The sequence below is a fragment of the Schistocerca nitens genome, chromosome 6 (assembly GCF_023898315.1).
Source record: "Schistocerca nitens isolate TAMUIC-IGC-003100 chromosome 6, iqSchNite1.1, whole genome shotgun sequence".
NCBI lineage: Eukaryota > Metazoa > Arthropoda > Insecta > Orthoptera > Acrididae > Schistocerca > Schistocerca nitens.
The window spans coordinates 18136979-18281157 of NC_064619.1; the positions used below are offsets into that span (position 1 = coordinate 18136979).

At 43.2% G+C, this 144179-nt stretch overlaps 1 protein-coding gene across 1 annotated transcript; it reads right to left on the minus strand.

Moving 5' to 3' along the window:
• Positions 1-14385: 14385 nt before the first annotated feature.
• On the minus strand, positions 14386-82407 carry LOC126262704 (protein prickle-like). Its single transcript, XM_049959483.1, has 6 exons — positions 82111-82407; positions 62262-62465; positions 52599-52797; positions 41546-41921; positions 32564-32919; positions 14386-16293 (listed from the first exon to the last, which is right to left on the minus strand). The coding sequence occupies exons 1-6, from the start codon at positions 82405-82407 to the stop codon at positions 15287-15289; spliced, it is 2439 nt and encodes an 812-aa protein (XP_049815440.1). The 3' UTR covers positions 14386-15286.
• Between the last annotated feature and the right edge of the window lie 61772 nt (positions 82408-144179).

A 144179-nucleotide genomic window follows, 5' to 3' on the forward strand; every position in this document is an offset into this window, starting at 1 on the left:
AGCAGGATGATATTTTTTCCAGGAAATAGATTGAGGATTTGTTGTATGAAGAAGATCACATGGTAAGTAAAAAGGAAGTGTATCAACCTGTAATAGCACCAAGTGTACAAGGTGTATGTGTTAAGTGTTTTCTGGACAGTGGTAGTGATTCGAATGGCATTTCACAGGCATTTTTTGAGTCTATTAAGAACACAGAGGGTGTAGTAATGATGCATGTTTCTGGAATAAAATTATTGGAATTACAATTAAATCAGTACCATTAGCTGCTGATGTGTGTTGATATACATCAATGGAGACAGTTGAAAATGTGTGCCTCGACCGGGACTCGAACCCAGGGTCTCCTGCTTACATGGCAGACGCTCTATCCATCTGAGCCACCGAGGGCCACTTTCGGACATGTCCGAAAGAACAGATGCCATCTTCATATCGTTTAAGGCTAACCAGCTGATGACTTCCTTCAGTGGGGATGCACATGATTTGCCTGAACTCTTACGGGACTCGGTGGATTGTCTGCCGCGAGTAATGGGTATAATGGCAGAGGCACTACGAATGTAGTGCGTGGACTATAAGTTGAGAATGTGGGTCTCGTGGGGAGCGTGCTGGCGATAAATCCCTGCAGTCGCGCACTATCCTCTGTACCCTCGGTGGCTCAGATGGATGTAAGCAGGAGATCCTGGGTTCGAGTCCCGGTCAGGGCACACATTTCCAACTGTCCCCATTGATGTACAGGGTGCATCAAAAGAATGTAACACACTTTGAAGTGTCATAGAAAATTTATTTCCAGTTCTACAATGTTAAATTTCTGGAAATGGAAAGCTTAAAGTCCAATTGGAAAAATAAATGTACTTTGCAAATGTGACTAATGTTCAAATTGGTGGCCTTCAGCATCAATACATTTCTGAGTACAAATCACCACTGATTCCGTACACATTACCAAAGTGTGCAATGAGATTTCTGCGCACACCGCCTGAATCTCATTCCAAAGTGTGCCCAGGTTTCGTGGTTTACGTATGTACACCTCATCTTTTACTGTGCCCCATAAGAAGAAATCCAGCGGCGTGAGGTCTGGAGAGTGTGCAGGAAACTCGATTGGTCCCCTGCGTCCTATCCACTGGCCTGGCACATTGTTGTATCCTCGTACGTCCCTATGATAGTGCGGCGGGGCGCCATATTGTTGGAAATAAAACTCATCATTACCGTATAATGCACGAATGGCAGGGAATATGGAGTCAGCAAGCATTGTTAGGTACGTTTCTCCAGTAACAGTACCTTCAAAGCCGGCCGAAGTGGCCGTGTGGTTAAAGGCGCTGCAGTCTGGAACCGCAAGACCGCTACGGTCGCAGGTTCGAATCCTGCCTCACGCATGGATGTTTGTGATGTCCTTAGGTTAGTTAGGTTTAACTAGTTCTAAGTTCTAGGGGACTAATGACCTCAGCAGTTGAGTCCCATAGTGCTCAGAGCCATTTGAACCATAGTACCTTCAAAGGGGAAAGGCCCAATGAGTCCCCTTGCAGACAAACCACACCACACATTTACACCAGGCAAATTGACAGCCTTTTCAACTGTAATGTGAGGATTATCTTCAGCCCAGTACACACAATTGTGCCTATTGACAGTTCCATTGAGTTTGAATTGGGCTTCATCCGACCAAATTATGCTACCATTAATCCCGATTCACGTCTCACTATCTCCTGAACCCATTCACAAAATTCTAACCTTCGATCTGGATCGTCGTCACATAGCTGTTGCACCAGCCTTGGAATGTACACACGAAAGTTGCCTTTCTTTAGAATGCGTAGCACACTACGAGCACTTACATTACTCTCACGTGCTGCTTGCCTTGAAGATTTTTGAAGCGAACGCTGAAACAGTTCCAAGACCGCGGTTGTGGAATCATCACTTGTAGCTGTACGAGGTCGCCCTTATCGACCTTTATGCACATCACACACTTTTCCACGAATTTCGAATTTGTCTCGTAGACGGGTAATTGTTAACCTTGAAGGTGGTTCTGTACCATATTCACTTCTCCACTGTCTTTGAACCGCAGCTACATTCTCAAACTTCCAGTACCTCTTAATTGTCTGCTTCCGCGCTTCAAAGCTCAAACGCACGTCCGCCATGTTGCAGTTTATTTATTTATTTTTATTTATTTATTTATTTATTTGATTAGCCATCCGTAGACATTTTGCAATGTATGGATGTTGTCAGTTTGGATACAGTGATTTTTGCAGATACATTGACACTTTTATATGCATTTACAGAGTATACGAATACAATGACATTTATCACTTAAATTACATTCAAACAATTAAATATTCACTTATTGTTTAGAAACAGTGTTCCTGAAAATATAGTTTAAGGGTTTTCTGTAACAGTACATGTTGTTAATTTCTTTGATGTCCTGTGCAGCTTGTTATACATTTACAGTATATACAATACAATGTCATTATGTCACTTAAATTACATTCAAACATTTAGATATTCACTTACTGTGTAAAAACAGTGTTCCTGAAAATACAGTTTAAGAGTTTTTCTGAAACAGTACATGCTGTTAATTTCTTTGATTTCCTGTGGCAGCTTGTTATACAATTTTACACCCTGATACAAGAAACTTTTTTGGGTCTTATGCTTGTTTCTCCTATCTAGATGAAGGCAGTGGCTTGTTCTTGTGCTATAGCTGTGTAAAATGCTGTTTGTACTATAATTCACTATATTTTTCTTTATATATACTATAGTGTGGAACATAAATAAACAGGGAACAGTTAGAATACTAAGTATTTTGAATAGTTCTCTGCAGTGAGCCCACTTACTGCTTTTAGTTATAATTCTCACTGCTCTCTTCTGCACTTTAAAAACTGTTTGTAAGTTGAGTACATTATTTCTCCAGAAAATTATCCCATAGCTTATGACTGAATGTACATAGCTAAAATATACAGTTCTTAGACATTCATCGCTGCATACTGAGGAGAGAAATCTAAGTGCGTAACACGTTGTAGATATCTTTTTTGTGAGTTTTTTGACATGTTCACTCCACCTAAGCTGGCTGTCAATATGCAACCCTAGGAATTTTGTGGTGGGCACTTCGTCTACAGAGGTGTTATGTAGCTTTAACTTTAGGGGACTGTTTTTTCTGTTTATTCTAAAGCGTATGCTATTTGTTTTCTTAATATTTAAGGTCACTTTATTCTCTGTAGACCATTTGTGGACATCTTTCAGTGATTCATTACAATTTTCCAACATTTTTGCTGATGTCTCACTGGTGATTATAATATTGCTGTCATCGGCAAACAATATCTTCTCTCCATGTCGGATATATTGTGGAAAGTCATTTATATAAATCAAGAACAACACCTGACCCAGCACACTTCCCTGAGGGACTTCCTTTCCACTGCTGCCACCTGTTGAAGAAACATAACATTACTTTCTCACGGATATTTAACCTTATATAACTGGAAATTAATTGTCTATGACAGTTCAAAGTGTGATAGATTTTTTTTTGACGCACCCTGTATATCAACGCCCGTCAGCAGCTAATGGTATTGATTTAATTGTAATTCTTGAGAGCTGCACGGTCACCAATGGCATCTGTTCTTTCGGACATGTCCAAAAGAACAGATGCCATCTTCTTAAAATTATTGGTGCTACTGGTAAGCTATTGTGAGGTAACGGGCGAGTTGTGGGGGCCTGAACATATTCTGAGATCGGAGTTGGCGTAGCCAGGATGGGGCCTCTCCGCGGGCCGGGCGTGGCTCGTCAGCGGTTAAAGTTTAGTATCTGGCAATAAATTATACAAGTAACACCCAGCAACGAATTTACAAAATCTAAACGGTTCATCTGATTTTGTCGATCGATGTGTCTTCAGAAAGCTATTAGTGTAAACCTGGTATACATTACAGGCATGTAACTTGAATAGTACATGAGTTATTGGAGGTCAAAGTGGCCGATTACTATCAATCGCGTCAGGCCATAAGTACTCCACAGTTACACGAAAAAAAGGTAGTAGCATGCTTATAAATATATTTATTCATCTATGTATTTGTTTATATCCGATATATCCTATTCATGAAAAAATTGCTCATTTATTTACTGTGTTTCAGAAAGCACAGAGACATTAGGCTACTGACATACTTCTGCTCTATTCTTTTCATATATATTTATTTAATCTGTTTATGTATTTGATAATGTGTGTTAGAGCGTGTTTATGGGCCAGCCGTATTTATTTAATTTCAAGTTATTTATTTGTAAATCCATTATTTCGAATCTGGTTCAAAATGTTTGTGAGTGTGCGTTGGCTTGGAGACATGACGGAAGCGCTATCGCCAGTCACAGCGCTCGTTACTAAGGGAGGCGACTACCAAAGTGAATGGAGGGGGAGGTCGGGACAGCGCGGCGCAAGGGACAGTCACACAGGACGGCGCGACGGACGCGGCAGAGACTTGGAGAGTGTGAAGTGGTTTGCGCGTGGTCGCGGCAGATAGAAATACTTTGGAGTGCCGACTTGTGCACTTGTGAGATTTCCATGGTCTCTACAGTGAAGACGTAGTGTGCGTTTGGAAGTGAATATCCCGCGAGCTGTGTTGTTGTTCATAACTAATTACGTGCAGTAGGAATCTATTGTTTCCCTGTTATTCAACTTATATTTTATTTAATTGCTGGCCAATCGATATTGATAAGTGTTTTTCAGTAATAAACGGCATTCTAAAAGGTACTTGTGCCATGGTACTCATCATTTAAAGTCGTTAAGATAGTACATGCAGATTTTATTTAATTGCAATCTTTCATTTATAAATTTCTACGTTACATTCACAATTGCCGAGTGATAGTAACCTTCGACCATCCGATTCATGTGTATATTCATATTGTATACTGTAGACTTAGCAGTATTTGGTTTGTAATGTGACAGCTACATATCCCAGCCTCCAGACAACAAAACCAGCCAAAACTTTTAATATTTCAACTCTGCGTCTGTCGGTACGTAGTTGAAGGCCACAACACCTCATTTATTAATTGAAAGCACGCACAATTAGTGTGAAACAAGAGGTACTATTAACTGTGGAATTGGCAGGACATCTGATGGTGTGCAGTTGGTGATCCAAAATCTCAGCATTGATGTAATATTTGGGACTAATTCCTTGTGCAATTAGCAAATAGGGGGTTCAACATTCTGTGTGGATTCATTATGTGGCGATAATGGTTACCCCAGCTGTCTTTCTCATTTTTCGTATTTCCCGAGGCAGTCAAACTCTTCTCCTATCCTATCTGTAGTTTATAAGTGAATTGGAACCATTCTATCTGCGACTTTCATGTAATTTTGTGCAGTAGGATACTTCAGTAGAAGAATATTTTAGAAAAGGTTTCTCCAATATTATTTATATATTTTATGTTATGTTAGTGATAAGTAAGGGAGAAAGAGGATGGAAGAAAGTAAATTGATACCATGATTAAAGAATTTTTGTCAACCAAAGAGGTAAGGTAAACTGAAAATGAAAGGTGTCAGCATGTATAGAGGAAAATTAACATCTGAAGTAATCAGCTCATTGGTGCAGCAGCAGAGGCAATATGGAGCAAAAAAAAAAAAAACTTAATATTAATTGTGGTATAATAGAAGGGTTTGTGTTCAGTGCAATCAGTATATGTGAGATAACTGTCTGTGTCATGATACAGTATTTTCTAACATTAAGGAATTACAACTTTTTAACATAGTTGCCTGGAGTAACGTGTGTGGAATGTACAAGCAAGATTTGTATGTATATTGCCCTTCAGGCTACAATACAGTGAAATAAGTGATGATTTTTGTCTGATCAGAAATGAGAGCTATGTTTGCCTTAGCACAAGGGTCTGTTACTGTGGAGTGTTTTTCAGTAGAGCCAATTTTGTATTAGGTAAGCAGAGCAGGTGTTTATTTATTAGATATTGAAGCAATAATGAAATAAGAAAATAATGTTAGGATCTTAATGGTTAGGGAGCCTGTCCCTGCAGTAGGGACATTTTTTGAGAATGCACTCCACTAGCTAACAAAGTAAGAGATGTAAATAAAATAATGGAGCTGACAGCCAAGATTGAGCAATGCAGAAGGTGACTGTATGCAAACAAATGTGGTGTAACTGTAATGATGACCTAATTGTGAACTAGGCAACATAAGGGTACTGGTTATATTGTGCAATTCATGACACTGCAGCTGTGAATAAGAACTTAACAGAAGCAACAATATTTGAGTGAGGCACAAGTAATATAATGCTGCATCATTGGATCTATATGTTATCTGAAAACTTCTATTTGTGTTATGAGGAATTATGAGCTTAAAGTGGCAATACTGGAATGAAGAACAATATGTTTGCTGATTAACTGATAACTGTGGTGCTAGACTGATGTGGATATTCGTGACAGGTCAACTGTTTGGTAAGATTTTGTGAGGATTTAATTTCCTGTTTCAATTAGAGTAGTACTCAAAGTGGAGAAATAGGGCAATGATTTGGTACAGTTTCCATCCCCTCAATCTTGATCTGAATAGTAATTAAGTTATGTGATGGTGACTCTATTCTTTTTTCATAATGTAATGATTAGCAAATCTGTGCTACTGCTCATCTTGAGTTTTTACTGGCGGTAATGCACATCTTGAGTTTTTGCTATTTTGCAAATGGAAAAGAAACCAAAATCTTTCAGGTTTAACCACTTTCAGACAGTTATGACTTAGAGTAATGTTTTGTAGTGTAATGTACATTTGATTTTAAAAATTTTTCTAGTCCACACCTTTTGTAGTATAGTCAAATTTAATGCTAGTTATTGTAATTTTATGAAAACTATGTCTTTATTTATGATGTAATTTTCCATTAGTGTTAAACTTATCTTTTCTTAGTTAGAAGTAAAAGTAAGTGTACTAAAGTAGGGTATTTTGTCTCTCTCTTTTTTTTTTTCTTCCATGTACTGTGGCAGAGGAGAACCATCTCCAAGGAAGCAGATAGCAGTGCATTTCCTTATTAACTGCCACTTGGATCTGTTGAAGGCGGGGACAACTTGGTGATAAAATGTGTAAAAGCTCATTGAGAAAGTGAAAGTGCTTGTGAAAATTACTAAACATTGAGCAAGTAAAATTTTTTGTCCAAACCTGAACTGCAATGTACAGTTTGCTACTTATGAGGATTAATTTTTGTTAAGCAAGACAGGACTTGTCTAAAATTATATGTATCTTTAAAGTAATCTTCACTTAACCAAAAAATGACATCACTACTTATGATCAATGCATGATGATGATGCATAATTAAATGTATAAATTATGTACTTTTGTGCAAATGTACAATATGCTGTTTGTAAATATTCTGTATGGAGATTTTTGTATGGTCAGTTCATGTAAGTATAGATGTGAAAAGTATATGTACTATGCTTTCTGATAGGATTTCTTATGTAATATTTTTTGTGTAGATTTTAAACCCAATTTCTGGTGTCACTTTTGGTCATTGAATTGCCCAGTTAGCCATTTGCATTATCTATCTGGTCAATCCAATGAGGGGAGGATGTGACGATGCAAGCTGGGATATTTTTACTTCCTCTCTTGTTTTGCCATCTGCTTCCTTGAAATTCATTTTTTCTCTTTTAAGATCCATGTGTATAATCTGCATTTCCATAAAAGAGAAAGGTTGGCCCTCAGTTTTAAAGAATATAACAGCAGATCTGATTTTGTGCTTAGTTTTATGTATGTAATTGATTTTATAATTTATTTTGACTTTACTTGTTAATTACTGATTTCACCCTATAATGAAAGATACTGTTTCATAACTTAATTCTATTGTTGATGTATAAACAAATATAAATTCTATACTAATTATAAACATTTGGAACACGAAATAATAGTAATCTTAAAGTATCTATTTAGCTCTATTCGAAAACATGTTAGCAAGTTCTTTTCAGTTTTGTCAAAAGTATTATTTGTATAACTATATTTGTTTATTTCATGATTTAAACAAATAATTCGGCTTAACCCTTGCAGTAGAAGAAACTGTTAAAAAGATGGAATTGTTCGATGTATTCAGTTAATTTTATGAGTTAAGTTTTAATTGTAACTTCTGTAAATTTAACTTCAAACAGTGTGTAGTTTAGGCCCCTATTATTTTGAGGATATATAAGGGCCCAATTTTTGGCCATGAGACAGTCATTCCACGGCCAAGTTTCAGACGAGAAACCTATGTTGTTTAGAAAGATGACAATGCATCAACTTAACAGTGAAATAAGTGTTACTCCAATAGGCCGTGTATTAAAGCAATGACAGTGTCTGTTCCATAAGTTCCTGATTATTCCGAAAGAACTGTGAATCATGTGGTATGTTTTTACTGCTTGCAGATGTTCAACAGTAAACTATTGAAGCAGTATGTGTCTGTTTGCCTGGAGACTATTGATGAGGCCTATGGAAAGTTAAACAATAGTATGTTGGCCATATTAACTGTGTATTTGGGGGGGGGGGGGTTGTGAAAAGTGAAAGTAAACACCTGTGAAACGCAACTGTGCAAGTGTAGGCTTCACTATTTACCATAGTCAGTGCACAAATTACTAACCCCATTTTTCAGCCACGGTAGCAATGCAGTACGTCAATACTGAGGACAATAAATGAAGAAAATAAAGCAGGCGAACCGCTACACACTCCACATGTGATTGAAGTGGGAGAAATACCACTTGCCATGTGTATCACAGCTGTTTGTAGTGTCCGTCAATGTCAATTTAGATCAGATTGTGCTTCAGAGAAATTTACTAGCATGCAAGACAGTCTTTGAAGGTAGGCCAAAGAAAGGCACATCCACATTTTTAATATCTGTAAATTTAGCAAAAGCTCTCGACTATGTAGGATGGGATACTCAGGAAGTAGAAGGGATAAAAGTAGGAAATGAAAGCTTATCCACAACTTCTGCAGAAACCATACTGCAACCATAGGAATTGAGGGAGATGTGAAAGGGACCGTAATAGTATTGTAGTCGATCCCCCATGTTATTCAATCTGTACTCTGAGCAAGCAGTGAATGAATCCATAAAAAATTCAGTATGGAAATTATAGAGAAGAAATAAACACTTCAACTATTGCCAATGACATTATCTATTTGGGCTACAAAACTGAGATATTAAATTAAGTCTTACAGCAGCAGCAAAAAAAAAAAAAAAAAAAAAAAAAAAAAAAACTCCTTCTGAAAAAGAAAATATTTGGAGTATAATTTTAAATGTTAGGAAGTCCTTTCTGGAAGTATTTATCTGGGGCATATATTTCGAAATTACTTGATGCGAAGAATGGACCATTTGGTGTAGCAAGAAAGAGATATGTACCAGTCAGATTAACTTGAAGAGCAGCATCAAACCATTCTTCAGCCATAAATTATCATAAGGAAATTAGCAGAAAACACTACTTTGAAATAAGCAGCTGCTCAATCAAATTATACTAAGTAGTTGCTTAGTCTTCAATTATTTGATGAAATTGATAATTGACAGAGAATAATAGTTACTTGCATGCTGTAAAAACAGAGGCCTCATATTGGTCACAGTAATCTGTAGTCTTTAATGTAGATAATCAGATAATTTGTAGGTGGTGTAGATTTTCTGTCGAATTTGCATCATTCTCAATGTCTTATTTTGTCCACTTGTTGTTTAAACAGAACACCCACTCAGATCTCCAGACTGAGAGTCAAATGTTTAATATTACAATATTTTTGTTGTTATTTTCTCTCTATATTTCTCAGAAATGTGCAGCAGTCCTTAACTCTGAAATCTGGTTTGAGCCTAGACCTTCCATTAAAAGTGTTGTATATAACAGTGATGATTCTCCTATGAACAAATTACTAATAGTAATGTGGTGAGTTTATAAGCAGATCTTTTATAGTGTTGTAGCTACATGTTTACTTTGTATACCACTGTAAATAAATTCTCAGCATAGGTGGAGCAGTGTGCTTTAATTAAATTGCTCTACTTATTACAGTTTCCAAGTACAGAAATCCATGTTGTTCCTGCAGGTTCTCTAATGCTACCTATATTTCTTTCATTACCTCATCCTCTTAATCTTTTCTAACCTTTGGCAATCTGATTCACATTTATAGCACAAAGAGAGAGGACAAAAAGTAAATCTGTTAAAATAGTATTTGCTGTAGTTTCAAATGCAAAATGAGGTGTTATGCCAAAAATAAATAAAATATACTCATACTTTACAACTTTATTTTGATTACAAATCCCAAATCCAAATTATGGTTACTATACAGATTGTACACAAGCATCAACGAAGCTAGTAAATAACTATATTATAAAATGGTTCTTATTCAAGAAAAAAATACTTAAAAAAATATCTTTGGGACAGAACACTTTCCTGGGCTAAAATCTGAAAAATAAAGTGATATATTATTCTATTTTGTATTGCTCCTCTTCTTGTACTGGATTTGTCGAAGCACTACAAATGGAATTGTGTAATATATTAAAATATATTCCAAACATGCATAACACATTTGTTGCATTTTAACTTTGGCAGCTACACCAATAAGGTACAGAGGAGATCTTCTCACAACTAATTTCTTAAGCACCTCTTATAGTATTATGCCTATTAAAATTCTTCATATATGTATATATACTTTTTCAGGAGACTAATCTAATATGTTGAGTCAACATACAAAGACTGGATTGTAATGAAAATTCAACAGATATTTATCAGAGCATAAAAAATAATTCTGTTAATACTTGACAGGAAGAACAGCAACTTTATAAGAATGCCCATACTTTACAATCTAGGATGAAATTTACGAATTAGTTAACATTTAGGAAATTTCTGGTAGCCAGATGGTCTAAGTAAACAATATTAATCAAATGCATATAGGCCTACTTTTCAATAACTTACATGCATAATGACTGTAGTGCCAGAAGTTTTTCATGTACAGTTTTATAGCCTACCTCGAGAAGAGAGTCGTGTAACTGGATGTCACTTTTTAGTACTGTGTGTTGTATATATGTGAACTGGGAACAATGATAGTGTTACAATAAAAGGTTATTGTCAGTTTCCTGATAGATCAGTAGTACCAGTAATGGAAGACAGCCTATCTTTTGTTACTGTATTATGCTATTAACAGCAAGAATTTATTGTATGCGAGGTGATGAGCAGAGTTGATAGAAAGGAAATTTAATAACACAAGACTAGCAGGATGTAATACTAATCATAAAGGTTTGAGTATTACACATAATTTGCCAGTTCATATATGTACACTGGGTACTGTAGAAGAATTCTAAACTTCAAACACTTATTATATCTCCTGTTGTGGGATGTTTTGCGACTTTCACATTTTAAAGTGTAGGTATGCTACAGATTTCCAGGAACTATCAATTGACCAAAAGTAAATTCACAAAAATCAGAAGAAGCTGTTTCTTTTCTTTGTTCAGTCTCTTTTTTGCATACAAAAAAGTACATCACATAAAAATAGCTATATGACATTCAAGTAAACTGCAATGTTTGCTGGACACCTATAAATTGCATAAAGTATTGTCTGAAAGCCACCACTTTTATTCATAGTCGCTTCAGACACAAAGAACAGGTATAGTTTGTAAAAGAGGGACATATCTCACTCTTAATTTAAGCTGTTAATGGTAAATTTCTATACAATTGCAGTCAGATGATATTAAAATATGAAGCACTATTATAATAGTCTTGTCTTTCACACAACCAAAATGAAGTTAAAAATTTAAACTGATGACACATGTGTAGCTTATTTTCAGTCACAGAAGAATTAAATTTTTGAAAGTTTACATAGGTAGCACATATTTTCATTGCCAAAATTTGTTTAAGCACAGTGAAATGGTAAGTAAAGACTTTCTGCTCACTTGCAAGCATGAAGGTAGTACTCTGTTTCTGTCTTGTATTATCCTAGAGGACCTCCTCACTATGAATCAATTGGAATGAAAGTAAATCTAATCTAATCTAAACAGTTTACTAAGTTAGAAGCCTCCATCCTCTGGCATCTTTTTGAGGTGTGGGAGAGGATGTGGGTATTAAAATGAATAACAAAAAACAACTTATTACATTCTTCAACAGAAATAATCTGTCATAGCTTTTCAGTGTTTACATATAAAGAATGTATTTCAGTGGTTGACGATAGAATATTAAACATATCATTATAAAAAGCAGCACCTTGTGACAACTGAAATTTGCATTGAGTGAAGAACAGAAGAACATGGGCATTCTAATATGTACTTCCAAAGGCACCTGCACAGATGGAGTCTTTCATGTCATGCTGCCACTACTGAGTGTCTATTAAAAATAATTATGCTTAAATAGCTAAATCATGTATAATATCATTACTGTATTGTTGAACATTCTGATAGTTTGTTGGGAGTAGATTAATACTTATCACGTCACATTCAGGTGCATCTAAGGAAATATGAAGAGAGAAACAGCAAGAGCAATAACATCGTAATGAAATGTCCTACTGTCTTTGTCAGACACCTTTGGTGAGGTTATTATAGTTTTGTGGGCCTTACTTCATAATAATAAAAATAATAATAAGAGACAATACCAACAGCTGTTCAATTTATTTCATGTTTCAGTCTTAGTTGGAGACAATCTGAAAACTTTTTATAAAAAATTGAGTATGGACTTTGTCTGAAACAGAGATTTTCTTTCCTCATTTTCACATTCAAAAGCAGATCTGTCACTGGCATAGATAAATAGAATTTATACCTACAGAAGTGTGTTTTACCGCTTGATAATTTTATTAACATTTCAGACAGTATTGTTCATTGCTTGCTGTGTGTATTGGGACCCATGGCCACTTTGTGACACAATTGTCTGCTTCTAAAATCTGAAAAAAGTGCGACAAAGTGCTTTGATCATTTTTGCAACATTAACGTTCATGATTTTTACGTGCTGAATAATGACAATTCTGAGGCGTGATAAATTATTTACAAGTTAGTAACATATTTATATCATAGCTCTTAATTGTGAAATGTTCATCTGTCTTGTTGCTATACATTTTATTAACCACAGAATTCAGAATACAAAATGACCTGGAAGCATACACTCACAAATGAGCTATACCAAAGGGGGTGGGGGGGGGGGAGGTGGAGGAGGAGGGTGAAGTGCCAACCCAATAAAATCTTGTACTTTCAGAGTTTTCTAATTAACATCAAACAGCCAATCATTGCTATTAATTTATTGCAGCTGAGATTTGTTAGAGTGGCTATTTTCTGCCCACTATAAAACATTTGTTCGTCCCTAGTAAGCAAAAAAACCTTTCATGCTGCAGTGTGTAGAAACCTTATTGACAAGAGGCATTTCTGAGAGCAGATTGATAGTTTAAATGTTTTTCCAAAGCAAGGTCCCAAAAATTATAATGTTGCAGCAGAAACTAACAAAAATTGAGGGCTATATTATTAATAAAAATGTTATTTGATACAGTGTACAGAAAATAATATCTAGTGAGCCAGAAAACTTGCACATGCAGTATGAATGTTGGCAAAATGTTCAAAAACTGCAGTGCAACTGTAATTTTTTAATCAATGCAAAAAACAGTGACAGGAATGGAAAATGAAAATTTATATAGAAACCAAGAGATACACAAATAATGATCCATAAATAAAAGTTTCTCTAATAATTTATAATTGCCTTAACACTGATTGCCATAAGGTCTCGGATGGTGCAGCAGAACTGCCTGCTGTGGCCACTGGCAGCCACACGTCTGTTATGATGCATTTTAAATTAAAGCAAAATGTATCTGGGTTAACAAATATCTACAACATTCCAATCCTAAAACAGCTGTTTGTTGCCTATAAAGGAAGATACGAGATAACAGCCATAGCTTAAAGAAAATTGTAATGTCTTTGAGTTGAGTTGCATGAAAAAGAAACAGAGGACATAAGGACAAGCCCTCTCTAACGTAAAATTACCAACATAAAATCTTGTATATTAACATACATGTAGAAGCAACGAACATGTCCTCAGCAAGCAGAAGTGTGATAAGAATATCAGGAAAAATAACCAATGGGAAAAATGTAATTTGAATAGATTATGTTGTCAACTGCAAATAGTGCACTGTGGTTATTTTCTGGAGAAAATCTGTGGGTATCTTATGTGAAAAGACAGATTGTGGATAAACACCTGAACATTTTTTGGGGTACTACCTGTAGATGGTGCTGATCGACCTCACGTAGATTTCTAATCGAGACTAAATCTTTCATTGTGCTTCAGTGTATAAGTGGTATTGAAATGTTCTGAACTATTAAAAGGTATAATAGACTAGAACTTGAATCTGGACTTATACCTTTCACAAATAATATTCTTATAGACTTTACTGCCACAAAAACCTCATTGTTCAGTCAAAGATTCAAACAACAAAAGAGGCCTGGAAACACCCCCCACCCCACCCCCAACCCATCTGCTCTTTTGTTTCACAAAGAGTCCAATCTAGTCTGGTATGCATTTTTAAACTGTCAGAAAGCTTCATCTCTACCAATTTTTTGTCACTGTATTTTTATTTAAATGTGGTGCTCTTAACTATCACTCCAGCTCCTTCTACAGTATGGATGACAGCCAGGTCACTATGACATAATGAGACAGGGGAGTCACAGGAAGAATATTTTATTTGCCATACAAAACTAGATGGCTGAAGCTTATGAAAATGTACTGTAATCTCAAACCTTTATGACAATAAAACTGCATATTTCATCAAGTGTTGACATCAACTTTGCCACAATTAATTCCAGTCTCAGTTAAAACTTTGCAGTAAGTAATGGCTTCTGAGTGTACATTTTAGCTTGTTTATTGTGACTATTTTTTCCTTCTACTTTTTTTTATCATCTGAATGTCATGTCTCATGGATCACATCACAGCCTATTTTTTTTCGAGGCTCAATTAGCAGTGTGACACAAATTTTTTTCTCATTAAGCTTCACTTCAGTGGTTCACCCAAAGCCAAGTGAGAGGTTCATTCTAGGAAAATTAGATTTATAGTAAATATCAGCATCACAAATCATATTTCTAGCTGTCTTATCACTGAATTTGAATTACTTCCTTGCTTGGAGATCATGTGGGTGAGAGTAAAACAATGAGGGCAAACTGTAGAATTATTGGACCATAAGAAAGAGGAGCTATTATAGTTTGCATAGTTCTTATTCTGTCTGCGAGTACATGTCACACTTCAAAACATTTCACGCAGTCTTCACAGTTCTCTAATAGAAGAGCCACCATCCGTACAGTGTCAGAGGAGCAGCCACAGAACCAGGAACTGTACTCGCTGCCAGGTACGATCAGCGCCGCTGGGATTCCACAGGCGGTGGAGGACACCGGGATCAGGAGATGGTGCAGTTCTTGTCCTTGTCATCAGCGGCACCACTCTTCTTTGTAGGTGACTTGGGGGCTGCAGACGCAGCTTGCTGCTGACGGCGGGCGCACGCCAGTGCATCGTTGGGCACGTACGAGATACGGACTCCACCGTAGGCGCGCCTCGGCGGCAGCTCGTAGGCGTATTCGTCACTGCTGGAGCTGGAGGAGCAGGTGGAGCAGTAACTGTCTGCATCGTCACGGTCTGCTGACGACGACGGCGGAAGTGGGAAGCGCGCAGCGCTGCCACTGGGCACGTGGCTCTCAGAGTTAGTCTTACGCGGCCCGCGCGCCCTCCGCGAGTCTTCGTAGCCGTAGCTGTAGTCGCGGTCCCGGTCACGGTAGCGCGACCTGCCCGAGTAGCTCCTGCTGCGTGGGAACGTCGTCCGGTGCCGGCTCGGGGACGACGACAGCGTTGCCGACGCCGACACGCCGGAAACTGCAGCAGCGCCCTCTTCTGCATCGTCAATGTCGCGATCGATATCGTCGTGCCTGTCACCCTGGAAGCGCACGCTCAGCTGACCCTTGCTTGCCTTGCCCTGCCGCCGTGAGGGTGAAGCCGGTTGCTGTGGCAGTGGTGATTGCTGCTGCTGCTGCTGGGGTAATGGGAAGTGGTGATGGTGAGGCGGGGGTGGTGTGGGCCTACGTGGCAGAATGTCAGGCGTAGCCTCGGGGAGTGGGGTGGTCGGCACGGGTGAGCTCTGCTGCGGTGCAGGTGTGGGCAGGGGTGGAGGAGGCGGTGCTGGGGGCGGTGGTGGCTTCCACGCGTCCAGGCTGAGGCTGAGTTCGGCCAAGTGCAGTGGCTCGCGGCTACGGTCGCGCGCGTGCAGCAGCCTCTCCAGATCGGGGTTGCAGCCAGCGGGCTGTGCATCCATTGGACCCGCTGTCATGCTGCCAGGCCCCGAGGATCCGCCACCGTGCTCCGAAAGCAGCCGCTCGAGGTTACGCTCCAGTAACACGCGGTCCAGCCCCTTCCCTGCACAAAAGGCAAGGTGCTTTCAATGTGGAACAGAGGCAGCACAGTTAAACATTATGTTTGTCACACGCTGGGCCCTTTGAAGCATTGTATACGGTTGAATTCGTGGACTCATCGAAACAATTCATGTGAAAAACTGCTTGCTTTATTCGTTTGTGACATCTTCGAAACAATATATGTGCGTGAACAGGTAAATTCTGCCAGCCAGGATTTACAAAATACATTTAAAGCTGCACTGCATCATCAATTGCTAATCAAAACATGATTATACAGAGTAGCTTTATAATTCATGACTGACTGTGGACTGTTTGACTAATAGAACCCAATATGTGATACCAGGCAATGAATGTCCCACAGAAATGAAAATAACTTGTGGTGCTCCAAAATCGTGTAATAGGACATCTAGTGTTTTCAGAGTATGAAAACAATTTATCAGACAGGATCAGCAGCACCGTGAGATTATTCGCTGACGCTGCTGCTATCTACAAGCAAATACGAGGGTAATGCCAAAAGAAAAGTCTCCTATTTTTTTATAAGTACATAGACATGTTTATTTCTACAATGGTTTACATCAGTTTACAGCTTGAACATTTAGCTATTTTTCAACACAACTGCCATTTCAGTCGATGCATTTTTGTAAACGCTGTGGCAGATTTTGTATGCCCATGTCATACCAGCTCGCTGCCATGCTGTTCACCTTGTCGTCAGAGCTGAATTGCTTTCCCGCCAAACGTTCTTTTAACTTATGGAACAGGTGATAGTCACTGGCCGCCAAGTCATGACTATAGGGTGGCTGGGTGATTATGTTCCACTGAAACTGTTCCAGGAGAGCAACGGAGTGCCGAGCAATGTGTGGGCGAGCGTTGTCATGGAAATGTGTACACCCTTGCTCAACATTCCTCTTGTCCAGTTCTTAATTGCCCGTTTGAGTGTTTTCAGAGTCTCACAGTACCTGTCAGCGTTAATTTTGGTCCCAGTGGGCATAAAGTCGACCAACAATACCCCTTTCTGATCGCAAGAAACAGTTGCCATGACTTTACCAGCAGACTGCGTTTGTCTGAATTTCCATGGATTTGGCGAAGAAGGATGCCACCACTGCTGTGACTGTTGCTTGGTCTCAGGTGTAAAGTGGTATGCCCAGGTTTTGTCACCTGTGACAACTGAGTCCAGAAAGTTGTCCTGTTCGGCTGCAAGGCGGTGAAGAAATGCGCGAGAAGCATCAACTTATTGCCGCATGTGGTCCTCAGTCAGCATGTGTGGCACCCATCTTGCACACACCTTCTGATACTTCAATGTTTCCGTTAAAATTCTGTGAGCGGTGCTTTGGGAAACCTCAGGAACCAACATGCAGAGATCATCCAGGGTGATCCTCCGATCTTCACGCATGCTTTGCTCAACCTTCGACACTATCTCCTCAGAAATTGACGGTATCCCGCTCCTACCACCTGCAAACTCTCTACACCACTTAGGAATGTTTTTGACATCCGTGCATGACTCACCATACGCTTCTCTCAATTGCTGATGGATTTCAATTGGCACAGTGCCTTTTGCGTTCAAAAACGGAATAACTGCACACAATCGCACTTGGCGGTAACATCCAACATTCTCAACGGCTGCCAAGCCAAGACTGAGCGAGTCAGCTAGGCGTGTACATGTTTACACGTAGCGTGTGAAGCACTCTTCATAACAGTGTGACCAACTGCAACACAAACAGAGCTGGCAGCTGTGGCTGAACGGTTCTAGGCACTTCAGTCTGGTACCGCGCGACCGCTGGTTCAAATCCTGCCTCGGGCATGGATGTGTGTGATGTCCTTAGGTTAGTTAGGTTTAAGTAGTTCTAAGTTCTAGGGGACTGATGACCTCAGATGTTAAGTCCCATAGTGCTCAGAGCCATTTGAACCATTTTTGAGCCACACAAACAGAGTTCTGTACGTATAAAAAAAATAGGAGACCTTACTTTTGGGATTACCCTCATATAATCATTGGACGATCAGAAAAAAACTATAGTAAGACTGGGACAAAATTTCTGTTTGGTGTAATGAATGGTAGTGGATTTAAATGTGGATAAATGTAAGATAATACCTTTAAAAAGAGAAAAACCCTTATAGTATATGTTTACAAGATTAATGTGAACATCTTGAGCATGAAGAATTGCATAGATATAAAGGGGTAATACTAAGAAGCAATATGAAGTTGCATGTGTAGAATCGTGCATAATCGGTAAATGGAAGATTTAGATTTGTTGGAAAGATTCTGGAAAAACATAGTGAACCCATAAAGGAAGTCACATACAAGATGCCCGTGTGATCAGTTTTGGGGTATTATTCAATGATTGAAGTCCTTGTCAAATAGGCAAACGAATTCAGAGACATGTTGCTTGTATGGTAATAGATCAATATAGACCATATCAAGGTGTAATGAAAAATGCTCATGGATTTTACACAGGAATCCATTCTAAGAATGATGACATAATTCTCACAAATCCCTGAATTCTCACAAATCCCTGTTGTGTAAATTTAGAGAGACTGTATTTGAAGAAGACTGTGTGACTATTATGTTGTCACCATCGTAGAGATAATGAGAATAATACAGTAGAGATTAGGGCATGCACAGTGGCAAACAGTCATTTTTCACTTGTTCAGTACATGAAAGGAACAGGAAATAATGGTATACCATCCATTTTACAGTGGCTTGCAGAATATTCATGTATATGTGTATGCAGCTGACCAGTCTGATGACCTCAGATGTTAAGTCCCATAGTGCTCAGAGCCATTTGAACCATTTTTGAGCCACACAAACAGAGTTCTGTACGTATAAAAAAAATAGGAGACCTTACTTTTGGGATTACCCTCATATAATCATTGGACGATCAGAAAAAAACTATAGTAAGACTGGGACAAAATTTCTGTTTGGTGTAATGAATGGTAGTGGATTTAAATGTGGATAAATGTAAGATAATACCTTTAAAAAGAGAAAAACCCTTATAGTATATGTTTACAAGATTAATGTGAACATCTTGAGCATGAAGAATTGCATAGATATAAAGGGGTAATACTAAGAAGCAATATGAAGTTGCATGTGTAGAATCGTGCATAATCGGTAAATGGAAGATTTAGATTTGTTGGAAAGATTCTGGAAAAACATAGTGAACCCATAAAGGAAGTCACATACAAGATGCCCGTGTGATCAGTTTTGGGGTATTATTCAATGATTGAAGTCCTTGTCAAATAGGCAAACGAATTCAGAGACATGTTGCTTGTATGGTAATAGATCAATATAGACCATATCAAGGTGTAATGAAAAATGCTCATGGATTTTACACAGGAATCCATTCTAAGAATGATGACATAATTCTCACAAATCCCTGAATTCTCACAAATCCCTGTTGTGTAAATTTAGAGAGACTGTATTTGAAGAAGACTGTGTGACTATTATGTTGTCACCATCGTAGAGATAATGAGAATAATACAGTAGAGATTAGGGCATGCACAGTGGCAAACAGTCATTTTTCACTTGTTCAGTACATGAAAGGAACAGGAAATAATGGTATACCATCCATTTTACAGTGGCTTGCAGAATATTCATGTATATGTGTATGCAGCTGACCAGTCTGATGACCTCAGATGTTAAGTCCCATAGTGCTCAGAGCCATTTGAACCATTTTTGAGCCACACAAACAGAGTTCTGTACGTATAAAAAAAATAGGAGACCTTACTTTTGGGATTACCCTCATATAATCATTGGACGATCAGAAAAAAACTATAGTAAGACTGGGACAAAATTTCTGTTTGGTGTAATGAATGGTAGTGGATTTAAATGTGGATAAATGTAAGATAATACCTTTAAAAAGAGAAAAACCCTTATAGTATATGTTTACAAGATTAATGTGAACATCTTGAGCATGAAGAATTGCATAGATATAAAGGGGTAATACTAAGAAGCAATATGAAGTTGCATGTGTAGAATCGTGCATAATCGGTAAATGGAAGATTTAGATTTGTTGGAAAGATTCTGGAAAAACATAGTGAACCCATAAAGGAAGTCACATACAAGATGCCCGTGTGATCAGTTTTGGGGTATTATTCAATGATTGAAGTCCTTGTCAAATAGGCAAACGAATTCAGAGACATGTTGCTTGTATGGTAATAGATCAATATAGACCATATCAAGGTGTAATGAAAAATGCTCATGGATTTTACACAGGAATCCATTCTAAGAATGATGACATAATTCTCACAAATCCCTGAATTCTCACAAATCCCTGTTGTGTAAATTTAGAGAGACTGTATTTGAAGAAGACTGTGTGACTATTATGTTGTCACCATCGTAGAGATAATGAGAATAATACAGTAGAGATTAGGGCATGCACAGTGGCAAACAGTCATTTTTCACTTGTTCAGTACATGAAAGGAACAGGAAATAATGGTATACCATCCATTTTACAGTGGCTTGCAGAATATTCATGTATATGTGTATGCAGCTGACCAGTCTGATGACCTCAGATGTTAAGTCCCATAGTGCTCAGAGCCATTTGAACCATTTTTGAGCCACACAAACAGAGTTCTGTACGTATAAAAAAAATAGGAGACCTTACTTTTGGGATTACCCTCATATAATCATTGGACGATCAGAAAAAAACTATAGTAAGACTGGGACAAAATTTCTGTTTGGTGTAATGAATGGTAGTGGATTTAAATGTGGATAAATGTAAGATAATACCTTTAAAAAGAGAAAAACCCTTATAGTATATGTTTACAAGATTAATGTGAACATCTTGAGCATGAAGAATTGCATAGATATAAAGGGGTAATACTAAGAAGCAATATGAAGTTGCATGTGTAGAATCGTGCATAATCGGTAAATGGAAGATTTAGATTTGTTGGAAAGATTCTGGAAAAACATAGTGAACCCATAAAGGAAGTCACATACAAGATGCCCGTGTGATCAGTTTTGGGGTATTATTCAATGATTGAAGTCCTTGTCAAATAGGCAAACGAATTCAGAGACATGTTGCTTGTATGGTAATAGATCAATATAGACCATATCAAGGTGTAATGAAAAATGCTCATGGATTTTACACAGGAATCCATTCTAAGAATGATGACATAATTCTCACAAATCCCTGAATTCTCACAAATCCCTGTTGTGTAAATTTAGAGAGACTGTATTTGAAGAAGACTGTGTGACTATTATGTTGTCACCATCGTAGAGATAATGAGAATAATACAGTAGAGATTAGGGCATGCACAGTGGCAAACAGTCATTTTTCACTTGTTCAGTACATGAAAGGAACAGGAAATAATGGTATACCATCCATTTTACAGTGGCTTGCAGAATATTCATGTATATGTGTATGCAGCTGACCAGTCTGATGACCTCAGATGTTAAGTCCCATAGTGCTCAGAGCCATTTGAACCATTTTTGAGCCACACAAACAGAGTTCTGTACGTATAAAAAAAATAGGAGACCTTACTTTTGGGATTACCCTCATATAATCATTGGACGATCAGAAAAAAACTATAGTAAGACTGGGACAAAATTTCTGTTTGGTGTAATGAATGGTAGTGGATTTAAATGTGGATAAATGTAAGATAATACCTTTAAAAAGAGAAAAACCCTTATAGTATATGTTTACAAGATTAATGTGAACATCTTGAGCATGAAGAATTGCATAGATATAAAGGGGTAATACTAAGAAGCAATATGAAGTTGCATGTGTAGAATCGTGCATAATCGGTAAATGGAAGATTTAGATTTGTTGGAAAGATTCTGGAAAAACATAGTGAACCCATAAAGGAAGTCACATACAAGATGCCCGTGTGATCAGTTTTGGGGTATTATTCAATGATTGAAGTCCTTGTCAAATAGGCAAACGAATTCAGAGACATGTTGCTTGTATGGTAATAGATCAATATAGACCATATCAAGGTGTAATGAAAAATGCTCATGGATTTTACACAGGAATCCATTCTAAGAATGATGACATAATTCTCACAAATCCCTGAATTCTCACAAATCCCTGTTGTGTAAATTTAGAGAGACTGTATTTGAAGAAGACTGTGTGACTATTATGTTGTCACCATCGTAGAGATAATGAGAATAATACAGTAGAGATTAGGGCATGCACAGTGGCAAACAGTCATTTTTCACTTGTTCAGTACATGAAAGGAACAGGAAATAATGGTATACCATCCATTTTACAGTGGCTTGCAGAATATTCATGTATATGTGTATGCAGCTGACCAGTCTGATGACCTCAGATGTTAAGTCCCATAGTGCTCAGAGCCATTTGAACCATTTTTGAGCCACACAAACAGAGTTCTGTACGTATAAAAAAAATAGGAGACCTTACTTTTGGGATTACCCTCATATAATCATTGGACGATCAGAAAAAAACTATAGTAAGACTGGGACAAAATTTCTGTTTGGTGTAATGAATGGTAGTGGATTTAAATGTGGATAAATGTAAGATAATACCTTTAAAAAGAGAAAAACCCTTATAGTATATGTTTACAAGATTAATGTGAACATCTTGAGCATGAAGAATTGCATAGATATAAAGGGGTAATACTAAGAAGCAATATGAAGTTGCATGTGTAGAATCGTGCATAATCGGTAAATGGAAGATTTAGATTTGTTGGAAAGATTCTGGAAAAACATAGTGAACCCATAAAGGAAGTCACATACAAGATGCCCGTGTGATCAGTTTTGGGGTATTATTCAATGATTGAAGTCCTTGTCAAATAGGCAAACGAATTCAGAGACATGTTGCTTGTATGGTAATAGATCAATATAGACCATATCAAGGTGTAATGAAAAATGCTCATGGATTTTACACAGGAATCCATTCTAAGAATGATGACATAATTCTCACAAATCCCTGAATTCTCACAAATCCCTGTTGTGTAAATTTAGAGAGACTGTATTTGAAGAAGACTGTGTGACTATTATGTTGTCACCATCGTAGAGATAATGAGAATAATACAGTAGAGATTAGGGCATGCACAGTGGCAAACAGTCATTTTTCACTTGTTCAGTACATGAAAGGAACAGGAAATAATGGTATACCATCCATTTTACAGTGGCTTGCAGAATATTCATGTATATGTGTATGCAGCTGACCAGTCATGTGGCCTTCCACCACTGACTAAATCATGGTATTGAAGTAGTGTGTATGCACAAGTTGGCTGTAGGGAACTGCTGCAGTAAGCTGGATTGACGTGGACACATAACAGAATGGCAGATACGAGCTGTCATGTTTGGAAGTGCCCGTGACCACACGGTGAATGTAGTTGTCCTATTTACTTATGTATCAGTGCAGATGGTGCATAGCATCTACAAGGAATAGTGTCACTTGCGGCCATGTAACTCAGTGTTAGAGCAGCGACTGTAAAAAGATCCTATCCGACAGGGGGCGGAGACAAATGTCACACCACATCGATGACAGTCAGTTTCAAATCAAACAAGAATTTCTACTGTCAGTGAATGCAATTTCATACCAACCAGCTTCGGTGAACACTGTGAAGGGAACTGCATGCAATGGACATTTGGGAGCAGCTATCTTGCAAAAGTGTATTGCTCAGAGTGGCACATAAGGCTGCATGTCTTCTGTGGGCCATACAATGCAGACTAGATGGTAGTTAACAGGAGGCATGGAGTGTGGCGCAAAGAGTCACTGTTTTGTCTTTTTCAACTTATGCAGTGCATCCAAAACACGAAGACTAAAAGATGCAGGAAGGCGAATGTTACATGTGCCAAATGTGGCAACCAAGGACACAAGCACACTGAGTGCACATCGACTGAGGCTTGCGAATGTGCGTATCCTGGAAATACAGTGGCCAAGTCTGCAACAAAATAAGAGGAGATGATTGTCAAACCTTTAAAGTCCATAATTAAGATGTCACAGTTATGCAATCAACTGTAGAGATAACCAATGGGAATGTTACATGGTTGACTGCATCCACTTATGCCCACTACAGCCATCAATTACAACCTTTTGCAAATGACTTCAGAGACCTAGCAATGTAAGACAGGGGAAAAACAGTGGCAAATGATAAATGAATTCAAGATTCAACCCCTGGAACTCGGACAGAACATACAGCAGAGGAAGCATAATCACCCAGCTCAGTAGTATCAACTGTGCACTAGCAAATAATGCAGCAGTGGGATATGTAACAAATTGAAGCATACATGACAATATAACCAGTAGTGGCTGCAATGTTGTAACATACACACTAATATACACTGAAGCACTCATCAGACACTTATTGTTCCATAAAGGAGACCGGAAGAAATTTACAGCAATGCGGTCTAGAAAAGATCAATGGAGGAATCAGTTACAGAGCACACAAACATAACACAGGTAGTACAACCTGCACAAAACACATTAACACTGATGGCAAAGAACATAAAATACTCATCAAAACAATGGATGAGATTCGAACAAGATGCCAAACACAAACGAAAATTAGAGAGATGGAAGCATAAGGCTTGAGGCATTTAGACATACACAAGACTTATGCAGACAGACCCTATATAACACATGTACACAATACTGGAAATAAATTGTTACAACACAAACAGAGCAAAATATAAGGGATGAGCCATACAAAATACTGCCAGATAAGACAAAAACTGCAGTAGTTCTGGGAATGCTAAAGTAGGCTAACGGCATGATTATGAGGGGACTGTAAGAATACAGTAGAGTTTCTACTGTTAAACTGCTCCCTGACGACACCATTGATACAGACACACAATACCACACAACGCTAAGAGAAGACCTGCCCACACCATACAACACTGTCACCTGTCCTTTTGTGCAAGAAGTGGTTGCACTAGCAGTTTCAGAGCTCAAAAACAAAAAAAGCACCTGGACCAGATGGTACCCACTCAGAAACACTGAAAAAACTGGCACTGCACATCACCCCATTTCTAATAACGTTACTGAATTATGCCTTACGGCTGGACAGGGTATCTACAGTATGGAAAACCTTCCGATACAGTACACCTAGTGCCTAAACAGACCTATACGCCTCATAAACGCCCTAGCAAAGATTCAGGGGAAGCTGCCGTGTAAGTGTTTGCAAACCCACAGAGCTCTCAGAGGCATAAGCCAACGCCATTTCAGCTTTAGAACCAGCAAATCCATAGATGATGCCACAACCACACTCTACACATAGTTAATAACACAATGCAGAAATACGCCACGGCATAAATGTGTCGGCTGGAATCACTGGAGGAGTGCTTTTGAGCCCTTACCTAATGCCAGACAAGTTGAATGTGCCCCTGTATCGTACGTTTCTTTGCAATACTTTTCCTGGTGCATTAGAAAACGTTTCACTTGATGTTTGGCAACAGCTGCTGTTTCAGCATGATGGTGCACTATCACACTTTGCAATGATTGTGCGTAACTATTTAAATGAAGTGTTTCCAGGGAAATGGATTGGTCAAGGAGGTCCAATGTTCTGGTCACCATGTTCCCCATTACTTAATCCACTAGATTTTTATTTGTGGGGACACTTAAAGGAATAAGTTTATAGTACTCCACCCATGAATACAAATGACTTAATAGCTGTCACGCACGCCGCTTCGGCTGTGGTGGATGTGGGTATGTCGTGGAGGGTCCAGTAAAACATTATTAAGCAAGTGGTGAAGTGTTTGCAAATGGAAGGTGGTTACTTTGAACAACATCTCTAAAGTGAATATTGCTCATACATGTACGTGCATACCAGTTTTGCGAAGATAACTCTGGATATCAAACATACAGAATGGTATTACTGCACCTAGCATATTGTGCAGTCTAGAGTAGCCTACATATTGTGTTTTTTGTACCTCACTGGATACTGATTTACTTTCTATTGGCTTTATATGTGTCATGGACAAAACTAAGTCGTCACTTACATATGTAAGAAATTTATATTATGTCTTAATGTTTAAATAAAGATAAGAGTAACAGAAAGAAATGTACAAGATCCTGCATTGAGGAGGTGTAAATTAGGTACAGTTTGATGCTTTAAGTGAAAGAGAATGTTTGGCGCAAATGTAACGCGAACATCGGTGAATCTGCATATTGTTCTCCCCACAGTTACGATTTCTCACCGAGCTAATGGGACAACTCGAGCACAGTGCAAAATTCGTGCTACTTGTGCCTGGCCACACTGCACATAGGTGCAGTGTTTGCCAGAGCCTCCTTTTTTAAATCACATTTCTATTAAATGTACTTGCTGGACTACGTTTTGCTACATAAACCTTTGTCTCGAATTGGGATTAGGAAATGCATGCCGAATGACAAGGGCAGCATTTTCTCTTCAACCTTTATAACTAATGATAATTTTAACGATAATTTTAACTATGTCCCTTGAGTCAAAGTGAGGTTGGGAGCCTATATTTAGAGTCATTTTATAAGCGTTGCTGTGTGGAGAATTGATGTAGGTTGGCAGTTTCCAGAAGGATGTATAGAGTGATATGTCACATAATTTGTCGCACACACAGTGCATCAGTAAGAGTGAGTGGAAACTAGCCACAGCCACGAATGGGGGCTGTGCAATGCTGTGGATGCTCCGAGAAAAAGACAAACGAATGTTTGAAAATACACTGCCAGAAAATAAATAGTAAATCCCTTTAGAGTTCTCCAATTCGGTCAAGATTTATTGTTGCAATAGTGCATATTGAGTACATGAAATGATAACATTTACAGATGAATAGCGCAAGTGGTTCTGAGGTACCAGACCCATGCTGAAGCACCCGTATTAATGCGTGGTGTAGCCTCCAAGGACGGCAGTGCAGGTGCTGTCTGTGGCATCCATCTGGAGATGGTGAATACCATACTGGGATATGTTATGCCACGCCTGCTCGGCCTGTTCACGTAGTTCTATAAGAGTCGGGAAGTCGCACGAGTCACTCACTCCTCGTCCCATCGTATTCCACATGTGCCCGACTGGAGACAAGTGCGGAAATTGTGCTGGCCAGGGAAGTTGCTGCGCATCTTGCAGAGCACGTCAAGTTTGTCGGTCAGAGTGTGAGCAAGCATTATCCTGTTGGAATGTCACTTCAGTTTCCCGATGCCAGAACGGAAAAAGAACAGGTCTAACAACGTACTGAGCGCTGGTTAGCGTCCCCTCCAGAAACAACAAAGGTGAGCGAGTGTTATGGCTTATCGTACCCCCAGACAATAAGGCACAGGGTGGGCCACTGAGTATCGTACAAATGCATTTTACGAGACAGCGGTCACCAGGCCTATGTCGTACGTGCAAATGACTGTCAGTAGCGTGCAGACAGAATCGCTGAAGACGACGGTGCCCATTTCATCTTCAGAGTGATCCCCTGACGGTACCAGCCGAGCTATGCACGTCAATGCTGTGGCACGAGTAGAGACCAACTAGAGGTGTGTGTGCCCGTAGTCGCACTCCTAACAATCAGTTCGCAACAGCTCGTGTTGACACGTCTGGGCCCACAAGCTCTCTTATCTGTGCTGTGGTAGCTGTACAATCTGCCACTGCTGCTCTTACAATACGAGGATCTGGTGGGAGTCTGCTGTGTGGATGCCCACAACCTTGTGTACGGGTGTCAGGACGGTCACACGACCACCGATACCAGCATCATTGGACAACTGACGGAGCACATCTAACTCACAAGGGGAGGCCATGATGTTTGGAACGCGGATTTACTGCAAACTTCGTACACTCGTAGTACAACATTGTTATTGTTGTTGCAAAAAAAATGGTTCAAATGGCTCTGAGCACTATGGGACTCAACTGCCGTGGTTATCAGTCCCCTAGAACTTAGAACTACTTAAACCTAACTAACCTAAGGACATCACACACATCCATGCCCGAGGCAGGATTCGAACCTGCGACCGTAGCAGTCGCACGGTTCCGGACTGCGCGCCTAGAACCACGAGACCACAGCGGCCGGCCTATTGTTGTAGCGGTCTTCAGTCCTGAGACTAGTTTGATGCAGCTCTCCATGCTACTCTACCCTGTGCAAGCTTCTTCATCTCCCAGTACCTACTGCAGCCTACATCCTTCTGAATCTGCTTAGTGTATTCATCTCTTAATCTCCCTCTACGATTTTTACCCTCCACGCTGCCCTCCAATACTAAATTGCTGATCCCTCGATGCCTCAGAACATGTCCTACCAACCAATCCCTTCTTCTAGCCAAGTTGTGCCACAAGCTAATCTTCTCCCCAATTCTATTCAACACTTCCTCGTTAGTTATGAGATCTAACCATCTAATCTTCAGCATTCTTCTGTAGCACCACATTTCGAAAGATTCTATTCTCTTCTTGTCTAAACTATTTATCGTCCATGTTTCACTTCCATACATGGCTACACTCCATACAAATACTTTCAGAAACGACTTCCTGACATATAAATCTATACTCGATGTTAACAAATTTTTCTTATTCAGAAACGATTTCCTTGCCATTGCCAGTCTACATTTTATATCCTCTCTACTTCGACCATCATCAGTTATTTTGCTCCCCAAATAGCAAAACTCCTTTACTACTTTAAGTGTCTCATTTCCTAATGTAATTCCCTCAGCATCACCCGACTTAATTCGACTACATTCCATTATTCTCGTTTTGCTTTTGTTGATGTTCATCTTATATCCTCCTTTCAAGACACTGTCCATTCCGTTCAACTGCTCCTCCAGATCCTTTGCTATCTCTGACAGAATTACATTGTCATCGGCGAACCTCAAAGTTTTTATTTCTTCTCCATGGATTTTAATACCTACTCCGAATTTTTCTTTTGTTTCCTTCACTGCTTGCTCAATATACAGATTGAATAACTTCGGGGAGAGGCTACAACCCTGTCTCACTCCCTTCCCAACCACTGCTTCCCTTTCATGCCCCTCGACTCTTATAACTGCCATCTGCTTTCTGTACAAATTGTAAATAGCCTTTCGCTCCCTGTACTTTAACACCTACCACCTTCAGAATTTGAAAGAGAGTATTCCAGTCAACATTTTCAAAAGCTTTCTCGAAGACTACAAATGCTACAAACGTAGGTTTGCCTTTCCTTAATCTTTCTTCTAAGATAAGTCGTAGTGTCAGTATTGCCTCACGTGTTCAAACATTTCTACGGAATCCAAACTGATCTTCCCCGAGTTCGGCTTCTATCAGTTTTTCCATAGGACAACAAAATGTGTAAGCACTAGCGCGTACTTCTCAAGTGTCATTGAGAAAATCGCAAGATAATTTCGGTCGTCAAATATATACCTGTGCGTGGCCATTTTTACCATGAAGCGCCGGCAGCCGAGTGGTTCTGCTCTCTGTAATAAAAAAAACTGAGTGAATGGATCAACGACGAACTGAAACGAGTGTCTTGCGACGTCCGCGCCGAGCAAATACAACGAACGAAAACGAACAAAATGAAATCTAAGAAAGAAAAAAAAAAGAAGTGGTTAGCGTTCAAGCCCAGTAATCGTTGGGTCGCTGGATCGAGTCCTGCACGTCAGTATTTTTTTTATTTCTAACATAGTCATTTTCTTTACTATTTATATTACAATTGATATAATGGGAAAAATACGTGTAATCGGATGAACTTTTATTAAATTTACAATGTTATTTGGCAGTCTACAAATTTTTGTTATCACAAATAATATAATATTCATAACTACTGACTAGTAAACGACCAAACGCACAAAGTGATACTGAAAATGTATGCTTGTCCGTGTCTTCAAAATTTTCCGGATTTAATCGAAAGAGAATGAGAAATTGCTTCTCGTGAAGACGCTATTAAAATACACTCTATACTGCATGACCAATGATCAGCGCCGATATTTAAGGAAATCCTGCGTTATGCATGGTTTGTTTCCAAATTATCGGCTGAAAGAGAGGTTTTGGAAAATGTTAACGAGGTTTGTTTTTCCCCGGAAAACCTCAAAAGACCTTGCGTGTGCGGAAACATAGCATTTATTCAATGCAGCTGGTGCCGTTTAACTTTATTTTTCATGTTTTTACGAAAAATACCACCGAAAACTTGTACTCGTAATGTTGAAAGCGACGATTAATTGTACATCTTTCGAGAGCCGTCTGTGCCGGTCAAAACTTGGAGGTAACAAGTCGTTTCGGGCTCCTTCCAGGTATAAGGGATTTCTCAAATCACGGACAATCATACATTTACGTATTTTTCCCATTACATCAGTTGTAATATAAATAGTAAAGAAAATGACTGTGTTAGAAAAAAAAAACTGACGAGTAGGACTCGATCCAGCGACCCACCGATTACAGATCACTGACGTACAGATATCACTGTGAAAAAACCTGCCAAAAAGTTGCTGCCAGGAACAATATTTTAAGAAAACTGACGAATAGTAAATGGGGAGCTAGTCCGACTGAATTACGAAAAACTGCTCAAGCACTTTGCTTCTCCACGGCAGAATATGCGTGCCCTGTATGGTCTCGATCCACACATGCCAAAAAGGTCACTACAGTCCTTAATGAAACGTGCAGGCTAACAACAGGATGGATGAAACCCACTCCACTTGGGAAAATATACAAAGCAGCTGGATTCTCATCTCCTGAATCCCGAAGAATTGCGCACGAACATACAGAAAAATTTAAATAGATTTTCGACGAGCGCCACCCGCTGCATGGTTCTTCATGTGGACGTAGCAGACTTAAAATCCCGCAAGAGATTTCTCACTAGTGAATTGAACGAGCCTCCGAAGGACTACCCTGCCTCACGAGAAATACCCAGCGGCAGTACATCAAGCTGGAAGATTTGGAGAACACTGAACCGCATCAGAACAGGCGTAGCACCAGTTAAAGCAAACCTAGTCAAATGGGGCTTCAAGGACGAAGGAGGCGAACTATGGCTTGAGAAGAGAGAAACATTGGACTTGGCCCGACATTGGGCTGAAAGGCTTTGAAACAAATCTCCGGACACGAAAAAGTAAAGTAAGTACAGGGCTTGAACGCTAACCACTTCTTTTTTTTTCGGTGTAGTTGGTTGCGTTTGGTCTGGGAGGACGTCACATGACATGCGTTCAAGTTGATCGTTCATTCCTTGACTCAGTTTTTTATCACAGAGAGCACGCAGCCCTCTGACCGAACACGCTGAGCTACCGTGCCGGGATAACCACTCGGGTGCCGGTGTTCATGGTAAAAATGGCCACGCACAGGTATATGTGTGACGACCGAAATTATCTTGCGGTTTTTCTCAGTAACGCTTGAGAAGTACGCGCTACTGCTTACACATGTTGTTGTCCTCGTGGAGTACTACGAGTGTACGAAGTTTGCAGTAAATTGGCGTTCCAAATGTCGTGGCCTCCTCTCGTCAGTTGTCAATTCCCCGAAAGGATCGTCCCGCCTCTCGGAAAGGCACAATTTGACCCCTTTTAAATTCGCTCAGTCAGCTGTAGGAAGCAGGAGTGTGTCTTTGTGGTACAGTTGCCTGCTCGCTTCAAATGTTTGCGCCACACTGACCCTCTGGCTGTGAGCATTTCGTATTAAAGGGTAGACACACATTGTTGTAGCTATGCCGCTATGCTATATGTTGGTGGGCGAAATCGAAACCATTATCTGAAGGCTGTAAATTCAGTTAAATACTTAGGGATTACAATTACAAATAATCTAAACTAGAACGACCACATAGATAATATTGTGAGTACAGCGAACCAAAGACTGCGATTTATTTGCAGAACACTTAGAAGGTGCAACAGGTCTGCTAAAGAGATTGCTTACACCGCGCTTGTCCGCCCTGTTCTGGAGTATTGCTATGCGGTGTGGGATACGCATCAGGTGGGACTGACGGATGACATCGAAAGAGTACAAAGAAGGGCGGCTGGTTTTGTATTATCGCGAAATAGGGGAGATAGTGTCACAGACATGATACGTGAATTGGAGTGGCAATCATTAAAACAAAGGCGTTTTTCGTTCCGACGGGATCTTCGCACGAAATTGCAATCACCAATTTTCTGATCCGATTGTGAAAACATTCTACATAGGGAGAAATGATCATCACGATAAAATAAGAGAAATCAGGGCTCGAACAGAAAAATTTAAGTGCTCGTTTTGCACGCGTGCCGTTCGAGAGTGGAACGGTAGAGAGACAGCTTGGAGGTGGTTCATTGAACCCTCTGCCAGGCACTTTATTGTGAAAAGCAGAGTAATCACGTAGATGTAGATGTACATCTACTATCACCCAGGTGGCATATGCCATCATCGGATCAAAATCGATGTCGTCTTTCCAGGAGTACTAATGTATTTTTTTTTTTTTTTACGACAGTGTATTGGAACAAGTTCCCGGCCGTTATACGTACCAGCTGGCGACGGCGAGGGCTGTATGTTGTACTGCGGCGGCTCGCTGGCTGGCGGCGGAGGCGGCGGGTCGGGCGCGGGTGGCGGGGGCGGAGGCGGCGTCGGGGGCAGCGCCTTGCAGGCGGAGGCGGCGCCCGCGCGGTCCCGCTGCAGCGCGCGCCGCCCCATCTTGGGCGAGCGCGTGGGCGGCGGGCTGCGCAGTGGCGACGCCTGCAGGCTGGGCGTCGGGGACTGAGACTGCGAGGAGTGGTGGCTGGCCGTGGGCGATTGGCACGGCGCCGCCCTCGACGGGGACAGCCGCCGCGGAGACAGCTGCGGCGGCGGCGTCAGCTGCGACGGCGGCGGCGACTGCGCCGAGCTGCGCGGAGCATGAGATGACATCCCTGTTTAGTGTCTGCTTTTGCGTTCACCCATTCGTCGATGATATACAGGGTGTTACAAAAAGGTACGGCCAAACTTTCAGGAAACATTCCTCACACACAAATAAAGAAAAGATGTTATGTGGACATGTGTCCGGAAACGCTTAATTTCCATGTTAGAGCCCATTTTAGTTCTTCCACCTACGCTTAATGGAGCACGTTATCGTGATTTCATACGGGATACTCTACCTGTGCTGCTAGAACATGTGCCTTTACAAGTACGACACAACATGTGGTTCATGCACGATGGAGCTCCTGCACATTTCAGTCCAAGTGTTCGTACGCTTCTCAACAACAGATTCGGTGACCGATGGATTGGTAGAGGCGAACCAATTCCATGGTCCACGCTCTCCTGACCTCAACCCTCTTGACTTTCATTTATGGGGGCATTTGAAAGCTCTTGTCTACGCAACCACGGTACCAAATGTAGACGCTCTTCGTGCTCGTATTGTGGACGGCCGTGATACAATACGCCATTCTCCAGGGCTGCATCGGCGCATCAGGGATTTCATGCGACGGAGGGTGAATGCATGTATCCTCGCTAACGGAGGACATTTTGAACATTTCCTGTAACAAAGTGTTTGAAGTCACGCTGGTTTATGTTCTGTTGCTGTGTGTTTCCATTCCATGTTTAATGTGATTTGAAGAGAAGTAATAAAATGAGCTCTAACATGGAAAGTAAGCGTTTCCGGACACATGTTCACATAACATATTTTCTTTATTTGTGTGTGAGGAATGTTTCCTGAAAGTTTGGCCGTACCTTTTTGTAACACCCTGTATATGGCAAAAGTTAACTGAGGATCGAAATACCTGTCCCCACATTTGTGTTAACACGACCAGGGTTGCGAACAACTCCATATTCGAGTGTAAAATCCCGTAATTAATATTTTTCTGCCACCTTATTTTATTCTTGTATCTATTTTTATCGAAATTACATGCCTTATATGTTGCTGGTCAATATATCAAAGTGTGCGTTTAGCAGGGTTAACTATTCGGTGCGAAAGCCTATTTACAAGAAAAAATAAAAACTTTGAGGTTCGCCGATGATATTGTAATTCTGTCAGAGACAGCAAAGGTCTGGGAGAGCAGTTGAACGGACTGGACAATGTCTTGAAAGGACGATGTAAGACGAACATCAACAAAAGCAAAACGAGGATAATGGAATGTAGTCGAATTAAATCGGGTGATGCTGCCGGAATTAGATTAGGAAATGAGACACTTAAAGTAGTAAAGGAGTTTTGCTATTTGGGGAGCAAAATAACTGACGATGGTCGAAGTAGAGAGGATATAAAATGTAGACTGGCAATGGCAAGGAGAGCGTTTCTGAAGAAGATAAATTTGTTAATATCGAGTATAGATTTAAGTGTCAGGAAGGCGTTACTGAAAGTAATTGTATGGAGTGTAGCCATGTATTTAAGTGAAACATGTACGATAAACAGTTTGGACAAGAAGAGAATAGAAGCTTTAGAAATGTGGTGCTACAGAAGAATGCTGAAGATTAGATGGGTAGATGACATAACTAATGAGGAAGTATTGAATAAAATTGGGGAGAAGAGTAGTTTGTGGCATAACGTGACTAGAAGAAGGGATCGGTTCGTAGGACATGTTCTGAGGCATGAAGGGATCACAAATTTAGCATTGGAGGGCAGCGTGGAGGATAAAAATCGTAGAGGGAGACCAAGGGATGAGTACACTAAACAGATTCAGAAGGATGTAGGTTGCAGTAGGTACTGGGAGATGAAGAAGCTTGCACGGGATAGAGTAGCTTGGAGAGCTGCATCAAACCAGTCTCTGGACTGAAGACCACAAGAACAACAACAGGAACCAGAGGGCAGTTATAAGAGTCGAGGGGCATGAAAGGGAAGCAGTGGTTGGGAAGGGAGCGAGACAGGATTGTAGCCTATCCCCGATGTTATTCAAACTGTATATTGAGCAAGCAATAAAGGAAACGTGGACGACAAACAGTTCACACAAAAAGAGAATAGGAACTTTTGTGATGTGGTACTACAGGAGAGCGCTGAAGACCAGATGCGTATATTATGTAACTAATGATGAGGTACTGAACAGAACTGGGGTGACAAGAAATTTGGGCTACAACTTCACTATAAGAAGGGATCGATCGTTTGATAGGACACATTCTGAGACATCAAAGTGATCATCAGTTTAGTACTGGGGGGAAGTGCGGGGGGTGGGGGTAAAATCGTAGAGGGAGACCAAGAGATTAATATAGTAGTAGATTCAGAAAGTTGCATTAGTTATTGGGAGATGAGGAGGCTTGCACAGGATGAAGTGCCATGGAGAGCTGAATCAAACCAGTTTTCGGACGGAAGACCACCACAGCAACAACGTATGTGATTCAAGAGTTAGCAGTTTACGTAGTTAATTGTAGCCTTCAGTGTCCAGATCAGAGCACGTATATTTATATTACGAGCGACTCTCTGAGCCTTTGCAGTCGACATGTTACTATAAAACGTATCCAGATAACTGCACCCCATCAGTCTTAAATATTTTCGAGACTGGATTAATAAAGACTAGAGAAACGTCAAGATGGTTGTTTTAGTGCTTCAGGTGTTGTCCATAGTCCTCCACCAGTTAAGGACACCACACAAGACGTTCATACAGCCACGTGAAACTGTCAGACAATTAATTCTTTAGGATGTTGTACAACTCGTGCGTCACACTGGCTTGAATGTTGGTCACGTTTTCAAAGGCTCTTATCCTTTATCTGCACTTTGTAGTTTTCTAATAGGTTTCATATTGATAACACGAAGTCTCGTACTCGTGATGATTGTTTCCGAAAAATAATTGTCCACATTTTGCATGTCAGTAAAGTCGTAGCAGGCGTCCATGTGTCGCCATTTTTGTTCTGGAGTCCATATGTGCAGGACAAACTTGGCATACATTTCCCTCTTCTGCAGGTTACCGAGTTTTCCAGTAATCTTTCCCAATTAGAAATATTCATAAGGCATAAAATATGACACACAGGTGAATAATTTTCACCTACAGTTGCATGTGACATACGTACTTAATGTTTCTTTGTTAATGGCCCAGTGATACAACAACAGCGGAATCGGACACCATTTGCGAACAATATGTACCCAAACCAGGAGAAAGCCCAAAGTGTCCTCTGGTATAGCGAGACACAGTCACCAAAACCAGTCGAGAGAAAATTCCAGATGACATACCATAGGCAGCCACCAGATGTTAAAGACATCAAGACGTGGTATGCAGAGTTTAAGGAAACTGGGAGCGTCTGTGAGCTCTCTAGATCTGCCTGGCCTCGACCTAGTGTGCAGACAATTCAAACAGTTAGAGACGTCTTCGTCAGAAGTCCCAAGAAGTCAGTCTGCAGGGCCTCACGTGAGTTGCAGATTCCTAAGACATCAGTGCACCATATCGTACATATTGAACTTCTTTTCCATGCGTACAAAATCCAGATCTTGCAGTCCTTCCAACGAGTGGATTAAGTTCTCGTTATGACTTTGCCGTTGCCATGCTGGCTGAGACTGAGGAAGGTAATGACTATCTGAAACGTGTCCTTTTCTCAGATGAGGGCACATTTCATTTGAACGGTGTTGCAACTGAAACAACTGGGGGTCTGAGAATCCCAAAGCTGTGTCTGAGAACTTCAGAGACAGCCCTAAACTGACTGCGGTGTGCGACAGTATGTACAGTAAAGTTATAGGATCTTTTTTCTCAAGTAAAACGACAGCGACAGCCAATACCTATCCTGATATGTTGCAGTTACTTGTTGTGGCCAGATTCAGGACATTCTGGACTTAATTTTCCAACAAGATGATGTGCTACCTGACTGGGGGTTAGACGTTTGTGCCTATTTAAATACAACATTTGTGGGAAAACGTCCGTACCTACTTGGATACATATTTTTGGAAAGATGGATCAGGCATGGTGGTCCCACAAACTGGCCTCTGGTCGCTGGATTTCTTTCTTTAAAGTTCTGTGAAGGACCAGGTTTATCACACACTAGTGAACCACATCGCAACATTACGGCGCAGAGTTACTGACGTCATAACATCCATCCCTGACGAAATGCTGACTAATACATGGGTGGAAATGGAATGTCGTGTGGATATCCTTTGGGCAACGAAATGAGGACGCGTCGAAATTTATTAATTGTGTGTGCGATTGTACACAAAAAAAAAAAAAATTACTATGTTACCTGCACTTCAAAATAAAAGGTGTGTGTGTGTGTGTGGGTGTGTGTGGGTGGGTGTGCGTGCGTGCGTCATATTTTCTGCCTTATACATGTTTGTAATCAGGAAAAGACTCCTGGGGCGCCCTGTATTGTATTGACACCCTACGGCCATACGTCCACTACTTAACATAACCTGCTTACAACTGACTGGTTCAACGCACGTCTGTTGTTTATTGGTTCAACGCACGTCTGTTGTTTATTGGTTCAACGCACGTCTGTTGTTTATAGTTATTAGTTCAAGCCGCCATCGTAGTAACTGCGCTGATGATGTGGCTTACAGTTAGGAATAAAATCAAGTCTTGGGACTTTTTTGGACGGATGATGTAGTTGTGTAGATTGGTAAATGAGTTTCCTTTTTTCAGTAACCTGAGGCTGAACTACTCAATTAATGTAATTTACAAGACGATTGCAGTGTTTCCCCCAGGTAGTATGCCTCTTCTCTGTGAGATGGGCTACAAATTATGGATGGACACATTTTTAAAAATATCGATATATATTGTATTAATGTTTATAAAAAGGGCGTTGATTAGCGAGACAAACAAGTCGATGTTTTGAAATATGGATATTTTTGCCCCATCCCTACACGAGAGAAGTCTGTATAGTGAAACACTGCTGACGTTAAGTCCCGCGCATTACCTGTTGTACTTACCATAAATATTTCCGACAAAGAGAGTCCATTTTCCATTAAATACCAGTGCAGTAATGTGTATTACTTTTGCCGATAGTCTATGTCACTTTTACAGTGCGTTTGTCTTTTCTTGATCCAGGCAATCAGGGGGTAAGGAGAGCGCATATTGTGCCTCATAGTTCAGACCAGGGAGTGGTAATTTCCATCATTCTCAAGAAATGCTGTCTCCGAACTCGTTCGTTTTGCACGTCGTACCTGTAATTTGCAGCGGTGGAAATGACACGCGGAAGTGACGAACTTTCACAAATATGCAGCGCAGATCCATCCGTGTTCAAGTCTGGTGCTCAATTGCAGTACTGAATATGAAATTAAATTAAGCCAATTGTAAGACATATACGATTAGATAGCAAAGATTGGTAGTATGTGAGATGGGCAAGAAATCTGCCGTTGAGAACTTACAGTGCCTATGAGTCAAGAAAAGATACTCAATTTGTTGTATCGATTAGTCCTTGCATCGACCGTTAAATTCTCAGAGTCGTATATCGACGTGCTTAAGCGAAAGTATGAACATTCCGATGTATATCGATACTTCTTGCTTTACACTCCGGGGTTTTTTAATAATCTATATATGTCGGCGATATTTCTTTACACGTCATTTCCATATCGAAATGGCAACATCGAGTGCCGATATTTTTATTTTTATATATTATATATTTTTATATTTTACATTTTTTTCGCAATTTTCGATAAATATTTGAAGCTGTTCTTTTAAAATTGTAGTAGAAGATAATTTTCTTTCACTGTGTGAAGGAGTCTTACTACTTTTTGAGCTTTCGTCACATCCAGTCTTCCTCTCTGACTGTGTGAAGCAAGTATAGATGGCACAAGGTAGTCCGCGCTGGGGGGTGGCGGTGTGAACGGAATAAGACAGCCGATGTGAAGAAAAACAATTTTTAACGCGACTAGTGTGCTATTTCATCACATCGGTATTCTTAAAAAATAGCTGCTGAAACTGATGAACAAAAATTCTAAATAACAAGATTGGTCTTTGCGGGTGGGCGGAGGCGTGAGAGAGGAAATGCTGACGTAATCGGCGCTCGACGCTACCAACAGAAACTACAATGTTTAACTCCACTACGCAATTTTGACACTACAACTGCTAGGTCGCTGGCGTTTACACACACACACACACACACACACACACACACACACGGAAGTCGACACGAAGTGTTCGAGACATCCGATATGTAACGAAACCGAACGACGGACCAATCGGACAGCTTTTATTGTGCCACTTACCTCCATTTACATTGTTAGCAAAGTGGTTGTTGCCAATCGTGAACGTGCATCGCTTTCCTTTCAGTTCTTACTCTAAGGGGGGATAAGCAGGCTACTAGCTTTTTGGTGTGCAAAATATATAATAAAATTCAATACTGAAATATACAGCTCTAAAACTGGGAGTTTGTTTACAACGCGCGGCCGATATTCATTTGGCTGTTACGTCGATATTTGTTCCGTTGACAACCCGATAATTCCTTTACGATATAGGCAGGTCGATAGCGCGATACTTTAAGCATCGATACAACGGGCACTCGACATTTTTAAAAGTATCAACTGAGCCTTGGCGGCTCGGGTTTGATCTGTCGAACGTACCGCGTGTAATACTATCGCTGTATCGCGGAAGAAAGAGAGAAGTGGCGCCCCTCGTGGGGAAAGTCGGCGAGGCACCTGTGACAGTCGAGTAGTTGGATTTTGGAGGGCGAGCAGAAACAGTGGGATAGGCAGTAGTCCGCGGAGCGTGAAGCCGTGTCTGCCGACGCTGTTGTGTGGTGGCAAGAGGAAAGTTTGCCACGTTACCTGATTGTGTTTGGCCGTTTGCGGCGGACTTGGTGGTAGAGGCGCCGGTGCTGTCGGGAACATGCTGCTTCCTTGTTTATGATGGATTTACCGCTTGCTTCTAGTGACTACATTCTCGTCTCTATGGCTCTGTGACTGATGTGATGCCATTGCGAGCACAGTTGGTTTGGATGTAAGCAGCAATTTGTTCTCAGTGTCCATCGTTCTGGCGACTACTGAGTGTGCTTGCCGTTGTGGTGTATTTATTGAGCAGTGTGCTTTGGACGCTTGACCTTACTATTAGGAGTCCATTGCGTAAGGCCGCGTTTATCCTGTGAGGACTTGTGTTCTGCTTTTAAGAACTTAGTTGTTGTCAGTCACTGAATTCCTCAAATGCATTGATACTTCTCTGCTTAAGTGTTATTATTTTACGCCCCTCTGAATGGGAAAATGATGAGGGGACTCACAATTACTGACCTCCTTGTGTGCCACTGAGTTGGTTGTGTTTTTCAGCCACGTAATTTGTAACGAACCGGTCTGTTTCTGATTAATGTTTCCCTGTGACATTGAGTGTTAATCTTGTAACGAACACTGTTTTAGATATTTTAATCAGTGTGTTGCAGGACATATTCTATTTGTACCTCGCAAGTGGAGAGCGGAGGCGGTTTATTGGCCATGATGATGTGTTGGTATATTCATTTCACGAATCCAGGCCAGTCACCCGGAGATTTAGAAGTTGTATGATGTGTTTAGTTAATACTCCTTATTTTAAGCGCAGTGGGCTCATGCAGGAAGTTTGTGTGGTTTTGCGCAGATTGCGCGGTATGTTATAATGACTCTGAATTCAGTGTGATAAGTTAGTACTCCTTATCTTAAGCGTAGTGTGCTCATGCACAGGAAGTTTATGTGGTTTTTCGCAGATTGCGCGGTATGTTTAGATGACTCTGAATTCACTGTGTTAAGTGGTGCCCTCTGAGGTGCTGGTAGTAGTGGATAGACAGCTGTTTTGGACATGTTGTATATGCAAATAATTTATCTCCTTATTACGTTGGTGAGTTGCTTGCCCTTTGTGTCACAGGCGGTGCTAATTTCATTAATTTCGCCACCGGTCTTCGCAGAGGCTGCGGGAGGAACCGACCCACTGTGGCAAGCAGTTACGTAGTCGCGCCCGCCCACCGTAGCGGGCGTTGTTTACTAGCCCGACGCCTTCCCGTACTTGGTGGCGGGAGTGTGTTGACTGGTTTCTTACGGCTTGCAGTCTGGAAAACCGTGCCTTTGGTGTACACGTGGAAGACTTATGTTTTGCTTCCAGTACCTCGGAGTGGCTCTGTGTGGGTAATGAGAACGACTTATGTTGTCGGTGGCTCAGGCCGAAAGTGGTTCATTTGCTAAACAGAAGGTGTATATGCATTTCTTTCCCATAATTCTGTAAACATGTTTAGGTAGTTGTGTTTTTTTATGTCAATTGAGTTGTTGTTCAGAGCTTACTATGTATGGCGACTAACTGGTTTCAAGTTGTGTCGATTATGTGGGGAAATTGCTTTGAACAGACATTTAATTAATTAGTAAACAACTAAATGCTATTTGTGAGTTGAAGTTTATTGTGTTCCTAAACATATTAATGATTATTTTTAATAGTTCACTTATGCATTTAGGCGATTTACAAGGCCTGTTGTGTTGTTTCCTTTTAAAAGTATTGTCGATGTTATTAATAAAGAAGTGTGTTGTAAAAAAAATAAACATTGAATGAAGTGCCTCAAATCCCTTTGGTCCACACCTTCCGTCAATCTCCCTCTGGTGGTATTAACAAACCGCGATAGCCCATTTCGTGAACAGCCCTAGTCCGTAGCACAAACAGTCCGGAAGCTGCCACTTTTGGGCTTACCTGGTGGCGTGTCGCGGCTGGTGGCGTCGCAGGGCGGGCGGCGAGGCGGCGGCGGGGGCGGCGGGCGGCGGCGGCTGCGGCCGGTGGTGTGGGCGGCGCAGCCTGGAGGCGGCGTCGGGCGACCCCGGCGGCGTCAGGCTGGCGCTGGCGCTCGACTCGGAGGGCGCGCGCCGCCGCGGGCCGCCGCCGCCGCCCCCCGCCGGGCCCGCCGAGCTGTCGGACGGCGTGGGCGGCTCACCCTTGCTGCACGCGATGCTGCAGTAGATGGCGCCGCGGCGCGGCAGGAAGGGCCGGCCCAGCAGCGAGGCGCGGCACGTGTGGCAGCAGAAGCACTGCTCCGTGGCGTGCCAGTGCTGGCCCTCGTGGCTCATCTGGCCTGCAACAGCGCGCCGCCGCCTCATTCACACTGCGCTCCCCGGGGACGTTATGTACCAGGGGGCACGACACTCTCAACAGCATACCTCGTTTTTACGAGATTTCTTAGCCAATGTGGATGCTACTAGGAAGATACATACACTGAAGAGCCATAGAAACTGGTCACCTGCCTAATATCGTCTAGGGCAGGGGTCTCCAAACGTTTTAGAGCACGGGCCACATTGACTCCTCCACGAAGTCATAAGGGCCAAGATGTACCTAGTGGGATTAAAGCACCCTAGCACTCAATAATCACCGTAATGTAAGGCTAAAGGAAAGATGAAATCGCAAAAATCTAAGGTTGTGGGATTAGCTAGCACTGAAACGAACTACGATTTTTATTTAATTACATAATTTTGATTGATGGACGTACCTGACCGAAATTCTTGCGTATTTTACTCTGGCGAATTTCACCGACAAAAGCGTCCTGCAAAGTTAACGAAATCTCAAAATCATTGTTAGCAACACTATTACTGCAAGACGTAACAGAGGTAGAGTATGTCAACGCATTGTTATTTCAAGCGGCGCAACAATAAGTTTAGCTATGTAGTCTTGTAGCGAGTAGCAGAGCCAATGTCGACATAGGCCTCGAAACTCAATTGTTGGCAGTATAGGTGCCACCTCAAATATTTGGCGGGCCGGATACCGGGGGTGTCCGGCCAGCTAACGCGCGCCGGTTTGCTGGACCACGCGGGCCGGTTTCGGCCCGCGGGCCATAGTTTGGAGACCCCTGGTCTAGGGCCTCCGCGAACAAGCAGAAGTGTCGCAGCACGACGTGGCATGGACTCGACCAATGTCAGAAGCAGTGCCAGAGAGAACTGAAACCATGAATCCTGCAGGGCTATCCATACGGGGTGAAAAGTATTTAAACCGACAAACTCAGGGAGGTTGTAGGGGACATCAAAACAAAAATTTTTCCCTAATGTCATTTTTCCTATGGGGATTATTTAAACCGGTGCAGGCCGTATTACGGTCGTCAGTTGTTAGAGGCCGTATTACGATCTTCAGTTGTTAGAGGGCGTATTACGCTCTTCGGTTGTAGGCAACTGCTGTCCAGCAGTGTAGTAGTGCATTGTCTCTGTTTACTAATGCAGTGATACACCTGGAACGAGTACACTGATACGGTTAGTGCGTACTACGTAGCGCACCACAGTGGACGAGCTGCACAGCGGGTTTATCAATACTAATATCCTAATCGCCGTATCCCGCATCATACGACCTTTGCTGCTGTGTACCAATGTCTGTGTGAGATTCGGTCATTTACCAAATTACCAGGTTAGGGACGCCGTCGCACGGTAAGAACGCTGCAATTTGAGGAAGCTGTCTTGCAGCATGTGGAGCGGGATCCTTCAATCAGCACTCGTGCAATTGCACGTAACATGGGGACGAATCAGACGAATGTAAGAACAGTCTTTCGAGAGCAGTTGTAACGTCCATTTCACTTAGAGCGTGTCCACAACCTGGCACCAGTTGATTATCCACCTAGAGCACAGTTTTCGCAGTGGTACCTGGATCAGTGTGAAATGCATCCTACATTTCCATCCTCTGTGTTGTTTACCGATGAAGCAACGTTCGGGCGTGATGGAGTCTTCAACATGCACAATTCGCATGTTTGGAGTGAGGATAACAAACATGCCACAGTTACTAGCGCTCATCAAGTGCGGTTCTTCGTTACTGTGTGGGTCGGTGTTGCTGGGGACTGTTTAATTGGGCCGTATCTGCTACCTAGGCCATTAAAAGGCAGGCACTATTACAATTTTCTCGCCAGAGCATTGCCAGAATTGCTGGAAGACGTCCCGCTCCCTACAAGACAACACATGTGGTTCCAACATGACGGGGCGCCGGCACGTTTCAGTCGTCGTGTGCGTCGATTCCTGGACCGACGGTTCCCAGAAACATAGATTGGCCGAAGTGGTCCTGTACCATGGCCTGCTCGATCCCCAGATATGTCCCCTCTGGACTTTTTTTGTGTGCGGAGAGATGCGCAACCTTGTTTACGCGACTCCTGTTGCATCAGAAGAGGATCTGGTTGCCCGGATAGTAGCAGCAGTAGGAACAGTTCAGGATACCCTGGGGTTTTTGCCCGCGTCAGACAGAACGATCCGACGGTGTAACCTTTGTTTACGTGTCAATGGAGGTATTTTTTTAAATCTACTGTAATTGAAATTGGGTTGTGATAATGTGTTGTCTCTTGGTCATAAAAAAATGGAAAAGTGTTTGTTGGTTATTTAATTTGCCGCCAGAGAAATCTTCCTCTACCGGTTTAAATACTCCTCATAGGAGAAAATGACATTTGGGAAAAATATTTGTTTTGATGTCCACTACAACCTCCCAGAGTTTGTCGGTTTAAATACTTTTCACCCTGTATATCCGTAAGAGTAAGAGGGGACGGACATCTCTTCTGAACAGCATGTTGCAAGGCATCCCAGATGTGTTCGACAATGTTCATGTCTGCGTAGTGTTTCTGGAGCCACTCTGTAGCAATTCTGGACGTGTGGATTGTCTTATCCTGCTGGAATTGCCCAAGTTCGTCGGAACGCACAATGGACATGAACGGATGCAGGTGATCAGACAGGATGCTTACGTGCGTTCCACCTGTCAGTGGAGCCTCTACCAGCTTGAACAGTCCCCAGCTGACATATAGGGTCCACGGATTCATGAGGTTGTCTCCATATGCGTACACGTCCATCCGCTCGATACAATTTGAAGCGAGACTCGTCCGACTAGACAACATGTTTCCATTCATCGACAGTCCAACGTCGGTGTTGACGGGCCCGGGCGAGGTGTAAAGCTTTGTGTCGTGCAGTCTTCAAGAGTACATGAGTGGGCCTTCGGCTCCGAAAGCCCATATCGATGATGTTTCGTTGAATGGTTCGCACGCTGACACTTTTTGATGGCCCAGCATTGAAATCTGCAGCAATTTGCTGAAGGGTTGCGCTTCTGTCACGTTGAACGATTCTCTTCAGTCGTCGTTGGTCCCGTTCTTGCAGGATCTTTTTCTGGCCGCAGCGATGTCGGAGATTTGATGTTTTACCGGATTCCTCGTACTCACGGTACACTCGTGAAATGGTCGTACCGGAAAATCCCCACTTCATCACTACCTCGGAGATGCTATGTCCCATCGCTCGTGCGTCGACTGTAACATCACGTTCAAACTCACCTAAATCTTGATAGCCTGCCATTGTAGCAGCAGTAAGCGATCTATCAATGGTGCCAAACACTTTTTGCCTTCTATAGTTATTTCCGACCGCAGCCCCGTATTCTGCATGTTTGCGTATATGTTTGAATACTCATGCCTACGCCAGTTTCTTTGGCGCTTCAGTGTAGATTGCTACTCACCATATAGTGGAAGTGTAGAGTCACAGACGGGCACAACAAAAAGACTACTAAACACGCCAGCTTTCGGCTATACACACACACACATTTGTAATTTTTGCTTTAAGGATGGTCAGTTTCCTAAACTATTAAAGGACTTGGTAGAAAAGCAGCTTTATAAAAAGGGAGAAAGGGATAATGTACACAATTTTAGACCTATTTCTTTGCCATCAGCGTCTGCTAAAATTATTGAAAAGGCTGTGTACGTAAGGATAATTGATCATTCTATTTCACATAATTTGCTATCAACTGTGCAGTTCGGTTTTGGAAGTGGTTTAACAACTGAAAATGCTATATTCTCTTTTCTCTGGGAGGTACTGGACTGATAAAACGGTTTCGAACGCTAGGCATCTTTTTTTATTTAACTAAGACATTTGATTGCGTTGATCACTGAATATTCTCCAGAAGTGTAGAGAATGGCTATGATGTAAGGTCTGTGTGGGGCACAGTCAAATGAGGGGGGCAGAGGAGGGGGGGCGCCCCAAGGATCAGTTCTGGGCCTCTCTTGTTCTTTATTTATGTACACTAAAGCGCGAAAGAAACTGGTATAGGCATTTGTACTCAGATACAGAGATTTGTAAACAGGCAGAATACGCGCTGCGGTCGGCAACGCCTGTATAAGACAATTAGTGTCTGGCACAGTTGTTGATCGATTACTGCTGCTACAATGGCAGGCTATCAAGATTTCAGTGCGTTTGGACGTGGTGTTATAGTCGGCGCGCGAGCGATGGGACACAGCATCTCCGAGGTAGCGATGAAGTGGGGATTTTCCCGTACGACCATTTCACGAGGGTACCGTGAATATCAAGAATCCGGCGAAACATCAAATCTCCGACATCGCTGTGGCCGAAAAAAGATCCTGTAAGAACGGGACCAACGATAACTGACGAAAATCGTTCAGTTATTGAGCATATCTGGGATGTCTTTCAACGTGCTGCTCAGAAGAGATCTCCATCGCCTCGTACTTTTGCGGATTTATGGACAATCCTGCAGGATTCATTGTGTTAGCTTCCTCCAGCACTACTTCAGACGTTAGTCGAGTCCATGCCACGTCGTGTTGCGGCACCTCTGTGTCCTCGTGGGGGCTCCACGCGATATTAGACAGGTATACTAGTTTCTTTGGCTCTTCAGTGTAAATGATGAGCCCTCTAGTACTGCTAAGGACACCTTGTCACGGTCCGCGTGGCTCCTCCCGTCTGAGATTCGAGTCCTCCCTCGGACATGGGTGTGTGTGTGTGTTGTCCTTAGCGTAACTTAGTTTAAGTTAAGTAGTGCGTAAGCTTAGGGACCGATAACCTCAGCAGTTTGGTCCCATAAGACCTTACCAAAAAATTCCCACAGATTTTCCCTCTAGTGTTTCAAGCGATTCTAAAATATTTCTGTTTGCTCATGACACTAGTTTGGTAGTAAAAGTATGTTGCGTTCAACATTGGCACGTTTCAAACAGTGCAGTTCATGACATAAGTTCATGGCTTGTAGAAAATAAATTAACGATTAACACTAAATCACAGTAAATCAGAATGACAACTGACACATTTACGTGAAACTTGAGATTGTTTGCTGCAAAATGACACATCTACCGATTCTGTAAGTTATCTGAATAAATTTCTAAATCATTCCAAATTAGTGAAGTCGTTTTTGACTCACCTTATGTAAGATGGGCGGTCAATAAGTAATGCAACACATTCCAAGAAAAATATTCATAAAAGTGGTTCTTCATAAAAAATTGGAGAAGTGACTATGAAGTAGAATGTGTAAAACGTATAATTTGTGCCCATTGTATCCATTGTACGTGGGGTAAGACAGATATTCAGCATCATTTAGCTAGCGTAAAGCTTAAATAAAACGTGCGGTCTCCAAACACTTCAAAGAAGTGGACATTTATTTCGTTTCATTTAAATAGGGCAAATACGTACAAGCTGCGGAATTAGCTATGTGCTATCACGCCGTTAAACTTCATACGTTTTTGAAATCAGTGGACTGAACTTGTAGGCTAAGTTCCAGACTTTTTCCTGATTCCAATTCAAAAAATGTGACGTTGGACAGAACAAAATCAACAGCAATAGTGAAATCAGTGTTAGCGCGCGACACTTCCAGACAAATAAGTGAGGTCTTTCGAAGATCCATTATTTGGTGTACCTACAGACACTTGTAATCACAAACCGAAAAAGTATTTCCATTACTTAACTTTTTTTTAAGCTTAAGGGCATTGCCTCTGTACCTGTCTCCCAAATTACGCCCATTTTCAGTCAGTTTAAGAGAAATGCCCCAGTTTGTCACACAGAAATTATAACAGTTATAAACAGAACTGATACGGTAATTCTTGAATGGAGGCTGAATTCTCACCAGCACTTGGCAAGAGTGGTAAACCTTGTTCTCATGCCATTCGTGACCACGGCACAAAACGACTTTTTCTAACAGGATAACGCAAGACGCCCACACTGTATTTCGCATAGCAAAAGCACCGAGCGATGTGGCGCAGTGTTTAGCACACTGGACTTCCATTCGGGAGGACGATGGCATACCCGCGTCCCGGCATCCTGATTTAGGTTTTGCGTGATTGCCCTAAATCGCTTCAGGCAAATGCCGGGATGGTTCCTATGACAGGGTACAGCCTACTTCTTTCCCCATCCTTCACTAATCCGATGGGACCTATGACCTCACTGTTTGGCCCTTCCCCCAAATCAAACAGCCAACCAACCAACTAACCACAAAAGCTTTGAGGAATGTACGGCTCCTTGTCTAGCGTGCCAGGTCTTCAGATTTGTTACACATGGAGCGTGTCTGGATTGCAATGCGACGCCACCCGCGTACGTTAACCCCGGCCTCCATCCAGCCAGCTACGTACGAGGGTAATCCCAAAAGTAAGGTCTCCTATTTTTTTTTTATAAGTACATAGACGTGTTTATTTCTACAATGTCTTACATCAGTTTACAGCTTGAACATTTAGCTATGTTTCGACATAATCACCATTTCTGTCGATCCATTTTTGTAGACGCTGTGGCAGTTTTTGTATGTCCATATCATACCAACTCGCCGCCATGCTGTGCAGAAAGTTATGAACTTCTTCTTTCACCTCGTCGTCGGAGCTGAAATGTTCTTTTAACCTAGGGAAAAGGTGATAGTCACTGGGCGCCAAGTCAGGACTAAAGGATGAGTGCGTGATTATGTTCGACTGAAACTGTTGCAGGAGAGCAACGGTTTGCCGAGCGATGTGTGGGCAAGCGTTGTCACGGAGAATGTGTACGCCCTTGCACGACATTCGTCTTCTCCAGTTTTGAATTACCCGTTTGTGTTTTTTCAGAGTCTCGCAGTACCTGTCAGCGTTAATTGTGGTCCCAGCGATTCAGGTCCGACGACGGGGTGAAAGAAAAGGTTCATAACTTTCTAAACAGCATGAGCTTATGACATGAGCATACAAAAACTGCCACAGCGTCTACAGAAATGCATCGACAGAAATGGTGATTATGTCGAAAAATAGCTAAATGTTCAAGCTGTAAACTGATGTAAACCATTGTAGAAATAAACAGATCTATGTATGTTGTTGTTGTTGTGGTCTTCAGTCCTGAGACTGGTTTGATGCAGCTCTCCATGCTACTCCATCCTGTGCAAGCTTCTTCATCTCCCAGTACCTACTGCAACCTACATCCTTCTGAATCTGATTAGTGTATTTATCTCTTGGTCTCCCTCTACGATTTTTACCCTCCACGCTGCCCTCCAATACTAAATTTGTGATCCCTTGATGCCTCTAAATGTGTCCTACCAACCGATCCCTTCTTCTAGTCAAGTTGTGCCACAAACTTCTCTTCTCCCCAATCCTATTCAATACCTCCTCATTAGTTACGTGATCTACCCACCTTATCTTCAGCATTCTTCTGTAGCACCACATTTCGTAAGCTTCTAATCTCTTCTTGTCCAAACTAGTTATCGTCCATGTTTCACTTCCATACATGGCTACACTCCATACAAATACTTTCAGAAACAACTTTCTGACACTTAAATCTATACTCGATGTTAACAAACTTCTCTTCTTCAGAAACGCTTTCCTTGCCATTGCCAGTCCACATTTTATATCCACTCTACTTCGACCATCATCAGTTATTTTACTTCCTAAATAGCAAAACTCCTTTACTACTTTAAGTGTCTCATTTCCTAATCTCTGAGCATCACCCGATTTAATTTGACTACATTCCATTATCCTCGTTTTGCTTTTGTTGATGTTCATCTTATATCCTCCTTTCAAGACACTGTCCATTCCGTTCAACTGCTCTTCCAAGTCCTTTGCTGTCTCTGACAGAATTACAATGTCATCGGCGAACCTCAAAGTTTTTACTTCTTCTCCATGAATTTTAATACCTACTCCGAATTTTTCTTTTGTTTCCTTTACTGCTTGCTCAATATACAGATTGAACAACATCGGGGAGAGGCTACAACCCTGTCTCACTCCTTTCCAAACCACTGCTTCCCTTTCATGCCCCTCGACTCTTATAACTGCCATCTGGTTTCTGTACAAATTGTAAATAGCCTTTCGCTCCCTGTATTTTACCCCTGCCACCTTCAGAATTTGAAAGAGAGTATTTCAGTTAACATTGTCAAAAGCTTTCTCTAAGTCTACAAATGCTAGAAACGTAGGTTTGCCTTTTCTTAATCTTTCTTCTAAGATAAGTCGTAAGGTTAGTATTGCCTCACGTGTTCCAACGTTTCTACGGAATCCAGACTGATCTTCCCCGAGGTCCGCTTCTACCAGTTTTTACATTCGTCTGTAAAGAATTCGCGTTAGTATTTTGCAGCTGTGACTTATTAAACTGATAGTTCGGTAATTTTCACATCTGTCAACACCTGCTTTCTTTGGGATTGGAATTATTATATCCTTCTTGAAGTCTGAGGGTATTTCGCCGGTCTCATACATCTTGCTCACCAGATGGTAGCGTTTTGTCAGGACTGGCTGTCTCAAGGCCGTCAGTAGTTCTAATGGAATGTTGTCTACTCCCGGGGCCTTGTTTCGACTCAGGTCTTTCAGTGCTCTGTCAAACTCTTCACGCAGTATCTTATCTCCCATTTCGTCTTCATCCACATCCTCTTCCATTTCCATAATATTGTCCTCAAGTACATCGCCCTTGTATAAACCCTCTATATACTCCTTCCACGTTTCTGCTTTCCCTTCTTTGCTTAGAACTGGGTTGCCATCTGAGCTCTTGATATTCATACAAGTGGTTCTCTTCTCTCCAAAGGTCTCTTTAATTTTCCTGTAGGCAGTATCTATCTTACCCCTAGTGAGACAAGCCTCTACATCCTTACATTTGTCCTCTAGCCATCCCTGCTTAGCCATTTACTTATGTACTTATAAAAAAATAGGAGACCTTACTTTTGGAATTACACTCGTATTTTCGCGAACTGACTCACTATGTGTTCTTAGTTGAGGACGAAATTCCTCAAAGTCACATTTGGGGATTGTTTGCCTCCATGGCATTCGTGCCCTTTGGGATTGAGCCGTGGCGCTCGTTACTGGCGCGCCAGTCTCTTCGATGTCCATTATCGATCCTTCGATGTTTCTTATCTTTGCTTGTCTTGTTGTTTTCGGCATTCGCGGGGCGAGTGGCAGTTGACGTTTGCTCGGGCGACCTGCTGAGACGCCGCGAGGTACGAGGGGGGAAGCAACCACGTATATGTGGAGTTGGTTGTACGCGGTCTGCCGGTTCAGGATGGAGGATAATACGTTGGCTGCCTGCCTGTTTGCTCCCCTGATTTTGCTGGCAGTGCCTTGCGACCGCCTAGCTTGGGTTGCTGCGTGGTGTACCCTACACGAGCCATACCGGACGTCCAGCAGAAGTTAGGCAGCCTTGTGTTTCTTTTAAAGAAAAGGAGCAAATGTATAAGACGTTTTGTAACCAATTTTGGTGGCCTTTTAAGTGTGGCCTTAGCGTTTACACTGCCTTTGGGGAGAGCTAATTCTTTTAAATTTAAATAGTAGGGGTTCCCTGTCCTTTATAATCTTTTGGGGGTTTTATTTGAATTTTCTCTTTTGGGTTCCTTCCTTGTGCTTGGTTAAATGTTTACTTGTATAGCGGGAAGTGACTCCTGGTTAAGACTCGGAGAAGGTGTTTGATGTTACTGCCGCCTTCGGCATTCGTCTTTTCAATTAAGTGTTGTCATCCCTTCGAGCGACCTGGTGTCACTCCTCGTTAATTAATGCTGGTTTGTGTGTACTTAATTTTGAATTGGCCATTTGAATTAATATTTTGGAGCGCAGTATAGCACCAAGGCAACCTCATTGTATACCACCTTGTGGTCCGGTCTAGTACCTTAATTTTGAGGGCACGAGTTAGCTGCACTACCGGTTTTGCTGATGTACTCCCTTCAAAATCTTGTCTTGTATAAGTTTGCCCCATGTGTGTCTGGGAACACAGAGATGAGCTTTAGTGTGACTTCAGTGCTAGTCAGTTAATGGAATCTTCATTTTGGCTCGGCTTCCACTGAAGAGTTTGAGTGGTGCGTAGTGTGTTTTGATTTGTTATTCATTTAATTACTGTAAGTTTGTTTATTTAATAGGGAGCTAGACATTTAAAGACTGTTGGTATTAACTCCCCCAGTTGCTGGGTGTTGCTAATTCGTACCAAATGGCCTACTACTTATTCAATGGAAAGGCTGTTGATTAGTTGGTTACTGTGAGTACAAATTCACGCTATTCATTTGCTGTCGAAATTGTTAAAGTGTCTGTGTCGTGATTCAGTCACTAGCTACGTGTTTGAGCTAAATTGATATAAACCTTACATTGCCTCCTTAAAATTTGTTGCCAGCAGAAACTCTAAAGGGAACTAAGTTTTGTCACTGCTTATGTCAACCTTTACTGGGAGCAATATTTCATGTAGTTAAATTTTGTCTTCAAATGTGTATTTCACTGATGTAATAAACGAGTGATACAAGAAAAAAGCAAAGGGGCCTGGTCCTTTCTATTGTGTCCGGTTTGCAACACGTATGAGGGATCACATCTAATACTGATACTGACAGTGGACTCCAGTTCCGAATGGAATGAAAATTTAATCATTTAATACCCTCCATGTGATGAACATGTCCGCAAAGTTTGATAAATATTGGATCACTGCCTTCGTGTCGTATCACTTTCCATTTTTGTCGGTGAACGAAGCGAAAGACAACATTAGTGCGTTACACGCAAATGGAAAGTTAGCTCCAGATGTGAAATCTCGGCACATTTTTTCTCTCTCAATGTGACGATGGGCTGCCCGGAGAGGCAGAGAGCACTCACCTTGGTCGACGCCGATGGGCTCGCCGCACGAGTCGCAGTACTCGGCGAACATGGCGTCGAAGCAGTGCAGGCAGTAGGGGCGGCCGTCGCGCATGATGTACCGCTGCCCCCCCAGCTGGCGGTCGCACTCGAAGCACGCGAAGTGCTTCATGTGCCACGCCCGGCCCTCCGCCTCCGTGCACTCGTCCGCCAGGATGATCTGCGGGCACAGCCGGTACTCGCTGACTTCTGGTCCAACATACACTACAGGCCATTAAAAGTGCTACACCACGAAGAAATGCAGATGATAAGCGGGTATTCATTGGACAAATATATTATACTAGAACTGACATGTGATTACATTTTCACGCAATTTGGGTGCATACATCCTGAGAAATCAGTACCCAGAACAACCACCTCTGGCCGTAATAACGGTCTTGATTCGCCTGGGCATTGAGTCAAACAGAGCTTGGATGGCGTGTACAGGTACAGCTGCCCATGCAGCTTCAACACGATACCACAGTTCATCAAGAGTAGTGACTGGCGTATTGTGACCAGCCACTTGCTCGGCCACCATTGACCAGACGTTTTCTATTGTAGAATGTGCTGGTCAGGGCAGCAGTCGAACATTTTCTGTATCCAGAAAGACCCGTACAGGACCTGCAACATGCGGTCGTGCATTATCCTGCTGAAATGTAGAGATTCACAGGGATCGAACGAAGGGTAGAGCCACGGGTCGTAACACATCTGAAGTGCAACGTCCACTGTTCAAAATGCCGTCAATGCGAACAAGAGGTGACCGAGACGTGTAACCAATGCCACCCCGTACCATCACGCCGGGTGATACGCCAGTATGGCAGTGACGAATACACGCTTCCAATGTGCGTTCACCGCGATGCCGCCAAAGATGCGACCATCATGATGCTGTAAACAGAACCTTGATTCATCCTAAAAAATTACGTTTTGCCATTCGTGCAACCAGGTTCGTCGTTGAGTACACCATCGCAGGCGCTCCTGTCTGTGATGCAGCGTCAGGGGTAACCGCAGCCATGGACTCCGAACTGATAGTCCATGCTGCTGCAAACGTTTTCGAATTGTTCGTGCACATGGTTGTTGTCTTGCAAATGTCCCCATCTGTTGACTTAGGGATCGAGACGTGGCTGCACGATCCGTTACAGCCATGCGGATAAGATGTCTGTCATGTTGGCTGCTAGTGATACGAGGCCGCTGGGATCCACCACGGCGTTCCTTATTACCCTCCTGAACCCACCGATTCCATATTTTGCTAACAGTTATATGATCTCGACCAACGCGAGCACAAATGTCGCGATACGATAAACCGCAATCGCGATAGGCTACAATCCGACCTTTATCAAAGTCGGAAACGTGATGGTACGCATTTCTCCTCCTTACACGAGGCATCACAAGAACGTTTACGAGGCAACGCCGGTCAACTGCTGTTTGTGTATGAGAAATCTGTTGGAAACTTTCCTCATGTCAGCACGTTGTAGGGGTCGCCACCGGCACCAACCTTGTGTGAACGCTCTCAAAAGCTAATCATTTGCATATCACAGCATCTTCTTCCTGTCGGTTAAATTTCGCGTCGCGACGCTGCTGCAAACCAAACTAGCAAATGGCCTTGCCTTCGTCTCTTCAAGGTTTTAAGCCAAGTTCATTGCAGATATCAAACGCAAATTACTCACATGCCTATGAAAAGGATGTATAAGAAAAGCCACGGAACTTTTGAAATGGATCTGGAAGTACTGGCAGACTATCGGGTTTCAGAATCTGCAGAGCACTTGCTGGCGAACCGTACAGCGTTCTACAGCCACATGACTTTGGGGACACCGTATGTTGGCAGTTCTGTTGTGCGCCCATCAGAGCTCGCTCCAGAGGTAGTCCTACTACACTACGCTACGCAACGCTCGCTGCCTGGACGCTGGAGCCCACTTTCGATGCGGCGTCCGACCCGACGCTGCCGCGACCTGGCAGCCTTCCAGCGGGGAATGCCAGCGGCTTCGGGCCGCGCCTGCCCATGCTGGCTGCTCGCCGCCTCCCAGAATACGTAATGCCGGGGGCGGCGGGGTCCCCAGTCCCAGTGCGCAGGGCCGTGTTGTGTCCCAGATGCGATTCGCCGCAGGCGACAAGTTTAACAGCCCTGCTCTCTGGTCTAGCGGAAAGGGAACAGAGTCCCGCTCACTGTTAATAGTAGCGGTATGAGGCGCATGGGACTACTTGCTACTACAGGGTCGTCGAAAAGTTTCGCACGTCTAAAGATGTGAGTATGTGTAGTATGTATTTTCGCCCCATAGCGTCGCACACGTTGCTTGTGACGTATGTTGAAAATGGGTGCTCTCTTTAATAACGCATTCACGAACTAGTTTTACTACGCCTGAGCTCACTTCGCGGAGCACGTTGAGAAATGTCAGTCTCTGTTGTTATGGTAATATTTCATTCCAACAGCGTGTGACGCCTATTTTTATAGACCCGTAGGTAGGTAATCCCAAAGAAAGCAGGTGTTGACAGATGTGAAAATTACCGAACTATCAGTTTAATAAGTCACAGCTGCAAAATACTAACGCGAATTCTTTACAGACGAATGGAAAAACTTGTAGAAGCCGACCTCGGGGAAGATCAGTTTGGATTCCGTACAAATGTTGGAACACGTGAGGCAATACTGACCCTACGACTTATCTTAGAAGCTAGATTAAGGAAGGGCAAACCTACGTTCCTAGCATTTGTAGACTTAGAGAAAGCTTTTGACAATGTTGACTGGAATACTCTCTTTCAAATTCTGATGGTGGCAGGGGTAAAATACAAGGAGCGAAAGGCTATTTACAATTTGTACAGAAACCAGTTGGCAGTTATAAGAGTCGAGGGGCATGAAAGGGAAGAAGCGGTTGGGAAGGGAGTGAGACAGGGTTGTAGCCTGTCCCCGATGTTATTCAATCTGTATATTGAGCAAGCAGTAAAGGAAACAAAAGAAAAATTCGGAGTAGGTATTAAAATCCATGTAGAAGAAATAAAAAACTTTGAGGTTCGCTGATGACATTGTAATTCTGTGAGAGACAGCAAAGGATTTGGAAGAGTAGCTGAACGGAATGGACAGTGTCTTGAAAGGAGGATATAAGATGAACATCAACAAAAGCAAAACGAGGATAATGGAATGTAGTCAAATTAAATGGGTGATGCTGAGGGAATTAGATTAGGAAATGAGACACTTAAAGTAGTAAAGGAGTTTTGCTGTTTGGGGAGCAAAATAACTCATGGTGATCGAAGTAGAGAGGCTATAAAATGTAGACTGGCAATGGCAAGGAAAGCGTTTCTGAAGAAGAGAAATTTGTTAACATCGAGCATAGATTTAAGTGTCAGGAAGTCATTTCTGAAAGTAGCCATGTATGGAAGTGAAACATGGACGATAAATAGTTTGGACAAGAAGAGAATAGAAGCTTTTGAAATGTGGTGCTACAGAAGAATGCTGAACATCAGATGGGTAGATCACATAACTAATGAGGAAGTATTGAATAGGATTGGGGAGAAGAGGAGTTTGTGGCACAACTTGACAAGAAGAAGGAATCGGTTGGTAGGACATGTTCTTAGGCATCAAGGGATCACCAATTTAGTATTGGTGGGCGGCGTGGAGGGTAAAAATCGTAGATGGAGACCAAGAGATGAATACACTAAGCAGTTTCAGAAGGATGTAGGTTGCAGTAGCTACTGGGAGATGAAGAAGCTTGCACAGGATAGAGTAGCATGGAGAGCTGTATCAAACCAGCCTCAGGACTGAAGACCACAACAACAACAGGTAGGTAAGTTCACAGGAACAAGCCTGGAGACGTTCAGTAGGGAAGACGTAGGGGCGCTGTCAGATAGGTCACAGTTCGTAGTAATAGGCGGAAAGTCATCGAGTAAAACAGAAGTAATATCCGGCGTTCCCCAAGGTAGTGTTATAGGCCCTCTATTGTTCCTGATCTATATTAACGACATAGGAGACAATATGAGTAGCCGTCTTAAATTGTTTGCCGATGATGCTGTCATTTACCGTCTTGTAAACTCATCACATGATCAAAACGACTTGCAAAATTATTTAGATAGGATATCTGTATGGTGCGAAAAGTGGCAATTGACCTGGAATAAAGCAAAGTGCGAAATTATTCACATGAGTACTAAAAGAAATCAGCTAAATTTCGATTACGCGATAGATCACACAAATCTGAGGGCTGTAAATTCAACTAAATACTTAGGGATTACAGTTACAAATAACCTAAATTGGAACGATCACATAGATAATATTGTGGGTAGAGCAAACCAAAGACTGCGATTCATTGGCAGAACACTTAGAAGGTGCAACAGGTCTACCAAAGAGACTGCTTACACTACACTTGTCCGCCCTATTCTGGAGTACTGCTGTGCGGTGTGGGATCCGCATCCGGTGGGACTGACGGATGACATCGAAAAAGTACAAAGAAGGGCAGCTCGTTTTGTATTATTGCGAAATAGGGGAGATAGTGTCACAGACATGATACGTGAATTGGAATGGCAATCATTAAAACAAAGGCGTTTTTCGTTGCGACGGGATCTTCTCATGAAATTTCAATCACCAGTTTTCTCCTCCGATTGCGAAAACGTTCTACATAGGGAGAAATGATCATCACGATAAAATAAGAGAAATCAGGGCTCGCACGGAAAAATTTAAGTGCTCGTTTTTTTCCGCGTGCCGCTCGAGAGTGGAACGGTAGAGAGACAGCATGAAGGTGGTTCATTGAACCCTCTGCCAGGCACTTTATTGTGAATAGCACAGTAATCACGTGGATGTAGATGTAGATCCTTTATAGATGACTAGCTGAGTACCAACCGTTGCCTGGGTATTTATTCTACTCTTCTACCAGTCAATCTCCTCCATCCTCCTTTCACTGTCCATCTTCTCCTGCACCTCCTCAATGTCCATCTCCTATATCCTCTCCCTCCATCCACCACCTCCATTCCCCACCCGCACGGTCTCTCCACCTCCTCCTGCCCCCCCTCTATTAGTCTCTTCCTGTCCAATCTCTCCGTTCATTGGTCCTCCCTCTCTGTCCATAGGGTCCTCCCTCCTTATCTCTTATAGTTATCACGCTCACTCGAGAAGAAGGCTGATGTTCCTGAAATTAAGCTAATGTGAAGCCATCGCAAAACTGTACGAGACTGAAGTAAAGCACGATTTCCATTTATTTTGTTATGGATCTGCTTAATCTAATAAAACATGTCCAAACGTGTATCTGCATTAATTTTCCGGATAATCCAGAGAAGCAAAGGTAATTTTACAAGTAAATTTGTTTACCTTCCATTAAGAATGTAGAAACGTTTACGTCATTGTTCGCAACTGTTAGTGAGTTGTTTCAGTCGTCTCGTAACCTTGAAACGAGTAAGGTTTCTGCTTTGTTCAGTGAAATAACATAATAACAACATTGTATTTAATTGAAACCACACAGTAACTGTTGTAGTTTGTAGATGATTTATGAAAAAGGCATGTCTTTCGAATTTACGACAGAGGAATATGCCGAAATGTTGTTTCTTTATGGCAAATGTGATGGTAATGCTACGGCTGCAGTTAACGAATATTGCGTACGTTATCCGGCTCGGAGGATTCCGAATTCACGAACCACTAGCTGAGTCTTTCGAATGTTACGGGAGGCAGGTTCTCTACCTAGCGTTCATAATCAGTACGAGCACTCGATACGTGAAGACGATGGTGAGGATATTATGGATGCTGTTCAACGTAGTCCGGGTACCAGTATAATAACTTCTGTTAAAAACTTCGTGCAACTGTCTGGAATTAAAAAAAAAACTAATTGAGTCAAGTAGTTAATAAATTAAAATTTTTACGAAATTACGTCTTTGCTTCTCTGGATGTTCTGGAAAACTACTGCAGAAACACGTCCGGGACCTGTTTTATCAGATTCACTAGATCAGTAACAACAAAATAAGTGGGAATCGTGCTTTACTTTAATCTCTTACAGTTTTTCGATGGCTTCATATTTGCGAATTTGCTAAATTTCAGGCAAAATCTTTTATTAGCCGTAACTCCGTAACTAAACATTTGCCCACCTATGTTTATATGAACTTTTTTCTCTAGTTTTACTTGTAGAAACCCATATTAAAATATTTGCGTATCTTCGAGAATCACCCTGTATGTCATACGTGAACATCATGTATTATGCTATGAGACCAAGACGCTAATGTGTTCGATTATATATTTTTGTTAAAATAAGGCTATTTCGACGTGATTGCCATCTTCATGTTATTTTAGTCTTACTTGTAGAATAACACGTTGAAGTATTTGCATGAGAACCGTGTATAAAATGAGCTGTAGTGAGAGAGGGAGTCAGATCATCCTTAGCCTGGCTGGTTAACACCTGTTGGAATTTACGACCTTTATGCAGGGTGATGGTGCAACCCATATTGCTTCACGCGCGAAAAATGTCTGCAGACCTCGTTTGGTGAGAATCGCCTGCTGAGGCGACATGCTTGGCGTCCCACGTCCCCAGACCTCTGACCGTGAGATTATTGGTTGAGGGGTTGCCTGAAGTCACAAGTCCAGCGCGATCGTCCGACCTCATTAGGGACGCTAAAAGACAACATCCGGCGGCAGTGTCTCGCCATACCAACTGACATGCTGTGAAGTACTCTTCACAACATTGTCCCTTGTCTGTATATATTGCTGCTGAATGACGACCGACACGAAGAGCACACTCCATGTTCGTGCCTTACCACCTTCGAGAACGGCCTTGCAGTGGTGCTCACGAGAGATACGGGCCCCGCAACGAACTTTATGATGTCACCTTGCCCGCCGCACTTCGCGAACGCTCGGTTCCGTGCAGGGCCCACCGGAAATCAGTATGTCAATGGAAAAGTACTTGAGGACAATATTATGGAAATTGAAGAGGTTGTAGATGAAGATGAGATGGGAGATACGATACTGCGTGAAGAGTTTGACAGAGCACTGAAAGACCTGAGTCGAAACAAGGCCCCGGGAGTAGACAACATTCCATTAGAACTACTGCCTTGGGACAGCCAGTCCTGACAAAACTCTACCACCTGGTGAGCAAGATGTATGAGACAGGCGAAATACCCTCAGACTTCAAGAAGAATATAATAATTCCAATCCCAAAGAAAGCAGGTGCTGAAAGATGTGAAAATAACCGAACTATCAGTTTAATAAGTCACAGCTGCAAAATAGTAACTCGAATTCTTTACAGACGAATCGAAAAACTGGCAGATGCCGACCTCGGGTAAGGTCATTTTGGATTCCGTAGAAATATTGGAACACGTGAGGCAATACTGACCTTACGACTTATCTTAGAAGAAAGATTAAGGAAAGGCAAACCTACGTTTCTAGCATTTCTACACTTAAAATGGCTCTGAGCACTATAGAATTTAACGTCTATGGTCATCAGTCCCCTAGAACGTAGAACTACTTAAACCTAACTAACATAAGGACATCACCCAACACCCAGTCATCACGCGGCAGAGAAAATCCCTGACATTTGTACACTTAGAGAAAGCTTTTGGCAGTGTTGACTGGAATACTCTGTTTCGAATTCTGAAGGTGGCAGGGGTAAGATACAGGGAGCGAAAGGCTATTTACAATTTTTACAGGAACCAGATGGCAATCATAAGAGTCAAGGGGCACGAAAGGGAAGCAGTGATTAGGAAGGGAGTGAGACAGGGTTGTAGCCTCTCCCCGATGTTATTCAATCTGTATATTGAGCAAGCAGTAAAGGAAACAAAAGAAAAATTCGGAGTAGGTGTTAAAATCCATGGAGAAGAAATAAAAACTTTGAGGTTAGCCCATGACACTGTAATTCTGTCAGAGACAGCAAAGGACTTGGAAGAGCAGCTGAACGGAATGGACGGTGTCTTGAAAGGAGGGTATAAGATGAACATCAAAAAAAGCAAAACGAGGATAATGGAATGTAGTCGAATTAAGTCGGGTGATGCTGAGGGAGTTAGATTAGGAAATGAGACACTTAGAGCAGTAAAGGAGTTTTGCTATTTGGGGAGTAAAATAACTGATGATGGTCGAAGTAGAGAGGATATAAAATGTAGACTGGCAATGGCAAGGAAAGTGTTTCTGAAGAAGAGAAATTTGTTAACATCGAGTATAGATTTAAACGTCAGTAAGTCGTTTCTGAAAGTATTTGTATGGAGTGTAGCCATGTATGGATGTGAAACGTGGACGATAAACAGTTTGGACAAGAAGAGAATAGAAGCTTTCGAAATGTGGTGCTACAGAAGAATGCTGAGGATTAGATGGGTTGATCACATAACTAATGAGGAGGTATTGAATAGAACTGGGGAGAAGAGGAGTTTGTGGCACAACTTGACTAGAAGAAGGGATCGGTTGGTAGGACATGTTCTGAGGTATCAAGGGATCACCAATTTAGTATTGGAGGGTAGTGTGGAGGGTAAAAATCGTAGAGGGAGACCAAGAGATGAATACACTAAACAGATACAAAAGGATATAGGTTGCAGTAGGTACTGGGAGATGAAGAGGCTTGCACAGGATAGAGTAGCATGGAGAGCTGGTGGCAGTTGACGCTAAATAACGAAAAGTGTGAGGTGATCCGTATGAGTTCCAAAAGAAATCCGTTGGAATTCGATTACTCGATAAATAGTACAGTTCTCAAGGCTGTCAATTCAACTAAGTACCTGGGTGTTAAAATTACGAACAATTTCAGTTGGAAAGACCACATCGATAATATTGTGGGGAAGGCGAGTCAAAGGTTGCGTTTCATTGGCAGGACACTTAGAAGATGCAACAAGTCCACTAAAGAGACAGCTTACACTACACTCGTTCGTCCTCTGTTAGAATATTGCTGCGCGGTGTGGGATGCTTACCAGGTGGGATTGACGGAGGGCATCGAAAGGGTGCAAAAAAGGGCAGCTCGTTTTGTATTATCACGTAATAGGAGAGAAAGTGTGGCAGATATGATACGCGATTTGGGATGGCAGTCATTAAAGCAAAGACGTTTTTCGTCGCGGCGAGATCTACTTACGAAATTTCAATCACCAACTTTCTCTTCCGAATGCGAAAATATTTTGTTGAGCCCAACCAACATAGGTAGGAATGATCATCAAAATAAACTAAGAGAAATCAGAGCTCGAACAGAAAGGTTTAGGTGTTCGTTTTTCCCGCGCGCTGTTCGGGAGTGGAATGGTAGAGAGATAGTATGATTGTGGTTCGATGAACCCTCTGCGAAGCACTTAAATGTGAATTGCAGAGTAATCATGTAGATGTAGATGTAGAAACCAGTCTCAGGACTGAAGACCACATCAACAACAACGGAAAAGTACCCGCTAAAGGTCTTAACTTTGTCGTATGCTATTGACAGCTTGCATGCATTTAAACGCGCAATTAAGAATTATTCTACTAGTCTGAAATACTCGCTCCCCACCGGAAACGGCTGCAGTCACTCGTAAGACGTGTAGTGTCACGTGGTGTGGCATATGCGCCGCGGCCTACCTCTCTCGGAGTCCTCGCGTTATAGGCTGTGACGTCAGACGGCGACCGGACTCCTCAATGGCCCGTGAGAGTAACGTTCAGAGGAATGTAGCACTGGAGGTTTTACTCCGAAGCTACCTGCAGGTGAGCAAGCCTCGCAGTCGACGGTTCCCGCTCGGGAGGCGTCCGTGTCTACTCACCTCGTCGCAGGCGGAGCAGCGCGGCTTGAGCGTCTCGGCGTGGTGTCGGCCGCAGTAGAGGCGGCCGTCCTTCCAGAAGTAGATGAGGTCGACCAGCAGCTCGCGGCAGACGCAGCAGGTGAAGCAGGCGGGGTGCCAGCAGGCGGCGGGCCCGGCGCGCGACGCGAACACCGCCATGTCGCCGCCCGGCAGCGGCTCCTCGCACTGCAACACGCCACGGCGCGGCCCTCACTCCACTGTCACACTGCCGCTGTACTGCTCCAGGCGGAGCCGCAGCAAGAGCCAAGGATCTGAACTGCGGCCGTCATTTTGACTGTCATCATCCGACAGTTGATAAATGTCATATTACCGTCTCGAGCTGCTGGTAAAAAGCATTATTTATACGACAAGTTTCAGTCGTCTGACCATCATTAGGTTCCTAAACAGAAGTGCCAAAGAAAATGGTACAGGCATGCGTTTTCAAATATAGAGACACGTAAACGGACAGAATACGACGCTGTGATCGACAACGCCTACATAAGACGACAAGTGTCTGGCGCAATTGTTAGATCGGTTACTGCTGCTACAACGACAGGTTATCAAGTTTTAAGTGAGTTTGAACGCGGTGTTACAGTCGGCGCAAGAACGGTGGGACACAGCCTCTCCGAGGTAGCGATGAAGTGGGGATTTTCCTGTACGACCATTTCACGAGTATACCGTGAATATCATGAATCCGGTAAAACATCAAATCTCCGATATAGCTGCTGCCGGAAAAAGATCCTGCAAGAACGGGACCAACGACGACTAAAGAGAACCGTTCAATGTGACAGAAGTGCAACCCTTCCGCATACTTCAATGCTGGGCTACCGACAAGTATCAGCGTGCGAACCATTCAACGAAACATCATCGATATGGGCTTTCGGAGCCGAAGGCCCACTCATGTACTCTTGAAGACTGCACGACACAAAGCTTTACACCTCGCCCGGGCCCGTCAACACCGACGTTGGACTGTCGATGAATGGAAACATGTTGTCTAGTCGGACGAGTCTCGTTTCAAATTGTATCGAGCGAATGGACGTGTACGCATATGGAGACAACCTCATGAATCCATGGACCCTACATGTCAGCTGGGGACTGTTCAAGCTGGTAGAGGCTCCACTGACAGGTGGAACGCACGTAAGCATCCTGTCTGATCACCTGCATCCGTTCATGTCCATTGTGCGTTCCGACGAACTTGGGCAATTCCAGCAGGATAAGACAATCCACGCGTCCAGAATTGCTACAGAGTGGCTGCAGAAACACTCCCCAGACATGAACATTGTCGAACACATCTGGGGTGCCTTGCAACATGCTGTTCAGAAGAGATGTCCGTCCCCTCTTACTCTTACGGATATACAGGGTGAAAAGTATTTAAACCGACAAACTCTGGGAGGTTGTAGGGGACATCAAAACAAATATTTTTCCCTAATGTCATTTTTTCCTATGAGGAGTATTTAAACCGGTAGAGGAAGATTTCTCTGGCGGCAAATTAAATAACCATTCAAACACTTTTCCATTTTTTTATGACCAAGAGGCAACACATTATCACAACCCAATTTCAATTACAGTAGATTTTCAAAAATGCCTTCATTGACACGTAAACAAAGGTTACACCGTCGGATCATGTTCTGTCTGACACGGGAAAAAACCCCAGGAGTATGCTGAATTGTTCCTGCTGCTGCTACTATCCGGGCAACCAGATCCTCTTCTGATGCAACAGGAGTCGCGTAAACAAGGTTGCGCATCTCTCCCGACACAAAAAGTCCATAGGGGACATATCTGGGGATCGAGCAGGCCATGGTACAGGACCACTTTTGCCAATCTATGTTTCTGGGAACCGTCGGTCCAGGAATCGACGCACACGACGACTAAAACGTGCCGGCGCCCCGTCATGTTGGAACCACATGTGTTGTCTTGTAGCGAGCGGGACGTCTTCCAGCAATTCTGGCAATGCTCTGGCGAGAAAATTGTAATAGTGCCTGCCTTTTAATGGCCTAGGTAGCAGATACGGCCCAATTAAACAGTCCCCAGCAACACCGACCCACACAGTAACGAAGAACCGCACTTGATGAGCGCTAGTAACTGTGGCATGTTTGTTATCCTCACTCCAAACATGCGAATTGTGCATGTTGAAGACTCCATCACGCCCGAACGTTGCTTCATCGGTAAACAACACAGAGGATGGAAATGTAGGATGCATTTCACACTGATCCCGGTACCACTGCGAAAACTGTGCTGTAGGTGGATAATCAACTGGTTCCAGGTTGTGGACACGCTCTAAGTGAAATGGACGTTACAACTGCTCTCGAAAGACTGTTCTTACATTCGTCTGATTCGTCCCCATGTTACGTGCGATTGCACGAGTGCTGATTGAAGGATCCCGCTCCACATGCTGCAAGACAGCTTCCTCAAATTGCAGCGTGCTTACCGTGCGACGGCGTCCCTGTCCAGGTAATCTGCTAAATGACCCACAGACATTGCTACACAGCAGCAAAGGTCGTATGATGCGGGATACGGCGGTTAGGATATCGTTGTTGATAAACTCGCTGTGCAGCTCGTCCGTATCAGTGTACTCACTCCATTAGTAAACAGAGACAATGCACTACTGCACTGGTGGACAGCAGTTGCCTACAACCGAAGAGCGTAATACGCCCTCTAACAACTGAAGATCGTAATACGGCCTGCACCGGTTTAAATAATCCTCATAGGAAAAAATGACATTAGGGAAAAATTTTTGTTTTGATGTCCCCTACAAACTCCCTGAGTTTGTCGGTTTAAATACTTTTCACCCCGTATGGATAGCCCTGCAGGATTCATGGTGTCAGTTCTCTCTAGCACTGCTTCTGATATTGGTCGAGTCCATGCCACGTCGTGCTGCGACACTTCTGCTTGTTCGCGGAGGCCCTAGACCAAGGGTCTCCAAACTACGGCCCGCGGGCCGAAACCGGCCCGCGTGGTCCGGCAAACCGGCCTGCGTTAGCTGGCCGGACACCCCCGGTATCCGGCCCGCCAAATATTTGAGGTGGCACCTATACTGCCAACAATTGAGTTTCGAGGCCTATGTCGACATTGGCTCTGCTACTCGCTACAAGACTACATAACTAAACTTATTGTTGCGCCGCTTGAAATAACAATGCGTTCACATACTCTACCTCTGTTACGTCTTGCAGTAATAGTGTTGCTAACAATGATTTTGAGATTTCGTTAACTTTGCGGGTCGCTTTTGTCGGTGAAATTCGCCAGAGTAAAATACGCAAGAATTTCGGTCAGGTACGTCCATCAATCAAACTTATGTAATTAAATAAAAATCGTAGTTCGTTTCAGTGCTAGCTAATCCCACAACCTTAGATTTTTGCGATTTCATCTTTCCTTTAGCCTTACATTACGGTGATTATTGAGTGCTAGGGTGCTTTAATCCCACAAGGTAGATCTTGGCCCTTATGACTTCGTGGAGGAGTTAATGTGGCCCGCGGACTAAAAAGTTTGGAGACCCCTGCCCTAGACGATACTAGGCAGGTGACCAGTTTCTATGGCTCTTCAGTGTATGTATCTTCCTAGTAGCATCCACATTGGCTAAGAAATCTCGTAAAAACGACGTATGCTGTTGAGAGTGTCGTGCCCCCTGGTACTCTTACGGACTCATGGTGTCAATTGTCTCCAGCACTACTTCAGACATTAGTCGAGTCCTTGCGGCGCACGTCTGCGTGCAGGAGGAGGGCCTGCACGATATTAAGAGATGTACCAGTTTCTCTGGCTCTTCAGTGTGTAGTGCACCAAATAAAATAATGGTTCTCAATTGAACAGAGTTACCTGTCATTATATAGTAACATGAATTACGTCGTCAATCTATGAAAACTGTGCTACATTATTGTACACATTCGTGTTAAAACTGTAATCGGCGTTAACGCTGTGAACAGACTCATACCGCGCAGGGGCTACTGAATAGCTGATCACTGTCTACTGGTAGAACCCATGCTCTACATACTCGTACATCGATAGTGGCTAGAATCTTACGACTGCTAAGCTGTTATACTGTATATATTTCCACAGTTCGGCTATGCGTACATTGTTTCTATCTGTACGGCGTGTTCCATTAAAGTTGACGTAGGACGGAAGCAGTACACATACAGTCAGTTCCACAAGAAAGCGTAGGCGTTACCTGTATGAAATACAAGACGCTATTATAAATATATGTTAACATGAAAATACATGCAGAACTACCTAATAGTTAATCCAATCGCCGCCATACCGATTATAGCCTGGCACTTTTTTGGCATGCTTTTCACGAAATTTCCTGCATATTCTCCCGGTAACGATCTCCATATCGTCCTGATTTTATATGACAGCTGCTTCAAAGTATATATTGGCTTTCCTTTAAGCTTCATCTTAATATACGACAGAACATTTGCGATCGGATTTGCACTCTGAGACATTGCAGGCCAATCCGTCGTGGACAGCCCATTGTCTTGACCCACTTCGTAATTAATGTCTTTGACTTCCTAAGAATTTTACCAGCAGCTACATGTGAAAGCTATGGCCCCTTTGTATGATTTACAAGGAACACGGCCTCGTGACGCTTTGCACTCATTTTAAACTGCAACTGACGAAACAAGAAATTCAACATTCACACTGTTTATCTATATACTGTGCAAAAGCGCAATGAGTACAGATTCGAGACCAATATCAGAGATTTCGCTGCGGAGGTTACATTTAAAACTATGGCGCACACTTTCTTGTGGAACAGACTGTGTCAATGTGACCATAACTCTTTTCTCAGTAGTGAGTACTTGTATGCCATGACTTCTATGCCTTTTGTTTTCAGTCACCGCAACTGTGATTGTAGCTCACGCAAATTGCTATTAGATGCAACGTGTAGAAGACCTGTTATGACTGTCACATGCATTTATCCTAGCAGACGACAGGAACCTTAGCAATAATAAGATTCTAGTCACTACCGATGTATGTAAAGCTCTGTAATCATCTTTGGCTCTACCAGTAGACAGCCGGCCGAAGTGGCCTAGCGGTTCTAGGCGCTTCAGTCTGGAACCACGCGACCGCTACGGCCGCAGTTTCGAATCCTGCCTCGGGATGGATGTGTGTGACGTCCTTAGGTTGGTTAGGTTTAAGTAGTTCTAAGTTCTAGGGGACTGATGACGTCAGAAGTGAAGTCCCATAGTGCTCAGAGCCATTTGAACCATTTCCTTCGTATTTTATACACTACTTAGTACGAGGGTGAGTCAAATGAAAACCTTAATTTTTTTTTAATATTGTTTATTGTGCACAAGGGGCACAAAGCTGTATCAATTTTCAACATCGACTCCCCCACGCTCAATGCAAGTCCTCCAGCGCTTACAAAGTGCATAAATTCCTTTAGAAAAAAATTCTTTTGGTAGTCCGCGCAACCACTGATGCACCGCGTGGCGTACCTCTTCATCAGAACGGAACTTCTTTCCCCCATTGCGTCTCTGAACGGTCCAAACATTTGGAAGTCACTTGGGGCAAGGTCTGGTGAGTATGGTGGATGAGGAAGACACTCAAAATGCAGGTCTGTGATTGTACGGGCAGTGTGGGGGCTTGCGTTGTCATGTTCGAAAAGGACACCTGCTGACAGCAATCCACATCACTTTGATTTGATTGCAGGCCGCACATGATTTTTTAGGAGATTTGCGTATGATGCACTGGTGACAGTGGTCCCCCTAGGCATGTAATGCGCCAAAATGACGCCTTTTTCGTCTCAGAAGAGAGTCAGCATAACCTTCCCTGCTGATGGTTCTGTTCGGAATTTCTTTGGTTTTGGTGATGAGGAATGGCGCCATTCCTTGCTCGCTCTCTTCGTTTCCGGTTGGCGGAAGTGAACCCAGGTTTCGTCCCAGTAACAATTCTTGCAAGGAAGCCATCACCTTCTCGTTCAAAGCGCCGAAGAAGCTCTTCACAAGCATCAACACGTCGTTCTCTCATTTCAGGAGTCAGCTGCCGTGGCACGCATCCCGCAGACACTGGAGCACATCATGCACATTGTGGTGTGCTGACCCATGACTAATCTGTAAACATGGTGCAGTGTCATTGAGTGTCACTCGCCGGTTTTCCTTTGTGTGTCATTATCGATCTAATAGGAATAAAAGTGATATTACGGCATTCTGAATGTTTATTTCGAGTAAATAGATGCTGCAAAGTTGATCGACAGCAATTTCAGATAATTAGCTTCCACCGACAGAGACATCCAATGCGCCAATGAAGAATCTGCAAAGGACGACATTTACTAGAGCTGCACCGCGCACAGGTCGGAGGAAATCCGACAACACGACCTACCAAGGTGGATCAAGGAAGGTCCGAGTTACGCTCGCAAATTCCGGGTGGAAATGCTGGCCAGTTATACTGTACGTCATATATGCCACCCTCTACGGACTCGCGGCTAAGCTGAGTAATAACAGTATCAGTTTAGAAGCGAGGGGATCTTGCACTCTCCAACGCGGCTCGGACAACCCCAAAGAGGGCGAGGAAATGGCCTTGTAATACAGGAAAAAAATCACCGATCTTTTTATTTATTTATTTTTTCATCGGTTAATTTGTACTTCTACACATGCACCATTTGGCGCATCAAATTACACATGACTCATTTAATAGCTGCAAGACTCCTTTATAATACTCATCGATTAATGAGACGGCTGCCGGTTTCTTCATTCTACTGGTGATGCCTGTACACGGGTTAGTATACGCTAGCAGCTATTTAGTGGTAGAAGAGAGAGTCATCTGGAGAGCGTAGTCGTAACAACAGCGTACCTGTTGCCTAGCGACGCCTTCCCGCCCCAAGCACTCGTGGCCAGACCGTATCCGGACCGCGTACCGTTCCGGTGACGGCCTGGCGATGCTATCTCCAGCGGCTGCTCGACGTACTGAAGTTATTAATACCTGTCTCGAAAGTGGTTCGAGGGAGCCACTTTCGGAATTTGGTCGGAAATCACTTCTATGCGAACTAGTGATCACGCCACTTATATTCCCCAACGATATGAAATTGCGCGGCTCTTTGCCAGCCACATGCAACCGGCGGCAGATGAGAGTATTAAGACTGCCTTGTAGCAGTTCGGCTAAAATAGTTTCAAAGGAGAAACACTAATGTTCCCGGCCGTGCCCTGAGGCGCGCGTCACGTCATCCAAACTACGTTAGCGCCCTTTTTCCCCAGTCGCAAATGATACAGTGCGAGGTGCCAAAGCCTGTAATTCACCATCGCCGGCCTTCAACGGGAAGGCGAAACACTAGCCACGCAAAAGCAAAATTAATGGTGATCATGTTGTTTTATAGTGTTTGCCGAAAACAGATTTATCCCTTTTGAGCTTTTAAACGCTCACGGAAGGCGCTTCTCACAACGTCGACTCCCAGGGAAAAGCCCCGAAGCAATTGATATTCTGCCAAAACACTCTCCACACGCCATCGTTGAGGTAAATGGAAATACGAGGGTGAGTCAAATGAAAACCTTAAATTTGTAATAACAAATCGAAATTTCGCGCCGTTATCCTGTAAGTTGGTAAGCGTGCTACAAACAACGCGAAGAATAGCCTGTAGGTGGCAGCATAGTGTTGACACACACATACCGTCGCAATATCAGCATGGCCGCCCCACTTGCGACTTGCACCAGGGAACAACTGTTATTCGCTTTCGTAGTGAAGGTGTGAAACCTATTGAAATTCATCGACGAATGAAGGTTCAGTACGGTGATGCATGTTTTTCACAGCAGCAAGTCTACGAATGGAGTAGGAAGTTCGCAAATGGTGTGACTTCAGTGGAAGATGCTCCTCGTCCAGGTCAGGCACAACGAGTTGTGACTCCACAGAACATTGCAGCAGTTGAAGCCATAGTGAAGGAAAACCGCCGAGTGACACTGAATGTCATTGCAGCATACTTACAGACTAGTCACGGGTCAGCACACCACATTGTGCATGAAGCGCTCCAGTTTCACAAAGTGTCTGCAGGATGGGTGCCACGGCAGCTGACTTCTGAAATGAGAGAACGACGTGTTGATACTTGTGAAGAACTTCTTCGGCGCTTTGAACGAGAAGGTGATGGCTTCCTTGCAAGAATCGTTACTGGGGACGAAACCTGGGTTCACTTCCACCAACTGGAAACAACAATCACAGACCTGCATTTTGAGTGTCTTTCTTATCCACCATACTCACCAGACCTTGCCCCAAGTGATTTCCATATGTTTGGACCACTCAAAGACGTAATGGGAGCAAAGAAGTTCCGTTCTGATGAAGAGGTACGCCACACGGTGCATGAGTGGTTGCGCGGACTACGAAAAGAATTTTTTTCTAAAGGAATTTATGCACTTTGTATGTGCTGGAGGACTTGTATTGAGCGTGGGGGGAGATTATGTTGAAAAGTGATACACCTTTGTACCACTTCTGCACAATAAATAATATTTTAAAAAATATTTAAGGTTTTCGTTTGACATACTCTCGTATGTATTGTAAGCAGAAAAACACAGGCGCTCCACAAAGGCATTACCCAAATGGGATGGAAGTCGGTAGATGTGATATACATCTACAGTCAAATAAGTGATTACAATTTCAGAAAAGCTGGATGATTTATTCAAGAGAAAGAGCTCCACCAATTGAGCCAGCCAATGAAGCGCTGGTCCTCCTGCGACCATTATGAAAGCAGTTACATGGCTTGTCATTGATTGATAGAGTTGCTGGATGGGCTCGTGTGGGATGTCGTGCCAAATTCTGTGCAATTGGCACGTTAGATCGTCAAAATCCCAATCTTGTTGGAGGGCCCTACCCAAAATACTTCAAACGTTCTCAGCTGGGAAGCGATCCCGTGACCTTGCTGGCCGAGACAGGGTTTGGCAAGCACTCAGAAAAGCAGCAGAAACTCTCTCCGTGTGCGGGCGAGCATTATCTTGCTGAAATGTAAGCCCAGGATGGCTTCCCATGAAGGGCAACAAAACGGGGTGCAGAATATCGACGAAGTAGTGCTGTGTTGTAAGTGTGTTGCGGATGACAAAGGTTCCTGCTATCAAAAAAATGGTAGCCTAGACCATGACTCCCGGTTGTCAGATGGCGGGCGACAGTCAGGTTGGTATCCCACCAGGTCCGGCACATCTCCAGACACGTCTTCGGCCTGGAATCTCATTGACTGGAGTAGAATTGTCTACAGTGATAAGTTCCGCTTCGAACTGGGCTCCGATTCGAGAGGCGGCAGTGCGGAACTGTATCGAGCGTCTTGTGTTTAGGAATACGGCATCAACTTGGGCCTCGGAACGTACAGTGTGTGAACGTTTAGATGGCAGACCTCTCGCTAGTCCTGAATCGGTAGAAGTCGGTAAACATCGGGAGGCTTCGGTAGGCACGCAGTTTCGACTGCTGACAACATTACGTAGCTGACTGTGTTGTACAAGGTAGCCATTGTCGTCTGCTTCGTGATTGTTTTGCGCTGTACTGTTCCGCGTGTTTTTATTGTGCAGTTGTGCTAAACATTATCAAAATGAGTGAAGAGGCAGTTGCTGGCCCATCTGCTGTACGCCCGTGCTTCGCAACGCAAGAAATCTCGGAAAGTTGTTGACTGATTGATTTTAAAATTTTGGCACAACGTTTTTTAGGAATACGCCGTGGTTTTATATACTTTTTTTAACACGTTTGCGAAACGTGTTGCGAATAGTGTTAGTAGTGAAGAAATAATAGAACAAAACGTCATGCCTGACGCGGTACTTTTTCACGCATCTCGATGTTTACCACGTCATGTCTCCTGAATTATACGTCGTAAAGAGACATAAATTTGCCGGCGCATTTACTGATATATGTGGATACTGTATGCGAAATATGTTGCGATTAGATTTAATAGTTACGAAATAATACATTAAAACTTCATGCCTACTGCGGCAGATTTACGGTATGTACTGAGAAAATGTAGTAAGCGACAAACTTTTTTCCTTTAATTATTTTGTGGAGGGTGTCAGCGAGAAAAATTTTCGTAAAAGTTTGAAATTGTATGTAACGTTTGTTGCTAGTCGCTAAGTGCTCTCACTCTCAAATAGGGGGGGCATAAATCTGGGTATTTTCCCGCGGTGGCATCTCATTGTTTATGACGTCATATCTCCTCAAGAATGTGTCTTATTTCTTTTTTTTTCGGCTAGGAAGCTTCGTGGGCGTACGGAGAACAAATCACCAAAATTTCATCGCAATCGGACTAATGGTTTGGGAACGCACAGAGAGCAGACATACATCCATTCATTTTTATATATAGGAATTAACAGTTACGTTATACTATGATGTAGGGAAGCAGCCTACTCACGCTGCAGCAAATTCACATCAGTTTCCATTGTGTGTTAGTCAGTCTGCTAGCTCTGACGTCATAGATGTTGCGCAATACCTTAAAAATCAAGCAAATGACATAAAACTTTCCTAGTATGTCTGGAATAATGATAAACTAATGTGTGTTAAATATCAGCTTGATAACTTCAGCCGTTTCCTTTATTTGGACGTTTTTCTATAAAAATAATTGGCGGCACAGAAAAGAGCTAGAGACTGCAAAATTTGTATTTAGATTCAGCTTTCATAATGATTTAATAAAAATAGTACTTTGGATTTCACAAATTAAGATGTTAGTGTAAATTCATGATTTTGTGGTTTTCATCTCAAAACTAGAGGAAGCAAGATAGATTAAGTGAGCTTATAAATCATACTAGGATGTTTAGATTTTAATAGGTTGGAGGTCCGCTATGATGATGAAGCTGTAAAAAGTTTCTTTCAAATATCTATTAAATTATAGCAATAGCGGATCTCAGAAGGGACAGTTCAGAGCCCATCTGCTGCGTGCAGTGCAATTAAATTAATTCTCTCGCCTAAGTTATTAAAGTTAGCCACGTCAAAAATTTATTATCAATACTTCCCTGCGTGCTGAATGCACAGTTAAATTAGGAGCTTCATCGGCCTTCAGCAAGAGAAGCTAAAATTTATTATGTAACTTGAAGTGGTGCGTTACTAGCCTAGCGGCTAGTCGAGCCAGCCGATTTGATCGAGCATTTCCTCAGCGGTCCGCACCGCGGATATATATATAAGAGCGCTGTGCGAGGAGCCAAGGCCCCAGTTCTCTCCAGACGCTGAATGACACGCCATCTGTGTCGGGAATCGCGCCGCGCCAGGATCAGTGCTACTAACAGCCTCGGGTGCCGTATTCTGTTACTCGAGATGCGCGTAACCAGTAAAGCGTTTCAAGTAAAGTGTTAATTCGGGAATGATTTTCATTATCTAGCCTCAGTGTGCGTATTGTCGTATTTTCACGTGCCGTCGCGGGACAGACATTCTACTACTAATATAGCGTGGCGTTTGATGAGATATTTCATCAAATTATGGCGAGCATTCATTTCAACAATTATTTCGGACATTTATAGTTGCATTGGCGCAATAGACTCTGAACTGTTCTGTTAGTTAGGTTGGAGGGATATTTGTGTGTATATTTGTGATTTTGAGAATATACTCAACTATTTTGGAAAGTCGTCTTTGATTAGAAATCCCGAACAACTTCCTAACTCTACAGAGCTACAAGCTGCAGCTATAATTGTAATCTCAAGGAAGTGGGCACTAGGAACTCTATTTACAGGCTTCAGGTTTTGTCAAATCGCTTTCTGGGGGTCTACAAAGTAAATAGAGAGCCAGTGTTGAGAACGGCGAAAGACAGCATTAACAATATTTTAACAGCCAGAAGCTGATTCAACATTGCAAACTTTTATACAGCAATCAACTATTTCCCTTCTTACTCGCCGCCCCACATATGGTGCATCGGCCGGGAAACTTACTAAGTGAAAGCGATTTTTAACTATTCGGATTCGCGAGTGAAATGCGACACGCAGCTGAGTAATAGAACAGTGAAAGTGTTACGTGTGCATGGGAGCGACGCTATTGGATTAACGTCGCATCTGGATTCTCGGAGCTGGCACTGAGTCTAGCGGTGCAGCCGGCATCGCGAGAAGCCAGTTTCACCTCACCGCAGTCGTCCGCTGCAGCAGCCGGAGACGCGCCTGCTATTGTGGGCCACGCAAACACATCACAGCCGTCGGAGTGCCGTCTGCAGTTCAACGCGTCACGTCGCCTCAGTAATCCTGGTACGCCGCGCCGACAACGTCGTGCAGAAGGAACTAAGTTAAGTGAAAAGTTGTTAAAAATTTTACTAACCTGCACTAAAAGACTGTCGGCGATGGAACCGCCAAAAGAAACCGAGTTTAAAATTAAATTAGAACCTATGTATGTTGAGGGAAATGTAAATTCAGACCACGATTCAATTGTAAATATGCATGGAAGTAATGTTCAAGTAAAATATGAAGTATTATCTCCTGACAGTAGTGTGGGAAGGAGCAATGATTCAGTGATAGAGACACCTGTAGTAAAGCCGAAAATTGAAATTGTAAATTTATTGGAGGATAGTTTCTCTGGTGAATTAAATATGAAACAGTCATCAGAGATAGTAGAATTTAAACAAAAGAAGTTAGACGTGTCTGATCAATCAGAAGTTTCATTTAGTTTTGATGATTCTGGTATTGGAGCTAGTTTTTCGTCACCTGAGTGTGAAAAGAAACCAGCTATTGAGCAACCCAAAGATACTGGGGCTGTTGATTTAAATGTTATATTACAAGCAACAGCAGCCTGTAATGCAAAAATGTCAGCCAGTAATGCACAAATGACAGCTGAATTAAAGTCTGAAATGGTGGCCAGTCAAAAAAATTTTAATAAAAGGTTTGAGGCAATGGATAATAAATTAGAATCCAATAAAGTTGAATTAGAAAATTCTTTCAAGGCTAGTTGCAATAAGTTGAAAGACGATCTGGACAGTTTGAATAATAAAATAGATTGCAACCATGAGGATATTAAAAAAAAGGTTGCTCAACAGTTTTCTGAGATGTATAAAACAGTTAAATCCGAAGTTGCTGAGGTTCGCAAAGATTTCCAAATGGAAGATGCGAAGCTGGAGCACAAGTTAACAGAAAAGATCGAAGCGGAATCTGAACTGTGCTCAGATAGATTTAAAGATGTTAATATAAAAATGAACATATGTCAAGCAGACGTAGATGCAATCAAAACTGACACTACTCATATTGTGCAAAGAGTAGATAATGTTGAGAGGAAAGTAGAAAATATAAGTACTAACATTGCTAACATTGAAAGTAAAGTAGCTTCGGTAACTTCTGGTAATGGTAGTGTACAACAAGTTGTAGCTGCAAACGCCGCTTTTATCGGGTGTCGGCAGTTTTTGCGGTTCGATCCAGATAAAAATATCCACCCGCTAGATTTTTGGAACGATTTTGAAGATGTGATTCCACCGACTTGGTCTGAACGAGAGAAAATCTCATTTATTAGAAGTCATTTAGCAGGTGATGCCATGCGTTGGTCAGCTGATGTTATGTTGAAGTGTAAAACATTAGCGGAGTTTAAAACAGCTTTCATTAATGAGTATTGGTCTAGCCATAAGCAAAATGAAGTGTTAAGAGAATTTTGGAGTGGGAAACGCTTCAATGCAGGCAAAGAGTCTATTAAAGAATTTACTAGGTCATGGATTTCACGGTTGTCACATTTGGACGAAAAGCTAAAACCAGAAATGATTATACTAGGTCTTGAAGCCAAACTGCCATGGTATTGGCAAACTAGAATTATATCTGCCCCTAGAGATAATCTGGATCGTTTCATTGAGTATTTGGAACGTGTAGAACGTGTTGCTGCCAATGAGGAGCAAGCACGTAATAACAGAAATGCCAATAACAATAATAATAATTTTAGGAACGAACAAAATGGCAATGTAAACATCAGAACAGTAGGGGTTCGCCATCCTAAGAGAGGTAGGAATTGGGGAAATAATTATCAGAACCAACAATGGCGTCCAAGGGATAATAATTTTGTTCCAAACAGAAATATGCATGTAAGAAACAGTACGGAAAGTAATGCTGTGCCAGTTAACTATAATGAAAATAAAGGAAACAGTAGCAGGCCGAGGCAGGAAAACTAATTCCCGTCTATGAGGACACTGGCGCTCACCAGGCGGTTACTTTTCCAAGGCCAGTAGTTAAGGGAATTGGTAAGACAGATCAGAATACTCAAACTGAACATGTGGATGAAGAGTCGGTAGCACCTAAGGATACAACAGAAATATTAGATCACTCACAGTATTTAATAGATACCGTGTTAGAGACGCTTTCTAAGTGGGAAGAAAAAGAGAAGGCGCAACAGTGTAATGATAGGGAAGAGCTACAAAGTACGGAATTGTCAGGTGAGGAAGCAGAAGAAATTCACGCTTATATTTATGATGAAGATGATGTGCTCTTATCTAAAGTGCCTGTGCAGGATGTTGATAATGTATTAATAGATTTAGGACAGGAGATAAGTGAGAATGTAGAGGGTAGGCTGTTGAGGGTCGATGAACCCAGCAGCTGTGACCAGTTGTCACTTGAGAGGGAAACCGACGAAAATAGTAAAAGTGGTTTAGCTGTAACTAGTGTTATGTCCGGTCTGGAGGCGCAGAATCGCTCAGACTATAGTAATTTGGGTCACGTTCAGCAAACTAAATGTAATGAAGTCGTGCAGTGTTTCGATTTAAAATTAATAGACAGACTGGAAAAGGCAGCTGAAAGTGTAAGTCAGGAAACCCCTACTCACTGTGACCTAAATGTAATGAAGACAGATGTCGATCACTTTAGTTGGAGACGAATTCAAAAGGAACTATTAGATGAAATTGAGGAACCACCTGTACAACCTAGAATAAGCCACCCTATAATAATAGTGAATATGTTAGGTATCAATGTACGTTGTCTCTTAGACAGTGGAAGTGAGGTGAGTGCAATATCTCAGTCCTTCTTTGACGCATTACCTGGTAAAGACAAGCTTACAGTAATGAGGGTATCAGGACTAAGAATAATTGGTGCTACTGGCAAGGTGTCAAAAACGGTAAAGCAAGAAGCTTTGCTGCCCTTTAACGTTAATGATAATTTAATTGATCATCCATGTTTAATTGTAAACAATCTCAGTATTGAGGTTTTAATTGGCATAGATTTCTTGTCAAAATATCAGAGTGTTGTCGACTTTGAAAGAAGCCAGTTAAAAATGGTCTTGCCAATAACAGGAGTAATTACAGTCCCTTTTAGTGATAAACATGTAGTAACTGATGAGGAAACTTGGGAGCTGCCTATACGAGTTCTGAAAAATAGGAGGTATTGGGACGAAGGTGTTAATCTTAGTGCAAGTAAGCTAAACACAGAAGAAGAAGAAGAAGAAGAAGAAGCAATTATTTTAGACAAAATAGAAGCTAAATTGCAGGAAATCGATAAGATTTCAGCCAATCAGAAGGAAGAAATGAGACAGGTGATAAAAAGGCATCATAAAGTATTTTCAGATCGATGGGGCAAATTCATAGGCAGTGAATGAAGGCTGTAGGGAGGAGGTTGTTCTGTAACCTCTACACAGTGTGGCAGCTGTGCAGTCCCAGCTGTGTGAGATCTTCTTTCCCTTTCAGGTCTCACTCATTCTTCATCTTTCCTATCCACAAAAATTTTGATCCCTTCTTCCAACACATGTAAAATTTTCCGGTATGACTATCAAGCCAGCATTCAACTAATGAAGGCTGTAGGGAGGAGGTTGTTCTATAACCTCTACACAGTGTGGCAGCTGTGCAGTCCCAGCTGTGTGAGATCTTCTTTCCCTTTCAGATCTCACTCAATCTTCATCTTTCCTGTCCACTAAAATTTTCGACCTCTTCTTTCTAACAAAATTTTCCGTTATGGCTATCAAGCCATGAATTATGTAACCATTCTATCTACCGATTAGTGAAGAACAATACCTAATGTGACAAACCTAATAGTGACAAACAATAGAGAAGTATGACGTAATTAAGATATAAAATGTATTTGAGTAACAATTATGTATAGGACCCTGGTAATATAGTAAGTACAAAGTATTGTGTTATTGGAAATGGTCCCACAACAGTAATTTAAAAAGATGTACAAATTCATGTACAAGCAGGATCTGAAGTGGTAGTGAAATCTAGTATATGCATTAGAGCCAACTAAGAAATAGTAAGGAAGAGATTGCTTAGTGTTATAAGAAAAATATGTAGATAAGTTGTAAAAATAAACTCACCTGGTGTAGCAAGGAAAGGCAGTGTAGGAGAATTGAGCAGTGTTTGTGGTTGAGACGTGAAGGACACGTCCTTGAAGTATTTATAAGGTTGGAGCTGGCCGTTATTTTAGTGTAGTGTGTGACAGGATACACCTACACATATTGAGGTTATAAGTTGGAGGCGTGAATGCGACCATAGGTACCCTTATGTTAAATGAGACAGAGTAGCTCATGGTGTCCTATAGGTTTAAGGAAATTAGCATTACGCTCGTCCATAATTATTTGATGCATTTTAGTGGTAGGTCTGAGAGAGACTACCTGTGGTTTCAGCGTCCAATTGAGTGGAAATGGATTGCCACGTGAGCAAACTGATCAGCTGCAGTACACTAAAAATATGAAATGAATGTGCTATCCTATGCTTTAAATGTTAATGAGTGAGTGTCAAATAAGTACATACACTAGCAATATAATTGAAAACATAATGACAGACGTAAAACATTATTTTAGCTCAGCATAAATACACTTCACAGTAAGTAAGTACCTAATTTCAGATGTGGAATTGACAACAGCAGAGGACCAATAAGTGAATTTAGTAATCAACTAAACGTAGTGTGTTTTGAACACTCGCAACTGTACTATTACCAAAAGTTACTCACATGTATAAAGAAGCTGAGGAACAACTACTAATCAAATATACTCATACTATCTCTAAGAATGAAGTAATAAAAAAATGAGTCAGTTAAGTGAATAAAAGACAAATGTATCAGAAATGTACTGAGCATTGGTTCAGTGTTCCGGCCCTGAAATAATAAATTCAGACTAAATATGATTTATGATTGTATGTCTTGAGCATAAATTTTATCTAGTACATGACTAAAGGCGTTTTGAGCCATTTGTTTACCAATTTATGACAATTAAGTAACCTCGAGAGTATTATTGAAAAAGATTCTGTTAACTTTGTTCCAGCAACATATTGAAGGCTAAGATGTATATATCCCCATTTCATTGTGACCCACCCTTAGATGTTAAGTGAACAGAGTCTGAGGCACTCTTTTTGTTTGTTCTACAGGACAAACCAGATAATGGCAGCCTGGTAGCTGCGTGAAAGCGTGGAGTGACTTGGACACAACTCACAGTGACCCCTCCCCTTTCCCCTTGTAATTTAGAGAGATCGAGAAGGACGCACACCATAGCAACTTCCCCTCCTCTACCCTTGTGAATGGAAGTGTAGGACGCCAGCCAAAGCGGCTACAACCACGTGTGTAAAAATTTAGTTGTGAACTTTTCTTTCAGGTTTATAAAAGACTGATAAGGAATAATCATCTGTTTATGTATCATGTTATCTTCCTTGAATTTGTGTGTGTAAAAATGTATTTGATGTATTTAATGTAACTAAGATTTTCACAGTTTTTCAATTTCTATGTGTTTGTTAGTCTAAGGCAATATGTATGCCAAAAATATTTCATTGACTTTGCTTAAAATTTGAGTAATGACATTTCTAAAGAGGCAGTGAAAATGCCCGCAATTTAAATGATTAATGTAGGAAATCAGTTTCTTTTAATATTTATATATGTTTATAATTCAATTTTGATTTTTCATAGGGAGTTTAAATTGTACTCTTGCTTCCCTTTTTGTAATTAAATTTTTATTTCTTCATTCATTAACATTCATAAACAAAAAAATTTAAGTAGAGGGTGATGTAGGGAAGCAGCCTACTCACGCTGCAGCAAATTCACATCAGTTTCCATTGTGTGTTAGTCAGTCTGCTAGCTCTGACGTCATAGATGTTGCGCAATACCTTAAAAATCAAGCAAATGACATAAAACTTTCCTAGTATGTCTGGAATAATGATAAACTAATGTGTGTTAAATATCAGCTTGATAACTTCAGCCGTTTCCTTTATTTGGACGTTTTTCTATAAAAATAATTGGCGGCACAGAAAAGAGCTAGAGACTGCAAAATTTGTATTTAGATTCAGCTTTCATAATGATTTAATAAAAATAGTACTTTGGATTTCACAAATTAAGATGTTAGTGTAAATTCATGATTTTGTGGTTTTCATCTCAAAACTAGAGGAAGCAAGATAGATTAAGTGAGCTTATAAATCATACTAGGATGTTTAGATTTTAATAGGTTGGAGGTCCGCTATGATGATGAAGCTGTAAAAAGTTTCTTTCAAATATCTATTAAATTATAGCAATAGCGGATCTCAGAAGGGACAGTTCAGAGCCCATCTGCTGCGTGCAGTGCAATTAAATTAATTCTCTCGCCTAAGTTATTAAAGTTAGCCACGTCAAAAATTTATTATCAATACTTCCCTGCGTGCTGAATGCACAGTTAAATTAGGAGCTTCATCGGCCTTCAGCAAGAGAAGCTAAAATTTATTATGTAACTTGAAGTGGTGCGTTACTAGCCTAGCGGCTAGTCGAGCCAGCCGATTTGATCGAGCATTTCCTCAGCGGTCCGCACCGCGGATATATATATAAGAGCGCTGTGCGAGGAGCCAGGGCCCCAGTTCTCTCCAGACGCTGAATGACACGCCATCTGTGTCGGGAATCGCGCCGCGCCAGGATCAGTGCTACTAACAGCCTCGGGTGCCGTATTCTGTTACTCGAGATGCGCGTAACCAGTAAAGCGTTTCAAGTAAAGTGTTAATTCGGGAATGATTTTCATTATCTAGCCTCAGTGTGCGTATTGTCGTATTTTCACGTGCCGTCGCGGGACAGACATTCTACTACTAATATAGCGTGGCGTTTGATGAGATATTTCATCAAATTATGGCGAGCATTCATTTCAACAATTATTTCGGACATTTATAGTTGCATTGGCGCAATAGACTCTGAACTGTTCTGTTAGTTAGGTTGGAGGGATATTTGTGTGTATATTTGTGATTTTGAGAATATACTCAACTATTTTGGAAAGTCGTCTTTGATTAGAAATCCCGAACAACTTCCTGACTCTACAGAGCTACAAGCTGCAGCTATAATTGTAATCTCAAGGAAGTGGGCAGTAGGAACTCTATTTACAGGCTTCAGGTTTTGTCAAATCGCTTTCTGGGGGTCTACAAAGTAAATAGAGAGCCAGTGTTGAGAACGGCGAAAGACAGCATTAACAATATTTTAACAGCCAGAAGCTGATTCAACATTGCAAACTTTTATACAGCAATCAACTATTTCCCTTCTTACTCGCCGCCCCACAATATGACCTGTTTAAGTATATTTAAATTTTATAATTATTAGTTTAACATTGCGGGGAATGAAATAAAAAATTGTGAGCAGTATGAATCGAACCCGCGCCCGCTGCATGATAAGCCCATACCTAATCAATTGCGCTACGCATGTCAGAGTAACCATACTCTTGAAACATTGTCCATTACTCTTTTCAGGCGTTCGGAGAACAACTCACTAAAGTTTCATTGCAATCAGATGAATAGTTTGTGAGCGCATAGTAGACAAACATACATACATTCCTTTTTATAAATATGGATTTTAATGTACATGACAATTTCAGTTTCGTTTACGAACAACATTTAAAACGAGTTTTACTTGCAAGCCTTTCGTCTGCTTTCGTGTAAGCATGACGCGCAATTTGTAGTGCCAGCACTGCAACTGGTAGGCGTGCCTTGTCCCCCCCCTCACCACCACCCCCGCCCAACGGCTCCTCTCCCCTCCCCTCGCCAGCCAATGCTTGCTTCCTCCTCTCCCCGCACAACTCGGCCGTCTTACAGTTAACACACTGTACTGCTTCCTTGGTCACGTAGAGGGCTGGGTTTCAGACGATCACGCCTCAGCGCAGACAGGAAGCGCGCGTCGCGACAGAGGCGGCATCGGTGAGCGTCGCGACGCAGCTGCGGCCGTGTCACTGGTAGAGCGTAGGCGGGCGCCGTAGCGCGGAGCGTCGCCGGGGACGAGGACGCGTCCTCGAGGGGCCGTCCGTGCCCGGAAAGCGCGATGGCCGCCTCGGGGGCCGGGACGTGGCCCAGCCGCCTCCCGGATTCTGGCCGACGGGCCTTGGCCCTCCCGTGCCTGCCCATCTGTTTCGCTGTCGTCTTCTCTTCTGCGCCAGCTGCGGCCCTTCCTGAGCAACTCGTGACCCAACTGTCTCGCAAGCAGTCACACGACAGCGGTAGCAAAGTGGTTGTCTCGTCACAGTAGAGATATCGCTAAAATCGGACAATTTTCGCTACTTGTTCGTAATGCCACCAGCTTGACTCGAGCGCTGTCTTCATTAATCCTAGGACGCCCAAGCCTTTTTTTCTAACTTGGATGCCTAAGGGGGGGGGGGAGGGGGCGGGGGGTTCGGCGAGCCCACAGGTATTAAATAAGTTTACTGATGACAAATTACAACTTTCAAAATGGTTTATGTATTTTAACTAAGACTCGGTTTATAAATGTTGTTAATTGTTATAAATATTGGATTGAGTGAATAAAAAATTGACATATTACAATACAAAACACAGATGTGTTTATATACAATAGACTACTCTGAGTCCTCAGCTTCAAGGCAAGAGACACACTTCACAATTTTTTCTGAATGTGTGTTACACACATGTTTATGACACTGACCACAATACTGTTTTGGTTTACTTAGATTGTTGTACTTCTCCTTCTTTGTTTTAGCTTTTCTTACACAAATATGGCACCGACCTTTCCCTGCAGGAGGCTGATGTGCTTCTGTTGTCACTTCTTTGATTTTCTTTTGTAGAATAGTCTCCATTGATTGAACAATTTGGTTAGATAACCCTCTTGCATTGGCACTTCTTTCAGGAGAAAGAACCTATAATTTCACTAGTTCCATCCCAGCTTGCAAAAGATAAAGTTTCCGTTTGTTGTGTTTCTTTTCATTCCATCTTGGATGTTGCTGGATGAATATGGTGGATGCATAGATAGTACAAATGTCGATGAGAGAGTAAAATACAGATAGAGGCCATCTCTTTGTTCCCCTCTTGCAGGTGTACATACGCGCCATTTGATCAATGGTATCAACTCCACCTTTAGTAGAATTATAATATGCATTTATCCCGGTTTTATTCTTCTCTCCTCCAACAGTGCCTTTATCTTGGTGCATTGTTGACAACATCGGAAAGTTTTTCCTTGGTTTGTTTTTGCTGTGTAGGACACCAAAGTTACTGGAGGCCTACGTGTTGGGAACCGCACTAACTCACTGCAAGTTTACAAGATAAATAACAGCTGACTGACATCAACAATCACTTCCTCTGAAAGTAAACCGATTGTTGTGAATATCAGGAATACCAACCAACAAGAAACTAAGTTGCATTGTTGTAGAGATGAGAAATACGAAATCCTACTAAGGGAAATTTTCTGTAGCATGGAAGCCTAAGGGAGGGGTTTGTTGGACCCATAATAAGTTTATTTATTTTTTCTTTCAAAGCAGGAATTTTCTATAAAATATATTGACACTAACGTTTCATAAAATAGCCAGCAAACAATAACTCAAAGAGAATATGTAGTATTAAAGTTACTTGGGCAAAAGCAGGGGACATAAAAAAATTGTGGGTTCAACGAACCCCCCCCCCCCCACTTACGCGTCCTAGGGTTTAAATACCGTGGTAATTACAAGCACGTTAGTAACTGTCATCTTCTTGTCTTATACTGACCACACAAAATGCAGCCGATCCTTGGCCTCACTCATTCCAACCCTCCACACCTTCCTGTCAGCTGGATCTCCCAGATCCAGATTAGATTAGTACTTGTTCCACAGATCATGAATACGACACTTCGTAATGATGTGGAACGTGTCAGGTTAATAAAAGGTGTCTATACACGATATTACATTACACAAAATATTACATGACAATTAATATTTTTAATATTTTAGGGAAACAGTGGTTGGGAAGGGAGTGAGACAGGGTTGTAGCCTCTCCCCGATGCTATTCAATCTGTATATTGAGCAAGCAGTAAAGGAAACAAAAGAAAATTCGGGGTAGGTATTAAAATCCATGGAGAAGAAATAAAAACTTTGAGGTTCGCCAATGACATTGTAATTCTGTCAGAAACAGCAAAGGACTTGGAAGAGCAGTTGAACGGAATGGACAGTGTCTTGAAAGGAGGGTATAAGATGAACATCAACAAAAGCAAAACGAGGATAATGGAATGTAGTCGAATTAAGTCGGGTGATGCTGAGGGAATTAGATTAGGAAATGAGACACTTAAAGTAGAAAAGGAGTTTTGCTATTTGGGGAGCAAAATAACTGATGATGGTCGAAGTAGAGAGGATATAAAATGTAGTCAATGGCAAGGAAAGCGTTTCTGATGAAGAGAAATTTGTTAACATCGAGTATAGATTTAAATGTCAGGAAGTCGTTTCTGAAAGTATTTGTATGGAGTGTACCCATGTATGGAAGTGAAACGTGGACGATAAATAGTTTAGACAAGAAGAGAATAGAAGCTTTCGAAATGTGGTGCTACAGAAGAATGCTGAAGATTAGATGGGTAGATCACATAACTAATGAGGAGGTATTGAATAGAATTGGGGAGAAGAGGAGTTTATGGCACAACTTGACTAGAAGAAGGGATCGGTTGGTAGGACATGTTCTGAGGCATCAAGGGATCAACAATTTAGTACTGGAGGGCAACGTGGAGGGTAAAAATCGTAGAGAGAGACCAAGAGATGAATACACTAAGCAGATTCAGAAGGATGTAGGCTGCAGTAGGTACTGGGAGATGAAGAAGCTTGCACAGGATAGAGTAGCATGGGGAGCTGCATCAAACCAGTCTCAGGACTGAAGACCACAACAAAAACAATATTTTTTGTGGGGGTTGTGGAAATTACCCACTTACTATGTCCAAAAATTCATCTAATGAGTAGGAGGAGCTGCCATTGAGAAATTCTTTTAATTTCCTTTTAAATGCTATATGACTATCAGTCAGACTTTTTATGGTATTAGGTAAGTGACCAAAGACTTTTGTGGCAGCATAATTCACCCCCTTCTGATCCAAAGATAGATTTAACGTTTAGTAGTGAAGATCATCCTTTCTCCAAGTGTTGTAGCCATGTACACTGCTATTACTTTTGAATTCGTTCGTATTGTTAATAACAAATTTCATAAGTGAATATATATATATATATATATATATTGTAAGAGATCCGAGCAGATGTAATACAGATGTAATTTTATGTAAGAGGTCCGAGCAGATGTAATTTCGATGTATTGCTCATGTGCTGCCTGCGATATGCAAGGTATAAGAGAATCGCTGACCAGAGAGCAGTGTTGACTCAGTACGAACTGTGTTGCTGTAGCAGTAAGTTGTCTAGTCTGCGCTTGTGTGGAGTCTGCTCTGCTCTGGTCTGGTGTTTCGTGTTGGCTGGGCCGGTCGCGGTGCAGCGATGCCGGAGCCTGAGTATTATTGTATAAGGTAAAAAGCAGCCTCGCGTATATCTAGTAATGTTATGTGAATTCCCATGTAAATCTTTTAAAATTGTCCTAATAATAATCTTTGTCATATAAAGTAATTTCCAACAAACATTCATTTCAGTTTAAAGAATTTACTAATTTCTCCAATCCATGATCATTCCGATTGTTGCAAAAGAAAAATCAGTTGCTTCCTTTCATAAATGACAAATCTATCGGCCAGCATTGAACAGAGCTGTGCCGGAAAAAATTATTGTAAGAGCAGATAGTTGGCGAATTTATTGAGGAAAGAATTTTTGCTTTTTATTCAGAATGATCTTACAGGGCCATGACGCAGCACTGCTGTCGTCCAAAATTTACCAGGTTACTGAATTTTATTTTTTATTACGAGGTTTAGGAATTTTTCTGTTTCGAGCTTACATTAAATGAGAAAAGAATTTTGTGGGTACGTTAAATGGGAAACACGTTTTGTGTGGAGGTTAAATGTGAATTAATTTCTGCAGGGAGGTTATAAATGGGAACCAATTTTGTTCTGAGGTTACACAAAAATTAGTATCATATTCTTATTCATTATTATTATCTATTATAATTTTTTGTGGGGAGGTTACAATATATATATATATATATATATATATATATATATATATATATATATATATATATATATATATATATATATATATATATTGCGAGGCTACAGTGCAGATCTCTAGCTCTTTAAATAAGTGTCTGCAGGATGATCTTGGATGAGCTCCAGCAATTATTATGATTACACGCTTTTGTGCAGTGAATACTCTTTTACTCAGTGATGAGTTACCCCAGAATATGATGCCACACGAAAGCAGAGAATGAAAATAGGCGTGGTTACTGAGATGTATATCGCCAAAATTTGCAATGACCCTAATAGCATAAGTAGCTGAACTCAAACGTTCAGTGTGTTTTTTCCAGTTCAACCCCTCGTCAATGCATACACCTAGAAATTTTGAACATTCTATCTTAGCTACGGATTTCTGATCGAAGTCTATATTTATTAATGGTGTCATTCCATTTACTGTGTGGAACTGTATGTACTGTGTTTTGTCAAAGTTTAATGAGAGCCCATTAGCAGAGAACCACTTAATGATTTTCTGAAAAACACCGTTTACCATTTCACCAGTTAATTCTTGTCTGTTGGGTGTGATAGCTATACTTGTATCATCGCCTTCGCATCTTCGTGAATATAGAATGGCAAGTCATTAATATATATTAAGAACAGCAGAGGGCCCAAGACCGAACCTTGCAGCACCCCATTCTTGATTGTTCCCCAGTTTGAGAAATCACCAGTTTTTTGCATATAATGTGAACTGCTTATTTCAACTTTCTGCACTCTTCCAGTTAGGTATGATTTAAACCATTTGAGCGCTGTCCCATTCATAGCACAGCACTTGAGCTTATCTTGAAGTATTCCATGATTTACACAGTCAAAAGCCTTTGAGAGATCACAAAAAATCCCAACGGATGACTTCCGGTTACTCCGAGCATTTAATATTTCATTAGTGAAAGTGTATATAATATTTTCCGTTGAAAAACCCTTCTGGAAACCAAATTGACATTTTGTTAAAACTTTGTTTTTACAAAGGTGTGAAGCTACTCTACAATACATTACTTTTTCAAGAATTTTCGATAAGGCAGTCAGAAGAGAGATTGGGCGGTAGTTGTTGACATCAGACGTATCCCCTTTTTTATGCAGTGGTTTAACAATGGCACACTTCATTCTATCTGGGAAAATACCCTGCTTCAGAGAGCTATTACATATGTGGCTAAGAATCCCACTTATCTCTTGGGAACAAGCTTTTATTATCCTGCTGGAAATGCCATCAATTCCATGTGAGCTTTTATTCTGGAGAGAGTTTATTATCTTCCTAACTTCAGAAGGAAACGTGGATGGAGCTCCACATGCACGAAATTTGGAGGGCGAGCAGGAATTCCAACAGCACTCACTAGTGATGCAAGTGGCCTAAAATCAAAAAATGTCGTTAAAACCATAAAACGTGAACTATGTAGCAATGGAAGAAAGCCACTTGGTCGGATAAGTCTTGTTTCACACCATTTGCGACTTCTGGCAGAGTTTACGTACGAAAAGGGAAACATATCGTGGGTTAACATGATTTGGTATACTATATGTCCCATTGTTAATCTGCAGGGTCGCATAACCATCAAGGATTATGTAAGCATTTTGGCTGATCAGGTCCGTCCCATGGTACAATGTTTGTTCCCAAATGGTGACGCTGTGTTCCTAGTCGACAGGGCCTCTATTCACACAGCTCAGATCGTCCAGGACTAGTTCTGTCAGCTTTACTGAGGCTTTTTGGCCTACTTTGGAGAGAAGGGTGCGTGATCGCTATGCACCTCCATCGTCGTTAGCTGGACTTGCCACTATTTTGCATGAAGAATGGTATAAGATTCCCTTGCAAACCATACATGGCCCATATTGATCTATTACGAGACGACTGGAAGCTGGTTTGAATGCCATCATCGTATTAGATATGGTAACGTGTTGTGTTTTTGGTGCTTCCATATTTTTGTCCAGTCGTTGTACATCTACATTTATACTCCGCAAGCCACCCAATGGTGTGTGGCGGAGGGCACTTTACGTGCCACTGTCATTACCTCCCTTTCCTGTTCCAGTCGCGTATGGTTCGCGGGAAGAACGACTGCCGGAAAGTCTCCGTGCGCGCTCGAATCTCTCTAATTTTACATTCGTGATCTCCTCGGGAGGTATAAGTAGGGGGAAGCAATATATTCGATACCTCATCCAGAAACGCACAATCTCGAAACCTGGACAGCAAGCTACACCGCGATGCAGAGCGCCTATCTTGCAGAGTCTGCCACTTGAGTTTGCTAAACATCTCCGTATTGCTATCACGCTTACCAAATAACCCTGTGACGAAACGCGCCGCTCTTCTTTGGATCTTCTCTATCTCCTCTGTTAACCCGACCTGGTACGGATCCCACACTGATGAGCAATACTCAAGTATAGGTCGAACGAGTGTTTTGTAAGCCACCTCCTTTGTTGATGGACTACATTTTCTAAGGACTCTACCAGTGAATCTCAACCTGGCACCCGCCTTACCAACAATTAATTTTATATGATCATTGCACTTCAAATTGTTCCGCACGCATACTCCCAGATATTTTACAGAAGTAACTGCTACCAGTGTTTGTTCCGCTATCATATAATCGTACAATAACGGATCCTTCTTTCTATATATTCACAATACATTACATTTGTCTATGTTAAGGGTCCGTTGCCACTCCCTGCACCAAGTGCCTATCCGCTGCAGATTTTCCTGCATTTCGCTGCAATTTTCTAATGCTGCAACTTCTCTGTATAGTACAGCATCATCCGCGAAAAGCCGCATGGAACTTCCGACACTATCTACTAGGTCATATATATATATATATATATATATATATATATATATATATATATATATATATATATTGTGAAAAGCAATGATCCCATAACGCTCCCCTGTGGCACGCCAGAGGTTACTTTAACGTCTGTAGACGTCTCTCCATTGAGAACAACATGCTGTGTTCTGTTTGCTAAAAACTCTTCAATCCAGCCACACAGCTGGTCTGATATTCCATAGGCTCTTACTTTATTTATCAGGCGACAGTGCGGAACTGTATCGAACGCCTTCCGGAAGTCAAGGAAAATGGCATCTACCTGGGAGCCTGTATCTAATATTTTCTGGGTCTCATGAACAAATAAAGCGAGTTGGGTCTCACACGATCGCTGTTTCCGGAATCCATGTTGATTCCTACAGAGTAGATTCTGGGTTTCCAGAAACGCCATGAGACGCGAGCAGAAAACATGTTCTAAAATTCTACAACAGATCGACGTCAGAGATATAGGTCTATAGTTTTGCGCATCTGCTCGACGACCCTTCTTGAAGACTGGGACTACCTGTGCTCTTTTCCAATCATTTGGAACCTTCCGCTCCTCTAGAGACTTGCTGTACACGGCTGTTAGAAGGGGGGCAAGTTCTTTCTCGTACTCTGTGTAGAATGATTCCAGTTGCTTTTCTATTCCTTGGACACTTACTTCGATGTCAGCCTTTTTTTCGTTTGTGGGAGGATTTAGAGAAGGAACTGCAGTGCGGTCTTCCTCTGTGAAACACTTATGCGGCCATCCACGTTACGTCGTATGCGACTGTACTTGAGCGAAGTACGACTCGAAGTTTCCAGGAAGGCGCGGTGGCACAAGCGGTCCTGGAAGAGAACGGTTGGCCAAGCGCCGCGCTGTAAAGCAATAGCGAGCTGCCGCACGGCTATCTGAGCAAACAATCTGAGTTCGTGCCGGCGATATTGAATACGGGCGAGCGCTTAGCGGGCCACGCCGCTTAGCAAGTGGAACGTCATTTCGGCCGAGATGCGCGATAAAGGCGCGGCACCCCGCCAACGACCCCGAATCAACAGGTGAGGCGGCGGGCGCCCGGTGCCAAGTGGCGATAAAGCCGTGCGCAGCTGCGGGCGCGCACCCTGCTGCCGTCAGCTCGAACTGTGTCAGAGCGTGGAGAGCGCACAGTATTTTACGGTGTCTCTCCCAACATGCAGACTGTATCGAGCGTGTCAGTTATTTTGAACGCGCACTCTAAAGTGGACCACTATAATGGAACAACGTTACCCACCTATTTTTCCGTATTGTAATTTCGCCCTCCTCGCCCCATATGGGCAGAGAATGGACTTCCAGCGATACACCTCTTCACCAAAATGCTTCAAAATGTACAAGAAGACGAAAGAAAGTGGTTAAAAGATGAAATATTTTACAAACGTTTTAAAAATCTGTAAAACGATGGATTTTTAACAACATTTACATACAACTGTTAATTACTTTGTTTTTTTTTCTTTTTTTAATAAAATCGAAAGACTAAACCATCAAGATTAAAAGCAAAATATTTGAAACAAGTGGCAGAAACGGTGAACTGTAGGGCGCAGTTTTTCTTCGAAAAATTGTCTACAAAATTCGGGTACGTCTTGTAATGGTACTTGAATTACGTAACCATTACGGCTCCTCACCTGAACCTCTCGATACCAGCAATATTCTACTGTGTTTCTGTAAAGTAGTTGATAGTTTCTGGGACAACATTCAGATTTGATTTCATTAATGTACAGGTACTTTGATACACCGATATGTTTGTATTTCAATGATATTATTCTTATGTGTATTCTTTCTTTTGTCACTATGATCTTTGACGTACTTGTAACTCTGATTTTTGGGCGCGTAAGCGATTATTAGTTAGTTAGAGAGTCCGACCTTGAGAAAGTCAAGTCTTGGACGTCATGTTGGAAAGACGCATAACGTAGTCAGCTTATAAAATGTGAACTTTAACAGTGAGGAAGATGTTTTGAAGTACGTTTTGCATTGTGAAGTGATGTTTTGTGTATTACGTGATATTGCAGCAAAAGCAATAAAAAAGAAGTGTAACTTAAATTCGGAGTTCTGATTACTTTTTTTACATCACCATTGTGCTAACTTTCAAAGGTTTAATCTTCAAGAATGGTTTGTGAAACACATCTATAAAACTTTTGAATATCGCAGAATAAAACCTTGGCGTCTTTGCATCCGAGCTTTGAATCATCACCACCTAGATTTTCGACGATTGAGCCATGATTTTACAACGAGACCAGCGTGGGAAACACTAAAAGATGAGTGCCTAGTTTATTCATTATTACATGAAATGACTTTATTAACTGTGCTCTAATGACACCTGCCACATAATAACTTTGTTGTTGCCCGAAAATGCAATATTTAGCAGCGTGAGCAACACCACAATCATTAGTAAACTTTGATCTTTGTTGTGGTAGGGTTGTTAGAGTCTTACACTCGAAATCAATATAAAAATGTCGAGTGTTTGATACAAATTCCCGCCAGTCTTAAAAATCGCCATATATTCGATGCCACGGAAAACTATCTGGCACCGAGCGAGGTGGCGCAGTGGTTAGCACACTGGACTCGCATTCGGGAACATGACGGTTCAATCCCGCGTCCGGCCATCCTTATTTAGGTTTTCCGTGATTTCCCTAAATCGCCTCAGGCAAATGCTGGGATGGTTCCTTTGAAAGGGCACGGCCGATTTCCTTCCCTAATCCAATGAGACCGAAGACCCCGCTGTTTGGTCTCTACCACCAAATCAACCCAACCCAAGTATCTGGCAACTTTGGATTCAACTGGCAACAGCAGTGCACCGAAGCGACGAACATGAGTTGCGCGGATTCGCAAGCTTGCCAACAATGTCTCCCTCCCTCTCCACCAGCACAAACCCAGAACACTGTCTAGCCTATGATGCATCTTTGCAGTCTACGGGGCCACTGAACTTAGACCGAAAGTTGTTTTTTGTGGTATGGATAACAGTGCAATATTTTTGTTAGGAGCTAGTTTCGTATTGGAAAAAATAAAAGATATTCACATGAAGCGGGCTATAAATTGAAAGTAATAGCACATTCAGAAGAACATGGAAACAGAGCAGCTGAGCGCCATTTCGGGCCCCCACCAACATAAAAAACCACTCGTGATTGGCGGCTAGTAAAGAAGAACTGGAAAAAAAAAAGCCGCGCGGAGTGGCCGCGGGGTAAGAGGCGCCATATCACTAATCGTGCGGCCCCTCCCACCGGAGGTTCGAGTCCTCCCTCGTGCATGGGTGAGAGTGTTGTCCTTAGCGTTAAGTTAGTTTAAGTAGTGTGTAAGTCTAGGGACCGATGACCTCAGCAGTTTGGTCCCCTAGGGATTCACACACATTTTTTAAAAAGATAAGGAAGACAAAATGTGGAAATAGAGGACTGAGTGCAAAATAACCAAAATCAGAAGATGACGTATTGAAAAGGATGCAAGGACACCGTCAAAATGGCATTGGAATTAATACAGCCGCGCGGGATTTGCCGAGCGGTCTGAGGCGCTGCGGTCATGGACTGTGCGGCTGGTCCCGGCGGAGGTTCGAGTCCTCCCTTCGGCATGGGTGTGTGTGTTTGTCCTTAGGATAATTTAGGTTAAGTAGTGTGTAAGCTTAGGGACTGATGACCTTAGCAGTTAAGTCCCATAAGATTTCACACACATTTGCACATTTTTTTTATTGAATTAATACAACAATGATTCACATACACGATCGTAAGCTAGAGGTACAGTGGAACTTGACAGTCTTTAAGGGTGGAGTTGTTTACTGTTACAGGTTTATGAACCGTCATGGCCTTAGCATAACCAAACCCAAAATATCTCATATAACGCCACAAGAGTATGAAGGGAAAATATTATCTGTCCATCACTTTATTATTCAACATCAAAAGAAAACCAGTGTGGAATTAAGCCAAATAGCGAATGTGGACGAAACTCCTCTGACATTTGATGTGCCGAGTAACAGGGTTGTTGCCATGAAAGGTGCTAAAACTGTAACTATAAAAGCAGGTGGACATCAAACTGTGCACTACACTGTTGTCCTTTAATGTTGTGCTGACAGTGCTAAAATTCCCGAATGAGATTTTCACTCTGCAGCGGAGTGTGCACTGATATCAAACTACTGGCAGACCAAAACTGCGTGCCGGGCCGAGACTCGAACTCGGGACCTTTGCCTTTCGTGGGCAAGTGCTCTAACATCTGAGCTACCCAAGCACGACTCACGCCCCGTCCTCACAGCTTTGTTTCTGACAGTATCTCGTCTCCTACCTTCCAAACTTTACAGAAGCACTCCTGCGGACCTTGCAGAATTAGCAGTCCTGAAAGAAAGGATATTGCGAAGACATGGCTTAGCCACAGCTTGGGGGATGGTTCCAGAATGCTTAATAAGCCACATTTTCAGAATTATCTTGAAGTGGCGTCTGGACAACATGTTAGTGAGAAGACATTGTCTAAACTCTGCTGTGTTTTGGGAAAACAAGCAAATTCTTATATAGCAACAACAGAAATCCAAGTTTTACTCTCTGACAAATGGTTAACCAGGCGAAAATAAATTGCAACTTTCATTGAATTTCAGTGGAATTCTTTCTAGATCATAACCAAAGCAGAGACGACAATAGATATTTCTGGATGGTCACCATGCCAGTGTGGGCATGGAGGAGCTCCACTTAATATTTACAAAAAATATGAGAGTAGGCTTCAGTTTGGAACGGGGCTTCCCCTCGAGCGCTCGTCATTTCCCCTACGGCGCACTTACCACCTACCTGCAACCCCCACCACTACGCTCTGCCCAGGCTTGCCCTGTCGACTGCGCATCTGCCAGCCACCTTATTCTGCACACTCTCTACCTCACACAGTACTCTCAGTTTGCTAATCTTGGCCACAGCCGAAAACGAATGACTGTCAGCCGAATCTGTCCGACTTTTACCGACTTCTACCGATTCAGGAGAAGGGAGCGGTCTGCCAACTTAAAGTTAACACACTGTACTCACTACTTCAGAAATACACGACAAAACACCACCTCCACTCCAGAGGACACATGACTTCTAATTCCTACAAGTGCTTCAGACCGAGTCCTCGATTTCGCCAAACCCCACACTACTTCCAACCACTCAAAATTAGGATCGGGACGTAAGCATTCTCACTGACCATTTCCTGCTTCTACTTACAGCGTTTCTGCAAGGTGGCTGCCTGCTGGCTAAAACTTTAAGAACTTCTGCTGCTACAGCCCTCAAGGTGAAATTAAGAGGCTCCATGACACGCTTACAGCGCATAATGTTATACGACCCGAACAATTCGGTTTCAAGGACAAGTTATCTGCCGAACTTCAACTTCTACGGATCACCGAACGGATACAAGAAGGATACAACAAGCAGCACTTCACGATTGGTGTATTCCTTGACGTCGAAAAAGCTTACGATAAGGTGTGGCGGCCCAACCTTATCGTCAAACTGCATCGCATTACCCCTATTGCGGATTGTTACATTGGACTCATAGACAGCTTTCTGCAGGACAGGAAACTGTATGTCCGAGTCGACAATAAAAACTCCGAAGTGACACTGATTTCCGTAGGAATTCCGCAGGGCTCTGTCATTTCGCCTCTGTTTTTCACCTTGTGTATAAATGACATCCCAACAGTCCCCCTTGTTACGGCGAGATTTTATGCGGACGATACGGGCTTTCTGACAACTGGACGACACTTGGACCAGCTAATCGCTAGGATGCAACGGCAACTTGCTGTGATGGAAAAGATAACGATCAACCCGACGAAGACGGCAACCGTTCTGTTTACACGGAGGATACCAGTTCTGAACGACAGACTCCAAATAGCTGATCAATTTATCCCACGGTCGCCGGGAGTGAAGTACGTCGGTGTCTACCTTGACAAAAAAAATTACTCTTTACGCAGCATATTGACAAGAAGACGGCAGCCCAGAAGATGGCCAGGTCATTGATTCCGTTCCTGAAGAGTAAGGATCTCAACCCTAAGACTAAACTCCAATTGTATAAGGCAACGGTGGAACCCACAATGTTATCTGGCTCCACCTCGTGGGGAACTACGCGCGACTCCAACTACAACAAACTCCAAGCGCTGCAAAACATTTGCTATCGATGGATCACAGGAGCTCCACGGTGGACAAGAAACGTCGACATCCGCACCGCACTCCACGAGACCACTATGCAAGAAAAGGTCCACGGCAAGGCTCTACGAGTTTTTGACAAAATCGGTGCCCTTAAGGACGAAGTTCGACAATTAGAATAGGTAGGAACGGTAAACCCTGCAAGATGGCACAAGTATCGAGTACTGAAGTGTATAACGTGTCACCCGCCCCCCCCCCCCCCCCCTAGGAAATCTGTCATAACACGAGGAAGCAGTCAGACATAACAGCCTCGACACAATTCACCCTCCACAGGAGATAGACATCACCAAAGACAGCAGGCTAAGGGACCCATTGAGTGCCCAAGCCTACTGTGTAATAAATAAAGTGTTTTCCTTTTATCCTTACATCCCATCCTAGAAGAATAAGTCATCAAGGATGATCTCTTCAGCACACACACACACACACACACACACACAAAGCTGAAATTACTGTCCCTCTAAGCCAGTCATGCAGGCTCCAGCCACAACCCATTTAGGAGGATTAGTCGAAAACTCTGCCCATCAGCTCCATAAAGCCGACCCTATCGTTGGCAATGGCCGAAGGTAAGACATACAGGCAACAGCCAGGGAATGAGATGTTACAGAGCAGCAGGGAGTAGGAGTGTGGCGCTCGAGTATCCCTTTAGTGACCAAATTATTTCCGCAAGTTGTAGACTTTTTATGAATACTTTATTGGGCTCAGAAACCGTTCATAAAATCGTAGTTTAAATCTTGAAAGTGAGAGTTTAGCCTACGAGTATAAAAAAATTAGTGGGAACTATTGTTCCCACCGAACTCTGGAGTAACTTCACTTGCTAATTTAAAAAATGTATTTCCTTCATTTTTTAGTACAAAACCATGTACAACATTACATTTATATTTGTATTAGTTCATACTGTCCTTTGAGCTCACTAAGCTGATGTACTATGGAACTTAGAGAAGCATGGTGCCACACACAAAGGTACACGACAGTTGCTACACATTATTTTTGTTCTCTTTTCTTCGTTCTTGGTGCTACATTGGCGGCATCTTCTGTTTGTTGTACCTTTTGTAGGGTAATGAGTTCCAACTTTCTCCAGACAAACTTCATCTGGTACTCCAGACACACCTCTTTTTGGTGTTTGAAAATGAACGGGCCTTCCTCTTCTCTTACGACTTGAGAAGCCAGAGATAAGCTGCCGTGCCAAGTGCAATCTAATTGTTAGCTGGTCTGCTTCTGTCTTCTGTAGCTTCCACATAACGTAGGAATTGACAACTGCCAAACCCACGAGAAAAAAACAGTTTGTGCCACCACTTCCATGAACGAGACCTACAGCATACGGTTCACGCAGCTGATCAAATCTATCCACTCCTCTCATTATTTTATTATACTCTGCCACAGCCAATGGGCAGAATACTTCACTTCTGCTTCCACTAACTTGCCTTGGAATATTAATGTAATTTTCAGTCAAATCCAGCGAATATACATGAATACTATCTCCCTCATAAATATAGAAGTAGGTAAATACAACACAAGTTACTTCACACGCAAAAGGAAAGCACACTATCCAAAAAACGCTGTAGCGGTCGAAACAGTTGCTCGTTTTCACGCGGGAACTGCGCTTCTGCATTGATTGGCTCACAAGGTAGACATACAACAGCTTTCGCCTAACTGTTGACAATCTACACATAGTTAGCACACTCTAACAGAGATGGTAGCACAATTTAGAAGTGGGAACACGGACTACCACTGAACTTAAAGCGAAAACAAATAAGTGGGAACTATTGTTCCCACTGGTCACTAGAGCGGTATGCAGATGTCAAGAGACGGCAGCGCCGCGCGCGGCGGCCGCTGGCAGTTTGTGAGTAGGAGTAGTTCGTGCGTTGGCCGTTCTCGCTGCCGGTCGTTGCGGGCCCTGCCGCTCGTTAGTGGCGCCTTCTTCACATCCACACATGAGGGGCTGCACGCAAATAAATCCCTCCCGCGAGAGGCCCGCCGCGTTTTCTGGAGGCTTATCCCGGCAATCTGGCGCGTAAGCAGCTGCGAGCCAATAAAGGCGTCCGGGGCACGCGCCGTCACGGCTTGCCGTGGCCGGCAGCGCCCTGCAGATACCATCTGGCCAGTCTGTCCGTCCGTCCGTCCTTACACCCATCCCTCTGCCGCCGCTGGCTGGCCGCAGCTGTGGCAGCAGCACTACGAAATAACGCTGTTCCTGGCTGGGCGCACACTCGAAAAACTGCCAACATGATAAAACATTGGTAACGCAGTTTCCCAATTATCAGGCTGATACAGGGTTTCTTGACTTCTGGGAGGCATTCGATGAAGTCCCGCACTGCCCTTAACTGGGTGAAACACCAGCTTGCCGAGCCTCGGACCACATTTCTGACTACACTTACTGGGCATTAAAATTGCTGCACCAAGAAGAAATGCAAATGATAAACGGGTATTCATTGGACAAATATACTAGAATTGACATGTGGTTGCATTTTCACGCAATTTGGGTGCATAGATCCTGCGAAATCAGTACCCAGAACAACCACCTCTGGCCGTAATAACGGCCTTGATACGCCTGGGCATTGACTCAAACAGAGCTTGGATGGAGTGTGCAGGTACAGCTGCCCATGCAGCTTCAACACGATACCAAAGTTCATCAAGAGTAGTGGCTGGCCTATTGTGACGAGCCAGTTGCTCGGCCACCATTGACCAGACGTTTTCAATTGGTGAGAGATCTGGAGAATGTGCTGGCCAGGGCAGCAGTCGAATATTTTCTGTATCCAGGAAGGCCCGTACAGGACCTCCAACATGCGGTCGTGCATTATCCTGCTGAAATTTAGGGTTTCGCAGAGATCGAAAGAAGGTAGAGCCACGGGTCGTAACACATCTGAAATGTAACGTCCACTGTTCAAAGTGCCGTCAATGCGAACAGGAGGTGACCGAGACGTGTAACCAATGGCACCCCCTACCATCACGCCGGGTGATACGCCAGTATGGCGATGACGAATACACGCTTCCAATGTGTGTTCACCGCGATGTCGCCAAACACGGATGCGACCATCATGATGCTGTAAACAGAATCTGGATTCATCCGAAAAAATGACGTTTCGCCATTCGTGCACCCAGGTTCGTCGTTGAGTACACCATCGCAGGCGCTCCTGTCTGTGATGCAGTCCATGCTGCTGCAAACGTCGTCGAACTGTTCGTGCAGAGGGTTGTTGTCTTGCAAACGTCCCCATCTGTTGACTCAGGCATCGAGACGTGGCTGCACGATCCATTACAGCCATGCGCATAAAATGGCTCTGTGCACTATGGGACTCAACTGCTGTGGTCATAAGTCCCCTAGAACTTAGAATTACTTAAACCTAACTAACCTAAGGACAGCACACAACACCCAGCCATCACGAGGCAGAGAAAATCCCTGACCCCGCCGGGAATCGAACCCGGGAACCCGGGCGCGGGAAGCGAGAACGCTACCGCACGACCACGAGATGTGGTGCGCATAAAATGCCTGTCATCTCGACTGCTAGTGATACGAGGACGTTGGGATCCAGCACGGCTAGCATCAATGTCGCGATGCGATAAACCGCAATCGCGATAGGCTACAATCCGACCTTTATCAAAGTCGGAAACGTGGTTGTATGCATTTCTCCTCCTTACACGAGGCATCACAACAACGTTTCACCAACTGCTGTTTGTGTATGAGAAATCGGTTGGAAACTTTCCTCATGTCAGCACGTTGTAGGTGTCGCCACCGGCGCCAACCTTGTGTGAATGCTCTGAAAAGCTAATCATTTGCATATCGCAGCATCTTCTTCCTGGGGGTTAAATTTCGCGTCTGTAGCACGCCATCTTTGTGGTGTAGCAATTTTAATGGCCAGTAGTGTATTACCAGGTGCAGCCAACAAGATGCTTTTTCTCTTCAGCGATTGTATTTTGTCATTCACTGTGAACGTCCCTTTAACATTTGCCTCTTCTCTGTTACTTCTGCGTGGCAATATTAATGTCTTCTGTTACTTAGTAGACATCTTAAAAGCAACCTCTCGTTTCTGTTTCGACAGTGCTTTCTACTACTACCGAAGTTGAAACAACATGTAGAGGGGTCTGTCGGAAAATGTCATGCAACTGCAAAGGAGACAAAGGCTAGAGGTCGATGTGAGAACTCCCTTCCCAATACAGATCTTTTAGTGGTACCCACATATACATCTCCACAGCTGCATGGGATCCTATACACTCCAGCTTTTTCCAGTGGTTTGCGAGCGTCCATGGCAGGCTTAAGGTATTCCTGTATCTTCCTGGTGGGCTTGTAAATTAAGGTAATATTCCGATTTGTCAAGATCCTCCCTATTCTTTCCGTTACATTTTTAACGAACGGCAGGAAAGCCTTAGATTTTGCAGTAGCCTGTACGTCACTATGGTTTCTACGTGGCTGTCTCAACGCACGTTTTATTTCGGCGGACGAATATCCGTTCTTCATTAGTGCATTGTGGAGATGTTCCATCTCAGCGTGGAGCAACTCAGGTTGACAAATATTTCTAGCTGTGTCCGCTAACGTCTTGTAAATGTAACGGAAAGAATAGGGAGGCTCTTGACGAAGCGGAATATTACCTTAATTTACAAACCCACCAGGAAGACACAGGAATACCTTAAGCCCGCCAAGGACGCTCGCAAACCATTGGAAAAAAGCTAGAGTGTATAGGATCCCATGAAGCTGTGTAGATGTTTATGTGGGTACCACTAAAAGATCTGTTTCAAAACGTTTGGAAGAGCACAAGGGCAATTGTAGAAGAGGAGAAACGGAACGATCAGCTGTTGCGGAGCATGCTTTCCAGCCATGTAACCACCATATTCGTTTCGAGGAGACGCAAGTACTAGCGGCCACAAGCGGATGTTACGAAAGGGTCTACAGAGAGGCAATCGAAATCGCTAAACACCCTAATAATTTCAATCGAAAGGAGGAGGGTGTGAAATTAAACGGTATATGGATGCCGGCGTTGAAGAAGATGTGTACCTTCCGTCCACCACTGGGTGATGGCAGCGGCGATCGACGGCAACGGACAGCGGCCAATTGCACTGACGTTTTAAAAACACGTGACGTCACGTCTCGGCGCGGGAGCGCGCGGACACGGAATTTAGCGGCAGTCAGTAGCGAGCCAGTGGGTGTGTTGGACCTTCTATCGAGCTACGGACCCCCTTGAAGATGTCCTCCGCAGACCGGGACGAAACGTTGGGAATTGACACAGAATTCATCAAGCGACCACGGCATAACAGCCCGGATAATTATAATGGACATCCTCCATCTCTGGTATCAAAAGTGGCTCCAAAACGTTTCGAGACCAATAAAGAAGTTAGCTATAATTGGATTTTTTGTAGACTTGCTACACTGTGTTCACGGATGGAATCTATTCATTATAAAAACGTTAGATCTAAACAAAGACTGTATCGAATACTTGGTGGACTTTGGACCTCCATGTCACACCTGTTGTGTGTGAGTGTGCGGTGCTGCCTCGGCTTCGAGCAGACTAAAGAGCGCTGACGTCATTAATACCATCGACAATCCGGCGGCCGGCAGAAGGCGCAGGCGGTCAGACAGCGGACAATGTGCGGTTAACGAGGCGGCCACAAGGGGCGCTAACGGCCGCCCCAGCTGACGACTGGGCAGCCCACGGCCACGCCTCCTGGCGCTACACGGAAACCGCACAATAGCGCCATTCACACCGACTGTGCGCCAGGGCCAACACCACGGCAGGATCTGATGCGGCGGAAAAGTGACGCTGCCCACCGCTCTTCTTCCTTCCGCGTCCGGTGAAGCGAACGACGGCACTATCTGGGACGCCGAGAGGGAACGTGAACGCAGTACTGGTCGGCAACTAAGTTGGTGGTGTGGCTTCGTAGTACCAATACCTCGGGTTTCGTGCCTTCTCGTCAAATAGGTATTTTTCGACTCTAAATCTAGGTCTCCAGTTGGCTAGAGGGACCGGTTTTCATGTCGGAGACGACGAAGGGTATACCGAATGCAAAATTATCAGTGTGGTGTTCACGCCATTCTCTACGCTGACAGTTGCTGTTCTTGATCTCAGTGCGGCCAGCGCTACATCATGAGTTTAGAGGAGTTGTTCCTTTAGATTAGATTAGATTAGATTAGATTAGTACTTGTTCCATAGATCATGAATACGACACTTCGTAATGATGTGGAACGTGTCAGGTTAATAAAAGGTGTCTATACAAGATATTTTTTTTGTGGGGGTTGGGGAAATTACCCACTTACTATATCCAAAAATTCATCTAATGAGTAGAAGGAGTTGCCATTAAGAAATTCTTTTAATTTCCTTTTAAATGCTACATGGGCATCTGTCGGACTTTTGATGCTATTAGGTAAGTGACCAAAGACTTTTGTGGCAGCATAATTTACCCCCTTCTGAGCCAAAGTTAGATTCAACCTTGAGTAGTGAAGATCATTCTTTCCCCTAGTGTTGTAGCCATGTACACTGCTATTACTTTTGAATTCGTTCGGATTGTTAATAATAAATTTCATAAGTGATTATATACAGGGTGATTCAAAAAGAATACCACAACTTTAGGAATTTAAAACTCTGCAACGACAAAGGCAGAGCTAAGCACTAGCTGTCGGCGAATTAAGGGAGCTATAAAGTTTCATTTAGTTGTACATTTGTTCGCTTGAGGCGCTGTTGACTAGGCGTCAGCGTCAGTTGATGCTAAGATGGCGACCGCTCAACAGAAAGCTTTTTGTGTTATTGAGTACGGCAGAAGTGAATCGACGACAGTTGTTCAGCGTGCATTTCGAACGAAGTATGGTGTTAAACCTCCTGATAGGTGGTGTATTAAACGTTGGTATAAACAGTTTACAGAGAATGGGTGTTTGTACAAAGGGAAAAGTTCTGGACGGCCGAGAACGAGTGATGAAAATGTAGCACGCATCCAGCAAGCATTTGTTCACAGCCCAGGAAAATCGACTCGCAGAGCTAGCAGAGACCTGCAAATTCCACAATCAACTGTATGGAGAGTCCTACGATAAAGGTTAGTTATGAAACCTGAACGTCAACTACCCGAGGCGATGGATCGGCCGCCAGGCAGCCCGTGACAGAGCACTTCATCACTGGCCTCCAAGAAGCCCTGATCTTACCCCCTGCGATTTTTTCTTATGGGGGTATGTTAAGGATATGGTGTTTCGGCCACCTCTCCCAGCCACCATTGATGATTTGAAACGAGAAATAACAGCAGCTATCCAAACTGTTACGCCTGATATGCTACAGAGAGTGTGGAACGAGTTGGAGTATCGGGTTGATATTGCTCGTGTGTCTGGAGGGGGCCATATTGAACATCTCTGAACTTGTTTTTGAGTGGAAAAAAACCTTTTTAAATACTCTTTGTAATGATGTATAACAGAAGGTTATATTATGTTTCTTTCATTAAATACACATTTTTAAAGTTGTGGTGTTCTTTTTGAATCACCCTGTATATTGTGAGGCTACAGTGAAGATCCCTACCTCTTTAAATAAGTGTCTGCAAGATGGTCTTGGATGAGCTCCAGCAATTATTCTGATTACACGCTTTTGTGCAATGAACACTCTTTTACTTTACCCCAGAATATGATGCCATATGAAAGCAGAGAATGAAAATAGGCGTGGTAAGCTAATTTACTGAGATGTATATCACCAAAATTTGCAATGACCCTAATAGCATAAGTAGCTGAACTCAAACTTTCAGCAGATCCTCAGTGCATACACCGAGAAATTTTGAATATTCTACCTTAGCTACCGATTTCTGATCGAAGTCTATATTTATTAATGGTGTCATTCCATTTACTGTGTGGAACTGTATGTACTGTGTTTTGTCAAAGTTTAATGAGAGCCCATTTGCAGAGAACCACTTAATGATTTTCTGAAAAACATCGTTTACAATTTCACCAGTTAATTCTTGTCTGTTGGGTGTGATAGCTATACTTGTATCATCGGCAAAAAGTACCAGCTTTGCATCTTCGTGAATATAGAACGGCAAATCATTAATATATATTAAGAACAGCAGAGGACCCAAGACCGAACCTTGCGGCACCCCATTCTTGATTGTTCTCCAGTTTGAGAAATCACCAGTTTTTGCATATAATGTGAACTGCTTATTTCAACTTTCTGCACTCTTCCAGTTTGGTATGATTTAAACCATTTGAACACAGTCGCATTCGTACCACAGTACTTGAGCTTATCTAGCACTATTCCATGATCTACACAATCAAAGGCTTTGATAGATCACAAAAAATCCCAATGGGTGACTTCCGGATACTCAGAGCATTTAATATTTCATTAGTGAAAGTGTATATAATATTTTCCGTTGAAAAACCCTTCTGGAAACCAAATTGACATTTTGTTAAAACTTTATTTTTACAAAGGTGTGAAGCTACTCTACAATACATTACTTTTTCAAGAATTTTGGATTAGGCAGTCAGAAGAGAGATTGGGCGGTGGTTGCTAACATTAGAAGTATCCCCTTTTTTATGCAGTGGTTTAACAATGGCGTACTTCAGTCTATCTGGGAAAATACACTGCTTCAGAGAGCTATTACATATGTGGCTAAGAATCCCACTTATTTCTTGGGAACAAGCTTTTATTATCCCGTGTGGCCCAGCTTTATGAGAGTGCTACAAACGCATTTCCTTCTCCTGTGTTTTATTCCCAAGGCTTCCTTCCTACCCTATATAGCCTACAGCACTTGTCTGTCGACTCATAGCGCGAGGGAGGCCTCCTTTTCGTCAAAAGACTATCCTAGTCGTTTCTAAAAGAACAGCAGAATGTTCACGCGTTTCTTCAGGTACGCCACCTCCAAACGAAACTCCACATTGATGATTAGGTAAAAAATGCGGTATGGCTAGGGCCTCCCGTCGGGTAGACGGTTCGCCTGGTGTAAGTCTTTCGAATTGACGCCACTTCGGCGACTTGCGTGTCGATGGGGATGAAATGATGATAATAATGACAACACAATACCCAGTCCCTGAGCGGAGAAAATCTCCGACCCAGAAGGGAATTTAACCCGGGCCGTTAGATATCTACATTTATACATCGAAACCCACCTTACGGTGTAGGGCGGAAGGTACTTTGTGTGCCAACGTCAACCCCCCTCCCCCATTTTCCTGTTCCAGTCGCGAGTGGTTCGCTTGCAGAACGATTGCCGGTAAGCCTTCGTGTGCGCTGGAATCTCTATATTTTTACGTTCGTGGACTTTTCGCTAGATGTACATAGGAGGAAGCAATATATTGGTTGATTCTTCTAGGCACATGACGCTCTCGCAAATATAGCAGTACACCAGCCGTGGTGCAGAACGCCTGTTTTGCAGCTTCTGCCAATGGAGCAGGGTGAGCACGTCCGTGACGCTTGCGCACCATCTAACACAAAGCGCTGCTCTTCTTTGGATCTTATCTATTTCCTGCAGCACCCTTCTAGAATGGATCCCACACTGAAATGAAATGATCGTATGGCATTGTTGGCCGGGAGGCCCCATGCGGGGAAATTCGGCCGCCGTATTGCAAGTCCTTTTTAGTCGACGCCACTTCGGCGACTTGCGGGTCAATGATGATGAAAGACACACAACATCCAGTCCTCACGAGGCAGAGAAAATCCCCGACCCCGCCGGGAATCGAACCCGGGACCCCGTGCGCGGGAAGCGAGGACGCTACCGCAAGACCACGAGCTGCAGACGGATCCCACACTTGATGAGGAATATTAAGTATTGGTCGAACGAGGGTGTTGTAAGCTTCCTTCTTTCTGAGAGCTCTAGACTTCCTGAACATGTTTTTTTAATGAACCTCAGTCTAGCATCTACCTTACCTGCTGTTAGTTTTATGTAATTGTTCTACTTAAACAGCTCCGGTACTCGTTCTTCTAGATATATGATGCTTCCAGTGACTGAATTCGCGTTGGTCACGCAATTATAGATCTTCCCGCTTATATATGCGAAATACGTTAATTTGTTTGTGTAGGAGCTTTACAAATTGAGCAAGCCAATAACGTGTTGGTCCGCCTCTGGCCCTCAAGCAAGGAGTTATTCTGCTTGTACTAATTAACAGAGTTATTGGCTATCCTCCTGAGGAATATCGTGCCAAATTTTGTCCAATTGGCTCATCAGATCGTCAAAATCCAGAGACAGTTGGAGGGATCTGCCCATAATACTCCAAACTTTCTCAATTGGGGAGAGATTCGGAGAATTTGATGCCCAAGATTTGGTGTGACAAGCACGAAGACAAGCGGTAGAAACTCTCGTCGTTCGTGTGGGCGGACATTATCTTGCTGAAATGTAAGCCCAGGACGGCTTGCTGTGAGGGTGCTACGGATGACAACCAAAGGTGTCCTGCTATGAAAAGGACAAGTTCCCCAGGCCATCACTCTTGATTGTCGATCCGTAAGGCGAGTGACAATCAGATTTATATCACATCGCAGTCCTGGGCTTCTTCGGACACGTCTTCGGCCTGGAATCTCATTGATTGCATTAGATGACTCCTGGTTCGAACCGAGCCCCGCGGACCAGCGGAGACGTGTCTGGAGACGCCCCGGACAGCAGTGGAATACAAACCTGACCGTTACCCGCCGCGCCTCACAACCAGGGCAGATTGTCTGGGGTGGCATTTCATTTCAAAGCAGGACGCCTTTGATTGTCAACTGCGCCCCCCCCCCCCCCCCTACAGCACAGCGGTACATTGATGATATCCTACGTCCCATGTTGTTGCCCTTCATAATAAGTCACTCTCGGCTTACATTTCAGCAAGATAAAGCGTACTCGCACTTGGCGCGAGTTTTTCCGGCTTGACTTCGTATTTGCCAAACCCACCTGCCTTGGCCAGCAAAGTCGATTGATCTCCACCCAATTGAGAAATTTTGATATCACTATTGGCAGCCCCCTCCCTCCCCAGTCATCTCGAGAATATGACGATCTACCGCTCTTCCGGGACAGAATTTTGGCCATATCCTGCAAGAGGATTTACAGAAATTCTATCAATCAATGCCAGGCAGAATAGCTACTTGCTTAAGGGCCAGAGATGGACCAATGCATTGTTCACTTGCTCAACTTGTAAAGCCCTTTCTATTGAATAAATCATCCACTTTTTCTGGTACTGTAATAATTTGTCTGTACATTTATATCACATCTACCAATTTCCGTCCAGTTCCGATAATTTATTCGCGATGTGTCGTCTTCTTTTTTGTCTTAGAGTGTATTCCCATAGTATTACTGTTGGGTGATTTAAAGGGTTAGGGTACCTCAGTGATCTTCAAACCAGGAACGAATGCGTGCAATTCTGTGAACCTGGCTGTTGTTATCTTGGAAAACTTGAGTATTCACTGCTTACTCATCATCCTGATGTAAAAGAAAGGGGAATATTTCGGCACCGAGAACATTAAAATAAGAACCGTGGTTTACGTTCACCATAACATGAATGGTTGTGCTCAAGCCATGCCACTATAAACGCCATCAAAACATCAACGAACCACCTCTGCATATACTGGCCTCGCTGGGCCATCGGTACACTCGACACTTTGGATCGTCTAAACAGGCAAAATCGCAGCTCGTTGGAGCAGACGGAATGTGCGCCCGAAAGCTGGTTGAAATGGACCTCTATTCGCTGACGTCAGGAATTTCTGTCAGGCTCGAAACCGATTCCCCACAAGGTATCCAGCCACGATAGCCCCATCCTGCCGTTCTGTAACGTCTCCATGTTGACACACTTTAGTGAACTCATACTGTGCAACCCACTGGCTCACACAGACCACTTCACTGCTATAACTTGTCAGATGGCAAGAACTATGCCTCTTACATGAAGTCATTAAAGATCACCAAACTCGCATTGAGCGAACAGTAGGGCTGAACAAAAATGACTGACGAGGCACAATGCATCTTGTAGAGGGTAGAGTATGGACGTATTGGAATAATTAATGTTGGGTGATGGTTTTAAAGTAATTCACGCGACATGAAAACTTTGTGGAAACGCGTCGACTTACTGGAGGCTAGTTTATCCCAGGGAAGTATACAGAGTTGACCGGGGCACGTGGCTGGGGAGCGGCGAAGGGAAGCGACAATAGGCAGCTTAGGGCGGCTCAAGCTCTGAGAAAGGAGTAACGGGGCATGGCCTCCAGCTGCCTTAAGATGAGTGACAGTGAGTGGGTGGTTGACCCCATGCTGGAGTACCGGGAAGCAGACGGAGAACTTGTACACCTGTTGATAAATGTCTGTCGTCCCGTTTTCAGTGAAACATGCGAGAAAGCCATGCAAAGCTACGGTGGAGCAGTCAACAGAGGCCAAAATATGCGTGTTTGTGACTATAGCAACTTCAGGCTGAGTTCACGGTCTGCAGAGTCTGAAGTAAATCAGGTGAAGAGCGACAGAATGAAATACGCCGGCCTCTGATGGGAACGTAGGACCAAGGAATTTGAAGTACTCTCCTGGGAGTCAGAATTTCGGAAAAATTGGTGTTTTGTGCAGATGCTAACCCTGATGGGTGGCCTGGGAAGAGCTAAATAGCGTTTCCGGACACATGTCCACATAACATATTTTCTTTCTTTGTGTGTGCGGAATGTTTCCTGAAAGTTTGGCCGTACCTTTTTGTAACACCCTGTATACGTATAGGCTTGAAATGAATGCCAATAAGCCGCCTCACAGCTCTGTGCTGAAGGGAGATGGCGTGCGTGTGACGTAGGTGGCGATGTGTCATCTGATTGGTCAACAGTCAGACGCATGCTGAGAATATCTGACATGCTAGATATTGCTCTCCACTTTCGGAAAGACTCCCGAACGTGCTATTCCACGCTATGACGTCAGAAATTCGGCACGCTCGACGCTCAACTTTCGGATGCACACGGTCCGTGCGCCGACGGCTTTACTCGGCTGCACAGTGTGTAAACTTTTAGTTGGCACACCTCTCCCTAGTCTTGAATCGGTAGAAGTCGGTAAACGTCGGGAGGCTTCGGTAGGCACGCAGTTTCGACTGCTGCCAACATTACGTAGCTGACTGTGTTGTACAAGGTAGCCATTGTCGTCTGCTTCGTTATTGTTTTGCGCTATACTGTTCTGCGTGTTTTTATTGTGCAGTTGTGCTGAACATTATCAAAATGAGTGAAGAGGCAGTTGCTGGCCCATCTCGGGAGTCGCCAACAACCCTTCCTGTAGGCCTACGGTTAGAAGGAAACCAGTATTACATAGCGATGCTCGCAAAATTATATTGCGTGTTATTGAATGCTGCGAAAGGGAAAGGGAGCAGAAAAAATGCTTCACCCCATTTACAAATCTTCAGTGAGAGCTGCTACATACACAGGACAAAGCATGCGTAGCGTTGGAAGATTCAAACAGTTTTCCAAGAATCATCCTGGCGTATCACCACAAACGCCTGGCAAGAAAAGGTGAGTTTCCATTTCAGATATTTTTGTTCGCGATCACTTTGAAGGAGCCCCCTATTTCGTCCGAATTACCTTATATTTCATTTTTCCTTGCTACCGAATTGCTTTGTATGGAAACACCACTAGTTACTGTATTATTTCGAAACACATTCATTTTACAGTATATTTCCAAATTTAAAAAAAAAATACATGCAGTGCAGAAGGCATTTTCTTATAAATCTTTCTCGCTTTTAACTTAGGAAAAGAAGCGGAGAAATCGAAGTAATGTTCGATGATTTCAACCAGCGTGTCATTCGCGACACGATAGCGGAATTTTATTCAGTGTGGAAGATTGTGCCGAGCCTGCGAACACTGCGTCCAGTTCGGAGAACAACTCACCAAAGTTTAATTGCAATCGGATGAATGGTTTGTGAGCGCATAGTAGACTAACATATATACATTCATATATATATATATATATATATATATATATATATATATATATATATATATAGGGTGATTCAAAAAGAATACCACAAATTTAAAAATGTGTATTTAATGAAAGAAACATAATATAACTTTCTGTTATACATCATTACAAAGAGTATTTAAAAAGGTTTTTTTTCACTCAAAAACAAGTTCAGAGATGTTCAATATGGCCCCCTCCAGACACTCGAGCAATATCAACCCGATACTCCAACTCGTTCCACACTCTCTGTAGCATATCAGGCGTAACAGTTTGGATAGCTGCTGTTATTTCTCGTTTCAAATCATCAATGGTGGCTGGGAGAGGTGGCCGAAACACCATATCCTTAACATACCCCCATAAGAAAAAATCGCAGGGGGCTGCGAACAAATGCTTGCTGGATGCGTGCTACATTTTCATCACTCGTTCTCGGCCGTCCAGAACTTTTCCCTTTGCACAAACACCCATTCTCTGTAAACTGTTTATACCAACGTTTAATACACCACCTATCAGGAGTTTTAACACCATACTTCGTTCGAAATGCACGCTGAACAACTGTCGTCGATTCACTTCTGCCGTACTCAATAACACAAAAAGCTTTCTATTGAGCGGTCGCCATCTTAGCATCAACTGACGCTGACGCCTAGTCAACAGCGCCTCAAGCGAACAAATGTACAACTAAATGAAACTTTATAGCTCCCTTAATTCGCCGACAGATAGTGCTTAGCTCTGCCTTTTGTCGTTGCAGAGTTTTAAATTCCTAAAGTTGTGGTATTCTTTTTGAATCACCCTATATATATATATATATATATATATATATATATATATATATATATTAATGTACATGACTATTTCAGTTTCGTTTACGAACAACATTTAAAGCGAGTTTTACTTCCAAGCCTTTCATCTGCTTTCGTGTAAGTATGACGCGCAATTTGTAGTGCAAGCACTGTAACTGGTAGGCGTGCCTTGTCTCCCCCCCCCCCCCAACGGCTCCTCCCCCCTGGCCAGCCAATGCTTGCTTCCTCCTCTCCCCGCACTCCCTTCACAACTCAACCGTCTTACAGTTAACACACTGTAGAGGTTTGGCCACCTGTCGGCGGGCAGCTGCGCAGAAGCTAGGCGGGCAGCTGGCAGCTCCGGGCAGGCGTTCCCTGGCGAGTGTAACGGCAGCCACACCTCGGCTCACACGACCCGGCGAGCGGCCATTCGTCAGCAGGCGCAGGCAGCGGTGCGCCGCGCCGCGCCGACCCGCCGCCCACGCAGCCGCGTCGCCACCAGAGGGGCATATCTCGGCACGCCATCAATAACGAATAACTCATCCTAATGTTCGGCTGGCTGTCGGCGCGTTTTACAGCCACCCCGCCGGCCCTAACTCATCCGGCGAGACAGCGGCGGCGGCGCTGCGAGGCCCTCGCTTCCTTCCCAGCATCCGACTAAAGGCCAGTCGAGAGGCAGAATATGCTTGGCAGGTTTACACGTGCGCGAGAATAACGTCGCCTCTTAACACCCACTACTCTGCAGTAGATGCGTCCTTTAGTGTCAACCCGAGGGTTGCTTGGCAGTTGTCTGGTTGGTAGTACTTCCTGACTCAAGGCTACGGCCACTGGTAGGAAAGTCAGAATGTATCTGACAGGTTTACAGTTCCACGAGAATAACTTCGACTCTTAATATCCATTACTATGCAATTGGTCCATCCAGTCCGAGAGGCAGAATATGCTTGTCAGGTTTACACTTGCACGAGAATAACGTCGCCTCTTAACACCCACTACTCCGCAGTAGATGCGTCCTTTAGTGTCAACCCGAGGGTTGCTTGGCAGTTGTCTGGTTGGTAGTACTTCCTGACTCAAGGCTACGGCCACTGGTAGGAAAGTCAGAATGTATCTGACAGGTTTACAGTTCCACGAGAATAACTTCGACTCTTAATATCCATTACTATGCAATTGGTCCATCCAGTCCGAGAGGCAGAATATGCTTGTCAGGTTTACACTTGCACGAGAATAACGTCGCCTCTTAACACCCACTACTCCGCAGTAGATGCGTCCTTTAGTGTCAACCCGAGGGTTGCTTGGCAGTTGTCTGGTTGGTAGTACTTCCTGACTCAAGGCTACGGCCACTGGTAGGAAAGTCAGAATGTATCTGACAGGTTTACAGTTCCACGAGAATAACTTCGACTCTTAATATCCATTACTGCGCAATTGGTCCATCCTATAGAGTCAGTCCGAGGACTGGCTGGGTCCTGTCTGGTTAGTAGCACCTCCTGACTGAAGGCTATGGCTGCTGGCAGAAGAGACAGAATTACTTGGCATGTTTATATATGCATGATAATAACGTCTCCTGTTAACATTCTTTACTCGGCAGTTCTTTTCTTTTCTTTCTTTTGCTACCGCCATTATCCCGCATAGTGCGCAGGGTCGGCAGGGTTAAGGACGGAGTTGGCATGGTTAATTTTAAGGGGTGGCCGGATGCCCTTCCTGCCCCCACCCTGTACCCTCTGGGACGGAAGTAGTGTACCCCAGCTGTCTGCGTCCAGTGTAAATCGTGAAATAGTGTGAATGTGTTTCAAATGTCTGCGAGTCGTGTAACTGAGGCGGGACGTGGGGACCGGCCCAGTATTCACCTAGTAGGATGTGGAAAACCGCCTAAAAACCACATCCAGGCTGGCCGGCACACCGGCTGTCGTCGTTAATCCGCCGGGCGGATTCGATACGGGGCCGGCGCGCCTATCCGAGTCCAGGAGGCAACGCGTTAGCGCTCTCGGATACCATGGCGGGTAACATTCTTTACTCAGCAGTAGATCTGTCTTTAACTAGTGTCACCTAGGATTGGTTGGCAGTAGTCTGGAAGACGGCAGGGAGTTAGCAATCTTCACTTTCTTGTACCTTATCATTCCTTTCTTTGCAGGTCTTAAGCCAGATACTTTTCGTAGGTTCACCCAGGTACATCAATGTTCGTATTCCTCTTGTTTTTTTTTCCAGTTGCATATCTTTCCATTTATGGCAAATTTAGCGTTGGAAATATTTTATGAAAGTATTTGTTCTGAGCGTGTGAATGTAGAGGGTGAGCCAGAAAGAGCGCTCCTCTTCAACTGATTACAAAAAAATTTATTAACACAGGTCTTCATGATTTAGATGCAGACGTGTTAGTGAGACTTTGGAGTTTCAAGCGGTATATAGCACTGCCTTATTAAAGATCACATCACTCAGGAAAGCTCCGTCTTTCTCGGAGCACTCATTTAGGCAAGCTATGAAGCTGTTACGCAAAGTGTTCCCCAGTAGAGCAACAGGAATACCGACGACTTCTCTACGGATGTTGGCCTCGAGTGTCTGGAGGTTTGCAGGGAGATTTCAGACACACGGGATTAAATATACCCTCAGAGGAGGAAATCGGTAGCCATGAAATCGGGTGAACGTACCGGCCAAGCCACAGCACCACATTGGGAGATCAAACGACCAGGAAACTGTTCACGCGTTGATAGTCGGGATGTGTGTGCTGTTGGACCGTCCTGTTGATACTACGAGAGCAATACGAACAGCGAGGTAAATACAGTACATTACGATAAGAAATACAAACGACGATCCACGAACATAACTTAAGACAACATGTAACTGTTTTCGGAGAATAAAATGTTTTGGATACGCTCTCTAAGGAAGGATGATCAGGGATTAAACATTCCATCAACGACGAGTTCATTAAAACTGAGCACAAACTCTGAGTCAGGAAGGTTTTGGGGTTGAAACTGGCGACGTTCTTCTCAAATGAAGCATAGCAACTGCCTTAATCGAATTACGGAAACCTCTCAAAACCTAAATAAGGATGTCCGGAGAGGGATTTGAACAATGGACCTCCAGAATGCTTGTGTAGTGTCGTAGCCACTGTTCATCGTATGGTTATATGCCCTCGAGACGATCCAAGACGTTTCAAAGCAAGGGAGAAAGCATGTCAGCCTGTAGCATTGTCAGGAATATGACTAACACGCAATATGTACAAGAATCAGGATGGAACAATAATGATGGCAGAACAAGAGAGAAGAGCTCGAATAAACCCTTTATTTGCCAATGTTGCTCTCTGTGGTGTCACCGCCAGACACCACACTTGCTAGGTGGTAGCTTTTAAATCGGCCGCGGTCCGTTAGTATACGTCGGACCCGCGTGTCGCCACTATCAGTGATTGCAGACCGAGCGCCGCCACACGGCAGGTCTAGAGAGACTTCCTAGCACTCGTCCCAGTTGTACAGCCGACTTTGCTAGCGATGGTTCACTGACAAATTACGCTCTCATTTGCCGAGACGATAGTTAGCATAGCCTTCAGCTACGTCATTTGCTACGACCTAGCAAGGCGCCATTATCAATTGCTATTTATCTTGTGATGCATGTACAGTCAGACCGATGTTCACCAATTATAGATTAAAGTTAAGTATTCCTGAAGCTACGTACTTTTCTTGATAGTATAATTACTTTACGTGTTCCAGACCTCACGCCAGCCTGCGTGAGCTTAAACGCGTGCCTTTCGGCTTCCTCCAAACCCCGTGAATTGGTTCATGCCAATTCACAACACTCTCAAGCAACATGAAAATTGCTCGCTGTTTTCTGTAACATGTTTCAAGTTTCACCACTGAACGGGCAATACTGCTTGCAAGCAACGTTTAAGATCTCATATATAGCGGTATTTCGTCGTCTCTGATGAAAAGTTTCTCAATAGTACGCATCTTTAGCAGACATCATGCGAGGTTACGTGAGCATCAGTTATCGGTGTAACAGTTTCTTTCGATTTTGTACTGCGTTTTTTTTTTTTCTTATGCAGCGAAAACTGCTTATAAACGATAAGACGAAATCTTGAAACTCAGGTATTATACAAACGTGTCAGCGATTGATTACCTGGAGCAATGCAAATGTACCGATGTTTTCTGGGATATCGAACCTGGCTTTGGTTATAGGATGGACAAGTCCAGAAGAATAAGAAAACTTCAGCTCCAGTGCCAGTGAATTGTGTTTTGCACACTGGCCAGACTATCTTGCGGAAAAGGAAGAGGTAAACTTGGCCTCCAGGGGTATTCAACTACAAACAGTGGAAAACGTGGAATTGTTCTGTGGTTTGTACCAAAATGAATTGTTCTAAGACATTTCAAATGAAACAGTGCAGAATCCGACCAGTTTTTTAGCCACAGCAACAACGTTGTAGTATTTTTAATGTAGCACCCGTGCACCTTTAGTAGACAACGATACTTGCAGCCAACGTACTGCATTTTTTTAAAAAATAGATGTAAAAGTGTTCATATGACCATATACATCTAATTTAAGTAACTTCGTATTTTTTCTTCACAATATTTCTGTGTGTGCCAAACAAAGGGTTAATAAGGGCGTAAGGCAGGGAAATAGTCTTTGTCCCCTACTGCCCAACCTGTGCATCTAAGAAGTCACGACTAAAATAAAAGAAAGGATCAGAAGTGCGATATCAGTGATAAGATTCGATGATGACATTGCTATCCTCAGTGCAAGTGAAGAAGAATCACAAGACCTATTGATGGAATGAACAATCTAATGAGTACAATATATGGGCTGAGTGTTAACCAAAGAAAGACGATGAGAAGTAGCAGGATTGAGATTAGCGATAAAATCAACATCAGAACTACAGACCACATCTCGGGCTAAGTGAAGGAATTCTGCCAACGGCAAAGCAAAAAAACGCTTGACGGACGAACCAAGGAGATACAAAAAGCAGACTAGCACAGGTAAAACGGTCATTTCTCCCTAAAAAGAACTCTATTCCAGTAGTATCAAACGTAAGCCTTAATCTGACGCAGAAATTTGTGAGATTGTGTGACTTGAGCTCAGCAGCGATGGAAGAAAATCGTGGACTGTGAGGTTCAAAAATGGCTCTGAGCACTATGGGACTTAACATCTGAGGTCATCAGTCCCCTAGAACTTAGAACTACTTAAACCTAACTAAGCTAAGGACATCACACACATCCATGCCCGAGGCCCGATTCGAACCTGCGACCGTAGCGGTCGCGCGGTTCCAGACTGAAGCGCCTAGAACCGCTCTGCCACACCGGCCGGCGGACTGTGAGGAAGCTGGGAAAGAAGAGAATCGAAGCGTCTGAGATGTAGTGCTATAGAAGGATGTTGAAAATTAGGTGTACTGAAAAGGTAAGAAGTGAGGTGGTTTTCGGCCGAGCTGGCAAGCAAAGGAACACGTGGGGAAAGTTAACTGAAAGAAAGGGTATGATGATAAGACACGTGTTATTACAGGGGCAAAAGCTGTAGGTGAAGACAGAGACGCGTACATCCAATAGATGATGGAACATGTTGGGTGTACGTGCTGCTCTGAGATGAAGAGGTTGGCGCAAGAGAAAGTCGTGGTGGGGTCCGTCACAAGACTGGTGACGCAAAAAAGCAACGATGATGAAGACTAAAAACCAGCTCTGCTGATGGAGGATGGAATCTGCTAAGGCCTTTTGAAAGAAAGATCCGTGCATTCACAAGGAAAGATTTATGGTAAGTGTGAAGAATCTAAGTCTAAAAAGCCGGACAGGTATTTGAACAATAATCCCCCCAATACGACTCGAGCGTTTGAAGCCGTGAGCATTCCCATTCGGCCACAGGACTGGGATAAGCGCCCATTCAATAAATTCTATAGAGGCGTCTCATTGATGTCCGCATTTCACAAGACGTATCGAGGTTGCTATAAAAGAAGCTACTACCAGCAGGTAGCTCCGCAACTTGAAGACTGTTATTCATCGTTTGGGGACAAGACGATCGTGCGTCAGCTAAATCTTCAACTAGAAGCGTATCATTACATACAAGATTCCGAGGGGGACAGAATGTCGCTCATCAGTGACACGGATATGCAACACGCACACGCGAACGCCCCGTAAAAATCTGATTGAGTAGATTTTGTAGTTTCAAGAAGTCATACGCGGACCGTCTGCAATTGTAGCATACCTAGAAAAATGCAGTGGTACCCAAAGCAATATTCATATTGCCGACCGCTTTATTTATTTGTTTATCACTCCAGCCACTTGCTACTCATTTGTAGCTGTTTCTGTACCATGTAGAGATGCAAAATTCGATTACGTTACGCATGCCGGTATTAGAATTTGTTTGCGTATGTCAGACTTATCAGTAATGTCAATATGCGGCAGCTGTCACTCACAGTTCAATTCGGTGTCACGTAGTGTTAATCTGAATATCGGGGATTGGCGTCGTGTAACATCTCATTAGCTTAATTATTTAAATCCTCTCCCGAATAATTTAGCATTATTACAGATATGTTTTTATTTTAAATTCGGTTTTTCGTGTTCCTCTTCTCGCCAGCGAGACCACCAAAACAGAAAATTAGATCAGCGTTGGCAATCGCAGAGTTCCTGCGTCACTTCAGGCCCTTGGGTAACGCCACCGTCATGTCTACTCGTTTATGGCACGAATTATCTGCAGAAAGATTGTTTCATTCTTCGCAGTGTCAGATTTCTACGTTCAGCCACTAAATCTGCAGTCCGATTAAATACTATAGATAAAGTTTAGTTAGTAACTAATATATCCATTCAGTACACTTGGCGTAGCGTTGAGGAAGTCATTACAGTCTGCTCGAAATTTCGTGGATGCAAAAATCGATATGCGATCATCTGTTACTTGCCCGGCCCGTTGACCACCTGTTATTTAATGGCTGATTTTCTGCGACAGTCGGTCACTGAATATGTCTGAATTATCTTCTCCTTTTTGCATTCACTATTTTACTGGCAATATGGAGTAAACATTGTTGTCAATGTCAATTCTTCATGTATTTCTGTACTCCATGGAGCTTACATGGTGTACTAGTATCGTTTTCATCTACATCCACGTACTCCGCAAGCCACCATACGGTGCGTGGTGGGGAGTACCTTGTACCGCCGCTAGTCATTCGCAAATGGAGCGAGGGAAAAATGACTATCCATACGCCTCCGTACAAGTCCTGATTTCTCTTATCTTGTCTTCGTGTCTTCGTGGTCCTCACGCAAAACGTGGATTGACGGCAGTCAGCTTGAAACGCCGGTTCTCTAAATTTTCTCGACAGCGTTTCGTGAAAACAACTTCCTTCTAGGGATTCCGATTTGAGCTCACGAAGCATCTCTGTAATATTAGCGTGCTGATCGAACCTACCTGTGACAAATCTTTCAGCTCGCCACTGAATTACTTCGACGTCTTCCTTCAATCGGACCTGGTTCTGGTGGGGATCCCAGACGCTCAAGTGGTACCGAAAAATGAGTCGTACCAGTGCTCCATACGCTGTCTCCTTTCCAGATGAGCTACTCTTTCCACCGACCTTACGTGTTCCTTCCATTTCATATCACTTTGCAACGTTACGCGTAGATATTTAATCGAAGTGAATGCGTGGAGCAACACACTGCTAATGGTATATTAGAACGTGACAGGATTGTTTTTCCCACTCAATCGCATTAACGTACATTTTTCTACATTTATAGTAAGTTCCTAGGCGCTCAGTCCGGAGCCGCGCGACTGCTACGGTCCCAGGTTCGAATCCTGCCTCGGGCATGGATGTGTGTGTTTCAGTAGTTCTAAGTTCTAGGGGACTGATGACCATAGATGTTAAGTCCCATAGTGCTCAGAGCCATTTGAACCATTTTTTTTTTATAGTAAGTTCCCATTCATCATACCAAATAGATGTTTTGTCTAACTCATCCCATGTCCTCCTAAGTCACTCGACGACAACAATTTCCCATATGCTACAGCGTTATCACCAAACAATCGAAGATTACTACTCATCCTGTGCTTCAGGTCGTTCATGTCACACTGACATGTCACACTGACCCGCTCCTCACGAAATCCATGTCTCTGATGAACATTCACCCTCCAGGACAGCATTCTATTACTTAAGGGATCTTCGAGCCACTCACGTACCTAGAAGGCCGGCCGCTGTGGCCGAGCGGTTCTAGGCGCTTCAGTCCGGAACCGTGCTGCTGCTGCGGTCGCAGGTTCGAATCCTCCCTCGGGCATGGATGTGTGTGATATCCGTAGGTTAGTTAGGTTGAAGTAGTTCTAAGTCTAGGGAACTGATGATTGGTTCAAATGGCTCTAAGCACTAAGGGACTTAACATCTGAGGTCATCAGTCCCCTAGAACTTAGAACTACTTAAACCTAACTAACCTAACGACATCACACACAACCATGCCCGAGGCGGGCAGGATTCGAACCAGCGACCGTAGCTGTCGCGCGGTTCCAGACTGAAGCGCCTAGAACCGCTTGGCCACTCCGGCCGGCGGGGCTTATGACCTCAGATGTTAAATCCCATAGTGCTTAGAGCCATTTGAACCATTTGAACCTACCTAAAAACCTAACACGTGTGCTCGGAACAGTGTACAGTGGGGCACCGTTTCGGACGCTTGTTTCCCGTCGCTTCTTCTCCGATCGGCGAATGATGGACAGGAAGAAGGATCGTCGGCAGGCCTTGGAGGAAACTGTTAACGCCTCTCATTTTTACCGTTGCGTACGGGAGGGACCAATATGTTTCTTAAATCGTGTTGAAACCAGCAAGCATGAAAGTGCGATATAAAATCTTTCCTTTAGCGACTCCCACTGGAGAATTATGCTCTCTCATCGAATGAAGGAACACGTCAAGAATGGTAGTGTTGATGATATCCTCTAATATTTTTTTCTGCTCATCTGTAATGTCAAGTTTCTCTCGTGAAGTTGTGATCTTATCTTACTACATCAGTCTTTTAGATTACAGTCGTGTAGCCAGCGGGTGGGGTGTTGTGATGCATAATGGTTTTCTGCAGTGAGAGGAGAATGGATCATGAATTGCCTTCCTCTTTGACAGCTGCCTCTGCCGCCTCGGGTACAGCAATGCTTTGCTGTCTGATACAAGTAGGCGTGGGAAAGGTATTGAGATAATATCTACTTCCTAGAGACAGCGGCTATTAATACCCAGGCAGGACCGATTACTCTGTTAAGGAATACAGGGTGAACATTAATAAAACTGCAGAGACGTGTTCCGGCGAAAAAAGGTGCTATGAACATGTGTCCGGAAATGGACGGTGTGCGTGCAACGACAACGAATCGTTCCGGAACACAGTACAGAGCTGCATTGCATCCACGTTACGATGGATGTTCAGAGCGGCCTCCGTGAGATTGCAGCTAACAGGGACAGTAGCGGTTGTCATGCAGGAGAGACAAACTCGTACTTTGGCTTACACCGTGTTGGCGGGCCACTTGTCTGGAGCTGGTACTATGCAGTAGTGCGCGTCATTTACGACGGCGGCCGAGTTTAGGTTCGTTCTGCGCATCTGACGTCACAAAACACAGTCAGCCAATGAACAGAGGTCGACGCTGCCAGAGCTCGACTGCAGTGCAGAGCACGGACGAGTGTCTTCAGTTTTAGAATGTTCAGTCATAAATAAAGTAATTGAACAAAAACAATGTCTTGACAGCAGACTTCCTTTTATAGAAAGTTTGGAAAAAGCAGTCTTTATACCAGTTGCTTCATATTCTATTAATTAATTAAGCCAAACAAGCAATAAACCTCCTAATTCAGGCGATAGCAAGAAAAGGTGTTTCTATCATTCTCACGAACCGCTTTTTCGCGATGAAGAACAGCGGTAATTGTTTATTTCCTAACGTACTTCGATGAAACGTGAGCAATTCGTAGTCATACCAACAGTGTTTGTCGGTATTTTGTGTGATATTTTAGAGTACTCCAGGACTTTCGTTAAACGATGAGCTGTGTTAGCGTAATGGTTAAGGTGTTTGGCTGCTATGTGAGAGGTTCGGGGTTTACCCCTTGTTCGGTGTGTAATATTTTCTTATATTTAAAAACAATATCGAAGTGTCTTACTTCACGAATTTTATTCGTTTGAATGTAATTTTTTGAAATTTCTAGTGCTTTGTCCCTTCATTATAATCATAATAAGTTTTCGGTTTTTCTAATTTTGTCCTCCCATATTTCTTTTCAGAACAATTATAAACAATGGTTTTTGTAAGTACTCAGTTTTTTTTAATGTATTTTGTCTACTTCTTTTTGATTGATTGAAGTGCTTTAAAATGAAGTCAAACGCGCCCTGTGTAAATAAAACTTTTATTACAGACGCGAAAGACGGAATATTTCTCAATATTACACACATCACCTATCTGGTACTTAAATTAAATGAGATATTCTTATACAGTAAATTTTATATGAAATTTAGGTATCTTGTCCACATTTCACTCTCAACATTGTGGCAACTAAAATCGACCATACGGAAAGTATACGCTATGGACTTTTACCTCTGCAAACTCTTCAAAATTTCGTGCAATGGTTTACTACATCTAATGCTGCACAATAACTGCGTTGAACATAGAAACAAAATAAGTCATTTATGGGGGGAAGGTATCAGTCAAGAAGATGTGTAAAAAATCAAATTTTTGGGCCAAATAGTTTTTGTGAAAGTGTGTCAAAGCAGTTTGAACACCATGTGTCTGCACAGGCGAGCAGTGCAGTGATGAGAAAATCGCGCACAGCGCGGAATGCGGGGAGCACGTGTCTGCAGCAGCGAAAGGATTAATGCGGCCGTGGTGGCTTTACTTCATAAACTGCGCGCTCCCCCCCCCCCCCCCCCCCCTAAACGAAACGTAAGTTCGCGAACTATACTATACTATACTATGGCGCTGCCTCTCTTAGGCGCGTGCGTCGTTTGCAACTGGCAACGCAGCAATCTCCCGCGTCTGGGCGGGCATGCGCGAGTCGCCAAGATAAAAAGAATTGAACTATGGGATTCGTCTCAATATCCTGTAGATTCCGGTCCTCCAAATCTGGTGTACGCACAGTCCGACGCCTCCCAGCATCTTCGTCTGTCTGGAAGGACCCGTGATCACACACACGCCCAAACAGGGCTTGGAATGTTTTGTGATGTGGCTGGTGTCTGTGATGGTTCATGTTTTGGTACAGCCGTGCTGCCTCTCGACCGTTCCCATCTGCTTGGCCGTACACAGACACCATCTCGGCTTGTTCGCGACATGAATACCGGACCATTCTGCTGCTTACAGTACGCGGCGCCAATCTCGCAGGCTGCAACATACGAGGAACACACGGCAGGCTGTCAGAGGAATGTCATTCGTCAGCGCCACCTATCGTGACAACGACGCCCGGACACACGTTCATATGACATTTTTTCCTCCTCTTCCAGTCTAGAATCCGTCCCTCCAGTTTGTTGGTTTTGTTATTGTTCACCCTGTATACAAGTGGCTGACTGCGGTACTGAGAAGATATATCTAATGGTTATGACATGGTTCTCCGGTCAGTTTTATTAATATTTCAATATTTTACTTTAATTTTTTAGCCTACTGCTTGAATGCGATCTCACAGCTTAAAGAAACCGTTGTTAACAAACTTCATGTGAAGAATGATATAAATCACATCACGACTGTTACTCTGGAAGTGCACTTGGATCCACCTGAATACGACTCCAATGTCTTCCCCTCGCCGTCGCAATAGATGGAAGAGAGACGCTTGCCGTCATATATTCGTTGTATGTTTCTCACCTCTACAAACCGATTTTCCCGTGTTAATTTTGTTTTAAATATGTATACAGGGTCGTCCATTGATAGTGGCCTGGCCAAATATCTCACGAAATAAGCATGAAACGAAAAAACTACAAAGAACGAAACTCGTCTAGCTTGAAGGGGGAAACCAGATGGCGCTATTGTTGGCCTGCTAGATGGCGCTACCATAGGTCAAACGGATATCAACTGCGTTTTTTAAAATAGGAAACCCCATTTTTTATTACATATTCGTGTAGTACGTAAAGAAATATGAATGTTTTAGTTGGACCACTTTTTCGCTTTGTGATGGATGGCGCTGTAATAGTCACAAACGTATAAGTACGTGCTATCACGGATTTTGATCACAATAACCACACATCAACACGATATCGGCCTTTTACGCAATTGGTAAACTGTCCATTTTAACACGGGTAATGTTTCGCGAAGCAAATACCGTCCGCACTGACGGAATGTTACGTGATACCACGTACTTATACGTTTGTGACTATTACAGCGCCATCTATCACAAAGCGAAAAAGTGGTACAACTAAAACATTCATATTTATTTACGTACTACACGAATATGTAATAAAAAAATGAGGGTTCCTATTTAAAAAAACGCAGTTGATATTCGTTTGACCTATGGCAGCGCCATCTAGCGGGCCAACCATAGCGCCATCTGGTTTCCCCCTTCAAGCTAGACAAGTTTCGTTCTTTGTAGTTTTTTCGTTTGACGCTTATCTCGTGAGATGGTCACGGTCAATGGACCACCGTGTGTACGTTACATGTTTCTCACCTCTACAAACCGATTTTCCCGTGTTAATTTTGTCTTAAATAGGCATATAATAGAAATGGGGGAAGGGTTTGCTGGTGCAAACTGGTTTCCGGACTAATTTCGTAGGAGTAAATTTCTCGAGGTACAAGATGAATGTCATTTTGGTACGATATAGCGACGAGTTTCCTACCCGTCATCTTCCGGCCATGAGCCAGGATTCCGTAGCGGGCTTTTGTTTATGTATTGTGGGATACATTTCTCCGTTCCCGAGGCATCGCGTGTGAACCAACCGCGCCATCCAAAGTGGAATGTGGTGGATGGTGGCGACACCGGAGGGGAAGACGAAAAACGAATTCACTAGCTGTCGAGTGTACATCGTCCGTTAACCGTCCGGACTGTTCTCAACTTTGAGCCTTAATGTTTCTGCTATCGAAACATTCCGTAGATATTTTAGAAGGAAGTCGCTGTCTCCGTTGACTTATCATCAATGTATTTTGACTATCTCTTTGATCATGGAGCTGCAGATCACATTTGCATATATACATTTGTGTGCGAATGAAGTTAAATGTATTTTGCGCGCTCTGTGTGTGCGTGCGCGCCCATGTGTGTGTGTCGTGAGCGCCTTATTTGCTTCCCAGTTCCAGCGATGGATAATGAATAATGTTACGTTTAATCGATTTACTGACACCTTTCTTCACGGCTTGAGGTAAGAGATTCACGTATTAACGACGCGATCTCATTAGAGACTTGATATTATCTCGAAATGGTCAAAGATGAAGAGAGGATTCAGAAGTGACGCTATTGAAAGAACCATCCTAGCATTCACATGAAGCGATTAACGGAAAGCCCGAAAAACCTAAATGTTGCTGGTCGAACTAGTAAATGAACACCATTACTACAGAATTCCAGCCCGCTGCAGTTTTTTTTTTGTTTTGGTCATCAGTCCACTGACTGGTTTGATGCGGCTCGCCACGAATTCCTTTCCTGTGCTAACCTCTTCATCTCAGAGTAGCGCTTGCAACCTACGTCCTCAATTATCTGCTTGACGTATTCCAATCTCTGTGTTCCTCTACAGTTTTTGCCCTCTACAGCTCCCTCTAGTACCATGGAAGTCATTCCCTCATGTCTTAGCAGATGTCCTATCATCCTGTCCCTTCTCCTTATCAGTGTTTTCCACATATTCCTTTCCTCTCCGATTCTGCGTAGAACCTCCTCATTCCTTATCTTATCAGTCCACCTAATTTTCAACATTCGTCTATAGCACCACAACTCAAATGCTTCGATTCTCTTCTGTTCCGGTTTTCCCACAGTCCATGTTTCACTACCATACAATGCTGTACTCCAGACGTACATCCTCAGAAATTTCTTCCTCAAATTAAGGCCGGTATTTGATATTAGTAGACTTCTCTTGGCCAGAAATGCCTTTTTTGCCATAGCGAGTCTGCTTTTGATGTCCTCTTTGCTCCGTCCGTCATTGGTTATTTTACTGCCTAGGTAGCAGAATTCCTTAACTTCATTGACTTCGTGACCATCAATCCTGATGTTAAGTTTCTCGCTGTTCTCATTTCTACTACTTCTCATTACCTTCGTCTTTCTACGATTTACTCTCAAACCATACTGTGTACTCATTAGACTGTTCATTCCGTTCAGCAGATCATTTAATTCTTCTTCACTTTCACTCAGGATAGCAATGTCATCAGCGAATCGTATCATTGATATCCTTTCACCTTGTATTTTAATTCCACTCCTGAACCTTTCTTTTATTTCCATCATTGCTTCCTTGATGTACAGATTGAAGAGTAGGGGCGAAAGGCTACAGCCTTGTCTTACACCCTTCCTAATACGAGCACTTCGTTCTTGATCGTCCACTCTTATTATTCCCTCTTGGTTGTTGTACATATTGTATATGACCCGTCTCTCCCTATAGCTTACCCCTACTTTTTTCAGAATCTCGAACAGCTTGCACCATTTTATATTGTCGAACGCTTTTTCCAGGTCGACAAATCCTATGAAAGTGTCTTGATTTTTCTTTAGTCTTGCTTCCATTATTAGCCGTAACGTCAGAATTGCCTCTCTCGTCCCTTTACTTTTCCTAAAGCCAAACTGATCGTCACCTAGCGTATTCTCAATTTTCTTTTCCATTCTTCTGTATATTATTCTTGTAAGCAGCTTCGATGCATGAGCTGTTAAGCTGATTGTGCGATAATTCTCGCACTTGTCAGCTCTTGCCGTCTTCGGAATTGTGTGGATGATGCTTTTCCGAAAGTCAGATGGTATGTCGCCAGACTCATATATTCTACACACCAACGTGAATAGTCGTTTTGTTGCCACTTGCCAACAATGATTTTAGAAATTCTGATGGAATGTTATCTATCCCTTCTGCCTTATTTGACCGTAAGTCCTCAAAAGCTTTTTTAAATTCCGATTCTAATACTGGATCCCCTATCTCTTCTAAATCGACTCCTGTTTCTTCTTCTATCACATCAGCCAAATCTTCACCCGCCGCAGTACCTAAATGATATTTTCATACAAATCGTGAATTGCTTCGCGTTTAGGAAGACACTGTTATGCATGAACTGCAACGGTTGGTGTGAGTCCGGCACGGAATCTTAACTATTGCGCCGCGTTACACGGTGGCTTTGAATGCAGTACATGTCAGGACTCTGTAGCCCCAGCGTATGAATGACAGAGCTCGATATGTCTTTAATTCAGTGATCTGGGTGGAATGCCATCGTAACGTTAGGTTTGTTCAGGACACTAGCAGTCTTAACGGTGGTCAGTCCTGCGTAGGTTAGGAAGCACATAACGGAGACGACGTTGTACACACGTTAAAACCGATTAAGTATCAGTCTTCGGAGGAACGTATATGGACTAGTCAGATTATTGCTTACCACCTTGAATCCTGCCTAGTCGTCAAATGTGGGGTGTCTGGCAAACCTGCTTTCTCGGATCGCTAGACAACATTCAAGCGAATCGGATTAATGATTTCTATTACGAAAGGAAAAAGTACAATACTTAAATTTGTGTTAAACAGATGTGTCGCAAGCAAAGCGCGACAGCCAAAATAAGAAATCTCTTCAGTATAACAAATCCATGTTTGAGCTACATAGAATGTACGAGCAAAGTAATGAGCTTTGACGCTTCTACTCAGGTCGCTGGTCTTGAAGCTACTCGTAGAACTGGGCCGCGGCCTGTCGGGCGCTTATCTTAGGAAACGATTAACATCTCATTTCTATAAATAATTTAATAATAATTAATTATTTATAAATCAACCCAAATCGAGACAAGTAAAATAAATACTAAAATGTGAATGTATGCTTTCCTGGCGTATACAGCTGGCGAAGAGTTCTCGGGCTTCCAGCCGGGTGGCGGTCTCTTCACACTGCGACGTTTCGACGAGTGACATACTCGTCATCTTCTGGCGAAGACAAAAGATGACGAGTATGTCACTCGTCGAAACGTCGCAGTGTGAAGACACCGCCACCCGGCTGGAAGCCCGAGAACTCTCCGCCAAATACTAAAATTTTGATAAACCCTCCTCGTATAGAGGCCGTTGTCGTCGCGTTGTCGTCTTGGAGAGGGGTCGGTCAACGTGCAATTGTCAGGCGTCTTCTTCACAGCCCTATCAGCTCTCTCCTTCCTGACTCGCGTGCTTTACGCCATAACATACCAAACCAGCCCAAACGTAGAGATGCCTCGTCCGTAAAAAGTACAATGTGTGGGAATTCAGTTGGAATGGCGACCTTCTGCTAAAACCGGTAGCAGACGTCAATGAGACACGGAAAATCATCTGGATTATGGGCTTGAACATTCTGAAGGCGGCAATGGCGCAAAACATCTTTATTTTATGTACACCAGACCATGGAATGGCTTACAGCCATTTCCCGAGTAACACCGTTTGCTGAGGGCTTGTTTTGCAACAGTGCTAACGCCTCCTCTTCAAACTCTGGTGTTCGCATTGTGTGTTGACTACCGTGTCCGTCAGGCCTTCGCACCTGTATCACAAAATGAGTACATCGGGTTTCGGTGTAGTCCTGTAATGCCATGCGCCATTAGGATAGTTGACAGTGAATAAGTCAGCTCAAGTTCATCCATCTCTCTTACGGACCTACGGATGGCGATGAACGTGCGTGGTTATGTTTACAGCATCACGATGGTCGCATCCGTGTTTGCTGACATCGCGGTGAACGCACATTGGAAGCGCATATTCGTCATCGCCATACTGGCGTATCACCCGGCGTGATGGTATGGGGTGCCATTGGTTACACGTCTCGGTCACCTCTTGCTCGCATTGACGGCACTCTGAACAGTGGACGTTACATTTCAGATGTGTTACGACTCGTGGCTCTACCCTTCATTCGATCCCTGCGAAACCCTACATTTCAGCAGGATAATGCACGACCGCATGTTGCAGGTCACGTACGGGCCTTTCTGGATACAGAAAATGTTCGACTGCTGCCCTGGCCAGCACATTCTCCAGATCTCTCACCAATTGAAAACGTCTGGTCAATGGTGGCCGAGCAACTGGCTCGTCACAATACGCCAGTCACTACTCTTGATGAACTGTGGTATCGTGTTGAAGCTGCACGGGCTGCTGTACCTGTACACGCCATCCAAGCTCTGTTTGACTCAGTGCCCAGGCGTCTCAATGCCGTTATTACGGCCAGAGGTGATTGTTCTGGGTACTGATTTCTCAGGATCTGTGTACCAAAAGTGCGTGAAAATGTAATCACATGTCAGTTCTAGTATAATATATTTGTCCAATGAATACCGGTTTATCATCTGCATTTCTTCTTGGTGCAGCAATTTTAATGGCCAGTAGTGAAGTATAATATAATCTTGGTGTTGCGATTTTTCAGTGTATGTCTATTACTTTTACTTCACTTTACTTTACATGTGGCAAGGGCCTTATCGACCATACGCCTGCTCCATGAGCCTCTTCCACTTCTGCCTGTCCAATGCGCTGTTTGTCCAGTTGCTGCTGCTGTTCATCCTCATTGTGTCCTCCCGAATGTTATCCCGCCATCTGATTCTGGGTCTCCCTCTTCTTCTCGTTCCATCCATTCTTCTGCTGAATGCCATGCTAGGTAGTCCATTCTCTGTCATTCTTGCTATATGGCCTACCCAATTCAACCTTCTCCTCTTGAGCATTTCGACGATGTTACGGTGTTTGTACAGCCCTCTTAATTCTTCATTTCTTCTTATTCTCCATTCCATGTTATTTTCGTCGTATACAGGTCCAAAAATTTTCCTTAGTACTTTTCTTTCGAATATTAACAGATTTTCTTCATCTTTCATTCTGAATATTAATGTTTCACATCCATATAACATCACAGGTATAATGGTCGATTGATGTAACCGGATTTTGAAGTTACTGCTAATTGATCTTTTTCTTAGAATTTTGATGAAACTAAAAAGTGTCTTGTTTTTGCTGTTGATAAACGGCCATCTATTTCTATATCTGTTCTGTTGTTATTACTAAAAACCTACGTACTTGAAGTGGTCAACAGTCTTGAAATTGAATCCATCTACGGTCAGAGGTGCATCTTTTCTGGTTTTCTTACTTATGGGCAGGTATTCTGTCTTTTCTTCATTAGCATGCAATCCTGTTTTCTCAGCAATTTTGTAGTAATTTTGCATCATTCTGTTTAATTCTCTTTTGGAACTACTTTTTAGTGCTACATCATCTGCACAGGCAAGTCTTGTAATGTTCACATCCTGTAGCTGGATCCCTTGTGGATTGGTTTTAGAAAATTCTCTATCGATCTTCTCTAGTACAAGGTTAAATAAAATAGGTGAAATGGCATCCCCTTGTTTCAGTCCAGTGTACACCTTAACATATTCAGTTTCTCCTACCGGTGTCTTTATGCGATATAAAGTTTCATCGATACACATTTTAACTAATCTTATTAATTTTGACGGTATTTTAAATCCCTTCATTATATTTAGGAGTGTCTGTCGGTGTATGCTATCATAGGCCTTTTTAAAATCTACGAGTAATATGTGGACATCTACACTCCTGGAAATGGAAAAAAGAACACATTGACACCGGTGTGTCAGACCCACCATACTTGCTCCGGACACTGCGAGATGGCTGTACAAGCAATGATCACACGCACGGCACAGCGGACACACCAGGAACCGCGGTGTTGGCCGTCGAATGGCGCTAGCTGCGCAGCATTTGTGCACCGCCGCCGTCAGTGTCAGCCAGTTTGCCGTGGCATACGGAGCTCCATCGCAGTCTTTAACACTGGTAGCATGCCGCGACAGCGTGGACGTGAACCGTATGTGCAGTTGACGGACTTTGAGCGAGGGCGTATAGTGGGCATGCGGGAGGCCGGGTGGACGTACCGCCGAATTGCTCAACACGCGGGGCGTGAGGTCTCCACAGTACATCGATGTTGTCGCCAGTGGTCGGCGGAAGGTGCACGTGCCCGTCGACCTGGGACCGGACCGCAGCGACGCACGGATGCACGCCAAGACCATAGGATCCTACGCAGTGCCGTAGGGGACCGCACCGCCACTTCCCAGCAAATTAGGGACACTGTTGCTCCTGGGGTATCGGCGAGGACCATTCGCAACCGTCTCCATGAAGCTGGGCTACGGTCCCGCACACCGTTAGGCCGTCTTTCGCTCACGCCCCAACATCGTGCAGCCCGCCTCCAGTGGTGTCGCGACAGGCGTGAATGGAGGGACGAATGGAGACGTGTCGTCTTCAGCGATGAGAGTCGCTTCTGCCTTGGTGCCAATGATGGTCGTATGCGTGTTTGGCGCCGTGCAGGTGAGCGCCACAATCAGGACTGCATACGACCGAGGCACACAGGGCCAACACCCGGCATCATGGTGTGGGGAGCGATCTCCTACACTGGCCGTACACCACTGGTGATCGTCGAGGGGACACTGAATAGTGCACGGTACATCCAAACCGTCATCGAACCCATCGTTCTACCATTCCTAGACCGGCAAGGGAACTTGCTGTTCCAACGGGACAATGCACGTCCGCATGTATCCTGTGCCACCCAACGTGCTCTAGAAGGTGTAAGTCAACTACCCTGGCCAGCAAGATCTCCGGATCTGTCCCCCATTGAGCATGTTTGGGACTGGATGAAGCGTCGTCTCACGCGGTCTGCACGTCCAGCACGAACGCTGGTCCAACTGAGGCGCCAGGTGGAAATGGCATGGCAAGCCGTTCCACAGGACTACATCCAGCATCTCTACGATCGTCTCCATGGGAGAATAGCAGCCTGCATTGCTGCGAAAGGTGGATATACACTGTACTAGTGCCGACATTGTGCATGCTCTGTTGCCTGTGTCTATGTGCCTGTGGTTCTGTCAGTGTGATCATGTGATGTATCTGACCCCAGGAATGTGTCAATAAAGTTTCCCCTTCCTGGGACAATGAATTCACGGTGTTCTTATTTCAATTTCCAGGAGTGTACATTGAATTCCCACGCCTTCTCAGTTATTTGTCTTAGGGTGAATAAGTGATCAGATGTGGAACTGTTTCTGCGGAAACCGCATTGGTACAGTGTATGTGTATATGTATATGTTTTTTAATTGTGAGAAGAGAGAACAACGAGTACGTCGAAGCTTGCAGGTCGGCAGGCGCCCACCCTTTCGAAGCACGGGGACGGAATCGCCGAGCGCTCAGGAGGAGAGTGCGTGTCTCGGCCGGTGCGGCGTTATTTTGCGCGAGCTCCAGGCGCTTGTTGACGGGGCGGTCGGGCGCCGGGCGCCTCGGCCGCACGCACGCGGCGATAGCGCGCCGACTCTTTGCGCTCGCGCCTTCCCGACCACTTTGCGACTGCGTGACGCGCTGGAGGCGGCGTTTATCCTCCGGCGGCGTGTCCTCCGGCCGTGCTCCTAAAACCGACGCCGCTGCACCGGTCGTAAAGGCGTCGCTGCGGGCTCTTCTGAAAGGGATTCCTGGCCGCGCTCCATAAACAAGGCCGGCGGTAATTACCGTAATAAAGGCGCCACCGCCGGCGCCACGCCCAGTGCCCTGCGTGAGCATGCGTGCGGGCGAGTGCGTGCTCCGCGATATTAGCCGCCGGCCTCGCCTGCCGGGGGCGGAGGGCCCTCCACCCTGAAACAAAGCCCAGCCGGGCCGGGCCGCGCCGGGTCGATGCGGCGCTCTTATCGGGCATTCTTCACGGACAATTGGTGCCCGCCTCCAGGCTGGAGATTACCCGCCCCTCCAGAGGGCGACGTCTCGCCGAGATTCCGCTACCTGTCCTGCGCGTCTCGCCCGGACACAAACCCCGCACACGGCTCAAGCTTTTAGTTATCATTCCGTCAACTTGTTCCATTTTTGCCTTTCATACAGGGTGACAATTACTGAACTGTATGAAATAAAATCGACATATCTTCTAAACGGTTTGCGATACGTCGTTCAAACTGCACGGGCATGATAGGAATTAGTATGCGCACGCACATTGTATTCTTCAGCGAGTTTCATTTGGATGGGTTCGTCAATAGCAAAATTGGCGCATTTAGGGAACTGAGAATTCGCATTTCGCAGTAAAGAAGTCACTTCACCCTGAATTTTCCTTCACTTCCGGAATGCATTCGATGCAGTTCCGCACTGTCGCCTGATAAACAAAGTAAGAGCCTATGGAATATCAGACCAGCTGTGTGGCTGGATTGACGAGTTTTTAGCAAACAGAACACAGCATGTTGTTCTCAATGGAGAGACGTCTACAGACGTTAAAGTAACCTCTGGGGTGCCACAGGGGAGTGTTATGGGACCATTGCTTTTCGCAATATACGAGGCCTGTTCAGAAAGTAAGCTCCGATTGATTGCCAAATTGAAACCACAGTGAACATCAGAAATGTTTTACTTGTAACAATTAGCTACACCTTTCAGCTACTTCTCTACGTAGTCGCCGTTCTGACTTAGACTTTTGTCATAGCGTTGTACCAACTTTTCAATAGCCTCATCATAGAAGGCAGCCGCCAGTGCTTTCCGCCAATTCTCCACGCTGGCCTACACCTCGTTGTCTGTGTCAAAATGTTGTCTTCAAAGACAGCGGTTCATGTGACCAGAGATGAAACTCAGGGGGAGACAATTGCGGACTGTATTGTGGGTAATCTCACATTTCCATTTGAAAACGATGCAGGAGCATCTTCATTGCCCCTGCAGAATGCGGCTGAGAATTGTCTTGAAGAAGAAACAGCACGACAGTTATGTAATGTTAGCTGCATAGCTTCAGGCGAAACTTCTCACCAGGCCCTCGTACTTGGCGGCAGACACTATTTTCTAGACATCTTTATGCACTCACTGCGAGCTCAGAAATGAGAAGAGCGACGTGATGCTAACTGGGGTTATACTAGAGACACTACCCAACACATCTGTGCAAAGCTTTATCGGATTTTCATAGTCGTTTCCATTTCGCGACCGATCGGAGCTTACTTTCTGAACGCCCCTCGTATATAAATGACCTTGTAGATAGTGTCGGAAGTTCCATGCGGCTTTTCGCGGATGATGCTGTAGTACACAGAGAAGTTGCAGCATTACAAAATTGCAGCAAAATGTAGGAAGATCTGCAGCGGATAAGAACGTGGTGCAGGGAGTGGCAACTGACCCTTAACATAGACAAATATAGAAAGAAGGATCCTTTATTGTATGGTAATGTGATAGCGGAACAAACACTGGAAGCAGTTACTTCTGTAAAATATCTAGGGGTATGGGTACAGAACGATTTGAAGTGGATTGATCATATAAAATTAACTGTTGGTAAGCCGGGTGTGTGTGTGTGAAATCTTATGGGACTCAACTGCTAAGGTCACCAGTCCATAAGTTTGCACACTACTTAACCTAAATTATCCTCAGGACAAACACACACACCCATGCCCGAGGGAGGACTCGAACCTCCGCCAGGACCAGCCGGGTAAGGCGGGTGCCAGGTTGAGATTCATCGGGAGAGTGCTGTTTTTTTTTACGCAAATGCGTCGCCACCATTCTCTCTCTTCAATGGGTACTCCTCATTCAGTTCTTAATTATTGTACATTATTGAGTTATACAGGTCCCTCTATATATTACTGTACATTGATAGTCTACATTCGAAATATTCGTTCTCATCAGTTGTTGAAATGTACACACGAATACAACGAATGTTTTTTTGCGGAATTTCACTCGCAACTAACTGGCTGAACTTCAGTCGCAACTAACACTTTGTTACTTAATAAATCGCACTGCTCAGATTGCTACTGTCTGTCCACTTCGTTCATGTTTACTCGTTCCTGCACCAGTGAATATCAACAGGGACTGGACACCCACCAGCAACAATATCAGTCTTGTTTGGAGAAGCGAACAAGTGTTACTTCCGAGTGAAGTTCTCCAAAACATGTGTTGTGTTGTGTTTGTGTGTACATTTCAGGAACAGTTAAGAATGCTGAAGGAAATGGATATTTCTAATCTATGACAAGCTGCCAGTACGCAGTAATGTCGTACATAGCCCAATAACGAAGAAAAATTAATAAGTGAATACAGGGTATTCACTGACGAGGGACACCTGTGCTGATACATGTTTGGGTTTACGTAAAAAAAAAAAAAAAAAAAAAAGCCTGCTTAACAGGCGGACATGAAATTCAGTTATTTTTGTCTGCAAACAGGGCTGCGGCAAGAGTTTCATAACCAAATGATGATGAATGGTCAGCACTGTCCGAGACTAATTACCTGTTGTATAAGGTTATCATCTGCGACTGGAACAACAACAAATTTACACTTATGGTAGGCGGACAATCCGAATTGATGTGCGGAAAATTTCTGTAGATTCCAGGAAAAATGGCTTCTGAATCTGTCAGAGCCGTTACTGCGCGAGAAAAGAAAACATTTACGTAGCTGGAAGGGAAGGCGTCTCCCACTTGGTTCCGACCTCTTCAAGGTGCGAGCCTCGTCGCGCGAGAGGAAGGCGGGGTAATTTATAACGGCCGTCAAGCGACACATGACGGGGGAGCGCAATATGGAGGCGGCAATTTCGGAAGGCGCCGCGCTCCGCACCTGTTCCCCTGTCCGCCGCGCAATCTTTTTAACTTTTCGCCCCCGTGCGGGGTGCGCCGAGGTCGTGAAGCACTCGGCGCTGCAGTTATTGGGGCCCGCGCCAGCTGCGCCGACGTCACGTTGCAGGGCGACGGGATACACGTCTGGCGCGCCGTCGTATACCACCAGCTTTCATGCACTCCGTGCGGATAATGGCACGATAACTCCTCAGGTCTACATAAGGGTACATCCAAAAGACACTGTATTCAGTTCGCATGAAGCGGTCCAAAAAACGGATCAGGTACCCATGTTCGTTTAGGCTGAGGCGTAGCGCCGTATACCGATCCTGCCTTGGAGGCGGTTAAGTGGGAGATGTGTCTCGGAGCTGGATAGTGACAGATGGTGACGCGAGACTGGACGCGCAAGTAGTTTATGTATCAGCCGATAGAGGACAGTACTGGATAGGGGGACTGTGATTTTAGTTTCGATTGTGCCCACTAGATTGCACTAAAGTAATAGAATATTTTCCATAAACTGTTCTAATATTTTCATAAAGTGTTATTATGTCTTTTTGTGTATGTAAAATGTTATAAATGTGTTTTAACAGTATGAATGATGCGTGAGTGTGGATTAATGTTAACATGAAATAACTGTTTAACGAGTTATGTAGTAGGAACATTTCGAAGAAGTATGGATATGGACAAAGGGGATTTTTGTAGAACAGATTTGTTAAGTATGTTTATGGTAAAGGGAAAGTTAATTCACGTATAAATAACAATAGTAAATAACTTTATGCATAGACAAAACTTCAGCATATTAGATAATTACGTCGGTATAAAGTGCAGTCGTTTACTATTTTTCGATTGGTTATTGATGAAAAGCGCGGACTGACGCGGGAGAATGTTGTTTTGCTATTGGCTGTTGAGTAAACTGACCAATGGTAAAGCAATATTGTTCGCGCGCCTTTCTCTGCTGGTAGAGAACACTTACAGTATTCCAGAGAGGAGTCGGAGCCAGCCATGAAACAGTTCGGACTTGTGTAGTAATAGTTCCGATGGAAAGATAAGTTGCCCGATCTAGCAGTGTTTCATACATCAAAAGTGTTGGAAAGTGACGGCATAATTATTCCGATGGGTGTGTAGAAATTTCGGAATTTTTAAGTGAATTTTGTGAAGAAAAAAGACATATATTCCGCGTGGCGTATTGAGCAGGTCGGTGGCTAAAAACTGTGACTGCATTAGGTACCGACAGACTTAATATTTGGCGAGCGTTCTCAATCATAAACAATTAGTTTTTTTGTAGCTATTACCTTTTCGGGAAATGCAACACCATAAACTTGCTAACGTGAGTGAAAGGGATTGTGAGTGACTGTGTTAAGACTAGCACGGGCTTGGCAGTGATACTTGTTCACCTAAGTTTCAGAACATATTAATTGAGGAAAAAATTTCCAACCTTTCATTTGTGTGAAAACTTTCTCCCGATACGTAGATTAGTGACTTAAATTGCAGCCTGGTTCACGTCGAAGTACAGTAGGTTTCACTCGGATTTCGTACTGATGATCTGCTGAGACAATGTTCACAGGTAGGTGCAGGTCCGTCGTAAATGGACGGAAAGAACAGCGCCGCCGCAAGGTCTCCTTAATAAAAAGGAGCTACTCTACACTATGATTACATTGATGTTGTTATTGTGGTCGTCAGTCTGAAGACTAGTTTGATGCAGCTCTCCATGCCACTGTGTCCCGTGCGAGCCTCTTCATCTCCCAGTACCTACTGCAGCCTACATCCTCCTGAATATGCTTACTGTATTCGTCTCTTGGTCTCTCACTACAATTTTTACCCCTCACGCTTCCCTCCAGTACTAAATTGGTGAGCCCTTGATGTCTCAGAATGTGTCCTACCAACCGAGCCCTTCTTCTTGTCAGATTGTGCCATAAATTTCTCTTCTCCCCAAATTTATTCAGTACCTCCTAACTAGTTAAATAATTTACTCATTTAATATTCAGCATTCTTGTGTAGCACCACATTTGAAAAGCTGCTATTATCTCTTTGTTTCAACTGTTTCTCGTCCATGTTTCATTTCCATATATGCCTACACACCCTACAATTAGTTTCAGAACAGACGTTCTAAGATATAAATTTATATTGATCAGCAAGAACGTTACGAGCACCGACATAATATCGATAGATGTACAAATTTTAACTCTAAAAGATTTTTGTGCTGCAACATATGTTAAATATAGTTATCAACTGTTTAGGAAAGCTGATCTAGTTGCTGTAGAGACCGTTGTAAACCTTATCAAGGAACAAGAGTGGCAAAATGTTTATAGCGCTGATACAGTAGATGATAAATATAATGCTTTTCTCAAGACTTTTCTCGTGCTCTTTGAAAGTTGCTTTCCGTTAGAACGTTCAAAACAGGGCACTAGCACAAACAGACAGCCTGGGTGGCTGACTAGAGGGATAAGAATATCTTGTAGAACAAAGTGGCAATTATATTAAAATGTTAGAAACAGGCAAAATCTAAATGCAGCAGCCAATTACAAACAGTATTGTAAGGTGCTTAAAAATGTTATTAGGAAGGCAAAAAGTATGTGGTATGCAGATAGAATAGCTAAGTCTCAGGATAAAATTAAAACCATATGGTCAGTCGTAAAGGAAGTGGCTGGTCTGCAGAGACAGGTCGAGGATATAGAATCAGTGCGTAGTGGGAATGTCCGTGTTACTGATAAGTCGCGTATATGTACAGTATTTAATAATCACTTTCTGAATATAGCAGGTGAACTAAATAGAAACCTAGTCCCAACAGGGAATCACATAGCGCTCTTAGAAAAAAGTGTTCCGAGACTGTTACCTGAAATGCTCCTCCATGATACTGACAAGAGGGAGATTGAGTTAATAATTAAATCACTGAAGACCAAGAACTCTCATGGATATGATGGGGTATCTAGCAGAATACTGAAGTATTCTTCTATGTATGTTAGCCCAGTCCTTAGCCATATCTGTAACTTTTCCTTTAGGAGTGGTCGGTTTCCTGACCGATTAAAGTACTCGGTAGTGAAGCCACTTTATAAAAATGGAGACAAGGATAATGTTGAGAATTTTAGACCTATTTCTATGTCATCGGTGTTTGCTAAAGTTATCGAGAAGGTTGTATATACAAGGTTACTGGAGCATTTAAATTCACATAATTTGCTATCAAATGTACAGTTTGGTTTTAGAAATGGTTTAACAACTGAAAATGCTATATTCTCTTTTCTCTGTGAGGTTTTGGACGGATTAAATAAAAGGTTGCGAACTCTAGGTGTTTTCTTTGATTTAACGAAGGCTTTTGACTGTGTTGACCACAAAATATAACTGCAGAAGTTGGACCATTATGGAGTAAGGGGAGTAGCTTACAATTGGTTCACCTCTTACTTTAAGAACAGAAAGCAGAAGGTAATTCTCCGCAATATTGAGAGTGGTAGTGATGTTCAGTCCCAATGGGGAGATCCCCAAGGGTCGGTACTGGGGCCACTGCTGTTTCTTATTTATATAAATGATATGCCTTCTAGTATTACAGGTGATTCAAAAATATTTCTGTTTGCTGATGACACCAGCTTGGTAGTGAAGGATCTTGTGTGTAATATTGAAACAGTATCAAATAATGTAGTTCATGAAATAAGTTCGTGGCTTGTGGAAAATAATTTGATGCTAAATCACAGTAAGACTCAGTTTTTACAGTTTCTAACTCATAATTCAACAAGAACCGATATTTTGATCAGACAGAATGGGCATATTATAAGCGAGACGGAACAGTTCAAGTTCCTAGGCGTACGGATAGATAATAAGCTATTGTGGAAAGCCCATGTCCAGGATCTTGTTCAGAAACTAAATGCTGCTTTATTTACCATTAGAACAGTATCTGAAATAAGTGACACTTCAACACGAAAAGTAGTCTACTTCGCATATTTTCATACGCTTATGTCGTATGGTATTATTTTTTGGGGTAATTCTTCTGATTCAAAAAGGGTATTTTTGGCTCAAAAACGGGCTGTTCGAGCTATATGTGGTGTAAGTTCGAGAACCTCTTGTCGACCCCTATTCAATAGTCTGGGAATTCTGACATTGCCCTCACAGTATATATTTTCTTTAATGTCGTTTGTTGTTAGCAATATTAGCCTATTCCCAAGAGTTAGCAGCTTTCACTCAGTTAATACTAGGCAGAAATCAAATCTGAATGTGGAATGCACTTTCTTGACTCTTGTGCAGAAAGCAGTGTAGTATTCTGCTGCATCCATTTTCAATAAGCTACCACAAGAACTCAAAAATCTTAGCAGTAGCCCAAACACTTTTAAGTCTAAACTGAAGAGTTTCCTCATGGCTCACTCCTTCTATTCTGTCGAGGAGCTCCTGGAAGAGCTAAAAAATTAAGCAAATTCCAGTGTTACAGTGTTGATTTTCTTTATTTAAACTTAAGGTTTATCGCCTGAATATGTTTTTTATATTTCATTTTATATGTTTCTACTATCGTGTTATAATTCCATGTATTGACTCGTTCCATGACCATGGAGACTTCTCCTTAATTTGGTCCCAAGGAACAATAAATAAATAAATAAAAATAAAATGAAATAGAAAGCCATCCAGGAGATAGCAGCGTCACCAGGTGAGGAATGGCTGCTAGTCAGACTCACGCACGGTGCATATACACTACTGGCCATTAGAATTTCTACACCAAGAAGAAATGCAGATGATAAACGGGTATTCATTGGACATATATATTATACTAGAACTGACATGTGATTACATTTTCACGCAATTTGGGTGCATAGAAGCTGAGAAATCAGTACCCAGAACAACAACCTCTGGCCGTAATAACGGCCTTGATACGCCTGGGCATTGAGTCAAACAGAGCTTGGATGGCGCGTGCAGCTACAGCTGCTCATGCAGCTTCAACACGATACCACAGTTCATCAAGAGTAGTGACTGGCGTATTGTGACGAGGCAGTTGCTTGGCCACCATTGACCAGACGTTTTCAATTGGTGAGAGATCTGGAGAATGTGCTGGCCAGGGCAGCAGTAGAAGATTTTCTGTATCCAGAGAGACCCTGCAACATGCGGTCGTGCATTATCCTGCTGAAATGTAGGATTTCTCAGGGATCGAATGAAGGGTCGAGCCACGGGTCGTAACACATTTGAAATGTAACGTCCACTGTTCAAAATGCCGTCGATGCAAAAAAGAGGTGACCGAGACGTGTAACCAATGGCACCCCATACCATTACGCCGGGTGATGCGCCAGTATGGCGATGACGAATACACGCTTCCGATGTGCGTTCACCGCGATGTCGCCAAACACGAATGCGACCATCATGATGCTGCAAACAGAACCTAGATTCATTCGAAGAAATGACGTCTTGTTATTCGTGCACCCAGGTTCGTCGTTGAGTACACCATCGCAGGCGCTCCTGTCTGTGATGCAGGGTCAAGGGTAACCTCAGCCGTGGTCTCCGAGATGATAGTCCATGCTGCTGCAAACGTCGTCGAACTGTTCGTGCAGATGGTTGTTGTCTTGCAAACGTCCCCATCTGTTGACACAGGGATCGAGACGTGGCTGCACGATCCGTTACAGCCATGCGGATAAGATGCCTGTCATCTCGACTGGTAGTGATAGGAGGCCGTTGGGACCCAGCACCCTCCTGAACCCACCTATTCCATATATCATTGGATCTCGACCAACGCGAGCAGGAATGTCGCGATACGATAAGCTGCAATCGCGATAGCCTACAATCCGACCTTTATCAAAGTCGGTAACGTGATGGTACCTATTTCTCCTCCTTACACGAGGCATCACAACAACGTTTCACCAGGCAACGCCGGTCAACTGCTGTTTGTGTATGAGAAATCGCTTGGAAACTTTGCTCATGTCAGCAAGTTGTAGGTGTCGTCACCGGCGCCAACCTTGTGTGAATGCTCTGAGAAGCTAATCATTTGCATATCACAGCATCTTCTTCCTGTAGGTTAAATTTCGCGTCTGTAGCACGTCATCTTCGTGGTGCAGCAATTTTAATGGCCAGTAGTGTATTATTATCAGTGACCGTGTCGTCCATGTGCAGAATAGGGCAGGCGCGCGTTCTATCTGCGTTTGACCGAGGGCAGATTGTGATGGCCCAAGCATTTCTGAAACTGCTCGGGTGTTCGTGGAGTGCTGCGGTGAGCGTCTTCAACTCGTGGCGAGACCAAGGTGAAACCACGTCCAGGCGTCGTGGGGTTGGGCGGCCACTCCTTATTACAGATGTCTGAAGTCGTAACCTGGGCAGACTGTTAAAACACGACGTGTGGCGGAACTAAACTCTCGGCAGTGTAAAAGTGTGTCTGAATACAGTATACGGAGCACTTCTAACGATGGGCCTCCGCAGCCGACGACTCACGCATATGACTACGTTAACAGGACGACATCGACAACTACGACTGAAATGGACACGTGATCAGCGGCACTGGACGTTGGCGCAGTGGCAGAGCGTTGCATGGTCCGATTAATCCATGCGGGTGGGAGGGCGCGAATCCCTCGTCTTCCAGAGTTGGTTTGGTTGGGTTGGGTTATTTGGGGGAGGAGACCAAACTGCGAGGTCATCGGTCTCATCGGCTTAGGGAAGGAAGTCGGCCGTGCCCCAGCGAAGGAACCATCCCGGCATTTGGCTGAAGCGATTTAGGGGAATCACGGAAAACCTAAATGAGGATGGCCGGACGCGGGATTGAACCGTTGTCCTCCCGAATGCGTCTTCCAGATGTGGTACCAACTCGGCGCGTCGCCTGCTCTCCGTGCCAAAGATGGACATACCGGCTATTAGTTAGGCGGTCATGATGTTGTGTCTGATCAGCGGATATTCGATGTTAACAAATTTCTCTTCCTCAGAAACGTTTTTCTTACCATTGCCAGGGTCTACATCTTACATCCTACCTACCTCGGCTATCACCAGTTATTTTGCTGCGCAAAGAGCAAAACTCCTCTACAGTTTTAAGTGTCTCATTTTCTAATCTTATTAATCTTATATTACTGCCAGTAACACTCCCATCCTCGTTTCTTTAAATAATCGAACTCTGTATCTTGCAAGATCTACTGGGTTCCGGGACTGCTTACACCATTTCAAAAGGCCCAACAATCCATCGCAGTAGCGGAAATGTTGTAACTGTGTCACGGCAGTGCGGATAGCGTCTTTAGCCAGCTACAAACCATGGACGAATGCTGGGTGCATCACTACGACCCAACAGCCATATGAGCAAAGCTAGCCGCCGAAAAAGGCGAAGACCCAACCATCATCAACTAAGGTATTGTAGGGTGTTTTCTTCGGACTGCCAAGTTGTGGTTCTAACATCCTATACACTGGAGAACACTATTAAAAACTCCTGACGAGGTAACCGGGAAGCTTCCCAGGGGGTGTTTTTGCTCTACGACAATGCCTCAGCTCATTGTGCTAAGAACACAGTTAGGCATACATGCCACTTCCTTTCGCTATCAAATTTATCCTCATCTCCCTTATTCTCCTGACATGTCACCACTGACTTCTTCCTTTGTCGTTACAGGAAGAAACCACTGCGTGGCAAACTTTTCCAGAATGACGATGAGGTGACGTGCAGCGCTTTCTCAATGACTAAAACACATTTTACAACCGAGGTCTCCGCAAGTTGTCCATCGTTGAAAATGTGTCACAGTAAGGGTTGATTATGTAGAGAATGACACCATCATCCAGTTTCATGGTCGCAACTTGATTTTTTTCGAGGTGATATTTAAAACTTTTTTGCCTCCACACGAGCACTCAACTTCACAGGTTACTGTGGAATTCTGTCACTATACATAGCAAAAGCTTTTGATACGGTCTGGCATCAGGGCTACTGCATTAACTATACACAGGGCCCATCGTAAAGCTTATAAAAAGGTAGCTATCGAGCAGAAGCTTCACACCGCTCACTTCACGAAAAGCCACATCCGAGCCGGAGTCCCTCAAGGATCCATCATAGGGCCCATATTGTACAACTTGCACAGGGCTGACACGCCAACAGAACTTACGCTGATGACACGGCGTTCTCCGCCAGCAGTAGCAGCAGTGGCTACGAGGGGCTGCGAAACGTGTTATCCATGGACCAAAAGATGGCGCTTAACTCCGAACGGTGACAAAATGTTGACATTCACGTTCACTAAAAGCAGAGGGAAGATATCACCCCCCCCCCCCCCCCGGCGCCCACAACCGAAATTGCGTCTCCAGGGGTACAACGTAGGAATGACGAGCTGTTGTGAAATATCACAATGTAACTATGGACCGCCTCACATGTCGAAGGAACATAAAGACCTGAGAGTGAAGGCGAGCCTCAGGCTCCATGTGCCATACCAACGCAATCTAATATCAGCCAGAGTAGGGGTGATTCTCGACAACAGATCAGCACGCTGCCGTTGATATAGAGCAGTGATTCCCAATTCCCGACCTGGGCGTAATTACGTACTGAGGGGTAAAATGAAATTTTCTGAGGGGCTTAAAGAAAAAGGTTGAATTGTATTACGATCACGAAACAAAATAATCTTTAAAAGAACACTATTTGATGAGTCTGTCATACTGATTACATAAGTTAACAATTATTAATTTTTTTTAAAGACTAGCATTAACGCTTAGCACAGTGTGGTGAAGGTTACAGCGTGTGAAACGAATGAATGAAGTCTTCCCCACATAGTCCACCCGCTACACACATATTTTGTATTTTGCACCATGCATCTACGCCATTAAAATCATTAAAATATCGGCATACGCATCACATATGCTTAAAAGTCTATATGTCTCATAATGTCTCATGAAAATGCCTTCTGAGAATTTTTTTTCCTTTTTTTTTAACGTAGATCCCACTATAGGCAAGAAATTGCTTCATTCCTCGCTTTGCAAGAATAAACACTCTAACTGAAAACTCAACAGTAACTGTGCAATAACTACTACACTGCTGTAGCAGCTATAAAGTATCATATCATTATTATTATTGGCGACAGTGGTCAGACACAAAGCAGTGGCAGTGTGAAGTTTTTCAATTTCTGTCACTCCAGAAGTAACGAGTCTAGCAATCAAGTAATTTACAGGCAGTAAATACAGGACACATTTTTTACTTACTTGATTTTAAATGGGACTCTGGGGATGTTACAGAGGAAGTATGTTTTGTAACAAGTATCTACGCTCAACGTCGATAGTTAGCTTTCTTTTCTGAGAGGACTTACAGGTAGCACTCGCCATGTACTGAGAATTGCTGCATTATTCTACACAAAAAAAAAAAAATAAATAAATAAAATAAAAAAATAAAAAATAAAAAAAAAGTTTGTTAGAAGTAAGTAGTAAATAACTGTCACCCATCGACTAACCAAACACAATAAGTCAGTAACCGTCTCATAACAGAGGAAACTTATGAAAGGCAGGACTCATAATCATTTCAACGCCCTAGTCAGTCCGTAGAAATGTTGGAACACGTGAGGCAATACTAACCATACGACTTATCTTAGAAGAAAGATTAAGGAAAGGCATACCTACGTTTCTAGCATTTGTAGACTTAGAGAAAGCTTTTGACAATGTTGACTGGCATACTCTCTTTCAAATTCTGAAGGTGGCAGGGGTAAAATACAGGGAGCGAACGGCTATTTACAATTTGTACAGAAACCAGATGGCAGTTATAAGAGTCGAGGGACATGAGAGGGAAGCAGTGGTTGGGAAGTGAGTGAGACAGGGTTGTAGCCTCTCCCCGATGCTATTCAATCTGCATATTGAGCAAGCAGTGATACTGAGGGAATTAGATTAGGAAATGAGACACTTAAAGTAGTAAAGGAGTTTTGCTATTTGGGGAGCAAAATAACTGATGATGGTCGAAGTAGAGAGGATATAAAATGTAGACTGACAATGGCAAGGAAAGCGTTTCTGAAGAAGAGAAATTTGTTAACATCGAGTATTGATTTAAGTGTCAGGAAGTCGTTTCTGAAAGTATTTGTATGGAGTGTAGCCATGTATGGAAGTGAAACATGGACGATAAATAGTTTAGACAAGAAGAGAATAGAAGCTTTCGAAATGTGGTGCTACAGAAGAATGCTGAAGATTAGATGGGTAGATCACATAACTAATTGAATAGAATTGGGGAGGAGTTTGTGGCACAACTTGACAAGAAGAAGCGATCGGTTGGTATGACATGTTCTGAGGCATCAGGGTATCACCAATTTAGTACTGGAGGGCAGCGTGGAGGGTAAAAATCGTAGAGGGAGACCAAGAGATGAATACACTAAGCAGATTCAGAAGGATGTAGGCTGCAGTAGGTGTTTGGAGATGAAGAAGCTTGCACAGGATAGAGTAGCATGGAGAGCTGCATCAAACCAGTATCGGGACTGAAGACCACAACAACAAGCAAGGGGTAAATGTCACCATAAGCGTGTCATCAGAAACAAGCAGTAAGGCATGCATTTATGAGAGAGGGACAGTGAAGAGATTATCCCAAGCAGGTTTTTTGGCACACCGCATTTTTGAAAAAGGACTGGTCGTATCACTTTTCCTTAGACTAGTCAACAGAAGGCACCACTGTTCCGTACTTTAGAATCAGTACTTGGCCGCAGACCGGCGTGGTGGCGACGCCGGGGTTATAAGGCGCGCTGCCGCCGCCTTTCCTTATCCGGACCGACGCCCTCGGCGCCCCTACGAGCGGGGAGCCGCCATTTTCGGCGTCGCTTCATTACCCTGGGTTAGTTTTCCAGCCCGCTGACCGTGCTCGTGGCTTGACAACTTCTTCTTCGGAAAGAAAA

Coding starts and splice junctions, on each gene's coding strand:
- LOC126262704 (XM_049959483.1), bottom strand. CDS start 82,407: ATGGGCAGGCACGGGAGGGCCAAGGCCCGTCGGCCAGAATCCGGGAGG. Junction 62,466..82,110: donor GTGACCAAGGAAGCAGTACA/GTGTGTTAACTG, acceptor GGCGTGTTGCAG/TGCGAGGAGCCGCTGCCGGG. Junction 32,920..41,545: donor CAGCCGCGACACGCCACCAG/GTAAGCCCAAAA, acceptor TGCTCCGCGCAG/CTCGGCGCAGTCGCCGCCGC.